The following is a 144,179-nucleotide window of genomic DNA, read 5'->3' on the forward strand; positions in this document are numbered from 1 at the left end:
CAAACTTCTCCTCAGCTGAATCGGTAATGCTGCAGAAATGCCAGCATTTGTGGGCTCCCAGGTTTTTGGTGGCCTTCCTGGTCACTGATACCCATGCTGGGTGGAAGCCAGCTATTTTCATCTGGGCCAGGGCAATAGTTTTCCAAGGGTTGGCCCATCCAAGAGGCAGTGGGTGTCTACTGTGTTAACTCCTTCAAGGAATTTTTGTTCAACTCCACATAGGAGCTGAGTGTTGGTTTGATTTCTGCTGTATGCTTGTCTCTGTGTAAAGATGAGGCAGGACTATTTCTGCGCCAAGGAGAGGCCCATCATTGCAGGAGACAAGAGAACAAACATTCTCGCAGTATAATCAATCTTATAGACCAGATGGATACAGTAATTAGAGCAAAAACAATTTTGCCAAGAATATTAACATTTCAACAGTTTATCAGAAAGGGGGTGTTGACACCGGTCAATAATTTTCTGATTATTGCAAAAACATCTTAAGTTGTTGACTATTTTGTGCAAAATAGGACAGACTAATTTTGGCCTCCTGACCTTGTTTACAGCTATGGGAGGTAGCATTGCCACCAAAATCTTTTTTTAAAACAAACAAACAAATAAACATGTGTTTTTCCATGATTTGAAGGTATTGTAGGCCATAAAGATATATGGGGTTTCCAAAGACCATATTTATTTATATTTTACTCAGTCTCATGATACTTGGGTGCACGTTGCAAAAAAATTAAACAACTGTTGTCAACAGTTAGCACAAGTCAAGCCTACCCATTCCTCCCCCTCTTCCCATACGTGGATGAGATAAACATCATGTGTATGAACCCAAAAGAAAGAATAATAATAAAAAAGAATTTAGAAAAATCCAAGTCCATCAAAGTTTAAAACACTACCTCCACTGGGGAAGAAATAGCTTCTGTTTGTTTCTTTTTTTTCTGTCTGAGTGTAAAACTGGCAAATCTGTACAAGACATGAGAGGAAATACTGGAATAACATTACTACAGATGAGGGGTAAGACATTTTACTGATATTAGTGTGTATTTCTGTTGTCAGTTTGTCTTTTACTTCTTTTTTTCCCCTCCTCTTTTTATTGTTTCTTCCACCACTTCAGTATCAAGGAAATCCTTCCCACTCACATGTTTTCTCCCCTGTGTTGTTCCTCACTTGCCTCTGATGGCAAGGCTCTGATGTCTCTGTTCTCTTAGGGCCCTTTCAGTGGTGGGCCATTAATGTGCTGTTACAAAGACCCAGCAGACCCATTGCCCTGTGCTGAAGGACCCTCTCATCTGCCTGCTGGAAGGGACACTTCTGTGGGGAATCAGGGTGCCTTGATGCAGCAGCTGATTACACAGCTGGATAGGACATCTGAAAAAAGTCAGCACAAATCCTCTGAAACAATTTCCTGACGCTACAGCCAGCCCTGTAACTCACTTTGAGGTATTGTGAAAGGACTGGGCATGTGGACATGAATGCATTTGTGTCTTGCTTTCCCTTAATGAATCACATGAATCAGTCTTTGGAAGAACCCAGGAAGGAGAAATCAGCAGAAGGAGGGAATCTCCTTGAAGTCAGGAATGCCCTCCTGCCTACCCTGCCAGACGCCAGTGCTGAAGGAGTGGATAAAAGACCACATGTCTAGGCAGAAAACTGCAGTTATAGCTGCTTGACTTGCGTGTGGCACATAGCTTCTTACTATCAGCAGTAACACTTTGCAGCTATAGCTTTATATCCCTCAACTCTGGCAGTACAGATGGTTTGATACTGATGACCAGTGCTTACAGCAAAACCAAGGAGGTGTGGGGTAATATGGCCTTAAATTAAATATTTTTATCCCCAGTCTCAGTGCTCTGTGACTATAATGCCAGGAAAAGCTTTCCTGTTGTGTCTCGTGCCTCTCACTCTCTTGTTGGCTGGGTACAAGGTAGAAAGAACTACCCTAGACACCCTAATCTGCATCATCTGCATCATGCTGGGTGGGACCTGACCATGGCATTTTAACTCCTTTGTTACCGCAGCAGTGAACTAAGCTTTTATACTATGATGCCTAGAAAACAAAGTAGTTTTTCCCTTGCCCTAGCAAAGTAGCCAGAGACCATCAGGAGAGCAGCTCAGCAGCTGCAGTAGAAAAGGGGCAGCTGCTACTCAGAGCTCTTGCAGCTGCTCCATGTTAGACCCTGTGGGTTAAAAGTCTGGACTTGAAAGTCCTTGTGAGAATAATTGTCCCATCTACTGGCTGGCTGGCAGAGGTTGTGATCAACAGCTGTCATATTGATTAAAGAGGAGAGACAAAGGGTAAGCAGATAGACTTTTATTTCCAAAAATAATAGCAAGTGAAATTGAAGCTAAATCACTGGAAATATGCCCCTTTGAATCTTTAAAGGTCAGGAGTGTGGATCAAAGATCAAGTAATCGAGGAAGTGGGAGGGTAATAAATGCCCTGAAGGGCCTGAAACAGTCTGAGTTTTGGCCTTCAAAGTTTGTGCAAAGCATCTCCCAGAAGGAGGTGGAAAGGAGGAGGGCGATCTGAAGCCAAGCCCTAGGGCAGATGGTGGCAGATGCTGCACACTGGAGCAGTGCTCCATGGGACATGATGCCAGCCCAAGGGTCTGCCTGCACAGAAATGATACATTGGATTAGGCAATTCACTCTGGCTTCAGGAATGAGCTGCATCAAATGTGAAATGCAATCACATTGCTTTGATCTGCTTTCCCACGGCGCTCTTTTTGTCCAACAGTGTTTGCTTGGGCTGCATGGTGCCCTGGGGAGTTGCCCCCAGCAGTGACCATCCCATCATCCTGTGTGTGTTCCAGAGAGCCCAGTGAGAACTGGAGGAGACCTGGAACCAAACCAGTGCATTCTTGTGATTATTCTCCTGGCCATCCTGTAGTGCATCCTGAAAAAGCTTGGAAGTGATGGCTTATGAGGTGATGATGTAAATATATACATTTTTCTTTTTCTTTTTTCTTTTTTTTTTTTTTTTAATGCTGTGTAAAACTTTCTTCAGGGATTTTGAAGAAGAGAAAGGAACAAGTCAGCTAAACCTGAATGGAAGTGGGATGTGCAGAAGGAAGGCTGAAAGAATGGCAGTAACAAGCAACAAAAAATGGCCCAGTTTTGTAGGCAAATGGGATCAAAGGAGACCTACTTTACTCTTGCTGCAGTTGGAGTACAGTTGTGAACAGCAACGGTACTGGTACCATGGCAATGACCAAAATGATTTGGGTATAAATTTTCATGCTGGCATGTGTAGGAGGGAATGTTTTGTAAATATGAGGTGACCTACTCCTCAATGAAATTGTTCAAATCAGTTTTTTAAAAGTCTGGCTATGTAGAATATAGTGAATAAAGTACACAAACTGCATTTAGCATACCTGACCAAGAAGACAGCAAATTTCAGCCCACCCAAATTTGTCACACTTGTGACTATGGAGGGCTCAAAGCAACTGACTGGATGCTGGACACTGTCCATGTGGAAACCATCACTGAGTTGCCAGTTGTCCAGTACAAGAGTGGAAAACAGTCCTTGGCATCTTCAAAAGAAGGTCAGACCAACCCTTTGTTTTCACCACTTCTTTGAACTTTTTTAAAAGACATTTGTGATTTTTGGTAAGAAGGGGAGTGTATAGCAGTGAGTTCAGCAATTGAATGTGCAGAAAAATGCTCTCTTTTACAGATTTTTAATCCTGCTAGTTGATAATTTCAAACATTTCCTCTAGTTGTGTTACAAGAAGTTCTGAATTTTCTTTCTGTATTCACCTTCCATGCATCACTTACAATTGTGCAGCAAGCTGAGCAGTCTTTTTACAGGCCTTTTCTACTTAATCTTTCCTCTGAAACAACTCTGTGTTCACTCTTTCCTCATTTTCACAGGATGTCCAGTATGTAAACCACAAAGTGGTCCTCGCTTAGTTTTCCTTTGTGGCTAACTTTGATTTCCTTTAATTTAAACTACTCTTGTAGTTCTCCAGCCACCTCTAGGCATGAATGCCTCCAATAAGACTTTATCCAGATATTTCTTCTCACTCCCTTTTCCTCCCTTTATGTCTCTACTCTTCCAGCTGATATTAAATCCTTATTAGATAGGGGTATAGCATTTTTCCTACTAAGGCAAGCCAACAACAACACCTCTACTTAATTCACAGTGCAAGCTGCTATGCTGTTAATGATAAAGAATCACTTTTCCTTCCCTTGTGAAAAGACAGCCTAGTTTACCTTTCCCTGCCCTGGTTTGTTCTGAGGTAAGTTGTTTGTTAAATTGCTTTCGCCAGGTGAAAATACTGACTGCAGATGAAAGGCCATGGTTGATGATGGGAGAGTGAAGAAGAATTAAGCTGTTTTGGGGCATGCCACATTCAGGGGAAACCTCCTGGACATGGGGCACATATGAGGGACAAATAGCTGAGGCAGTGCCGCTTGTTACCAGGACAGGGTCCTGCTTTAGTGTACATGTGGAAGAGCAACAAGGTTTGTACTGCAAAGAATGTTTATTTTGTAATGCGAATAACAAAACAGAGTGCCCTTTGTTTCAAATTCGGTTCTGGCAGAAGGTCCTCTGCAAATATAGTAGGTTTGTATATGAACTTTTCTTGCCCCAACAATTTCCAATCATTGCAACTGATGATTTAAGACACCTATAGCAGTATGAAATCTCTATCTGAAGCCTCTTGGCAGCGTTTACTTGCTCTAAAACCTCTGAACTGTGTGTGCTTTATATATCTCTGCACCCACAAAAGTCATGTTTTTTCTGTTCTCTTGCACCATGATAAACATCTGAGCTATACAACACATTTGCTGTGGCACATCTGGTCCGACGAGAAGGAGCACTGTAGCTCCAAAAAGTAGGTTTCAGGCTGCAAGCACACTGCTTGTGTTTGGATGTGATCCTGGAAGAAAATGAGAGGGTTTACAGCCTGGATACTGCTTGAGCACACTGTATAGGTAAGCAAGTAACCTAGAAAGAGTCCCAGCTGCATCTGCCATGGTAACATGTCAGCAGCTGGCAAAAAGAATCCTGCATATCTGACACACAGGGATGGAGCCAGAGGACAAACAGATAGGGGACCTCTTTAGCCATGGACAACTGAGGAGGTTTTTGTGTTAAACTAGATATTGCCTGACAGGGAAAATCCCACAGCTGGAGACAACTGTGCATTTTCCATAGAGTCCTGGCAGTACTCTAGTATTTTGAGTATTGCCTCAGCACACCGTGCAAAAAAAGTTCGATTCCCCCAAGCAAGGGTAGCTATTGTGACCTTTCTGATTCTTTCATCTTTCACTGGCACCTTCCTTCTTTTTCCCCTCTGGAATGCACCCCTTTCCCCCTTGACTCCATCAGCTCAGAAGCAATCCTGGTGGGTTTGCTCCAGGCATCACACTCTTTCCAATGCAAGTGGTTTATTCAACCAACTCTGCAGGGCTCACAGCATGAATGGCAATGACAAAGGGTAGGTGACATCAGACACATACAGGCCTTGCTGCCTCATATTAAACTGTGGCACCTGAGAAATGGCATATAACCAGGAGAGATGACATTTGGCCAAGGTGACCTGGAGCAGGAAGAGTGCCCAGGTCAGGCCAAAATGAAACAATACAGCGTGAGATAGTGGGAGGGCTGCCAGCAGCAGAGCCGGCGGGAAGGCTCCCGTATGAACCTGAAAGCAAACAAACTCACTGCCAAGTAGCACTACTCCTGCTCCAAGGAGGATCACTTATTGCAGTTTGAATTATTAGCTCATTTGTTGTAGTAAAAGAGTGTGTGGACGCAAGGCACTGTGAGGAGACCAATCTAAATTACCTCTGTGTGCAAAAAAAAGGCCTGGGAGTATATTTATATCCCTGCTTTGCTATGGGACTGTTATTCAAAGCACAATATAAATCATTATGTAAAAATCAAAATACCTTTGGTCTCTGCAATGTACCTGACTTCAAAGCACAAGTTCAATAAGTTAAGCAGAATTGGTAATACTTGATGTTCTAGTAAAGCCTCTATAATATCTAATTTATACTGCTCTTAACATATGGAGCATTTGCTTTGGCAAATGAACTTAGTAATACTGGTGCTTTCCCAGCACACAATCAAAGCACTGACTTTGTAAATCACTGCAACAAAATCACTGGTTTGGAGAAACCTTCTCCTTTCTCCATTTGCTGCACCTTCCCAACTAAAAGAAAAAAGTAAGTGCAATAATTTACTTTTATACATGGACAGTTTTTGCTGGGTCATCTTACCAATTATACAAAACACAAATCTAAACCCCTGCATCTTAGGGCAGCGAGTCTCTTTAAGTAACTTGTGGATGTGACTGGGGCTGGAGACTGTCCCCAGGCCATGGACTTCTTGGAATTTGGGGCCTATTTGGGTTTCTTTGAGGATGGAAAAACACATGCAAGGGATTCTAGCATATACACATAAATCTTGTCAGTTGAATGTAGAATAATGGGAATCATCAGGGAGTAAAAATACTCCACTTTTTATGTAAACACCACAAAACACGGTAAATACTTCAGTTTTACAGTAAAAATTAAGCCCTGCCATCCCCTCCCAGCACTCAGTTCCCTCCTTTTTTGGCATTTGGCTTTCTTTGCAGCTTAAGTTCTATTGCTAGTAAAATTCCTTCCCCATTCTTCCTTAAGTATATATGAAATACTCATTTCATACACTCAGAGAAGTGCTACTCAGTGAATTTTACTAACAACTTCCCAACTAATAGTGGTTTTATGTCCCAATTTTCCTTCATTATAAAATTCCAGTCTGATTTCTTAATCCTTGCTGACGTGGAAAGGTGTGTTTGTTTGTTTGGGTATATATATGTATTTTTTTGTATGTTTCCACCAGATGGTGAGAAAAAGGAACTTAAGGAACAGAAAAGGACATAAGGTAATTTTCTAGGTAGTCTAACTGGTCCATGAATCAAGGTGGTATATGCTTGTAGCTGAACTCCTAGCAATACAAATCTCTTGCATTCACAGAAAGCTGAAATCCTTAATACCCGTATCACCTTTGAAAATACTGCCAAAGATTTAACAAAAATGCTTTTGGTCACATAGGCCAAGTTAAAAGACTGTACTTGCAGCCCACCCACTGGGACACAAAAAGGCAATGATTCGAACTCCTGTGCAGGTAATGTGTGACTACAGAGGCTGAACTATTTGGAAGATAACCTCAGCTACAGTAGGAGAAAGAACAATGAAGATAATGGAAAAGAAACAGCTATAATAACCATCTGCAAGCACACATGGCCTCTACTTCAGTACCCATAAAACTTAAAATGATAAAAGAAAAGGAAATTGCTTGCAAAATACCAAAGACTGCTTTATAAACACTTCTTCTTATGCTTTTGTAGGGTTGCCCTCTTTCTGGTATTCGGAGTGTTGTGTGTATTAATGCTTAGTGTGGAGAGAGGTATATTCCAGGAAAATCTTTCCTTCACTTCCCCTTCTGCCTTGCATATGCACACATTGTTAGTTATGGAGTGTACCCAAGGGTGCCAGCAGTATTGTCCTGCCCACCAAATCAGCTTGCATTGCCTGAGCTACACGCCCTGCCCCTCGGCTGTGTATGGGGGTCAGTCCTAGCTCCATCTGCATGGCTGTATAAAGCAACAATGACATTTGAAAGAAGGGAAGAATTCCAATCATGATCACAGTGACTTCCCTGGACTAGGCTTAATTTTGCCTTTCAGTGACCAGCATAGCTTTGGGCTATCAATAGTTTTATAGCTACTACAAGTCCCTTAAGTGAGAGCATAGTTTTACTGCCTTTTTATTGGAATGCAATGCCAAATTACATATATGTGTCCCTCCTAAGGCTTATTTCCCTCCCAGAGTGGTACTCAGGCTTTTTTGTCTAGCTGGACTGGATCCCAAGCCCAAACCATGGTGCAGCACCAACAGAGTCCTGGGAGAAACCAAGAGGTGCTGCAGCTGAGAGCTGCTCAATGGATCCACAAGGACATTGAGACAAAGGACAACCTGCAGCAGTTTCAAATTTCCTTATGAACATAATGGAACTAAACCAAGAGTCATTTGTGCCTTTGAAATTCATGTTGAGTTTTGCAAACTTTTAGTCATTTTGGGAAGAACTGAGCTGAATCCCCATCCCGAGTCACACCGTGTGTGAGCTATTTCTCTCCTAGGAGAACAACACTGTGTACTCCATAACTTTTAGCTTCAGACTGCTCTTTAACCTAGACATGAGCCTTGCATAAATTCAGAGGTCACCAATTGTTATGGCTTTATCAAGAACCTTATTAGTGATCATTAAATATAATCTTGCTTAGAAGGAGACTGCTATGGGCAAAGCCCATCTTTCCTATTTATTTTATGACTATTAATGTTTTTTTTAATGTTTATACATTAGTGCAAGGAACAGTGTTAGCATAATTCTAGTGTAAAATAAAACCAGCTGTATCCATTATAAGTGCATTACTGCCAGGAACTGTAAATATGTTTATGCCTGATAGCCTTCTGACTCAATAATATCCTGCTATCTCTGTTGGGCAGGCAAGTTTTTAAACCAAGAAAAGACAGGTTATGATTTTCATAACCAAACTGTGTTTCTTTTTGAAGTATGTTATCTAAATTCAAATTTTAAGAAGGTCATTAAAAAAATCTGCCTGTGATTTTAAAGGAGAACAAAGTGGTGGCAAGAAGGTATGATGCGCACTAAGAACAAGTTATTCCTCACAGATATACACATACACAGACAAACCCTGCCATATCATACCATACAAACAATTTTAATTGTGTAGTTACAGTCAATAACCACTCCTAGTCAGAACATTTCTGCATAAAGAAAATTGTGATACACTTATAAAAACAGCCAGCTGTAACAAAATAACTGGTGTTTTCATAGCAATAAACTCATAAAAAAGAAATACACCTTTATACAGAAAATTTATACAGCTGTAGCTTTAAAATTGATTGTAAACCAAAGGAAGACACATTGCAAACATCAATTATTTTCACATTAATTGCATAAGTTTCTAAGGTGATCTATTAGTTTTATTTACCTAAGCTTATTTGCATGATAGTAAAAATTGCATACAACAATAAGAGTGAAGCTTATAGTATGAATTGCTTGGATAACATAGAGCACTTTTTATAGGCAACTGTGTAAAGCACATTTTCTCTATTTAAAACTTTTAAGACACTTTGTTTTACTGCCCATCAAAATACATTTATAAATAGAAAAAAAAATCAGTATGGTAACAAGAGAAGCAATATTACATTTAACGGAAACTTCCAAAAAAATTAATTACAACATGATGCTGCAGGATCTACAAATAAATAATGAGGACTAAATTGTGTTTCACATTTTCTTTTTCATTTTCTCTAAAACCATGTAACAATGAGAATGGAAAAAAAAAAAATACAGTGACCTTTATTTCCAAAAGAAAACAAATCTGAATTACGGCAGTGCCATATAATACAAGGCATTTGTTGGCATATGTTATCTTTAAACTGCATTCCACAGTCTATAGTTCTTTTGTAACATACAATAGAACAAGAGTAACAAACTCTTTTTATTTTATTTTTTTAAATAAATGTGATTTTTCAAAGATCAAGTGTGGAGTGCTACAGTAATAATTAAAAAACAAGAACAAAACAGAAACAAAAAAACAGTAAATCACAAAAGTTGTAATGCTTGTCTGAAGGCTCCAGAATCAAAATCACTGGTATCATGCTTATTGGGTACACTCACAGTGTATCCAGTGAACACAAATTAATATCAAACAATCCTCAACGCTTCATCTGTTGCTGCGAAGCAGTTTGTAAAACAGAGTAAAACATCTAGTGCAGTCTGCATTATCCTTTTTTTCAACTTTTGTGCAAGTTTTGGAAGATTCATTGGCCAAACAATGAATAATAAGGGTTTTTGACAGAACGCAAGATGGAATTTTCATTTCATTAGTAAATACCAGCGGCACTGTTGAAAGAAAATAATACTTTTAGATCAGTCTTTCAATTCAGCATTAATCTCTGTGTTCCCTTCTACTGATAACTCTTCTTCTAGTTTAACTGAAAAAAGCGTGTTTGCATTTTTGTCTTGGATGCTGTCTTCTAAATCCTTGAGCAGCTCTTCTTCCTTGTATTCTGCAACATCCACCTCCAAACCAGAATTGTCCTTCAGCTTCCCATGGTGCTTGAGATAATATCGCTGGTTCTGAAAGAACTTGATAATGGTGTACTTGGGCAGGTCAAGCTGAGCGGAGAGAGTCTGGATTGCTTCTTCATCTGGATACAGGCCTACATCTTGTATGAAACTCTGTAGGATCCCTAGGGCCTCAACAGAAATCTTTGTTCGTGGTCGGGGTTTCTGACGATTTTCATCCTCAGATTCAGCTGGTGATGCTACTGTCGGTTGCCTTGGGGGTAGTCTGGGACCTGGTTGTTGTTGCTGTTGCTGCTGTTGTTGTTGCTGTTGCTGCTGTTGCTGCTGCAAGACAAAGAACAACATTTTTTTTGTACATGTATTCTTGCTCATATTTTGTTACTGAGAAAATCCGGGGGAGGGAGCAGGGGGAAGAAATTGCAGAGCTACAAACAAAGGCTTAGTAAATTAAAAGAACAAAAAGGAAGGAAAAAAAGAAAGAACAAAAAGAACACCGTAGGTTTGCTGGACCAAAGGCAGCGATGGTACAACATCGGTGCAGTTTACCTGACAAATTTTAATGAACATGTTCCGTGAGTCAAGTGCAGACAAGACAAAATGCTAAGTAGGTGATATAGTATAGGATTAACTTGACCAGATTAGCCAGAACTGTAGCAAGGGCAAAGTGAGAAAAGTGCCAGATGAGGGCAAACGTGCCGGAGCTCTGCCAGCAACGGCAGCTGCTGCCCAAAAAACAAGGGCTGCAAATCTCTAGCAATAGCTAGATGAAGGGAGTGGGGAGTCAGAGGGAAGGAGAACATTTGATCTCTTTCAGTACAGAAATATCTCACTGCTGATCTGACCTCAGCATGCACTGAAGTCTCGTCAAACTTGCAAACATTACGACAGAATGTGCTGGCTGGAAGCGCCTAACGTGATGCTGTCAAACCCAGCCTCGGCAAGGACAAAGGGCTCTGGAGGCAGGAAATCTGTATTTCCCCTTCTGGATCTGACCTCTCTTGCCTATAGTCTCTGAGCAGGCCTGCGCTGCCTGCGTCCCAACAAATAAAAAGGGAACAGACCTATTTACCTGCCTCTGTGTTTGTGCTGGAGATTATTTAGTTAATATTTATAAGGCACTAAGATGCAAAGCTCTAAATAAGTTGCACTATTATTATTAGAAGGGAACATGCTGCATTCCAAAAACTCAGGCAATAAAAATGAGCCAGTATGCACATCAGAAGAATAAGATAAAGCAAATCACGATGTAAATAATTAACAAGAGCTTAAAATGAAGTTTTGCAAGCATGGATTCAGAAACATTCTTAAAAGGTGAGGCACTGAGCCCTAGGGACAGAAATGTTTTTCTCATCTACCACCAGAGTACAGTACACTATAAGATCATGTTTAAAATCAAAAGTAAATTTATCAGCTACTGTTTGTGTTGACAATTCTTTTGCTGCACAGCACAGGAAGCACTGGTTAGTAAGATATTTTGGATCAGCAAATTTCTTGTCATATGGTACAAACCACCAGTTATTAAAAAACAACCACAGCAAAACAAGCAGTTGCTATCACTGCATTTTATTTCCCTTTGAGAGTCTCCCCTCAACAATTTTTTTGTGTTTTGGTAGTGGTTACCAGGCCTCTAGTAGCAGCTCTTTGAGACCCTAAGAAGCACAAAATGCTGTACAAATGGTATAAATACTGGAGGGATTAGAATTCTGTCTGCTTCATAGGGACTCTTGCGGTTATGGAGACCTCGCACAGATCTCCACAACCAGTTTAGAAGCCACTGCTTTAAGTGATCTTCATATTTTAAGATCTGACATAAATGCCCTGGAATTAGGTCTCCTTCCTCATTCCTGCTGAGGTCCTTTCATGGTTTATAGCCTGTGAGCAGTCCCATTCAAGGCTTCAATCCTGAAGAGATTCAAGACTACTCCCAGCACATTAAATTCTTACAAGACTGGAGGCTTTTTATATACAGTTTGAAAACTTGTGTCTGAGCGACATATTTATGTATCTACAATGATTACCATCTAGAAGAGCGGAGACAAAACTCGGGCCCAATCTCCCAATCCTTACTCTTACAAGTCATATTAAGATATTACAATGCAACTGCTTATGTGAATAATATTTATGAGATCAAACACACAACTTTTATCAACAAGGCAAGAAAATCTAAGTAAGTAGCATAGTGGCTGAATGTTTATATTGTGCATAAGCTTCTCCTTTTATCCCCTTAAGAAGCGATTTTATTAAAAACAATGTACATTTTCAAACAAGTGCTGTTTTATTACTTAATATAGATCTTTCTCTCTCTTTGTGCTAAATCAAACAGCAAGTTTCCAGGCTTTCACAATTATTTTAGTACTTGATATCCTAAGGGATTGTCTTATTCAGTTTGCTTTATCTTTAATATACACTCGTGTTGTTTCTGGCTGCGAGATAACTCTATCCTTCCTAGCTTTGTAAATATTTTTCTGTATAGGTAATATAAGTGATACACAGGGTCTCAGCTGAGGTTGGGAAAGCATGGGGTAATATCTGCCCTTTAAGAAGGAGCAGTTACAAGGCTGACCTCAGGCCTTTTGTGAGAAACGATTAAAGAGTCCCAGCTCAGAAGAGACAGCAGTCCCCACTGACAACCTGGGCTGCACAGCTTAGCACAGCAGCCAGCTCCACTCCTGGCTGGCAGCGCCTGTGCCAGCAAAAAGGGTGTGTGCAGCTCCTGGAGGAGGCCCCGCTGGGGCTGCCCTGAAGCAGAGGGCAGCTTTTCCAAGCCTCATGGTGTGGGCCTTGCACCCCCTCCTCTCTCTCCCTGACATGGTGCCCTTGTGCCAGCTCACCTGTGGAGCAGCACCCAGCCAAGGTCCAGCAGTCAGCAGGCCTGGTAGGAAAGCGCCTCTATGCTCTCCTTTCCCAAGGGTGGTGGGAGAGGGGCTCTGAAGGAAAAACAAACAAATATTGACTCACCCCAGTCTCAACCGGGGTTAAAGTGGGATGAGGAGTCCCCTTCCCTTCAGTCCTACCCAGGATGAGCTGCCACTGCTGAGGGCTCTTGCTTAGTTTTGGAACAGCAGCACAACAAGGTCCTCCTGCTCTGTTGGGAAGACCTGTGACACCGGTGCCACACGCTCCTGCCTTTTGGCCCTGGTGCCTGTCCAGCCAGGCACAGCCAGCACGGAGCTCGCCCTGCCCCGCACACACCTGCCTTGCGCTACCACCACAGACGTTTGCAAACACCAGCGAACTGAAACAAGAACTGTGGGTGGTCACACGGCCTCCTTTGAACTGTGGTGGTGGACGGCAGAGCACTCTTATCTTGCACCGCGAGACCTGCATTTAGCCTGACCGGGAGGGAAGAAACACTAATTTCCTTTGCTCCGTTTAAAGCTTTATTTACTTAGCGCTCTGCGGGATTGGCCAAGGTAAACTAACCTGAATCTGTTCTGCTGGCACATGGATAATGTGGGAAGGCCTGTCACCATGGTGATGAACTGCATTGCTTTCTTGTTCATAAATGGCATCGCGTTCAGGCTGAGGAAGACTGAGGAACCTTCGGATCATGGAGAGATTCTCCCAGAGGGTCCTGTTCTCTGGTGATGGATCTTCTTTCCAACGTAACAGCTCACAGAGCCACCCCTTGAAGATAAAACCAGCAAAACATTAGTGGGTTTTTTTTTTGTCACACTGCAAGGGGCAAAATGAGGGTGACATGTATATCTTAGAGGTGCTGCATTCTCTCATGCCCTCACCTGATCCAAAGCGCTTTCACTGCACAAGCTAGGCTTAAAGGAAACGCCAATACACTGAGATGCTGCCCTGCCATTTTACAGACCCTTACCAACCACATGCATTTTAGAAAGTACCTTCCCCTTGGTCTCACACCACAGTGCAGCTGTTTGTTTGCTTGACTGTAGGGCTGGCTTAATGTAAATCATAGCAGCAGAGGAGCTCCCTAATATCCTTCCAAAAGAGAGGAATCCTATGACTAGATACAGTCAAGCAATAACTTCCTATTTCTACAAGAAAGAGGTTGCTACAAGAAGAGTTTTCTCTGCAGGTGAACTTCTTTCAAGTGATACATAACTGTTTCCAGATTGTCCTCATAGTCCCAAAAAAATCCAGTCCCTCAGTTTTACGTACAGGATTATTAGAGGTTAGGGGGAAGGAAGATGTGCTCTAGCTTCTGATACACCATTTATACATTTTTACATCAAGGACAGCAAGGTGCCTTAGTCTTTGGGACACCTAATAAGAAGTTGGCTACAGAATCTTCTGCAAAAACAGAAACAGTTGTTAATTTGTTTCCAAAAGAGACATGAGTTCATCACAAAAATGTAATGTTTCCTTACATCTTCTTAAAATTGAATTGAGGATTTTTTCTTAACTGTGCACTGGTAGTTCTAAATGAGGAATGTAAACCCTCTAGCTGGGACAGTGTGCATCAGCAGAAATTTTCTAATATATTAAAATTTAGGAACAAAATATTACATGTATAAAACATGCATATTTCCTTTATTTTAGCTTCAAGGATCTGTTTTCAAAAATAGGTTCATGCAGTTTTATCTCTTAATGCTGTAGGAAAGATAATGTGACATTTTATTGAATCAACAAATAATATAAATGTACAGAAGCTTTTAGATCCTTTTTATATGTACCAGTAGTGGATTAATGGTATATCCAGACTGGTTTACTAACAGATATAATAGACATGTAGATATGGTATAGGTATGTATTTTCCTGAAGATACTCATATCTTCAGCTAAGAATTAATAAATGCAGTGTAAAAACATTGCCACAACAGGAAGAGTAAAAGTAAACAAATAATGCATTCATATTGTATATGAAAATATTTAGTGAGGTGTGTATAAAAATTTGAAGTATATTTGCTTGGATATAAGTGGAAAACTGAACAAATGACACAGAAGAAAATGCCCCCAAGAAACTATCAAAATGACAAATGTTATAGAGATGGTGGTAACAGAGCTGAAAAAGCAAAAATTTAAATGGGGCCAAAATCTGCCTGGTGCTCATGAGGTGTGCTAGGGAGGGAGCAGAGACAGGGGAGAGCAGAGGCAGCAGAATGACTCCCCTATACCCTAGGGATGGAGCACACTCCATTCCTTGACCATGCACTAAGGGGGGATGCTGGGATTGCCCCAGGGTTTAGCAAGATGACTTGGAAATGCAGCCAAATACCTTCACACAGAGCACACAACACTCAGCCTGTCCTGGCTGGAATTGTATGGCATGTTTTCAAAACAGTAGCAAGGGTCTCTGGAATCTCACTGGAATGTATTAGCAGAGCGAGCTCTCCCTGCCCCTAACAAAAACAGCATGTTGCTCATGGCTCTCTGCTCACCTTGCATGTGTGGGGAAACTGAATGCTGGATTACGTTTAACAGCACTATTCATTTATTGCAGTAAGCTAAAAGTGGTGTACTCAGAAAGCAGAGGTAGCTTGTTGGAGATGGAAGAGAGAAGATGAAGAGAAACCAATCTAGATCTTTTAACTGAAAAGCAGTTACAAAATTCTTAATGAAAGAACCCTAAAGCCACAAACCATCCCATACCAAAGCGTAAAAATTGTTGTTTGGTTGTCTGGAATCTACGCTGCTTCACACTGAAACTGTTGGCTCTCTTTCTAATTGTGGTGAAACAAAGAACAGAGCTGCCCATCATGACAGTTTGGTGAAAGCAAAAAAAAAGACAAGACAACCTGTCTCCACCCATGACACCTCTCCAAGGCATACACACAGGCTGGAAAAGAAGTTACACTGTGCATTTAGAAGATGCACATGTTTTATCTGCTGACCACGGGAATCACAGGGTTTGTTTTTTCTTAAAAATCCAGTAGAAACTTTTCATAATTAAAAAATATCCAGAAAAAGAAAAAAAGTCCTAGGCAATAATACTTTCTGTTGATTAAACATACATCACAACAGTTTTTGTTAACTAAGAAATACCTTCTGCCCTTACAGTCTTCTTTTCTGTTTCTGTATTTACTAGGTCAGACCTTATTTTTATCAACTACGGATAGCTAACATTGTATTTCCAATATTTTTTTTTCAATTTTTGCACTGAAATACTACTTCTAATTCTTTATCTAAAATTATTTGATGAATTGTAACCTGAAACATGTCTCTGCTAGCCTTTCAGGGATTTTGAGATAATGAAGACATACTTCTGACAGGGTAACACAGAAAAGATTACTTTTCTACCAAAATGTCTCTATTCCACTTGGCACATTTTTAAAGAAGTAGACACACTCTGATAAAATATTTGATGGAAAACATGGGAACAAACAATTGAATTATTTTACAATTACAATTTTTTCATCTTCATGGCTTATTTCTGTACATATTTATGAAAGTTGATCTCACCAATGTTCTCAGAAGAGATAGTGGATGGACAGCAAGAGAGGCTGTAGGGGCTTACTTTGTTGAGACAAAGAACTTTATACCAATATGCTTTCTTTTGGTTCAAGACAAACAAAAATAAAAGTATTTCATTTAGTTTCCGGTTCAGAATTCTGTATAGGAAATAAAGCTCATTCATAAAATTTCATACTACATGAGAAAGTATGAAAGGTTTTTACAAAATTTAGGAAAAGTAATCATCTGGACTTTTCTAATGGTTAATTTTAAGTTCTGTAAAATTTATAAGTTTTGTTTCCATTTGATCTAAAAAAAGTATGAAGTGCTGCAGATAATGCAATTGAATTTACAAGGCTAAATTAACAGGGCTATTATTAACAGGGCTGGTTTTTCTCCTTTCATGCTTTTTTAAGTCTAGAGCAATTTCTGCCTAGTTTCCTTTTTTTCTTGTCTTTATATTTTTACAGGAAGTGGAAATGATCACAAAATAATAAGGAAATATTTATAAGTCAGATTAGATCACAACCGGTTTATACAGCATATAGAGTACATTGTTAAAAAAAAAACCAAAAAAAACCAAACAGCATTAAAATAATGAAGTTGATACATTTATGCAGAAAGGCAAACCCCCCAAAAACTCTGCAATGACATTGGGAACAACCTTGATTTTAAAACAGAGTAAATTTGCCAGGCAACATTACACTGAATATAAAGAGAGTACAAAGCAAAATATAAACATTAGCCACATGTAAATATGTTTGGAGAACTTTCAGGATGTTACTACTTTTCAAACTGACAAAGTTTAATTTGACACCTTCTGTTCTAAAACCTTTGTTTCTATTCAAAATCACGCCTTTAGCTGCTATCAATCACTATGCTCTCCCTATTACTTAAAATACTGGCATGGGCCCTGGATAAGCTGAAAATGCCATGCAGATGAATTCTGAGATAATATGTTCAAACCTGTTATATACAACACAAATCCTGTAAAGTTATGTATTGTAAACCTACATTTATTGGGAACTAAAAGTCTTAAATCCATCTGCTACAAAGAAAATACTGTTATGCACTTTCAAGTAACCAAGTACCATCTGCAAAGGTCTTGCTACAGTAAGCAAGAAAATGGTGAAAAAAAAAAGATGCTAAACCTAAGATATTTAAAATAAATAAGAGTCTTCTGTCTGGTTTTCTGATAGGGATTTAGTAAAGAAACACAAGACATTAGAGGAAAAAAACCTGTGAAAGCCGAACTGCCAAACTATTGCAGGAAAAGCGCAAAGAGGATAACTGCCAAAACTTAGGCTCTGCAATACCCATGATCATGCTTATTTTAAAGAAAGCATCTATGCATTTTATCTATATATCCAAATTATATTCTTTTCAGTTAGACCTCTGCTATGCTTAAATAAAGTCTTGTGCTCTTTCACATAGAGTTTCTAATAAAATACTCTTCCATTCTTTATTATTGAAAGGGGAAAAAAAAATCTGCACCTAACGTTTGAAAACCTACCTTAATTACATCAAAGAGAATAACATTACGATAATGAAAAATGTTCTCTGGCCAAAGCTTTCCAAATCAGCAACAAACACATCTAGTCTGAGAAAGGAAGGCTACAAGGTGAAGCAATTGAACTTGTTTGCTCAATTTGTTACATTGATAATAATTTGCCAAATGATGAATATTTCTTGCAGAATAACAACGACTTCAGCGGTTTTTAGAAAGGCTGAAATTTAAATCTAAGAAGGGAAAACATTTTAGAGTATCAAAACTAAGACAAGCTCAGGTTTTTTTGGTTATAGTATATTTAAGATTATTTTGTATCATTCTCTGGGGCATATAGTATAATAAAAATTTATGGTGCTAAAAGAAATCAATCTAAATAGGGAGGTATTTGATACAAACATTTTAGCAGAAAGTGTGAATTGCATTTCAGCATCTACCGTGAACAAAGACTAAGTACATAATCCATTAAACAGTACTTCTAACTAAAAAAAATTGAGTATTGTAGACTAAACTAAAGTAGGCATTTTGAATGAGCACATTTTCAGCAACTAACTAGAAAGCTCGCAATTTATCATTCAACAAATAATTTTCTACTTTTAAAAGAATCTGTAAGTGTTACTTATGCTAATGAAGACTGTTTTTAATCTGCCCACAAACATGCTAATAGAGGGCAATTTTTTTTTATTTACAATGCTGAAGGCACTCCAGTTTACAGAACGCAGATATGAAATTACACTTGGTAAAATGGGCTCTTAATTGTCTGAGCAATCCAAATCCTTCACCTTTAACAGGAAAGCTTATAGACAAAACAAAGGAAAAGAACTCACGGACTAAACTTTAAATATTGACTTTTTCCCTTCAAAAGCCATCCAACTTGCTTTACAATCTCATTATTGTTCCAAATGGCTGCACTCAGATGCTTCTATTTCTTTACACAACACATACCACATATACAAGGGGAAAAAAAGGGCCAACACAACCACTGCCATATATGCATATAGTATTAGTCTTTAGTATTAAATTTGTAAGCTGCACACTGCACAGAAAGGTTGCTTTTGGAAAAGTCATAATACTTTGAGAGAGATACATAATGGTAGCAAAGGAGTACTGAAAGCATTTTAAATTATTTACTAGGTTAAAAGGGTGAAATGGTACTTTAAATACATCAAATTTCATCATCTGGGCCATTTTTTGGTGGCAAAGTGGTATTGATCTTTCCAAATGCTTAAAATTAACTATTTCCAGAAGGTCATTATTTGATTAAAGGCATTAAAGTTGAGGGCAAGAAATGATGCACTTTGTCTTCTTTCCCATTCAAATAATCGTGTAATTTAATCAGAACTATCCCTTCATGTCCTGTAATAAAAATGTTTGTCTTAAGATATTGTTCTTTACCTAACATATTAACCTTTAAATGTTATGAAGTTCTTAAGAATAATCTCTGCTTAGAGAAGATTCTTCCATAATGCAATGAAAGGATCTCCAGCATTTAAATTGATAAGGCCAAATTTCCCCTACACATTGATTGGAAAATGCATTAAACCCTTCAACTGAGATTTCTCACAGTGTTCAACAGGATCAAAAATTCAGGGAGTTCTGAATCAGTAAGCTCATGCATATGTCACTGAGAAACAAAAATAAGCAAATGTCACTTCAGCACAAACAAATATGACCAATAAGTAACAATGGACACTGCTTTAATTTCTCTGGGAAACGTTTGTGTTACATTTACACTTTCTAAAAAATAGAACAGGGGAAACAGGGAACAGCCACTGCAGGGTAAGAACAGAGCATTTAATTAAAAATTAATTTTCATGTTAAATACCTTAAATCTGACTTCTTTCTGTGTGAAATACCTGTGGCTTCAGATGTGGGAAAAAGCCTAGATGACAAGAGCAGTCCTTTTCATCCTTAGATGTTATTCTGGAATTTCCTGCTGCAGGAAAATTTATTCTGACTGCAGGTTTATCTTTCCTAAAATACATAAAGTATCCTGGCTAGCTCCTATGCAAAGCTGAATAGACCTAAGTGCTTCACAGAAGAACTAAAGTCTATTAAAAGAAAGGCCACTGGGTATTTTTATAAAAATCTGGGAAAACAAATAATCTACCAGACTTAGAAATTTTTGATACTGACCAAAACATTTATTAGAGTATATTTTAGCTTATTTTTCAGGAAATTTTAAGAACTGACTTCCTTCTGTGAGGCAATATAGTTTTGATGAATTTTAAAAACTGCAGTGAATATTCAATACTTTGGGATGTCCTTATTTTTCTAAGAAAATTGTGCACCTTGAACTTAGGAAGCAAAAGCTCATTTTTGGCTGGTTCCAGAAGATGAGTAGAAATATCAGAATATGAATTATCTTCTTGATATGTCACCTAAAGTGATAATAAATGTACCCAGAACAATGGTTGCATTGGTATTTTATTTTCACTAATCAGCCTTAAGTTTCAGGCTTTGCCTTCGAGCACTGTCCTAAATCAGGGAAAGTTTGAAACCTGAATCTGTCCTTTATCTCCAGATTTTCCTGGTTCATCTATTTTACTGGCTTTCATTACTAGAACGTTGAAAAGGGAAGCCAGATGTGGATTTTAAGTAAATCTGCATCTACCATCATCATAGATGAGATTTGAAACTGAAAACCCCACAACCTCACAGGGCTTTTCAGAAGAAAGGTAAACTTCACTGGCAGAAAAAAACTTCCTTTGAAGAATACTGAGACAGATGATGCCATTCCTTAACTTTCTTATCCAACCTATTATTCAGCTACACCATCTGTCTGCATAGTACCTCCACCTTTCGTCTGTGTGGTGAAAAACAAATGACCAAATACATAGCAGTGATATACAAATTTTCAGTGATATTTTAGGGGAAAATGATTCCTAATGTCTCTTCATTCCTCTGCCTTTTCTGCTCCTCAGCTGCAGCATTTCAAAGTTAAATACATATTTCTATTCTTGTAAATATCCAAACAAATAAATAGGGAAGGGAAGGGAAACTTGCTAAAGCAACTTCTAAAATTCAGTGACAAGCATCCAACAAGTACAGAAGCAAAATGATACAGGGAGCTGTTGCAGTGCTCCCACAGCCTTGTCTGTCATAGCACACCTCTGTTTCTACACAGAGCCATGGTGAGTGACCAAAAGCCAGTGCTTGCGAAAAAACTAGCTAGATTAAGGTCTGAGGCTGTATCAAAACTGGTCTGTGTGTCCCCTGTGTATGAGCACTGCAGACACAACCAGCTCATGGGCAAAAAAACCTAACCTGTAACTCTAAACCTGACTGAAAACACGAGTATCATTACTTTTTAGTTGAGTACAGAGGAAATTCAATAATCTAAATGAAGGGCTTCTCCCTAGCTTGGTTTCTCTGCTCTCAGCTTCCTTCACCATTTCTTGCCCCTGTTCAAATGTATCTTTTTTACAGCATTGCCTTCAATTACCTAGCAATGATAGATAGGCACAAGCCCTCATCAAAACCACAATGCATATACCTTCAAAAATCTTACATAAAATGCAACTACATTCATATGCAAAAAGACAAAAAAGTAATAGATGCAAAAAATAATGGGTGAAGCTTTACCCTGCCTTCCTCTGCTTCAGATTCTTCCTCTTTCACACACACTTGATTCAATTAGCATTGTAACCCTGAGAGAACATCTGAAATAAAGTGGACTTAACAATAATTTAAAAACCTAAAAAGAAAGATTTTTAAGGTTTTAAGGTGGTTGTTTTTTTTTTCTAAAAAGAAAGAAAAAACACCTGCTAATTATTAAATAAGCCAGTCTTAGTCTGGTACATTACTTTTTATAGTACAATCATATAAAATGGGTCAGTGGGTTTCACAGAGGGTGACTGATAATATATAGCCCTTTATCTTTTATTTAAGCAGAAAGAAGTACTGATTTCATTGCAATACCAATGTGTCCCTTGAAAGTAAATACAACCCTAAATTCAACCACGACCCTTAACAGCCCACACTTATTTATTCTTAAACATGCAATCAATTTTGTATGGCAGCTATATCTGCAGTTTAGTTAGAAAAGAGTCTTTAATAGAAAGAGCCTGGCAATTTTAAAAATCTTTTTTACTACTATCAATTTACAGCAAATGTTTATTATTACATTGCTTAAAGAGATTTAACATTTGCTTTGGGGGAAAAGACCTCCAGTAAAAGAGCCACTGGGCCAAAGTTTCACTTTTGTAATTACTTATATGTTTATTCATCATGTTGCATATATATTTTAAAAAATATTATCATTTCCCAGATGGAGCAATTTAATTTCATGGCTTTTTGTCACATGTTTTCTTCTTTCCAGAATTCATTTTGGATCAGGGAAGATCTACCACACATTGAGGAATCTCAGGCTCAGAGGAATTCGGACTTCATTGTAACTACAGTTCAGCTGACAAGATATTCCAACAAGTGACATCATTCCAAAACATACACAGCTCAAATCCATTCTCAGACATCCCTTCTAATTTTAACAGCCTAACTAAAAGCTTTCATAAAGATTTGAATTAGACATTTAAATATTCTGAGAAAATGTCTTGTCTCTTGCAGTTAAGCTGGATTCTGTGGCTTTCAGTTTCAGTGAAGAACACTTAATGCCCTGATAAAGCCAAGGGTGAGGGGAGTCTTAAGGAAATTGAAAAGAAACTTTTCTCTGACTTTCCTCCAGATTTCGTTAACCACAGAAACAGTCAGAAAATTAATAACGTTCATTATCTCAAAGCAGTCAAAAAAAAAAAAAAAAAAAATTTAAAATCCACACCTGTGAGAGTTCGATGCCTCCCAGCAAATGAGAAGGGAGCAGCCAGAAGCATGTATCTCACCCATGGAAAAAGAAAAGCAGTGAGATCCTCAGAAAGCTAAAATACCCCTACTTGGAGCACAATTGCTTGCGGCAGAAACTTAAAACAATAGGAAAGCTGGATCAAAAGGGAAGCTGGAGAGATCAGGTTTCTCTCTCCTGGGTGGGAATCAACACAAGAGTGCTTCCAGGTAGTTTGCCATCAGGTGAGGTCAAGAACGGCCACAAGGGAAAAGTTCCTAGAGAGAACAGTTCTAAGTGTTACAGTTTTCCTCACTGGCCAAGAAGAGTGCCAGCCCAGCTGAGTCCCGGTCCCAGCTGTATTTCCAGACAGCAGTTTCTGCAGTACCTTCTGTCCTTAACTCAGGGACTGCATAGTGCAGCACATGTCTTCCCACCCTGATCCCTCCCATCCTCAGGTGAAAAAAATCAATCCTTTTAGACTCTCTCCTTATACCAAACAGGAGTAGCAAAAGATTTATCAGAGGTGAAGCAAACTAGCTCCCTTAAAGCAAAAAATATAAATAAACTAATTTAAGCCCTTCATATTTTTTTTATTTTTTATTTAATAACTGGTCTTACATAAGGAGTGGAAATTTCCTGTATGAGTAGAGCTTTCTCTTGCATGCTTTAGGTACTAAAGATGCTAAGCACCAGGCTCAGTCATCTGATAATAACCTGATAAATAACCAGTCACCTGTGCATACCCACAGACGTTAACTGATATGTGTGCAAATCCCACTAAGTTGAGGTCCAAAACTTCAGGGAATTCTGCTAAGGAATTCACAGTCCAAATATCTTTGCTTTACAAAGATTCTGAAAACTATACTTATATGCTTATAAAATTCCATCCTGAAGTAAGGGAACATAACACTGCACAGGAATAAAAATGAGATGCCCCCCAAAAAACAATGCGTTTTCAGATAGAATCTGGCAGATTTGAAATTAGATAAATATTTGCAAATTGGAATTTTCTCCACTTAGCTAGCTGCATGCCGGCTCTAGCTTGTTCAATAGATGCTAACAGTTTGGGCTAATGCATAACCAAAAATCTGAAGTTTGACTTAGAGGTTAAATTTGAAGAAAATAAAAAAATGGATGCAATGAGAAATTATTAGGAACAGCGAAATACAAATTTATCTAGAACAAAATATCATCTCCTTTCTCACCTTGCACCTAGGAATCCTGCAACATTCTTTCAGGTGTAATGTGTTTTGAATTATGCAGTTTAACATTAAGGGAGAAAACACCCATCTGTTATTTCTTACTCCTTCCTTTGCCCAGCAGCCCTTAGCCTGATTTGTAATTGGTCACTCCTTTAACAAATTGCTTCTTGGACCGTTACTGTATATTTGTGTTTGCACAAGATGCCTTTATTCTTTGCAGTTACATATTTAGCAGCTCTCGGTTTTTCAGGAGGAATTCTACCCTGTCATTTCCTGTTTAGTTACGGGTTGAGCTCGCTTTTGTTTTCTGTGCTGTTTACTTGGTACCCTGCTTCCCCACAGCCGGGAACCACAGGCTGCTCGCTAGCTCCTCAGCCTCCTCCTCGCCTCTGCCACCACAGGTTTGTTTTCTTTTATGTCCCTAGTTAACTCTCATGCAACTCACTCAAACTTTACTTTTCCTCTTTTTTATTAATAGTTAAAAAAATTATATACTCAATCTTCAAAAGACTCCTGAATCGGTGATCTGCTCACAGAAGGCACAAGCAACCTGAGAAATCAAGAGTATGGCTCTTTTCCTGGCTAAATCCATGTCACCACACAGAGGAAAGGAGTGATGCTTCTCCCTCAAAGCCAGCAGTGTTGGTGACCAGTCCAGCAAAGGCCAAGGGCATGGAGTGTCCACACTGTGCCCCACACACACAAGAATATGTGGGCAAAATCATGGTGTGTGCAGGGATGTGCCTGGGGTGGGATTCCAGCAGCAACATGGGTAGGACAGGATAAAGAGGGAGATGGAGCAAGACTGGGTGGTGACGGTGTTTAAGGGACAGGAAGGGGTGGGAAAAGTCCAAGGAGAACTAAGAGAAGAGCCATACTGAGAAGAATAAGAGAAGGTGGTGAGATAAAAACAAAACAGAAGGTGAGGGTATAGAAAGCAGGAAGAGAGATTAAGAAAATCCATCCTGCCAGAAACAGCACCTCTTGTCAGGCAGACAGCAGGTGCTGCCTGGGGAAGAGCTGATTCACACATCTGGAGTGTAGGAACCAGAACACCTCTACCTAAGAAAGAAAAACTAAAAATAGAAGACTCAGAGGAGGTGGGAGAGGGTGCCATACTTTCTTCTTTTGGCAATCCAGTGCTTCCCAACTGCATGACATTTTTTGAATAGCTTTCTGGAGAAATGAGTGCTGTATTTCCAGATCTTTGCAAGAATCTTGACAGTTCATTTCAGCATTGCCTCATCCAATATGAGCCCTTCCTGTCCTCCTCTTCATCTTACTTCAAACTTATTTTTGCGATATTGGCAGCCACAGCACTTCCAGGGCTTTGGCTGCACCTCCAGAATAAGATTTTCACTTTTTTCAGGGCCTGCATGGATCCTGGGGGAGTCACTAACGGAGATGGCACTGCCATGTAGTGAGGGACACTGATGGCACACCTGCACCGACTAACTCAGCTCTGGGGAGCTAGTAATGCAGTCAGTAATGCAGTCAGTAGCTGCTGGCCAACTGGTATGGGTCTTTAACCTTGTCTGCAGCAGCCTGGGAGGCCATCTACACAAATTTCTTGCTACCTTCAGTGGCTTTCAAAACCTGTCCTGTTCACCTTCTTGCAATTGACTTTGAACACTGAGTCTTAGCTCCCTGACTCTTGCACTTTCAGTATTGCCACTGCATCACAAATCGCTGCCAATGGATAAAACAACCTCTTGCTAAAGCTACTTTTTTTTTTTAAACCTCCCCTGGAAGCCTTATTGCAGATTAGATTTGATGAATTTCTATCCAATGCACTGCACTACTCCTCCCGCCTGACAATACCTGGAACAGCTTTCAGAGACTCTGCTCAGTTCCATTCTGCACACTTACACTTTTTTCTTGCTGCAAAAATGGTTTTAGAGTCTTATAAATAAAACTTTCTATCAAAATAGAATAATTTTTTTCTCTGTGTAGGAAAATTAGCGAACTGTGATTTACTAGAGAGTAGATTGTTTAAAGAAACACCTTACCAAGTACTGATGGCAGTTTAATTAAGGAACGAGGAACAATTTACCTGAAAAAATGGATTTATGAAAAAAAAACCAATTTACAGAAATTTATACTTTCCTAAAAAGTATTTTCATAAGAAAACATTTAATTTTTCATGATCTGTTTTCATATGTTCATATTTCATCTGAAATATGGGAATACTTTAATAAAAAAAACAATTAATTTTCCATTTGCCAAAATTTCTAAACACTTGGAGGATTCTTTTTTAAAAACAATCTTTTCCCCAAAGGAAGAGATACAGGGAAGGGTTAGCAAGGAAACAAAATCCATGGTGAAAAACTTTGGCATAAAATTTTATTTCTGCTAAATTTAGGTAGCAGTAAAGACTAGATTTTTTGGTTAGAAGCTCTTCTTAAAGCAAGGTGTTTGCTGGCATGTTATTTTGAAAACCAGCACAGTAGGATGACTTCTTTAATAAATGGGCATAAACCCCAGAGATTAGAAAGTCTCAGAGTGAGTGACAAACCCCTGTGCGGTATCTGATTTGTTTGCCAAAACAGGGTAGGTTTTTAATAAAGGTCAGGAAGAAATAATCTCCAAAGACAGCAGTGTCTCTTCCCCCTGTATATTTTTTATTTCACCCCTTTACAGTTAAAGGCAGACCTTAACACGCAAACACACACACAAAAGGAAACAACAACCAAAGAGGAGGGGGAAAAAAAAAAAAAAAAAGCGCCTGAAATTTTAGTTACACCACATGTGGTTTTCATTTGTGAAAAATGAACAAGCTGTTTGTGGTTAAACTGTCTAATCTGCTGTTATCAATCTAGCACTGCATTCAAGATTTACAGGATACATCAGCTTCTGTGCCACATTAGCTGTAAAAGGGAGAGGGGGTGGGAGGAAAAAGGAGGAGGAGAGAGTTTATCCTGAGGAATAATATTTCCAATGCAGCCACACTCACACTACATCTGGTTGTGCTGGTAGCGGCAGTTAAATTGAAATATTTCACAGCGTGTGTCAGAAACATGCAGAATGGTAATTATGACAGATCTGATTAAGCCTGAGTGCCACTAGCTCCCTGGCCAGCTCCGGTTGTGCAGGTGTGACCTTGTGCGTGCCTGCGTGTGTAAATAAAATTAATTACAAGCGAGAGGGCGAAGGCTTCGGTGACATCACAAAGCGGAGAAACTCCCAAGGGGGAGACCTAATGGAATATTTTCCCTCAGTCTAATAATACAGTTCATATTGACTTGAGGTAATTAGTGGGATCATTAAAGCAGTTTTCCCGGCGTATTTGGCTGCCTGATCAGATTAGTGAAAATGTTCTTCAGAACAAGCCCTGTGTGGTCTGCCAGAGAAGGAGGAAATAAAAAGCAACAAAGCATATTTTGGAATGATAAGCAGCGCTGGACTTTTTGCACGGCATTTTGCAGGGCCGGTCCTGGGAGCCTGGGTGCCTGACTCTCCTGACCAGTTCAATCTTTCATCCCAGGTGCACATGCTGCTGCTGTATGTCACCTGAGACTTTTTAATTTTTGTTCCTCTATACTTCAAAACTATGCCATCCCTACCCCTCAATTCTTAAGAAAAATCAGATAAAAGGCTTGTGGGAGTGCAAGCCCTAGAAGAAATACATTAAGATAACTGGGGGAAGGAAAAAGAATAAATATGTGATCAGCCCCTCCCTACCTCTCCCCAAAAGTCTAACAGAAGACTGAAGGACTGGTTTGAGAATCAGTAATGTTTGCATTTCCTAACAAGCTTACCCCAGCAGAAGAAAAAGGGGCAAAAAAAAGAAAAAAGTTTAACTATGATATAAAGTCTTCCACAGTAACAGAACACAGAGCCCTAATCAAGAAATGGACCATTTGTTTAAAAACAGTCTATTGAGCATGCTCTACCTTGCAAATGGAATATGCCAAGCTCTGTCACAGATGGCAAGCTTTGACAGTTCCCATCCGTAGCGTCGATACTCGACAGTTCAGCACAAGATCAGTGACATTCTGTCTCATTAGAGCCACGCTAATTATCACAGCTAGTTTCAGGGGAAACCATGTGTTGCAATGGTCAATTTGAAGGAGTCTGTGCATCAACAAACTGGTAATAAGGATCAGACACCTTATTATATGACAGCATGCTGCCTATGATCTGATTTACTGAATCAGAGGTACTGAGGCAACACTGAAGCCTGATGGGTTATGGAATCGCGTGTACACAATGTGTAGCTGAAATATGCTTTAAAAATAAAAGGGAGCTATATAGAAACAATACAAATAAAAAAAATTAAAATGGTGAAGTTATAATATGGAGTTTTTTCATGTGACATTAAGACATGCAGAGATGTTAGAGATCTTGTCAGCCAGTTTTATCTTTAATCAAATTATATAAGATAAATAATTCAAAATGAAAACTGTAAAATTATGGATTATGCTAAATTATAATTCATTCCATACTCTGATTTTTCAGTTTCAATAACATGTACCAAACATTCCTTATGTTGTGCCGTCTTGCTTCTTTAACATAATTTTATATTTTGTAAAGAGCTTTCTCTTCTTGGCTCTCTTTTTTCATTTGTACATTTAATGACTTAAACTTGTACTTCTCCTAGCTTCTCTCACTCATTTATGCTCTTTCCAACAGACAAAAACCATCTGACCAAAACCCCCCCACTCCGCTGTTTCTGGACACCTGTGGGCCGCATCCTGCCAGGCACTCAGTGTTCCCAGCACCTCCCAGGCTGCGGCCGTGAGAGCGTTAAGCATTGACTCCCAACCAGAGCAGGGCAGGTGTGCACCGTATCCCTCCAGGGAAGCTCTCCTCAGGGCTCAAATACACTCAGTCTCCTGAAGCTGCTACCAGTCCTTTAAACGGCAGCATTTGAACAGCTCCTGCTGCCACCCGCCTGGCTGGGAACCTCCAGCCTCAGCTGATTTGACCCCACGTGTAAAGCATGCTCAGCAAGCACACTTTTTCATCAGTGTGTCAACAAATCTAGCCTCTTCCTTAGGTGTTGAAAGGGCTACCTGGCTCCAAAGAGCTGTTTGAAGGGGTCAGTATAATCCCCTTACCACTTAAGTATTTTCCATTCTGTAATTGTTTCTTTTTTCTGTTTTCTTATTTCAGGTTTTAATGCCTTTTTCTCCCTCCTCTACATAGATTTACGTGGGAAATTGCATGCTGACATAAACCACCTTGAAGATTTTAAGGTGGCTTCTCTTCAGTGCATTTTTGTTGATTCATGAAGCTGTGGTATATTCTTTATTAGGCAGAACCCAAGGCTCACTGAAGTCAAGCCACCCCACCAAAGCCATACCAATAATGTGGGATATAGTCAGGATCAATGCCAGCCCTTTCTTGGGTCTATCATGATCAAGAGATAAGAGAGTCAACTAAACTCAATTTTTCTACCCTCTTTCTGAGAAGTATTTTTTTTTTAAAGAGCTAAGGAAATTTCCTGAACTTTTAACCTTTATTTCTGAGAGGAGATGTAAAAAAGACTAGGACATGGGGCAAAGGAAGGACATGGCACATTCATTTTTTACCCCACTGGAAACCTGAAAATCTTTTTTCCTCCGACCTGGGCAAGACAGAACACATTATGACTCTGTAACTTGATATTTTGTGAAAGAAACAAATCAGCTCTATCTGCCAAGTGTCACAGTTTCACTGAATGACATGCTGCTTTATGGGGCAATTCTTGATCACATGCAAAAGCCCATCTTGCTTTCTCAGTTCACACTCTTCCTCTTGCATCCCTGCTGACACCCGATCCCACCCCGACTCCTGCTGCTCATGGCACCTTTTCAACTGCCAGAGCAATCACCCCCAGGCAATGAGGGGGGAGGAAAATAACATTAAAAAATAATAAAAAATAGATGATGTTGTGTGTTTTTGCAGTTAATGTTTTCTAACTACCGTGTCTCGCCTTTGCACCAGGGCGAGGGGTTTATTTCCAGGTGGACCTGTGAAATAGCAGACCTTAGAATACATTGTGTTTCCACCTCGCGTCTCCCTGTGCAGCATCCCTCCCCGCTCCACAGAGAATCCATTGTACACTGAGGTTCGGGAGGGGGATGAGGGGAAAGAAGGTTTTTAAGCCAAGATTTAAACCCAGGAAGTGACTCAGCTGCTCTGAGGGAGACAAAGGCAGGAGAGAACTTGACTGAGAGCAGGGTGATGGGCAAAGCCCCCTCCTGCCCTGCAGGTTGCATCCCTCTAGGCAGCCTGAGGTGCAGTGCCCTGAGGAAACAGCTTTGGAAAATAATTTCAAGATCCTGTCCTAAAGCCACATTGTTACCAGAGGGTTACTCTTGGTGATAAAAAGGTTTCTTTTCCTCCAGCTGGAAAATAGTTGAATAGATTGTTCTACATCTGCGGTAATGGCATGTTACATCTCTGTGCCAGATCCACAATACCGTGCTTGTTCAGTGTGGGAAGCTGTTTAAAAATGACTTTCCTATTAGAGTATATAGCTTAGTCTCTAGATGGAAAAAGCTAGATCAAAGATATAGCATTTATAAAACTGCTGGTTAAAAAGATAAAAGTGAGATAACAGACATCAATTTTTCACTATAAATCTCTAGGTTTACTACAACATTAAAATTTCCAGTAAAAGCAGGGTTTTATATACCTGAACTCTAATGGCCTATTCTGAAAATATTTATGTCAGGAAAAGCATGGTATTTGCATGCCAAAAGCATTTTTAGTGCCAATGTTTAGCATTCCCTTCCCATTTAACTCCTTCCCATCTACTCATGAGTGCTAGATGCTCTAACTAGTGCCTACCCATCGGATCTCCTCACGCAGCCTCCTGGAGGAGAACACTCCGGGTGCCTACAAAGGCAAAAAATCAAATGCTTCTAATTAAATAGCACTGCATAAAATACTTGCCCAATGGCTCAGGATGGAGTCTCTAGCAGGGTCTGAAGCCTGATTTTACCTCCACACTTTGTACATGAAGCTAGAACTAACCAAAGTGAAAGACAGGGACAGAAGGACAGGAAACTGGGCAACACATCAGCTCAGAAGTAACAGGTCAGAACTCTATGTCATTAGCGGAAGTTTCTGGAGGTATGAGTAGTACTCCATTAGGTTTATTTTGAAATCAACGAATGATTCTGTGAGAACCATGATTCTGTGAGAACTCACCTTCCACACACAGGCATTTTCATTCGGTGAGAAGGGAGGGCATTTGGCACCTATGGGGCCATAAAGAGCCATCAGCAGGATTGACACTGCAGAAGAGCATTGATTTCACCCATTTATTTTACTACAAATTAAACTTCTTTAGGTAAATAATGCAGGCTAGCGGCCTTAAGCTGTAATGCATGGGACTCTCAGAGGTATGGAGCTTGACATTACTTCAGTTTTTGCAAACTAATTTCCTAAATTTAGGACAGCTTTAGCAATTTAACCTGATTTTCAGCAAAGTATTGCTTTTCTCCCTGTTTCATACTAGCATGTGCAAGTCACAGCTTTTCAGGACAAGCAACAACATAAATCTAACTTCTCAAAACATAGCAAACATACAGAAATGCTACAAGTCTCTACCTGCCTTATCTCTCAAGGCTCTTAGGTCTGAGGTTTCTGTTTGCTTGTTTATCTGTTTTTATGAAATAAAATTAGATTTCAGCATCTGTCACCATCAAGAAAAACTCATCCCTAGCTCCCACATGAGAACATCGTAACCACTGCACAGTTACTGAACCATGATACCTTAATGATCATTACACAAATCAACTTCTTTTTTTCTTTTTTTTTTTTTTCTTTTAAATAACAAAATTAAGAATGTGCTTCCATAATTGCTTGAATCAGACTTTCAGGTAATAAATTTAATAAAAAAAACAATACGATGAAATTGTAAACGTAATGAATGCCACACAATTTTATGTGTGGATTCTTTTAATTTAGAGTTATTCAGGTGTGCTGATTAAATTTTAGCAAGTAATACTGTTGGTATTGTCACTCTACCATTAAGAACCAACAACCTGCGAGAAGAGACAAAACACTTGGTAAACCTTTCTGTCTTCCTTTTGTGAGCATTTTTGCAAAGCTCTCTTTTCAGCATAATCTAACAAAAAACCCATGCAGACCTATTAGACAGACAACCTACAATAAAAACACAAGATTTTAAACACGGACATTAGGTGCTTTTCTAATTAAAGTTCTAAAACTACCCAAAGAGATGATGTATTCCAGCAATTTGAATTATAATACCTTCCTTGCCTCCTTATTGTAGTCATATTAACTTTTAAAGCATATATTTTGAATTTAACAGATTTTTAATTTATTCTGTAGATAATATATCGATCCTTAAAAACATAGAAGCATAAAATGTATACAGAACGCGTGCATTCCTGTATGGGAAAAGAATTCAATATTTGAAGGAATGTCCTAGTTGTGTCCCCAGACCCGTTCAAACCCATGTACCAGAAAGGCTCTTTCCTTTGGGAAAGCCAACGAGCTGCCAGCAAAGTGCACTGTGAAACTTCAAGCAGGCAAATAATTCCTCACCTGAGTCAGTACATGATCTCTGTAACAGCCCTGCAACCTCTGCCTGATCTCACCACCTCTGGCACACCAGGCCCCAGCACCCAGCTGCTCCCTTGAGCATCAGGTCCACACGCAGTTGGTCCTCCATCACTCAGGAGGAATTAAAAAATAAAACCGTTAATCAACACATTGTTTCTAATATGTTTCCTCCAGACTTTTCACTGTAATGAAGTGATTATCCCAGGATTTCCAGTTCCACTCTTGCCAAAGGCACTAACACAGCTCAAGGGAAGATGCTAGTTTTTTACCTTGGCGCTACCCAAATAGAAACTCCTGTAGTGCATCATTTAATAGTAATTCTGTGCAAAGTGCTCTAGTCAGCAGAACATTATCTGCAGTCTCCTGGCTCAGGCAAGCCCAGCCACCTTGCAGATGCTGGCTGCTTAGACATCCAATCTAATGTTGCCCCAAATCAGTTTATTAAGGGAAAAAAAAAATAAAAATTACAAGGCCTTCCAGCAAACAACTGCCTTTGTCCCCTCACAGAGCTGGTTTAAGTCACATATGGTTTTACACCACAACTCCAGACTGAAATCAGAAATTAATCAAGTTTTTATATCGAAAATAAGACAAAACCAGCAATGTTCAATTTTAGCAATTTTTAAAATGAAACTGTTAATCAACACATCATCTTCTAACATGTGTCCTTTTCACAGTATCTTGGGTTATCTCAGAATTTCCAGTTCTGAGTATGGAACCAATGTCTCCAAATTAAAAAAAACCATATCAGTAAGAGATCTCTCTCAAGAGAGGTTCTCTTAGAGAATATGTTTGAACAAGCCTCCTTTTTGTGCAAGGGAGACTTTTTTACCAAAAGAAATGTTTACTTGTACCACTGAAGCTCCGATGAAGACTCTTTTACAATACATGTACCTCATTTAATATATATGGTAGTGCTACATATTTAAAGGTTATTAATTGGGTTACCAGCAGTCAGCTAGCTCGAGAGGACCAACACATTGTAGTACCTAAGAGGTTACCTCTGCAAAGCAGCTTTCTAGTACAAATGACACTTTATCTAACTACAGACCTGAAAGCTTGCTGGACACAAATTAACATTGCATTGCTAAAATTGGAGAGAAAAATAACTCCTGATAACACAGGTATAATCACCAGAGTAAAATGGAAAAGAACTATGTGTTTGGTGTTGTTTTCTGTACTTAGTAGCAAAGTTTGTACAAGAATCTAAATTTTATACCAATACTCAAATAAACCTGCACTGCAACTTCTGGAAGCTTTCAGGCTTCGTTTTGATTACCTGTCCCTGAAAGTCAGCACTGGAAGAGCTGACCCACCTAAGAAGAAATTCCAAGGCTTTGCACTTAAATAAATATACTGTGGCACAAATCAGATCAGACAAAAATTACGTTGGCTGATAGATTGGCTTCATACCTTAACTTTACAGGGAAAGGGGAAGTGTAGAAAAACGGACAGTTCTCTCACCCCAAGTTTTGACATGTAAATAAAGACATCTGAGGAGCACACAGGTTGGAAGCTGCTGTAACATTCTATCATAATTAGAAACATTTCAAGAGCTCTGTAATTTCCAATCAAAATTACAGTAATTTCCGATATACAAGCCATGATTCATGACAGAATTTTTACATTCCATGGGAGATTATAGTGGCCTGATGTATGACACACTGAGTACAGCACTAACATAAACAATTCAGTTTAATGTTTAAACAGCACTTGGTGTTTAGAATCCTACAATAAAAGAAACATATTATTGTTGAAATTATCACTTTGACAGTGATTGAAGGGTAGGCAGGCATGTGGCCTATAAAGCTATAATTTTTACAGTCCACAGCTTGAGTTTAATCATTTTGATACAACATTTCCAAAATATCCCTTTAAATGCTCCTTACACCATATAACTTAAGAGACAACATCCTTTCTGTACAGTGAAGTGAATTCCAGAATGTGAACAGCACAGAAGTCAAAAGTTAAAGCCTTGTTAAAAAGAAAACCAGCACTAAAATGCTGACAGCCCAAGAAACATTGGTCTAACTGAGCTTCACTAGCTTTCCCTGGAAGATGCTAAATTTTTCCATGAAGTAATTTTAGAAAAGTAAAGATGTAGTGATTACATGGATTTAACACTTAATCTAACATGAAAATTCAACTTTGCAACCATTGATGCCTTCGAATTTCTTTCAAGCATTTGTATAACCATAGTCTTTCCCATTTTTCTATATGTTTTTCCTTTACCTCTTGAGTACATTCTTACTTAAATCAATGCTTTCGCATACTCCAGTGATCTTTCTCAGAAGACATGTCATTTATGATAAACACACCCAGCAAGTGCCTGCTGATTTCCCTCTTGCCACTAAACCTGACAGAAAATCCTCAGTTAAAGAAAACAGAATAGGAAACCACAAAACAAAGGCTTAAAATTGAATATGCAACATATATGTACGCACACAAGCAGGCGGACACTGTGTTCCACAAAAGTACACCTTTTTTCTCAGCTATAACTTGTACAACTGTATTTTTTGAGGTCTTTTTTTTTTTTTTTTTTTTTTTGACAGTCCACCTCTCATACAGTCTCACCAGTGGGTCTGACAACAATTTTTTGCAAAAAAACCAGCACCTCAGCATTCCTCATTGCAACACATGTAACTGCAAAACACCAAAGCCTCAAGATGAATTTGGCAGCAATACCCAAATCTTGACCACAGCTTTGGCCAGATCCACGCCAGCTGAGAACTGATGAACCTGATCCCTTCTGAGCCATTCCAAGACCCATGGGCACACAGAGAAGGTGTCTGGCTGGTGGGGAAAAGGGAATGAGAGATCTCAGGCAGCTGCTTCTCTACCCTGCCTGGTCCAGGGAAACCAGTGGTTACTCAGCAACGAGCTCTGAGTTATTGTACTGGGCTGGTACACTGACCCAGCTACCCATTTCAACTCACACAGAAACTGATCTGGGGGAATAATTGCACAGGACATAGAGCTCTTTGAGCCCTGGGAGTTTTACCTGGCTTTTGGTTGCCGCAACCTTCGCAAACAGTGCTTGGGACACCTTAGCTCTCTTCATTTCCTGCTGAATCTCATCATAAATGGAAGCATTAATGTTCATGGAATTGTTTTCTGGTTTTCCATTCCTCTCTGTAGCAATAGTAGCAGTTTTGACCTAGAAAATATGAGACATTTTTCATTATGGAAAAGTTATTTTCCTCTCTTTCCCTTCCTAAATAGTTCTTTGCATTTTATTCCTTCTATCCAATCTTTCTCTGATATTCTTTCAGCATTTTGCAGAATAAATATTACAAGTTATCTATGGTTGAAGCAACTAGGAAATAGGAAAATTCAGTGCATTGTAACAGGTGAGTGCATCTAAAATATGAGTTACAATTAACAGACCACTGCAAATTTCAATGTCATAAAATAGGTGGAAACCTGTCAAACAGTCTTGTAGAGACTTGTGAATCCTTACATGATTTCTTTGCCCCACACTAATTAAACAAAAATTGTAAGTGCAACATAAAAGAATCTCTAATGAAATAGAAATCCAACATATATACCTTGATTCATGTCTTATGCCCAGTACATTCAAATGCATGATAATGTTGAAAAGTTGTGGCTTTAGATTGAATTTATCTTATCAGTTTAGTTCTTAAACTGTTTTTAAGAGACAATTTAGAATAATGCATTAAACACTCCTTCACGATACCAAGATAGGACTTTCTTAAAGCTACTGATTGTTGTTGTATTTCACTCACATATATTAAATATTTATTCTCCGTGCAGTCCAGATTAAATAAACACCAAACATGTAAACAAGACAGAATGATTACAGTACCACCTTTATGCTGCATCTGCAGCATTAAGGAAAACAACAAAAAAATACATCAGTAGCGACATGATGTGCAGGAGACTATCCTTTCCTTCATCCTCTGGAAATGATGGAAGTGATGTTTCAATACCAAGCATCATCCCACCAAGGTTAGACTGCAGTTTCTGCAACATCAGTTGAGAGGTACAAAAAATCAGCAGGTACTCAGCTTATCCTACAATATTCTCAGTAGTTAAGGATAACGTTTGTCTTTAGCAGTTACTCTTGCAAGGCTTGCTCAAGATTAGTGGACCAAATGGGCCACTAATCCTAAAGTGGATCTGAGGAAAGGAAAACTGGATTTCTGCCAAGAACCCACAAGGTGATGATGCAAACAAAATCTGACCTTAAGATTTCAATTCAAACCTACTGATTCATACTGAGGTTATTGAGAGTTGAATTAATTTAGTTATTCTGAAGTTACACATCTACTTGAAGACAGTCATTCGGCCTAATTCTAAATCTAATGGACAGAGCCTGGCACTTCCAGAAGGTGATTCAGCCCGCTCTTAAGTACGTGTCTAAACCCACACTTTCACTATCAGTTTGATCCTGTGCAAGTCAGCATCTTCCTGTGCTCTGAAGTCCCTTGAGGTTCAAAAGCAAATCATGACAACATGATAATTCATCTTCTAATCTCACTCTCTATGAGCTTTCATATATCACAGGTCTCACGATATGAGAGTCAAAGGCTTTGTGTGAGAGATGTACTTAGGCAAATCAGCAGCCCACTTTTTCCTAGAAGTGCCATGCTCAGTTTGTGTTAGCTATCATCCCTAGTGCTTTTAATATAAAATAATCTAGCCCAGAAACTGTGAGTGCATGCCACTTTTGCTGAGCCTGATTTGTCCATCAGGCTTTTCAGGAACTGTGCTAACACACATCCAAAGGGGCAAAACTCCAGCAAGAACAAGGTGTCCACAAGCATTTCCCCTTGCCCCCATTCTGGCAGGCATAGGCAGTTACTGGTGTCTGAAAACAAGGGTCCTAAGCAAAAATGGAAATGAAGAGAAATCCCAGAATGTGGCATACAGTTTATCATGTGGTTTTTTTTTTTTTTCATCTGAAAACAATTAGTACTTTGCAGCCATGCCCTTTTCTGCATTGTGACATTTTACCAGCGACATTGCAGCAGAGGATGGCCATGCCTGGACCAAAGGCTGCTCAGAAACAATTGACACACCTGGCAGCAGGCAGTGAGGAGCAACACCACAAAACTCTCTCCTTCCCACTGCAGAGCAGGAAAAGGTATGCCTCACACCACACAAATCAGTACAGGGCTGCAAGAGGAGGTGCATCTCCTGAACACCTTACAGTGAAATCATTTAAAAATACAAAATCAGTGGCAATTTTATAACCTTTAAATAAGAAGGACTTGGCAGAAGATAACTGAAAACTGGTGGTGATGTTAAACATACAACTGAAGACAGACTTATCTATGTGCATGGAAAAATCAGCCTAAGCGAAACTAGAGATTGAAAAAGTGATGGCTTTGTCAACATGCATTCCTCAACCTTGGGTTTAAAATTTGGGAAACAAATTTCTTCCCCCCAAAAATAACTTTAACTTGTAACTACTTTTTGAAGGACCCAAGGGGAAGATGAGAAGATGAAGGTACTCAGCTAGCATTCACAAGTCTTTCGGGAAGGAAACACTTTGCTCTTGCGGTCTTGATCAAAATGTGTCTCTTCTATAAGCACACTGCCTTTTTGATTGCTACTGAGCTTCAAAAGACAGCTTCATGTTGTAGCAGTACTTCATAGATCACTTAACTGAGCTGTGAACACCCAGATAATCAAAAACCATCACACACCATGCTGTAGACATAATTTAAACTATGCTACTCGATTCACACTTTTCAATGTCCAATTTAATATGGATATGCATTTAACCCAAGGGAATTACTGAAAATCCTCATTCTGGTTTGCAGATCACATCTATCTTTATACAGGTACAATAAATTCAACAGCATCTAATATGTCACCAAAGTTAAAACAAACAAACACACTCCTATTGCCTTCTGTTGATATTTAATTAGAGAACACTAATTGAATTCAGAAAACACTAATATCTGCATGGAAAAACAGTATTAGCCCAAAGATCTTCAGGGTAATAAAATCTTAAAAGTTATGAAATTATGGGTTTGGGGATTACCAAGAGTTGTGGTTTGCAGTCATACCCTCTCCCCCTCCAATTCACTTAACTAGCTAAGTACAAAAATTCTTCCCCTGTCTCTTATTAATTTCTCTTCAAAGATCAGATGTAGACTCTGGCTGGTCTTGATGGACTATTGGTCTGCTCTGGTCTGATGAATTCCATGCAGTAATGCCAATTAACCTCTTGGAGAATATCCATACATAAAACTGTTTCATAATTTATACATAAGCAAGCATCTAGGCTGTTGTGTTGAATTTAGAATTGAGTTCAAGACAGAGGCTGTTTGAAGCTGGGTTGAAAAAACACCCTCCTCCTCAAAAAAACCCAACAGAAAACAAAAAAGCTCTCAATGGTGCAACTTCAGGACTTGGTAGAGGAGGTGGAAAAAGTATTCATTTTGGAGAGAAAAACAAAACAAAACATAATCTCTCATCTCATCCACACTTAAGCACAACCTCCCACCCCACCCACACCTACAGCCACATTTTCTGTTTAGGAAAGAAAATATGTATCAGCTAATTTTTTTTTTTTTTTTTTTTTTGACAGTAACCAAATTTTGCAAATACTAACTGAAGAGGGGAGCATTATTTTACAAATGTAACACACTGAAAATCAGGGATTCATTTGGCCATCTTCCTATCGCCAGTCAATCTAGTCTTCTAAGAATACTTGAAAAAAAAAACCAAACACATCTATCTCCTCCTGGCCAACTCAGATATATCTTTTCATCAAATGAGACTGATTCCAGCAGCAAGAAGTTCTGGATTAATTCAATATTCCTAAAAAAAGGGTAAGTTGTCATAGAAGGAATAACCAGTATGAAGAGGCTTTCACAAACATGGAAGCTCATTCCTTCCCCATCGAAACTGAAACAAAAAAATCTTATATAACACATTCTCATAAGTACTGTTTTAGCTTGGGAACAAAAATCTTCTTTAATCCTGGTTTAGCTTTTAATATTACATTGTACATTAAAATTCATAAAGTAGTTCATTCCAGGCAAAACAAACTACTTTTCAGTTCTGCTCTGCAAATAGCAGAGGAGGTACAATAAATGCTGTTGCTTTCAGAACAGCTTTTATCAGGACAAAGTTTACTACTCCATTATTACAGTGGCGCCTGGAAGTGCAGTTACACTTAAGTGTCAGGGTTTCCATTAACTCTCCTCCATGGTGGTTTTTGCGGGGGTGGGAGGAGAGGACTGCATTTATTATTTTGTTCATTTTTACTATCGTTAAAATGCAACTTGGCACAAAGATTATCAACCTAAATCTCAAATTTTGCCAACTTAAAAACATGGAATTTTCTGGTGGTGATATACGGAATATTCATGTACTTAAACTCTAGGAACTCCACCATAAGTTTCATGGAAGAGGTGTAATCCAGAACTCCTTGCAATGGAGATTCACTGGTCCTCAAACACCATCAAAGCAGTGCTCTCAAAACACCAGTATTTCAAGAGTAATATCCTATCTCTGAGACCCAATCCACAACTGCTTTAACACGAAGGAACTGTAATTTATCTGCAGTCAGAGGGAGGCCAGGATTGTATTTATGAGATGAAGGTTTTGGTCAATGAGTACTTAGAACCATGACTCATGCAAGATTTGTGGCTCCTTCTTAAAACATTGCCATGTTAAAATAATATTCTGCTTTGACATTACACGTACTCTGTTTTCACACAGGGTGATGATGGGTCCCAAGGGTTAGAACAAATTTTCTTTGGGGAATATGGGTGGTAGAAAAGATTTCTTCCTCAGCTCTGCTGAAATGGAGATTACTTGTCCTGAGAAAGAAGTGTTTATAACTGCAGGATAGCTAAAAACCTTCACGCAGAGTATTTTGGAAAAGAAAATCTGTAACTTAGCCACCTGTCTCCATTTCCCCCCCTACAAATTGTACATAGGAGGCAGCAGTCATCTCCCCATATCCCAAAGTGCCCTAATGAGACATGAAGGCCATCCCTAGCATGTCAGCATCCTCTAAAGTATCCCCAGATTATCTCATTTCCACATAACATGCAGTAGACTCATTCTCTCAACTTGACCTAGGAATACCCCAAAATGCCCTCTGTGGGGTGATCTGCAAGATGAAGGTGTTGAAGAGCGGGGGAAAATTATTAAAAGAAATAAAACATGAAAGGACCTTTTCTCCTCCTTCTAGATTGCAGAGGTTAAATGACGTCTCCATGCAGTACCTACCTGATGGAGATGCCAATACTTATAAACTCCAGCGCCCCAGGAAATAGCCTGACAGACAGGCTTCTGCCCCAGGGGTGGCAACTCGAACAATGTCCAAGGGAAAAATCCTTGTGTACGCCGTCTCCTTGTGCTCAGTCCACCAGTGTGCAAGATAGTAGCAGACTTTTACAACTTGACCAGCTTAGAGGGCTATACACGCATCCCAAAAGCTCATGCATTAGAGGCTAATGATTTCAATTAAAAAAAAAAAAAAGTAAGATTTTGCATTTTGTTTAAGTCAGAGAGAAAGGGAGAAGTAAGGGGGACAAAGAGCTTCTTAAAGGATTTCAAAAGAGAGCTGGAAACAATCCAGATACATTAGCTCAAGTAGCAACTAGTAAGAATGCTGTAAAAATGAGATAAATTCAACACTGTTCCTTCTAGCTCAGGCAGCGGGGTTTATGCTTGGTGAGTTCCTACTATCCAATCAGAACTCTAAGGTCACACTTTCTGTTTTTTGCATACAACAGCATGCAAAATTTACACAGAACAAGCTCAGCTGCTAAATGGTTAAGTCTGCTCTACTGTCTGGCCACCAGTTGGCAACACAAAAATGCAAAATAGATCCTTTTCAGGATGTTTATTTTCACATCCTTCCGAAACTGATAACTTGCAATTGCAAAATAAACCTTCATGTGTGGCATATTAGCTCCCATTTTTCATGGTATCATAGTTTAATTGTTTCAAATGTTACACTGGTCTAAAGATTTAATATTAAATATGTTGGCTCTTGCGTAAACTCTGTTGTCAGGATAAATGGTCTGTTTTCTCTTTCAATGGTTATCCGCGAAGCTCACAGCCAAGCTGGAAAAATATTATGCTGTATTCCTGCGAAGTGATCTTTAAATAATTGCTTATAAATTTAGTAGTAAGGATGATGGTAGTTTTATTTCCTTAGTATCAAATATTCAATAAACTGTGGACATTTTGGGGGAGGTATCACAGTAGCAGTTTGCATCAAAAATTTTGCAGTATCCTGACTGTAATTTATTTCTGCAGTGATTTGTGAAGTTATACTTGCCAGTGTTACAACTAGGATAATTTCACTATTATTTCAAGCATCAAATATTGTAGTTATCTTACCAATACAGATATTTCAATTTTCAAACTTAGGACTCTGAACACTTAGCAGCAGGTGAAAAGTGCTTCAGATGTTTATAGTGGGTAATTCTGGAAACATGTAAGAAGGTCACAAAGAATCACAACTCAGAGGTTTCTACATTCTCAGTCTATTCACTAGGGAAAATGAGTGTGTTTTGCTGAATGACAGAAAACAGCACAACAACTGGAAAAATAAGTGCTTTGTTCTGTAGACCTCAAGTGTTAGTCTATAAGGTTTCTTTGTAAACTTGTGTTCCTTTTGAAAAGGATTAAAACAAAAACGTGTGCTGTTTCCACTTTGAACTGTCGCAATTAGGTTAACTATACTCCTGACTCACATTAAAAAAATGAAATGTAATTATGAACAAGAGCACAATAGAGACAGGTAGATTTAGCCCCCTCTTTCTCACCGAATCTGGACTTACAGTATATATTGTCAGTTAAGAAAACCCCTAAGTCTCACTTTCTTTCTGGCTGCAAGGGATTTATACAGTTTAAAGTGTGAATTAAAACCAGTACAAAGACTACCTCTGACTTGACATCCTTCAGGAAGGTCCTGTAATTAACTCTGTTCTTTAGCTGTGAAATTGCCCAAGACCACTTGAGACAGAGTGAGACATTACCTTGGCAGAAAGAGATAAGTTAAGAAGGATGGTTAGCCTTGGCTCTGAATTATCTGGGCTGTGGGAGCAGGTACAGACATTCAAACAAACTCAAATGTTGTTTTAAACACAATCATCTCTATTTAACTATTTCCCACTAAAGCATTTCTGTGTAAATAGATTCTTGTCCTTTATCTTGAAGAATATCTATAGTGGATTTTACAGACTAAACTCAGTTAATGATAACAAAACTACACCATTAGTACAGTCTGTTTTTTCTGCTAAAAATTTCTTCTCTTGTGAAAAGTACTTCAGCAGGTCAAGGTGATCTGCCCTCCCTCCTAGAATTTTGTTATTCATTACTTTAGTGTGGTCCACAGTATCCATTAGCTGAAGGAAAATTAGAAGAATAATCTCAAGAGGAATTTATAGCATTCCAAATGGGTATAGCACATAGTCACAGTCACAAGCCTATGACTGGTTAACAAAAACCTGCTGTTTCTGTCAAAAACTCACCCGTCACAAAATTCCCACAATCCCAAAGCCTTGCTTTGTTTAGCAGAACTGAACTGTGTATACAGCATGATTGCCACATATCTGCAGATCAGTTTGCTTTTTCCCTGCATAGGTACAGCCTTGAGCCACAGCAATGCAGAGTATTTCTGAAAATATACAGGTTTTGGAGTGAACCATGTTTCTTTGTGGAAATCCTGTGCATTCCTACGGCTCACATGCATTTCTCATGTACCTTAAAACAAGCATCAGAGTTTCCTTGATCAACACAAGGACTGCACTGTTGAATCTCTCGATCCCACTCTATCAAACTTAGCAATTTTTGAAAAATTAAATCAAATTAATTTTAGAGACATCAATAGGAGTTTCATTTTAACAAATACTACATGAAACTTTAATGAACATATCCAAATCATTCAGAGCAATGGATATAGTAAGCCTGTTATTTTACACAGTTGTCATTAGCTCAAGCTGGTGAAAGTATGCCAGCATTTTGGGATGGGATCTTCTTTCCCTCATCACTTTAGTTTTACCTGTTTGCTTTCTGGAAAAAATATTTTTTAAAGCACTACAAGGTACTCACACTTCTGCTTTCGTTCCCTCTCAGTTTAATGGTCCAAATCCTCCAAAATGGCGATCTGAAGCTATAACATTAAGAACCTAAGAATTGTAAGAAAAGATGACAGCTAAAAGCCATCATCTTCTATGCCCAGTAAAGCTTGTACCTCAATAAAATCAGAAAAAAATTCTGTAGGAACCATAATGGATAGAATTTATCTTAAAATTAGAAAATAGGTAGTAATAAACTGCCGCTATCATCCATTATATTTCTTAAATTTAATTTGCGATATGCACTGCAAGTAATGATTCTATGAGTGTTTAAAAACAGCGAAAGGTTTCTTCTTTTTCAGAAAGGTCTCACCCAGCAGGACAGTGAGAGAACACAACAAGAAAATCCCAAAGGCAGAGAGAGCAGTTTACTTGTGGAGGCCGGCTGGGCGGTGTGCTTATGAGAGGCGCCGGGCCCATCGCAGAGGCTGCGTTCAAGCTCCTTTCCCTTTCGTCCTGGTAAATTCGATCTCGTTCTGCTTCTGGCAGCTGCAAGAAGTTCTGCATAGCCCGAAGGTTTACCAGCAAGGACTGCGAGGCAGTCTTGGGATCCTCTTCTTTTCGGAGGATTTCTGAGAGCAAGCCCTGTAGGGAAGGAAAAAAAAATAGGCTCGAGAGTTAGCTTAGGTGAGTGTCTGCAAAACCGTGCTCTGCAAAGCCATTGTTTATCAGTCCTCACTCTTATTACCACTGGAGTGGGAATGAGAACAGTAAATGCACTATTCACACGGGATTATATTAATGGCATTTTAGGTGGCAGAGAAGAGAGCCTCAGTTGTACCCTAAATTTTATTAAGCACATGTTTTAAATACAACATAAACAAAATCTTCCTAACTGGTCTTCCTCCTTTTACTGGCTTAACTTGCCATGGTATCTTTCACAGTCCACAGACAGTCACGAGATGCTAAGGATAAGTAAGACACACTAGGGGATTCTCAGGCTTCACAGGCAAAATGGAAACCCAACCTTAAAAAAAGGCTTTCCACATTTCTAGCAACTTAAATAGATCTTTGAATGGAAATAATATTTCACAACTACTCTGAGACTATAAACTTGCAATGTTCCTAAAGTACTGCTTCACTGACTCAGGGCCATATTTTTTATAAGTCAATATTTCTTTCTAAGAATTGCATATTGGAGTTTAACAAGTGAGGAAACTCTTTGGATGCCCTTATTCCTCCTTCTTGCACCTTCCTCTCTCTTCATCAGGAAAACCCTAATTCTCAAATAGTCCATCGCCTGGGGTATCTATATTTAATGTCAACAGGTTCTTGACATCTCCTCTCCCTGCTAGTTTCTCCTTTTAAATATGTCGGGCATTCAAAACTATCTACAGTCTTGCAGTAACAAGATGGTGATAGGAAAGGTAACTTTTAGAAAAGCAGATGTGAACTACTACTTAGAATAAATGTTGTTGCCATGCTGGGAAAGAGAGAGGATTGGCATACTTATAGTGTAACAAGGGAACATATACGTGAATTTCAAGAAAAAACATAACCCAATGTTTCTTTTCCTGCAGAACTGTTGTAAGATATGCAGGATAGCAGAGGGGTAAATAGAGAGAGGGAAGCAGACAAGAAAAAAGCCAAAACTAAGATAAGTAATGCTGACTGAATATATCTGTTCCTCAGGGGGTAAAAGAGAATGATACGGCAAATGAAATCTTTTTTGGAAGTCTGATGCTAACAGCACCTGTGGAAGTTGTCACCTCTCTCAAAGGTCTCATCCTACCAGAAAAAAGACCCTTAGGGAGGTACTTCTGCAAAGCCACTGCTCTGGAGCAGCTGTGCTTACGCAGGACCAGGGCCCACACAGTGTGGGTATGAGCTCTGCACTTCCCTGTTGGGTGATGAAGACAGAGGTACCAACCACTACACCTCAGCCAGTGTGGTCCTCATGGCCCTGCCTGTGCCTGCTCACCTAACAGGGAAATGGGATGGAAAAAACCCAACAATCTTTCCAGCATTAGGCATGAAAAATATTTCAGAGGAGGATAAAAAAAATAATCTTGGTGGATACTTTCTTGCCACTTTTCTTGATCCCTCCTCTTTTCTGGTATCCAGGCAGAAATTACTCAGCAGGTAAATAAACAAGTTATTGACAAAAGTGGCATTTGGGTGATGTTTTAAATTTTTTTTTAATGGTTAGTCTAATAATAAATTTACTTATAAGCAAACATGGAAAATAAATTTGTGTCTATAATTTTTTCTACTTTTAAGTACTCAAACCCACAGTTAGCAATGTTTGTTAGTGGTAGGGTTACACAATTCATCTCAAGAAGAGGTACAAAATGATTTTGTTCTACTGGAGACAGGCAAAGCTGTCTGCAGAGCACAAGATATAGAGAACAGAATAGAGAAATTTAGGTTGGAAGGGACCTTTAAGATCACTGTGTCCATTCATTAACTGTGTACTGCCAAACCCACCGCTAAACCATGTCCCCAAGTGCCACATTTATATGTCTTTTAAATACCTCCAGGGATGGTCATTCTACCACTTCCCTGTCTGCCTGTTTCTGTGCTGGACAACATTTTTGAAGAATTTTTTTCCTAATATTCAATGTAAACATCCCCTGACATAACCTGAGAACATTTTCTTTCACCCTGTTGCTTGTTACTTGGCAGAAGAGACCAACGCCCACATCGTTCATCTCCTTATAGGTAGTTGTAAACATGTGATTTCTGACTGTTTCTGTGCTGGAGAAACCTCTCCATGGAAAAATGAGCAAGAAAAACTAAACTCAAGTGGACTGAACATTGTCAGGAGAGAAGACAGCCTCCTTACAAACAGCCACCACATACTGTCAGCCACAGGAAATGTCCTTAAAAAATACTTTAGCCCATAACATAAAGCATTTGCTTGTAAAAGCCTAAGCCACAAAGTGGGCAGCTAAAAATGGTAGAAAGGCTGTTTTTATTCTATAACTTTTCCCTCTTCAGTGAAATAAGTAAATAAAGAAAATGCTGTTGCTTGTTTTTTTAACTTTTGCCGGCATTTCCACTGCTATGGGACACCTCTTTGTGATTAGAAATATCACTAAATATTCATTCTCCTCTCTTCCCCAGTCATTGTCATGACCCTGAGGTGGGAGCAGAGCAGAGTACAGCGATGCAGAGAGAGAAGGGGAGATGACAGAGCATTGATTAGGCAAGGAGATGTTTGCTTCTAGACTCTAAACCTAATGGTGAGAATATGTAAGGAAAAACCATGAAAACAAAGATGTAGTACCAGGTGCAGGCAGTCTTAGAACAGTTTTCCAGCTTCATATACTACTTCATTGCTACTACTTCAAGTTTTGAGCACAAAACTTCAGCTAAAAGTTGTCAGACATGACATACAATGGGAAAAATCCTAGAAAGAAAATACCGGCTCTTGCATGCTGGCCTGTACTGATGTGCACTAACTGTTCATTTTACCAAGCTTGAATTGCTTTTCCAGGACACTGGTCTTGGTGTGACCTCCTGATATTGTACCTCAAGTTACATGAAAACTAAGCATGTTTTGCAAAGAGATTATAAACACTGTTAGGCTCAGAGCTCTTCTCACTGTTCCTCCCTTGTATTCTTTTTACACTGGAAATGCATTTTTTTAAAATATTCCCAGGTTCCACTGGAAAAAAAAAGAAGAAAGTTTACATGTCATCACAAGTATAATTCATTACTAATGGCACAAGAATGTTCAATATTATCAAGGCTTTCAAAAGCTCATTACAAATTCTTTAAAAATGGAGATAAATGAAAGTGTCTGCCAATATGAACAAAAACACTGCTTGTCTAGCCCCCAGTTTGTCTCCTCCTTGAACGTAATCACTGATTCAAATAGATTTTTATCAGTGTGATAGAACTTCAAAGCTTACAGAAGAAACATGCAATTTGCCCAAACCTTCCCAAAACATGCAGAACATCCCTAAACACTATCCCTCTTGGCTGAAGGGTGCTCCCATCCCATGTCCAGGTGGAAGATTATTCCCAAACTCCACCCCCAAGCCTGGATCCTAGCCAAGTAAGTTATAAGCAGACACATTTATCTATGCCGCTTAGTAGCAAGAGGAGAGCTGTCATGATAGTGTAATAGCACCTTTTTACCTTTTATTCAATAGTGATATGGATAGTGTACTTTTTCTTAAATTACACTATGAAGAATTATATGAATACAGTGGCAATTTCTGTTATACTTAAGCAGGCAAATTTCTCTCTACCACATAATTTACAGAACTCAAATTCAATAAAACATTACATGATGGTCCATTACTGTTATCAATTTTGAATAATCCATCTTCATTTTTCATTTTACTGGAAAATAAAGTGTGCCAAAGACAAAGTGGAAGGAAAAAAAAAAAAAAAAAGGTAGTGCCTGAGAAGGTGGTTTGTGTAAACTTAGATTTTGTTTTACAATTACACAGAGCCATTTAGTGCATCCAAGCATTCTCCTTCGAAATAGCAATGGCACAGAATTAGCATGAGCACAGTCCTAAATACACAGAAGTTTTCACATATCAGAAAAGGCATTATACATGACTGAAAGGCAGTATGCCCTGGCAACTAACATTTTAAACAAGCATCAACTAGAGCTCAACTAGAAATGAGGGAAAGGGAAAAGTGAGAAGCACTGAGAAATATTCAAAAACCTTCAGATCAAATGTTGTCACTTGTGGGAAAAAGAAAAGTACCAAAATTCAGCAGAAAGCACTCTTCCTTCTTTCATGAAGACAGAGCCACGAGGTGACCGCCACATAACAGCAGCGGAGTCCCTGCAGCAAACCTTAGAGCTGAAAGTGTACACAAACAGAGACAGGCAGCCCCCAGTTCCAGTTCCAACCACAACCATGACTAACACAATTCCTTGCTCGCACAGTGCGGGCTCGTCACCCCGCCATGCACCAGGCTAAGCTACACCTTCGAGTCAAATGTCAGACTGGCTGCGGGAACCCAAGCCTTTCGCTTCCTGACTCATAACTATTAAAAACACACAACAGAACTGGGAGAGGAGTTTATTTGTTTAGGGCTCTGAGGGCAGTTCAGCCCAACAAATATTGATGCTGCACTCCAGCTCTAAGGACAAAACAGGGTAGAGAACTCCCATTTTAACTTAACATTTGAAACAGCAGGCAGAGCCTCTCTGCTGATGGGGGGCTGTGGCACCACACTTTGGGGGGCTACCCCAATGCATCATCACTGTCACACCATGGCTGTTGGGGCTACCCAGGGCAGCAAACTGATCACAAATACCATTTTCTAGCCTGAAAAGCACAAGAAAATACTGAACTTGCTCTTTCAAGACAGTAAAGGTATCTGCACAGTGCACTGACATCACCTAAAACAAAATATTAATGTTTATTAATTTGATGAACTGGCAACTGAAACATAAGTGTCTCAATTTACCAAAATTATCCTGGCAGACTGGTAGTCACCTCTGGGCACCTTGCTTGAGGTGAAACGCAGATCTGCCAGCACAAGTACTAACTCAATAAAGTTTTCCACGGTGCACTGAAAGGAGGTGCTAACAGGATTCAACCTGTTTCTTTGCATCCAGTGAGTTGGAATCACAACCGCTGAAGGACAAGCAAAACTTCAGATCCCACTGTACTCTGAACACTTCCTAGAAGGACCATAGAGAAATTCCTCCCACCAAAACTGCTTCTTCTCCCTGCAACAGTTATCCTATTGTGCCTGTATAGATATGAAGTTTCATTCAAATTATAGGTGTCTGGATCTTTGATTAAAGTTTACAAAGCATGTTCCTGAGAATTCAGTTTTGAAATTACCATTTGGAACTTAATGGCAGGGGGGAAATAAATCAAGAACACATTAAAGTCACACTCTCTCTTTCTTAAGGACACACTTCTAAGGTGTAGTGTTAAGGGTTTGTGGTTTTTTTCCTGCTTTATAGATAACTAGTAATAGTAAAAAAAGACACTCTAGTTTTCAGAAGTAATTTTGCCAATCCTTGGGTTGTGAAAAGATATATTTCAAGTCAACATTTCTGCAGCCAAATTTAAAAATCTTGAAAATTAGGATCAAGTGTTGAATTGCCACACTACACTGGTAGAAACTTCCCACCCAAAAAACACCACCAAATTCTGCGTTTATATTGTAGAGCATAAGTCTGAAAAACAAGAGCATCTTCAGCCAATTTTGAAGTCCATTTTATTGCCTAAACATAAAGCTAAATCACTCTTAATTTATAGAACACTTCCTTCCTTAACTTCTACACTGAAAGCAAATCTCTCCCCTCATCTCAGACTGTATCATGACACCACGGTTTTCTTGCACAGAACTCCTAACCAATTTCAGTGAGTTCTTATGCCTTTAGAAACTGATGGCATGATATGGTCCCTGGATACTGCTGAAATACGTTTATGACAGTTTCAAAAATGTCAGTGGTAAGCCTGAGTTAGCTTTCTATCTCAGAAAACAGAACATGAATTTGAACAAGCATTTTCATTTTTCTAGCCAAATAAAAAAAAAAAGGGGGGGTATTACATTAAGTTGTGAGGAATTCAGAAATACAGCAAGCAGAACAAATTTTGAAAGTTTTCATGTAAGAATTGCTGGTACCTGTGTTTACCCTTGGACATTAGCTGTCACTGTGGGTAAAATTAATGATTTCCAGGTTTGCAAAGGTGAAATGCACCCATGACAAACTCCTCAAAAGCCTCAGTGGGGCTTTGCTTCATATGAAAAATGTGACGAGATATTTCTTGGCAAAACTGAGGCTGACACTCTCTAGGTTTTTAGTATTTTTCCTTTTTGCTCCTTATATTTGCCACAAAACATAACAAATACTGCAAAATCTTACATAGCTAACTGCAAATACTAACTGGATTAGCAAAAACAATTTGTAGGACGTAGTGTTACTACTCTGTGTTCTTTGAAATAGATTTGGTTGAAAATTACCAAAATATATAGGTGTATTTCATAGCTCTTCAGGGGAATTGTTTTCAATGTTCATTTTGGGGTTTCCTCCCAGTTCTGGATCACTCTCAACACATTTTACCAAGACATTTTACAAAGTCTAGGGAAGAATTGAACTTTAAACAAATATTTAATAACATTTGTAGCAAGAAAAATACATAGCAATACATATTTTGATATATATTTAGTATAATAATACTAATATTAAAGTAAATAATCAGTATTTGCACTAGAAATCTTGTTCTACAGTTGCATTCATCACATTGAAAGAGCATTTTCTCCTACTCTATCATATAAATTCAATGCCCAGTCAGAACCAATCATCCTTGTATTTCAGGTAACAAATACTGCTTATGCACAAAGGATATGCCAAAAGCTGTATGCAAAACTTAGCTGACAAAAATTGACCACTTCAGAGGGGGAAGGTTTAGATAAAACAATGTGTTTTTAGGCAAACCTGAGAAAGAAGTAAATATAAAATAAACTTTATTTTCTGAATTACTTGTTTGGCTTTTTGTCCAGGTAAGGTGGCAGCTGCAAACTACTGTAACATGGAAGCTACTACTATTGCTTAATACTTTAGAGTATTAATAATTAAAATTTTAAACACTATATTAAACAACACTCACTTATTTGTAAATATAACAACTGACAGAGCTTGGACCTAACTTAATGTGAATAATCCCTGCATGAGTTCATGTAACCCATGAAATTTTGTATGAAAGGCCCAGATCTTGAAAACCTCCTCTGCTGTAAAAAGGAAAGACACACAAACAGAGCCCTACAGAGAATTCACACAATGACTCTACTTTCCTTTAGCTAAAGGAGGATGAAAAATATTGTAAGGCAATAGTAATTCAGAACAATTATAAATGACATGCTGATTCCAACTTGCTACCAGAGCATTTGAAACAGAATTTTTATTCTCTAAGCTACGATGGGAGAAATAAAAACGTTTCAAGAGAAGCTCAAATTATGATCTTTTTTGTTATACTATAATCTACAATAGGAAAATTGTTCTCTAAGTATGTGTTTTCATTCAAAAATGTGGAACCCAAAGCAAATTTACCTATGTCTTTTTTAAATATTTCCCATTTTACAAAGTCCTATTAAAAATATTTTATTTTGTGTTATAACATACTTCTAAAATTTTGAGATCTTATTATTTGCATCCAATACACTGGCATTTCTTCCATAATTTCTGCTTGATTAAATTCCATGCAACATGGCATTAAGTTAAATTCATAGAGCAGAATAAATTATAACAGGGTTAGCTTCTAAAACAGGTGTAAAAAATAACACATTTTAGTGTTACTTATCAGCTTTGCTAGGGCTGGCTTTTTCTGCATTGAAGAGCTGAAGTATATGTTCTGATGTGGACACCGGCAAGCTCAGCAACTACTGTTTTTGCAACAAACCACAAAAATACATGAAGAGAATAGGTGATCCAGAGATAAAGCTTTTCATTTTTAATTTTTCAGAAGCCTGAAAAAATGTTATTAGGACTCTCACTGGAAAATGATAAAAATAAATGCAAGTATGGATAAAAGACCATCTCTAGTACACCTGTGAAAGAAGACAGGTTGTTCAGTGCGTGCAGGTGGTCAGAGCAAGTACAACTCTACAACACAAAAGGCAATCTGTTGGATGACTTTGTGAATGGTTCTGCATAGAGCTGTTCATTTCCTTTACTGGGAAATTCAGCTATTCATAAACCATCACCACTGGAGAGGAGCCATGCTTCCTGTAAGGACAGTGGGTATTTCCACAAACCAGTTCCTGAGGATTTCAGTACAGTATCGACATGGACAGTGATCCTGCAAGGAAGCATGGTTCCTTCAGATCAGATAAGCGACAAGGTAGAAATGAGAATACAGACCTAGAAGATGGCAATTACTAATTAGAGAGAGAAAGGACTCCTACACTTAAAAAACTAGAAAAGAAAAAAGATGACTGACCTGAGTTCGGTTAAAAGCCACACGTGCAAATACTGCCTGTGAGATTCCTGCTCGTTTCAGTTCATCACGGACCCACTGGTAGATTTCGGAAGACACCTCTGTGTTCGTTGAGACCTGCTGCTCCAACGGCTTGTTCATGGATCTACTGACAGGAGGAGGGTGGTTCAAGTACTGTTGGTTTAAGGACTGCTGGGCTAGAAGTCTGTTCACTGCATACTGCTGGTTCAGCAACTGGGCCATTACCAGCTGCTGATTTACCAGCTGAGGGCTAATGGGAGTAGATACAAGTCCAGGGTGCAGGTTTGGAAGCGGGGTCCGAACTGATGGTTGACTACCATGAGAAAGCTGAACAGGAGATGGAGGCTGTTCGGCTGTGTTCCCTGGGACTGGCTGCTGACCGAAGTTGACATGGTTGGCACCTTGCTGGGATAGTTCAGAAAGGCTATCCATCTCAACTACAGCAGAAAAGAAACATTGAAAAGGCCAACATCAGACTGAAAATCACAAACTTGACTGTCCTCACAAGACATGCTAATAAAAATAAACAAATGTAAAATGGTGCAACGCAACCCAAGCATGCGTGGGTTGCTGCATCCCACAGTGAAAGACACATGGGACTTCAGACAAAGCACTAACCAACTGGAGACGGGGCAAAGACAAGAGACAAAAATCCACTCCGTGCCGTGGATGATACAGGTGAAACAGCAAGTGCGTGTGTGCAAAGGATAAGGAGGGCTGTTGTGGGAAAACATGTCCCAGCCAGAGAGAGAGAGGCCCCCAGTGACTGGTTTGTTCCTCCCATGAGGTCCCTGCCATGACATCTGTAGTTCCCAGCCACTGGAAATCTGTAACAAGCAGGGTGAGGTGTAGACCTCCCCATGCTCTGCTAATTTCTAGATGCTGCATCAATTGTATGGGACTGCTAGGAACTAGTATAATTTATGTAAATTACACAGATGGGCTGCTTTATCTTGCAACCATGTATGCATGGTTTTTTTCAGTGACTTGCAACATGGTTGAATTTTTTTCTTATATTAACTCATCTGCCTTTGACACGCCCTCCTTTTTAAATAACAGCACAGTTTTTTAAGCTACAAGATTTCTTCCAGTTCCCCTCTTGTGCATGATTAAACAATATCAAATAACTCTAGCTTGATATAAAGAAGTCTCCTTTTTATCAGCATTTGTAACTTTTTTTATTCTAGAGCTTTAGCAGCTCTGGTCTGGAAACAGCCTTAAGAAAATAACCTTTATTTAAAAACCAAAAGTCCAGTATTTTCACAAAAGTGTTGTAGCAATTTTTTTCTTATACTAGGTTTGTTTTCTTTAACTAAGGTTTGTTTTTTTTAAGGCAGTGTCTGAGCTTGTCACAGGAATTATGATCTTCACTAACAGTCATCAGTGCAAGGCCACCCTTTCCTCCACAAGGATCAGAGCTGCATGAAGAAATTGGCACTTGGATTCCCACCTGCCTCCCCATCTTCCTCCCCATCTTCCTCCCTTATCTTATCATGGACAGAAAACTGACAAATAAAAAACAAGACTTTTGTTCTGCAGAGACTTCTGGTGTCCATAGCCTGGATCAATACCCAAGCAGTATTGCTACTCCTCACACAGGTGGCTTTGGGGGCAATGCTGCCTCTTCTGACAGCATTAATTTACACAAGAATACACAAACACACATTTTCTATTCTCTGGCTTCACTGACTCAGTGAATGGAAGATGAACCTGTCTTGGCAGACCATATAAGTAAAATTTTGCAAGGGTTGCCCCATGCAGAAGCACTGCTGCAAGGGACACGAGAGAGGCTGCTGTGGAAAGGTCACTCTTCCCATATGGCTACTCTGCTGCCTCACACAAGGACCTGAAACCAAGTGAAGTCTTACCACTAAATTTGGTGGTCTCAGAAGAAGGGTTCCATGTTGCACAGAAGGTACAAAGTAGATTAAGGAAAGAAGCTGCCTTTTTTCACTCAGGGAAAGTAGAGATCAACCCAAGTGGGCCATTCACTCGAAACAGTAATTCAAGCAATTATCACAAAAGTGATGCATTGTCTTCATTACAGCCTTAAGCTATAAAAGGCAAGGAACCCGTTTTGGCAGATGAATGATTTTGCTTCAAACACTGAAAGCTAAGTCAAGCTCAAAATTCAATCCAAACTGAAGTCCTATTTTTCCATTCTGTTGAAATCTATGTAGAAAATTTCTGACATAAAGTGTTAAAAATTATGTGAACAGGTTAAAGAAAGATAAAAGGTATCACAGAATTGATAGATTTTTTCCTCCAATAATTTACTTGTCCTTACTACAACAAGCAAACAATTGTCAAAACAACTATTTGTTAAAATTAATTGAAATTAGGGTCCCAAGGTTAAAGAAAGATATGAATTTATAAAATTACAGCATTCTTGCTGGAAGGTAGTGATAGCTGTAGAAGCCTGTTTCTTTAAATATACATTAACCAGAGCGAGAAAAAAATACATACATTAAAAAGTCAGTTCGTCACAGTTCCAGGAACAGGTTTTCTAAACAATTATTCTGGGTGGTAGAAGATCTCTAGATTTACAGAATGACAGCTTTACATCTCTGGCAACCCATGTCAGCTTGGCTGTTTCAATAGCAAATATTTATTTAAATGAATTCTTTCACTATATATGTACTTTCTACATCTACTCATCAAAAGCATCCTAAACTTATCGTGAAGGGAACTGGCTTCTTATATGACTGTGACAGACCTCAATGTGACACATAATGGTATGTAACCACCATCAAGGCAATTTTTTTTTTTTTTGCTTACCCATCATATCTTTTGCCTTCTTGAAATGTTTATACCACCTTCCAAATTCCTGACATTTTGCTGCTGAGACATTTGCATAGTAAGTGCTGTTCACAATGGAAGAAATCATACTCTGTGTGAAAAGGGGAGAAGAAAAAAAAAATCTGTAATACAGAGCAGTACAAGTCAAAGCACAAATTATTTCAATTGTTGAACCATTATATTTTTAAAGTTTGAGAACCATATTGCATTTTAAATTCTATCATCCAAAGCCTTTTAAAAAACTCATTAATTGAGCATAAAAACAAACCAAGGTATATTGTAAATGGAAGCAAAAAATAGCAGATGTACTAAGGGAAGAACAAAGTTATTGACCAAGAAACATCATGCAATGGGATGGGCTCTGGACAGAAGATGCTAATCTTGAAAGTGAATTTTGTTCATCCTAGTTCTGCTTTTAAATTTGATTGACCTTCACATACCCACATAGGCATACAATTCCTACACCGCCTTTACAAATGCAAGTAGTGACCCAAGTTATCCACGTCCAGTTCCTCTGTGCCACTTATCACAGAGTAGACTCCAGAAAATCATAGGATAAAACTTTATCTCAATGACCTATGAATAGGATAAAACATGGGGTTTTTAGTAGAATAAAATATGTATCTAATAACCCAAAATGAACCCAGCCTTGTTTTTCCTCAACAGGGTATTTTAAGTGATCTGCAAAAACAGGCTTATGAAAAGCTTATTGTCATGTCTAATTCTGTAACTGAATATTATCTGTAAAATAGACCAAAGGAAGATCGAGATGATTTTTTTCTCAAAGGTTCTCGAGATATCAGATAGCTACAGTGAGAAATTTACCTTCTGCTCAGTTTTGACCAATTTTAAAATAGTAGAATTTACAACGCATAAAACTTTCAGTTCCAGTAAATTCTTTTACAAATCAATGAATACCAAGCCTTGAAAAATGAGATAATGCTCCAATTTGGAAATTATACTCACTATATGATGTATGAACAACAAAATTAGCAAATATAATTCTGTCAGACTGAACTTCGCCATCTTTTAAATTTCTATGTGGAAAGTAGTTACTTTTGGCTTAACTACAAGAATTGTCCAGTTTATCAAAACAGCAATGACAGTCAAGAAGACAAAGCCTTGATTATTATATTTCTTCACTATTCAGTATGTAACATTTAGATACATTTGTGCTGTCTTACAAATCATTTAGAGCATCAACCCTTTGTTACACCAACTACAATAGCCACTGGAAGGAAGAGTCTGGAGTAAAAATGCAGTAAATGTTACTGTAAGTGTTCTTTAAAAGGCTAGTTCAGTTTCTGACTAAAAGTACCTTCATTATTGATCTTAGTGAAGTTCATTATAATCATTTTCTAAGGTATTAGTAGCAAGCTCATGTAGGCTCAGAACTGCTAGAGTAAGGCAGCATTATTTATGCCAAATGTGGATATCCTTTACACACCAGGCAGGTATTTTAATGTTTCTCCGAATCACCGAAATTCTTGCCACTTCTTGAAACTAACCTGGCATTTCTGAAATTAGCTAGAAGTCTTATGTCAGTGGTATAAAAGGAGACTGAAATTTTAATAGAATACCACAAGTCTAGCCTGAATGACCAGAACCAAGCTCAGCTGAACCCAATTTCAACTTCCAGTATAACAGCAGTATACTTAATGTCTAACATGTACAAAATTATCTTTTACGCTCTTTTATAGATTAAATTATCTTAAACATGGGCATGTGATACATAAGGTGTGATTTAACAAGTCCTGTGGATCTGACCTGGCAAATTATATTAATGCACAGACTACTTGCAGGAACTGCAGATCTGTATGTGCAAAATGGGGAACTGCACCTGTTAGAGGCCATCATCCCACACCAGCTCAAGTATTTTGCAGATGTCATTTAGACTTCAAGGTGGGTTTCTCTTATTTTACTTTGCCTTTTTCAGATGTGTTCATACTTAAGGTTAGTTGAGCGGGAGAAAACATGTATATTAATTTTAGTAAATTACCCATTATTGAAGATGTTTGTCTAAGATTTCCTAGTGCTCCTTTCCATGTCATTTAATGAAAATGATACACAAATGACATGGCAGTTTGCAACACATCCCCTGCTTCCTCAGGAATAAATTTAATGCAGTTACTTTACAAACAAATAGGGGACTGGTCTGTTTAAGAAACACTGCTGAGAATTTTAGCTTCTCTGACACAATGTGAATTTCAAGCTTTGATGGCTAACACTGTGATGTTACTCCTGCTCTTCAAAGTAGAATTAAAAAAAAAAAAAAGACAGACATTGTAAACACTTTTAAAAATGAAAATTATCCTGCATTTTCTTTGAGAACACTTCATGCAAACATTCAAGTGATATTACCTACGCTAAGAATCCTCATCAGGAGGAATCAATGATTTATTTACTAATTCACTGAAGGCAAAATTTTACAAGCCAGATAAAATATTATTACCTTGTTAGCTCAGAAAATATCTTGACAACACTGAATTTCATTGTTTCTATGCTTTATTTATTGTCATCAAACGTGAAGTCACATCAGTGCAGAGAGATGCACTTGGCTGTAGAAATTCCCTATTGCTACAGAATTCCTGTACATTTTAATGCCAATCTACTTACATAAAGGTCTTATGGCCTAAAACTCAAGATTAACCCCATGAGTTAGTGGTCTTCAGAGATTCATTATCTAGACTGAAGACATACTGATGCTTTTCATATTACCTGGGTCATTACACTTGAGGAGTTCCCCATATCTTGAATTATCAATAATCAAAATAAAAATTATTGTATTTGAAGCACATCATATCCTGGTACTACTGCACATATCACCCTTATCTGTGAGGCACAGAGGCAGATACCCTCCACATACAAGGATGGCGAATATAAATATACCATACGAATATTCAAATGCATCACATGTATCACTCATAATCAAGTGTATTTTTCAGATGTTGCAAAGAAAATTGAGAGAACGCGAAAACGTCACAGATACGCAATCTTATCTCCTTGTAGTTTATCCATGAAGGTAAGCTGCGAGCCATCAAGATCTCAAATTTCCCTCTTTCCCCTCTCCCATATCTCCCTCCCCCCAACCACATCACTTGCAGTCATGTTCTGAGAATCGGGAGATCTCATCTGAAATGGTGCCACCTTCACAGAAATCCCACTATTCTGGAATGATACCATCTGCTGCAGCCCAAGTGCTCTTTTTTTAGCCAAATAAGTTAATTATAATTAGGCATCCAACAACTGTGTGAAGGTAGGGGTAGAATTTGTTCTGAGGTTCAGCTGAGGTTCACCCAGCGTAGATTGAACCAAATCCCATTTTCTCTGGAAGATTAAATACCAGAGATTAAATACCAGACACCATCTTTTTCTCAAAGAAGTTGGGGAACTCCCTAGGGAAATATCATAAATCTCAAGCAGGAATCGTTTCATATGCCCATCAAACAAAACCCAATAAATTGGTAGCATCAGACACCTTTTGTTTTGTGCCAGAATCTAACGCAAGGTGCATCCTGCAAGATACGGGAAGGACCCGAGCCTTTCATGCCGGCTCGTTGCTGCAGCCACCGCTGCAGGTGCTTCAAGGGAGGCATTTCTGAGTCATTGCCTCTAACACTGCTCTTCAACCAGGTGAAGTGTTGCTCGATCATCGCTAAAAGTATACTGTTGTCCTTTTTGCAAAACAACAAAAACAATGTTAATCAGGTTAATTCAATCATCTAAACCAAAACTGTTCATGCTTTTCTGCCAAATCAACCAACCACAGCAAAATCTGTTATCAGTGATTGCTCAGCTTCCAGTCAAAAAAGCTTTTAACCCCCACAGTCCCAAAACTTCCCCTAAATAACCTTAAAATTATTTTTATATGGGCAGAATCAGGTTGTTTTCATGCCTCATGAAGGGGTACTTGGGCTGCAGTATTTACACAGAGCAAATACATGCTAACAGACTTAGCAGAGAGTAACAGACACAGCAGCTTCCTAGAACAACTCAGCTGAATTAGATATCAGGGATTCCTTTGCAAATTAAACATTTTTCTCAAAAGAAGCACTGTAACTAAAACTTATTTAGGCCTTCCAGGTTGTTTAACTAGGAAAAAAAAATCTGAGCTTTTTTGCAACTCATTCATTGGTGTTTAAAGCTTCAAGCCTGCTCAGTGGAAGGGGCAAGGGCTGCAACAACTTATTTACACAATTATCTAAATACGATTAAACAGCTGATGGACAAATATTAAACTGGAAAATGTATAGTCATTTCAGCTTAATGTAATCCCCTTTCTGTAAACACCCAAGATGATTTTTTTTCAACCAGAACAGTCCTGACATCTCATAAGCCTAAGGGTGAATAGCAAGAGATTGTTTTTGATAGTTATAAATATTCAAAAGACATGCAGACCATCTGCTTTCATAATACAGGTAAAGCAAGACTGAAATGGTGACTGCTGTATAAAAATGGTTCTTTTAACAAAGTCTTCCTCTCCTCGAAAACTATAAAGACAGATGTCAAAAACTGTTTACACAGGGTAATCAGGAGCGTGCAAAATGTAATATTCCTTTTACACACAGTGCTTGCTAAAGAGATTTTTTTTTCTTTTCTTCCCATCTGTGTGTTGCAACACATTTCTACAAGTTAAAAACATTTTTTCAAACAGAGATCTCATGAATACCCAAAAACATGCTATCTGGTTTCTGAATGCTAATTAATTTCAACTAAGAAATCTGATTTTTTTTTTTCTGTAGAAAGGAATGCATGCTTTTGAAATTGAGTACTTCAACAATGACAGACACTGAAAACAGAACACCCCACAAGTTTAATTTTGCACTAGTTTGACACTGGCTATTTTCACAACTGTTTTACATTCAAACCCGCATCTGCTAAATCTGGCTATAAGACAGGCAGCAACTATCCTCTCACTTTTCAAATGAGATTTTATTTACGTTTTACTATTTATCAAGTTTTTCAGTATAAAGCCTTGTAACAACATAATGGTTTTGTGAAGTGGTAAGTAGAAGATACCTCATCTTGCAGGCAGAGTATGAACAGTGCTGCCCATAAACCCTACAGTCAATTTTCAGAGCTGAAACACTAATCTTGACAGTACCCTTTTAATGTATTATATTAATGGTACAGAGGCGTTAAGCACCTTTTTTATAATTCTCTATAAAATGAACATTTACTGAACAATCTGTCAAACCACTGGCTCCATTTTTTAAAGCCAAACTTTTAAAGCTTTATTCTATTTTGTCTCCCATAAATCCTCTGCTTTACATCCCTAGACACCAGCAGGGAAGCATGTTCCAATGCTGCAAACTTAACGTGGCTTTTTAAAAAAAAATAAAAGAGAAAAGCTATGAGCCTTTGTCCCTAGACCAAGTTTGAATAGTGATAAAGTTGCAGAACAGAACTTAAAGATTTGGGGGCAGATGGAGGGGGGTATCTTTTCATAAAGGACAGAGGAACTTTGTTTCCCCTGTTCTAGCCACTATCAGTGGCTTTTGTTTGTGTGGAAATAGCAAGCTTCAGTTCTAACAGAAGCTGAACTCTTACGAGTGCTTATTTCTCAGGAGGCTCCATGTTAACATTTTTCAAACTAGAAGGGAACATTCAAGCCCCGACCAGATAACACAAGATTATCCCCAAATCAAAAGATTTCAGCCTGCCTGAGCCTATGCCTGCCCATGTACTGCAAATCCCCACCAGGTTAAAATTTCATTCCTAGAGTTCTGGGATGGCAGAGAAATATCATCTGCCATTTTGAATAAAAGCAGACCAAACATAACCAGCCACTAGCTGGTTTTTGGGCAAGAAGTCATGGACAGTTGAACTGCGTATGAAGAATTATGTTAAATTTCTTGGTCCATTAGCTTGAACTATAGAAAATAATGCAATGGAATTTGTTGTCATATGCCCTATAAACATGTAGGATCAGGGAAAAACCCACAGATGGACAGAGAAGAAAAAAACTTTTGTTTGTGCCTTTGGCACTGCACTTGGATGGCTATCTGACCTCCATACTGTTGCCAGGGTCAGGAGAATAAGAATCTGCACGGCAAATGCTGGTCATATAAGTTAAAACTGAACAAAAGGCAGATTTATATTGAAAGCACAAGCTTTCTTCCAATACATTAGTATGCCTTTTCTCCTTTCTCCTATCCTTGAAAAACTGAAATTATCCCCTCCTCCTTTTCTGTCTTATGTTTTCTTTAAGTATTATAAATGTATGTATTAATGTAAACATAGAGCTACATTGGTATAATGAGGGAAGATATAAAACTAAAAGAACCCAAATTATATATACATATATACACATATATTTATATATGGATAGAAATATACCCACACATGCGAAGATTTTGAAAATCAGAAATGAGGATTCAGCATCTGAAGGAACTGATCCTTGCACTATTTTTACCATTCTGTAATGTAAATTCCCAGTTGCTGCATGACAGAGCAGCATTCTCCCAATGTTTTCCGAGCATCTCCCACTGATGGATATAAATAAAGCTTAAATAAAAAGCTGCTTCCCAAGATACTACTCTTATATCTACAAAGGTTAAAAGCTTAAAAGAGAGAAAGATAGGTAGGTGGGAAATGTTAATTCAGATTTGAAGAACTTCATAACTGCTTTATAAGCTTCATGGCACAGTGCCTTAGACTAAAAAAAAAAAAAAAAAAGTAAGAAAGAAAATGAAGTCACAACCTCAACCTATAAAAGATAAGGAGACATAACGCATTTTTGTCTCTATTGTCAGATGTCCAACACAAATCTTCTTAAGAATCCTGATTTTACTGCACACTATTTGTAAATTGCAGATACTTAGTACTAAAAGTCCTGGGTAAACCCTTCCTAAAAACAACCTGGATAAAATATAGAATGCAAAATAACCAGTAGTTAGTAAGTTAATTCTTGGTTTACTTCACAGAATGAAAATGAAATTGAGGGGTGAGTTATTACACCCTAAGGTTTTGATTATGCAAGCGCCTTTGCCAGCAGAATTCTGAAATTTGAGAGTTCAATGGGTAAGAAATGCGCTATCCATTTCAGCCAGGAATCCATTTGAAAAAGCTGTTATGAAATGAATAGATTGTTTTAAACTTCTCTTTCAGCTTGAGCTGAAATGCATGTTTTCAGGAGCTATCCCCACAGGTACCCACCACAACACTATCTTGGGGTGTACAGGCAGAATTTCTGCTGGATGAAGGCAAAACCAGAAGCCATGCTCCAACCTGGGCTGGACTTTGAGTCCACAGAACCAGAATTAAGGTACTCCAGGGTGAGATCCATCCCTCCTTATCAGTTCTGTGTGGTGACAGCCTCAGCCTCTCTCCAGACGGCTGCTGTTCCTACACTAGGCTATGTACTGCATGAAGCCTGTGCACCTGCAGTCACCTCTTCTTCAGATCCAACGAATGGGACTAGGGGAAACTAGTCCCAAACCAAGAGGAGGATTCAAGTAATCCAAGATACAATCCAGCATTTCTTATTTGGGAATAAAGAGGTAGGTGGGGTCTTGGAGATCTCACAGACTGGTTTGGTGAAAAGATGAGACACCTTCAGCACTCCTCTCTCGTGGACTGCTTTCCAACCACTCTGTTACAGTCAGGTCAGAGTGCTTCTGACTTGTTTCCTATCTGGGATGCTTGTCCTAATGAACGTGCTTTAAAATACTTACCTAATGCAAGTGCTTTGTGTAATACAAGACATTTTAGACCTATTAATGCATCAAAGTCAACCTTGTGTATGCTAAAATTTTCTACATAACTGCAGTATATACATTCTCCTGATAGAGATGTTGATAATTGCTCTATCTTCACCCAGCCACAATGTTTGTTTTCATTTGAGTTTTTGCTTAATATTACCCACCACGTTAAGGAAGATTTCCTTGCTGGGAAATAGGACATGATTTTCAGTGAGTCTCTTCTCGGATTCCACTGTTCTGCTAAGCAAAGCATCAGATGTCTGGCATGAAGTTGAGCCCTAAGGCACAATGTCCAGACAAGAAGTCATCAGACTCAGTAGCACTAACAGTTGTCTTGCTGAATTTCTTTTGGTGTTAAGGATAAGCCTTTACTTTGATCTCTTTTCCATTTGCTACATAAGTTTTTGCAGATTTTTAAAGTCAAAAGAGGCCATTTTGAACATCCATTTAGGAATCTATATAAAATGAGACCCTAGAACTTCATCTAGCAATTTCTGAATTTAGCTAAGTTACCAGTGGCTGAGCTAGAGAAATCATCAAGTATTTATTTATCTGAAGACTTCTTGTGCTGGATCTTTCACCACATCCATTGTAATCTCTTTCTGTAACCTCTAAATTTACCTTTTATGCACCTTTTTTCTTTCTTTTTTTAAATGTATGACTAGCTTTTTGAACTTCATTGATTTGTGCTCCTAGTGAGTGCATTTCTCATGCCTCCGATTGCTTGCTTAAATACCCCTCTAGTGCCAAATGTAAAATCCCTTATCTATCCTTTGTCTAAATGGTTAAGTCACAGTTTTACTGTTTCAGGTCATATACCTCTTTATGAACCACATGTACATCTGATTATTCATAATCATATAGACCCAAATTCTATGAGGGATGTGCTGCTAAAAGCACATGAACACACTTCTTTCTGTACTGAGAAAAACAAAAAATTATCAGGAAAAATTTAGTAATTTATAGCATGAAATTCAGTATGGGTTCTTAACTTTTGTTACATAAAATAGTAAAGCTGACATTGTAAGTAGCTGTGTTATCCAAGGTACTGGTTTTGCCTCTGTGTTGCTACCTTTCACTAGCAAGTGTTTGTGAAAAGTATAAATGCTCTAAAGAATTCATAAAAAGATCCAAGATACAATGAAGGTATCTCAAAAGAGAAATGTTCCAGCTAGCTTTCCATGAGGAATATGTATGTACACTTTAGGGTTCTATTTACTGAATTTTTCTTGAGTAGTCATTGCATTAAAATATATAAATTTTAAAAAAAATTAGTTGAGTTAGACTTTGCACACAAGAAGTGCAGAGTAAGAAACACACCTTTAGGAGCTCAGGGATGTGCAAGCTGGTACCTATGTTGGTGGAATTTTATTGTGACATATATATGTAAATATATAAATACACACACAATCCTTAAAATTCTAAGTCCCAATATACTGATTCAAACACAAACATCCTAGGTAAACTTATGGAGCTGAAATCTTCTCTCTAGCTCTACAAAGGACATTGATATCAATGTCTTCTGCATGTGTCTCAGTTTTTCATCATCACAAAATGTTTCTTCTCCCTGACAGTTTACTGTAAATTATCAAATCCCTTGGAACACTGGCACAGCCAGGCACACTTTCCCCTCTTGTGGTGCAAGCTGATAGAAGAACTGCAGTTCTGAGTGTAGGAAATATTAGTACTTAAAAAACAAAATAAAAATAAAAGAGACAGGTGTATATGAGGAGAATGTTTCATCCTTTCCCACCTCTGGGGAACAGAACTTTTCCCTTTGGAGCTCTGAGTGAGGCACACCTGAGGTTGCTACTGTCCTGAAAAACCTGTACTCTGATCACTGCTTCAAGGCACCAGCGGAATCTGATACCATTTGTGCTGCTCTTAAGGAAGCGTCCAAGGAGAGAGAAACAAAACTCACCCTTGCCTTAGGATTCTCCTACCATGGTTCTTGGATATAAAAAGGAAGAACTTAATTACTAATCAAAAAAGAAAAAAGCGGTGACGTTGGGGGAACAAGCTTTCAGAGTTTTGCTCAGTCTGAGAAACTCATCTCTTTTCTTCTAAGTTATGATTATAGTGAAGGCATGCAATGAGTCTGGTCTGACAAGGTGAGAGTTGCATGTCTATGAGCACTGCTTCTCAACAAGTGGGTCCTGTTTGCTTTTGCTCCTGCCAGGCAAAAATTATTACCAACTGAAGTAATTTTCCCCTGGCGCATCTTTATGCCTACACTCCTGCGTCCCCTAACACAGATGTACCTCAGCTTCAAATCTGCTGACAGTGACGCTACAGCACCTACAGAATTTGCTCAGAATTTTGGGTAGGTTTTATAACCACGCTGATCCCTGTGCCTCCCACCACTGCTAGTAATAACTGAACCAGTCAGAGAAGGTCTCTGCAAACCAGTCACAGCAGTGATTAAGATGTAGACATACGTATCTCCTCGCCCTTTAAATAGAAGGCTTAATTGGAGATGTGGATAGCAGCTTTCTAATGGACAGAAATTAAACTCCATTTAATTCCTGAGGAGACACTTCCAATGCACAAGGTTTACCACACATTTGGAGTGGGGAGGGAAGGGGGAAGGAAGGAGCTGCATGCACAACTCTCTCTACCTCTGACAATCACTGAGGAAAAGCAACATGAGGACCAGAATGGCATAAGTGTGGCAGGTGTGAATTGACCTGCACTGGCAAAGCTGCGAGCTGGGAAACTTGCAAATCACATGATTGTGCAATACTTGGCTCCAGTCAGTGCTATCGTGTTCTTTATTAAAAAAAATAAAAAAATAAAAAAGAAATCTTAAAGACATGTACATCAAGTTAAGGGATTAACTGTCAAGTGACATAACTGAAAATAGAGACAATATATTTCTTTATTGTTAATGAAATTCAGTTAAAAGTGAAGGAAGTGATAAAGAATGTACTGTTTTGTAATGTATTTTACATAAGAACGTAATATAGAAAGGGAAGTGCAATTAAATCTTAATGTGGACTTTTTTATTTTTAGTTTATCATCTGGTTTACATTTTGAGCCCCTTTGCAGCAGTAAATTATGCTGGCATTTCTTAGGGAATAACTGCCATGTTAATTTAGTTTAATAAAATAACTGACAGAAAAGGGGGAAAAGAAGCAAGAAAAGACAGTACCCCCCCCACACACACATTCCTTATCTTTAGCTAAGTATTCAAATGCTTTCTATATGAATTGTCCGTGGTCCAACTCCAGTACCATGTAATAATACAATACATTACAACACAGTACAATACAATCTTGGGTTTCTGTAGCGCCCTTCATGCAAGCATCCCAGGGTGCTTTACAATCATTATGAGTTAAAATTAAAACTGAAGCACATACAATTCCTAATAGAATCATTTTAAAAATGCTAAACAGAACAAATAACTTTTAAGTCTAGATTTAAAAGTCCCAACAGCCAAGCTTTCCTTACTTCAATTGGCAATGAGTTCCAAAGCTAGGGAGCAAAGCGACTAAAGGCTCTCTCATGTTATGTTAAAGGATCTCTCATGTTGTTTATACTTTTGCAGTACTCTACAGCCAAAAATTTTCCAAGAAGAAGAAAAAAAAAAATAAAAAATTATTTGCAATCTTGCTTTAAAGAACACTGGAGAAGTGGTTTGTTAATTCTCTAATAAAGTTATGTAAAAAATAAATGAATTAGGGTTTGTACTTGGCTGTGACTGTGTTAAGAGGTATGCAAGAAACATGAACAAATATGAATGAATGAAAAATTCTGTAGAAGTGCATTGCTTGACTGCCTTTTAACCCACTAAATGTACCCAGAAGAAAAAAAGAAAGTATGGTTATTTGTATATATGTATCTACAAAAAGAAGAACATCACTACAAATATTTAAAATGCAAGTTATTCTATATACTATTCTCAGGAACACTGAGTGAAAATAGAAGTCAGGTAAGGCTCAGTTCTACAACACATGCATGATTTAGGTGGAAAACGTATCAGAAGAAAATGTGCTGTGTTCCTTTTTCATTCTGTAACTTCCCTAAAACTTGAAGTCCATATGAAACAGACAATCACTCACATGACACAGTTCTCAAAAGTGCTGAGATACAATCAAAAATGGTTAGTGCTCAAAGCGGGATGCACAGTCCCAAAAATGCATTAATTTTATACTTTTCACAAGAGATGCTGGTGGACGACAGGTGCATATAACTCGTGACTCTAGAAGTGTAAAAAAAAAATAAAAATCCAGCAACAACAAGAACAACAAAAAAAAAACCAAAAACCAAAAAAAACCCACAACAACAAACCCCACAAAACAAAAACAAAACAAAACCAAACCCAAAAAATAACAAAAAAAAAAAACAAACCCCAAAACCTCAACAGTAGCACCATTCCTCTCTTGGACTCCTCCAATTTTCAGAAGCAGAAACAGAAGACCTTATTACAGCACAGATACCAAGGGACATGCTGACACCTTACAGACACGCCTGAAGTCAGATACTGCCTTTATCTGAAGAACAAAGCATGTTTTCCACCTCCTCTCACTATAATTTCAAGCCTCATAACTGTTTTGGAAAGTGACTTTACATCCTTCTTGTATTTAATTCCAATGAAGAGGCAGAAAAAAATCTCTGTATATTTTCACCTTTAATAGGGTGCTACGCAGATGAAACAGCTGCAGATAGACTGGCATAGCTTTAACACTGAGAGTGTTTACATGCATCTAAAAAACATAAATCAATGATCAAACGATCAATCGATTGAAAGGTTGAATACCCTGTGAATGTCCTCACACAGCTCTTCCCAAACACCTAGTACATATATCTTGCTCATCCCATTAGCAATAGGCTCGTCACTGCCCATTCTATCTGGATGACTAAAAATTATAGGCACAAATTTTAATAGTTAATTGCAAATGTTTTAAAAATCCAGATAGTATGTCAGCTTGAAGAGACATCACAGTGAATGCTCTTGAGCAACTGGGGGGGTGGGTTGAAAAGCCCTGCCAGCCAAAAGCTGGGCCCAGGCCCTCAAGGATTTACTTCCCCGAAATAATTAATGACATCTTTAAAATCTAAAGTACAGTAACTTCTAAGGCAGAAAAAAGAGCTGCATTCCTTACTCAGGTTATTAATTACTGGGGGAGGGGAAGAAGACAGAAAAGACTTACAAGCAACAAAGAAATCCAAGGACTTGATCTCAGGTCTAGGCAGGTAAAATTGAAAGGGGAAGGGACAAAAAACACCTTTTGGTTAAGTAAAGCATGAATCAAAAACTACTCATAAAAAGTATGTATTTTGGCAACTCTTAATAGCTCATTCCTTGATTATCTATAGGTACAGAAATTTTAATTTTTAGCAAACAACTTTTTTTGGTTAGGATTTTGGATCAGAACAGCATGCAAATTCAGGGCAGGGTATCTGAACAGAAAAAAAAGTATATGATCTATACCGTGCCCATGTCAGATTAAGAGAATCATTCACTACAGCTTGCTAAAAATGCAGTCAGGATAGTTATATTTGTCACAAGTGCAAAACTATGCAGACTTGGGTATCGTACCAGCACTTGTACTGTGTAAGCGTACGTTTCATGAAATGCAAGCACATATCCATCCCTCTGACTAAAATAATGCTATTCCTTCATCACCAAGAGCAAAATTATGTAAATGACATTATAGGCGGGGGAAGGGGGGAACACACAAATATCCTCCAAAAATTTTAAAATAGTCTGTAAATTACTATGTCCCCAAGTATCACAGCCTCTGGATATATTTTTTTAAAAATACTGCATGTACCCTACAAAATATTGAACAAAAAACCATTGAGAGTTGAGATTCTGCTATATATCAGGCCTGGAATTTCTCATATATAATGCCCTGACTCGTGGTTGCCCTGAGAACCAGACTAGATACAAACAGTCCTAAAGGATGAGCAAAAGGGAGGGAAAATAAAACCCAACCAAATAGCTAAACATTTCAGGATACGTGGGGCAAATATAATAAACATAATAATAATATAATATAATAAATATAATAATAATATAGGGCAAAAAAAAGAATACCTGGCTTTGGAAGTATTTTTGCAGTGCTTTGATAGTGCCTGTTTGTGAATACTAATATCAATAATCTGAAATATCTTTCTGTAGAAAACAAATCAGGCAAGATAATACCAGTAGAAAAGTCAATGTCATTTGATCGCTGCCATATTTTTAAAGCAGTGTCAGGATACTAATTAATCTCTACAATCTCTTCATTTGGTAGGTGACTTGTTATCGTCTTTTCATGGAAAAGGTTACAGGAACTCAAGATAAGGAATATATCTAAATGTTCAAAAGCACACGGTGAGTTTGTTCCGGAATTATCAAAAGGATTTCCTGTCCTTTTCTTACACCAATACCCCATGCTGCTCTCCTCTTCCTCATAAAAGTTGTTAGAACTACATATATCATAATTATAAATATATATATATATACATATATATAATACACAGAGAAACAGAGAAAGATGCTGTAAATCAATAGGTGCAAAAGAGGAAAAAACCTCTTATTAATATCAGAATAAATACAGCCTGTAGTATTTCAGTTATTAACTGTGAAGTAAGAAGAAACTTCTGCACTAAAAATCAAAACAGAGCAACACTGTGAAAGTTAAGTATGAAAATGCTAAGACTAAGGCAAGACACTGAAGGACTAACATTAAATAAGTAAATGCAACAGAGCTGCCTGCCTGCCTGATCACTTTAGAGCACCTCCCAGAAGACTGAAGTAGAGTAGAGCTTCTGTGCAAGGGTTTGGAAATAAGAATTGATGGTAGAACAATTTCTTTACAACCCTTTGGAGACTGAAGAGCCAAAACAGGAGGGAAATGAGATCTAGGCCACTCGCGAGATAGACCAATTTAATGGAATGCACAAGACGGCCCAAAATTGAGCCCTAGATTAAATTCCAAGTTACCTTCCCCATCAAAAGAGGTCTGGAGAGGAAACAGAAATGAAGCAAGCTGTGCGTATCAAATGCAAAGTCTTTCAGTCAGCATCTGCACATGCTGCCAGTCTCTAGCAATAAAATCTGCAAACCCGATGTAAAGCATAAAAATACACACTTTAGCACATAATTCAGAACAGGCTTGGGTTTTCCATGAAAAATTAGAAGTGACCTTTTACCTTGACTGCTTGATACCAAAATTTTGAGGCTAACTGTCTGAACGGCTGTTTGCATTCCACAGCAGTTCAGAGGTGTGTGTTTGCTCCAGTCCATCCTAAGCACTCCAAGTCATGTTGACAGGGATTCCCCACGATATGCTGAGCAATAAAACTGACCTTCAGGGGTGGCCACACAATCACAGAGTAAGAATTACAGCAGCTTCAAAAAGGACCATGTAATCAGCTCTCCTAATGAGAACAAGAGTCACAGTGGTATTTTATCAAGAAAGGTGCGAAGAGTTCGTACCTTTATACCCCAAAGTTTTAGTGGGACAAGAAAATAAATGGCTAAATAAATTTAAAAGAAAGAAAAAAGAAAGAAAACTCCACTCTAGCAAATAATGCTGATAAGTTTTCAAGACTCTATAATTGAAACAGACTGGTTCTCAAAGTTTTGTTCACATATTTTCAAGTTACCTGCCCTATGAACAAATATGAGCAATCTTTTAATATATAAAACGCAAGATTGCTTCAGAAAATACAGTAAACTCTAAGTGAAAATGGGGCTTCAGAAATACCATGCATTGAGCACAGAGGCTTAATTACTTAAAAGCAAGTCTCTATACCTACACAAAACAGAGTATTGCTAATGACAGTGACAGAAAATGATAACTACTCTCGTTTCCACTTTGAGTCATTTTGCTGTGGTTAATAAATTATATCCATAACAGTGTTAATAAGTTATGGTACGGTGTCACTGCATCAGTTTGCGTTTATGATGAAGCACTTCATATGGCATTACCTATACCTGTGGAAGGAGAGAGTCCTTTTCTGCTCTCAGAAGAATCTCCTATGCTGGAACTTTGATGGATCCCCTAAGGAAATGCTGTCTCCTGACCTCTGCCTTGCTCTTACTTCTCATCTCTGCTGCAGGTGCACGCCATGGCGGGGCAATTCAAAAACTTTAATACCTTTAATAAAACACTGGCAATCTTAAATCATTGCCCTTTCCATAGGAATGATATACAAGGAGTTAGAGATAAGGCAAGTACGGGAAGTATTGAGATCAATTTACTCATGTGAAAAGGACACAGTCAAATCAACTCATCTTCCCTCAAGCTCCTGGAGGGAAACAGGAAGACTTAGACTGATTGATGGGCTCTTGATCAACTACTTTAAAAGCTTGTTTTTCTAAAAGTTAAGAATAAATAAATGTACTTTAAGCTTAATACAGTTTGGTTTCTAAAGAAAAAAGAAAAGCAGAAGCTATTTAAATTCTTGCAACTCAACTATGGCAGCACTGGTGAACATAAGAGATGGTGAAAGTAATAAGCACACTTTTAACAACGGAAAGAAGCTCATGGCTTTAAGTATTTTCTTTTACAAATAAAGAAATACAAACCAGTAAACAAACAGTCCCAAATCAGAGTTCTATAGTGTGGAGTTTTAGTCATCTCAAGCATTAACTTGAAGAGCTGCTATTAAGCAAGATGGTTTTTTGTCCATTAAAGTTATCACATAAAAATTCAGTATAGTTTGAAAGAAATTTTTTTAGAAGAATGTAGTTATTGAATTGTCTCCAGTACCATGATACTTTCTATAGTAAAGCATTTCTTTTAAAAGCTTTTTTTCTGCTTTATATATACATATATACAGAAACTCCTTTGTGAAACACAATGTCCAAATAGAAATGAGATATTCCAGCTCTAAATAGAAATTATTTGCTTTCCATCAGTATCAAGTAAAAAGTAGCACTATTAGATTAAAATGGAGAAAAATCCCAAATTTTCTGCAGCCTCCATAAGCCAGCAGAGCAAAAGCTCAAATGCTTTTACAGTAGGTACATAAAAGATAACTTTGTAGACATATTACTGGAATGGTTTGCAACCAGTGAAGATAATTTTGATTATTTCCACTTCAAAACTTCCTATATTGGAGCCACATCACTGAAAGCAATCTAACCGTAGGGGGAAAAAAAGTGATGGGAAACAAGTCTGCTAATCTCTTCACAAAAATTAGACAGAGGAGGAGAGTAGTCTCCTGTAGATTAACTTAAGTCTTTCAGAGACAAAGACTTCAGTATTCTAAACAAGAGAAATAAAATCCCCATAAAAATACCTTCCCTTCCTTAATTTCTCTTTTTCCCTCCCTGCCACAGCTAGCATTATTTATTTGTATACTGAATTCATCTCCGCTGCGCCATAATGAAATACATTTTAAAATTTAAAAGGTAAAAAAAATACCATGTTTCCACCACAGCATCATTGGACACCATACTGCATAGAAAAATGAGTCGTGCCTTTGCAGTAATTTGACAAGAGAAGAACAAAAAGAATGGCAAAAATAGAACAATACGACTAAGGCTTGAGGAACACATCGGTTCAATATTTAGCAATGCATAAATTGAGGTTTCATTTTTGTTTAGGTATATTTTGATTAGAACTAATAAATGACTGATTTTCCTTTGGTTCTTTGCAACAACAACATATCACCCAAAGAGCTTTATTCTTTATTCCCTTCTCATATAGCATGCCAAAGACTGTCTCAGTTTATGAATTAGCATTTAAAACTACTGTAGGTTATCTAACAAGCATTCAGATTCAATAGTACTTTTGACAGCAGTAAGTAAAGAGCCTTTTAACATCTTGAACACATGTGCTTGAAAAAAGTAGTTGCATCAAAGCAGTTCAAAGACTGCAGACAAAAACCAGTTAAAATCCAGTTTGCTGTGAGATGATTTTAGTGTGGTGTAAACAACCTTTCACGACTCCCCATGGGAAACGTAAGACTATGTTCAAAATGAATCAGGCATATTTATAAAGATCATGAAGTGGTCAAATGCATTTGCATTTTTGGCAGATCCACTCCACGGGTACTACTTGCTACAGTCTGTAGAAATCTCAAATCTCACATCAGCGTTGCCTATAGTGCTTTATTATTTATTACATGTTATGCTAAGTACCTGCGAAAGGGGACATTCCTTGGCCAATGAACTCTGGTTCATATCCTTCAGTAAGTCCTTCAGAGCATTTCTTACTGTTGTGTGAGACCATTGTTCAGGAGGCAAGTCTTCTAGTTTAGGGCAACTATTTGAAACACAGATTAGAAAAGGGATTATTACAAGATTGCATCCTGCTGCAGAACATTCCTTTAAGACAGACAGATTTCATTTTGCGCATCAAGCAGATGCATCTGGAGATTGCTCTCGGTCTCCTGATTGTTCCGATTAGTTAATTACTTTATACAACACATCTGCTGTATTGATGCATGAATTATACATCAGCTGCATGTGGCGACTATTTTTTCATGTTACTTCTACCTTCCTGCTCTGATGCGCTTGGTAAAACAATTTAAGGTGTAATGCTTTCTCACGACTGATCATGAAAAGCATTAATATATTAACCATTTTTTCTTTTTTGTTGCCGTGAAATTTAAGAACTTAGACAGCAACAATAAGTGTGAGCAAGTCATTCTTTTACAAAATGCACACAGATGGTACTGTTCATGATATGCAAAAATATTTTTCTCTTAAGTAAACTTTATGTAAAATGCCTTCTTGTAATGCATCATTTAATTGACTAAAATGCAATATAGTTTTAATGAGATATCCAAAGAAAATCTATGTATCAGAGCTATAAAAGTTTCTGCAATAGTATACTGTAAGTTAAAGAAGAATTAGAATAACTAAAAAGGAATTTAGGCAAGCCTTTGTACTTTGAGCACAAAGCAGGGTGGGAATTAAATACAAGCAATATTAACAGTTAAGAGCAGACAAGTAACAGTTCACGTCCCAGAACTAGTATATGACTTACCTGTGTAACTGGATTTTCAGTGTGACCACATGATACACGTCTTGCAGCATGTCTGCTACTGTAGCATCGGGGGCATCTGTCACATAGGAGAGTGGAACTGGATTCCACTTCCCAACCTGGATAAGCCCTGCAGGATTGTAATTTTCAGAGGGGAGGGGGAGTGGGTAAGAAGGGCAGGAAAAATTGAAAGAAAGTGATGTACCTAATTCCTAGGGGCAAAAGAAATACCTGATTTTAACAAGATCACCACCTTTGTTTCTAACTTCTTAAATCTGGCAAAATGAAAGAATACCCCCTCCTCCAAAAACCCCCACCCACACACCACCAAGGAGAGGCCTTATCTGTATTATGAAATTATACAAATACATTACAGTAGAGATTTTTTAAATATGTATAGAAGTATATTTTCCTAAGTTCCCATGAATTCAATAGGACATGATATAACATTAGCATTCCTCTTAATAAATAAATGCAAGAATTGAGCACAAAAAAAAATTACTTTGCAATCTATAAAACCATCAGGAACAAAATAAAAGAAACAGAGCTGGATATTCAGTCATAAATGCAAGTTGACTCTCAACAGTCCATCTGCTCAAATATGCTTTACACTTCCTTGTGGATCCTCAGTGGAGCAGATTATTAAGGTCAATAAGCATACTAATGATTCAGTTGAAGTCTTTTTTCTTCTTTAAAAAAAAAAGGAAAAAAAAAAAGGAATTTACCTCCACATTCCCCATGAACAAAATGTGCACTAACTAAATAAAAACATATCAAGGAAAAAAAAATACAGACTCTGCAAGAAGTTTAAGAAGTAAAACCTGTATTGCATTCCTAAAAGAAGTCCTACCCCTCCCCCAAGACCCCACAAACAAACACAATTCATTGTACAATTTCATAATCTTATTTACCTTTTGCTTGGGCAGCAGAGCTGTGAGAATATCCAAGAGATAGCAATGCCATTTCAATCAGCTGGTTGAAAAGCATATCCTTCCTCACCAACACAAATTCTGCATGCTCCTCCTTAGAATCATACTCAATGGCATTTTCATAATGTTCCACTACACAGAAAACTGGAAGCATACTTCCTATTAAAAAAAATTAAATTTAACATATTAAACTTTAGTTATAGTAGAGTAGGTGGGTCTATACAAAGTTATGTAAATAAAACCTGTACAAACAGGCAGAGGAGGCATCAAGAATCATCACAAATATTTGATCAACATATTCCCCGAGTCCTTTCCCCTCACCCTCCCCAAAAAAGAGAAAGTTCTACAAAACATACATCTCCCTGAAAGGCAGAAATGCAAATATATCTCCCTTGATCAGATACAGGTTTAAAGAATTACCTTCTATAGAAATAGCAAGGTTGACTGAAGAGAAGTTGATTCTCTCTGTCCTGCCTGATTTGTTGTGAGTAGCAGGCAGCATGAGAACCTAAATACATACTGCAGATGTCTTCACTGTAAGCCATTTTAGTACCAGCCACATAATTTTGTTTGTTAACATTAAAACTTTCTTAGTCCTGCCAAAAATGTTTAATTGCTTTCAATAACAGCAACAAATCACCTTGTGTGTTATATATTCACTCTGAAAAGAGTACACAAGGAAACAAGGCAAAAGTTAACACTAATTCGTGCTTCATTCACTGAGTGCACTTGAGCACTACTTTCACTTGCATCTTTAAGGAACAAATCATAATTTCAGTGCTGCTTTAAGAAGTGTACCTGCAGTTCAGGCTTATTTTTGTTGTTCTTGCTGTTTTTGTTGTCTCCTGCACTTTACATCCCACAACGCTATTTTGGCATGCCTGAAAGTTAACTACTGATTTCCAGTTTTGTAGCATCATATGGCAAACCCTTCCATACACTGCACAGAATATTAAGCAAATAACCTTTTTTCTTTCCTTTGGCCTTTTCTTAAAATTTATTTTATTTTTTTCATCCCTTTTGATTATAGAGAGAGAAGTAACAAATGACCCAAGCTGTTTAAGGGACAAAGTCTCTCTCAGCAATCAGATCCCTGGACTTTATGAAAATCCCTCCCAGATGGACATGGATGACACAATGACCCGTGGTTTTAAGCTCCAGTCCTGTTCTGCTGTCTCCAGCAGCACAGGTTAGGATCTCTTAATGACAAAAAGCAGAAGGGTTAAAAGGAGATGTACAGAACTGTCTTATGGCAGCCTGCCAGAGGGGTATCATCTTTAGCATAAATGATGACAAGGGTTATTTTAACAGGGCACCCAGGAACTCCAATTAGTCCTACAATGTTAATGCCTCTATAACCACTGCCCTCTAGACTTAGGGAAACCTCCTAACGTGCTAAGGTGCACCTGACATGCTGCAGTCTAAAAGGAAGCTTTACTCTTGACAACAGAGTAAGACATCTGCTGATTTGTGCTCTAACGTATAATAAGAAATCATGATAAAAAAGATATCTCTTAAGCACATATATTTAAACTACATCTGCTCACCAGAGAGCCAATCTCTGGCAAACAAACCCCTTTAGGCTTGCAAGGAAAAGCCCAGAAACTCACTCCAGTTTGCCCAATAGGCTCAGCATGAAAGACTGAAAGACAAGAGCAAAAGCATGCTAATATTTATGCAGTTCAGAAAGGAGGAATTTTTTTTTTGGTTTGGGGTTTTTTTCAGCTTTTTTTAATTTTTTTTAAAATTTTTATTTATTTATTTATTTATTTATTTTTGTAATCTGAGTGAGACTGGCCAGGAAGGGAGAGAAGACCAAAGCAAAAGCAGTACATGCAAAGCGGTGTTTACTTCACTGCTTTTAAATAAGCTGTGGACACACACGATTCATCTGCGAAAAGGTGGTGGTTTGTTTTTGGGGTTTTTTCTCCCAGGCTCTCATGATTGATGTTTCACCTACTACCATCTGACTCAGAGTAAGGGCTCAAAATTCTTAAGCAGTTTCACCAGTAATTCCTGAAGATAAAGTGTAAGCAAAGCTTCATTCTAGCAAACAGCACAGATACATTCAAAACTAGCTAAAGCATATCTGTTTTTCCCCTTATCAGCTCCTACAAATTAAGCTACAATCAGACACAACACACAGGTACTTTGCTGCTTATCAGCGCCCTTTTTGCCAGGTATATGGTTTCCTCAGTTGCAGTATTTTGGGAAATGCCGTACTTTAATCAACACAGGAGAGCCTCCTGGCCAAATTTTGAGGCACAGCATAGATTAACAGAGGTGGATCCCGGTAGTGCAACACAGGTATCATCTGACTACAAATCAAGCTACTAAATCTTTTAGCAAACTGTCACTAGTGTCCTTCTGTTAATGTGAAAAATGTTATACAGGAGAGCACAATCTCAGCTGGCTGATCACTGCTGCTAGTACTTGGCAAGACCTCCAAGTGCAGCAACTTCATAACCTTCTAGTGTTAAAGGGGAGAGCATTGGTCAGTGCTCCCTGCTAAAAATACAGCATGATTTAAACCTGAAGGCAGTGTTAGAGCTTTTGCTGAAGGTTTACGAGTCTATGTAAACAGCATGTCTGCCATAAGGAGCAGTGAAGTCTGTAGAATCCTTGTCTAAAACTGTCCTGGCATTAAAGTTTGCTGTGCAAATATCACATAATACCAGAGACAGCTGAAATCTCCTATTTAGGAATTTATGGAACTTATATGTTTGCAGGCGTCAGAAAGTCCTTTTTATACAGCCCCACTGCTTCACTGTACAATGTTAATGCACTCTGCTTGAAAAGCCGTAATAAATTATATTTTTAATGCTCTTACCCTGGCTTTCTTAAGATGCATACATTCTTGGCAAACAATCAATAAATAGGGTAATCATGAGCAGAGGCCAAAGAATTTGCTGAAGTGCTGTTTTTCCATTTTTAATAGATAAAGATCTAACAATACGGACTGCTGTGTCTGTTCATTTCAGGATCAATATATTCTTTGTTTTCGCCAAACCGAGGAAAAAATAAATGATTGTACGATAAATGTTATGCATCAGACACAATGAAATTCCTCTGCCTTCTAACTTTGTGCATTTAAGAGTCTTGGTTGCATTTTGCACTTTGCTTAGCAAATACAAGAAAAATCTGGATTATAAACATAACTGATTATAATAGGAAAAGTAGAGGCTGTTTTAAGACATATGCCAAACTACATGCAGCATATTTTGATTTAAATTAGCAAGCCTGCAGGACATGGTCAAAAAGACTTACAAATTTTGATAAGTAAAATTTGTATATTATTGTCCTTTAAAAGTATTTTCAATGCAAACAAAGCCATCCATATACAAACATCAATGATTCTAAATGTGCCTTTTCCTTGTGTAAATGTCTAATTACAGCAAACCAGCCACTGAAAAATATGACACCCAAGTTGTTCATTGTTCAATAATGAATTGTACTTAAGAAAATAAACTGCGAAGATTGACATCATAAATGACTTTTCCAATGTGATACCTAAAGATTTACACTCTCTCCTTTAAACCAACTTGCAACTGCTACTGCTGCCCTTCCAATCTTAGGACCATCATTAGGAGGAAAGGAGAGAGTTTCTTTTGGGGGTTCAGTATTTACTCTTACATATTTTTGCGTTTCTTAGCCTAGCGCTTACTCAAAGAAATAATGCACCAAATTACTTAAATTTTGATGTAAGAATTTGCTTTAATCAGAGCAGCTAGCCTTTACCTTAACAAAAATCAGACTCCACCCTGAAAAGCAAGATGCTCCACCCAAGAATGAACCTTACATTTCCCAAATGTGATTTATATCAGAATTGGGAATATATAGTATTTTAGAATGGAAATTTTAATCCTGAAATATAAATGAAGTAGAGTCTGCAGAAGTATGCTTCCCCCCCAAATATTATAAATCATATTTCTCTAATGCAGAATTATCAAAAGTGTTACCTTTTCTAATATTAGTTTTCATCAGGTGTCCAGAGTGTTTTAAAGGCACTCCTTGCATTTTAGTTCCTGTACTTCCAAGTCTTCCTCTTCCTAATGGGCTCCCATTCTGTTCCAAGCGCGCAATTTTGGCTGGTGGACCCTTCGGATCGCTTACATTGTTAGACATTTCTGAATGTTCTTTCCCCTGAGTTGCCTCGTTCAAATGATCCATACTCAGTCCCGCCTCTAAAGATCACCTGCCATGATTAAAAAAAAAAAAATATATATATATATGTTGCACACGTGTGCGCATATGTATACGTACACAGCCTGCACATGTACAGAGACAGATATATATGTATCATAAGCTCATAAAGAATAGATAACTATTTTAACTAGAAAGAAATGTCTTTTTTAAAAGAAACAAACTTATTCTTCAAAAATTACCTCATAACCCAGTTTACAGAGAGATTGTATCATAATCTAGTGGAATGGTTTCTTAAAAGCCAACCAGAGTACCTCTTAAAAAAATTTAGAAAAAAAAATATCTTTGGAGATATTCTACTAAAACTGAGAGAATCTAAAACTCATATAAGTGATGATGATTGTCAAGGTGTGTGCTTCAAGACAGCTATTGTTACAAATCTCACAGAAAGGTTTGTTATTAATCGCGGATGTTTTTATTGTGAAGAGAGAAAGATTCTAATGAAAAATTTCTTGATCTATTTGATTATAAAATGGATGAACAACAATAGAAAGATTGTTAAAACTTTAGTTGAAGGAGCAACAGATTTATTAGAGATGTAGACTATTGTCCATTTAAAATTCCTCTCCCCCTTAGAAATAGAAGTTAGAAAGAATTTGACATTTAACTTCAGAAAGCAGTGGCGGGAGATGGTTGCTTTTGAGTTTCCTAAGCAATATTATACAGAGTTTATCAACTTTTGCAAGGTTCAAAATATTCAGTTTTTCAGATATTAAGCTTCAGGTGTTACTCAGCGTAGTTTATTCAATTAAGATAAATAACCGAATAGTTTCTCACTAGACATAAAACTGAGGAAAAATCCTCCACAATTTCTACAGTACTTTTGATGCCCTTAAATATAAAAAAACCAAAACCTGGGTGATGCTGACACAGCTATTTGAAACCAAAAAACCAGAATTTCAATAGCAAATTAAGAAAAGGTATATATGAGCATGCTTGCACTTCCCTTTTTATAAACTTTCGAAACCTCTGTCTATGACTAACAATTACAGTTAAATCACTAAAAATCTCCCAAGCCTACAACATAACAGAGTAAGTTTTAAGGATTTTTTGCCACTCATCAGAACCTGTTCTGCCAACTATATTAAAAAGCTTGCTGAGAGCAAAGGCATCTTTCTGGTTATGATTTCACTAATCAATACTGTTGTGATTGTTAGGTATTTTACCTACCTTTCCCATACAGGGAAAGGTATAACTACACAGACAATTATGTCACATATATATAAAAATAATATAATCACTAAGGACAGGTTAACAGACATTAATCTTTGAACTAGTATTTACATTAGCAAGTACAAATACTAATACTGGGTAAATCATATTTAGAAAGACTGGTGTGAATCGGATAATTGCTACTTTCTTTCAGTTGCCTAGTAATTCAATACATTTTCTGCACATTTCATAGCGAAGTTATTAGAGTCTAAATATCTTGGAATCTCTATATATATACACTTCTATGTCACTAGTATACATGCCAATGATAATTTTGTAGACTATTTTTTTCCTGTATGAACATCATGCTGCTTTTTCCGATACGGTGAAGAAAGAGGCAATGTATTAATTCAAACCTTTACAAGCAACCTCAAGAATGCAACCAAATAGAGGAAGCTTAGACAATCGTTATTTTTCCTAATGCTGTTAGGTGACAGGCTAAGGTTCACCATTCATCTTTATCCCATCTGTTTTAGGTCATGCGTCTCATTAACAGTAAACATGCCTATTTTAGCCACTTTTCCAAAAGAATTTTTTTAAACTGTGCTAAGTGTAACCTAAGCAAAGAATTACAGACTCAAACTGTTAAAATCTTCCGATGTTTCTAACAACGCTAACATACCATAGAGCTGGTATTCTGAGACTGGTCTATCTCAAGAAAAAGAGGATTAACAAAAAAAAAAGAAAAAAAGAGGGGGGTGGGGGGGGGGAAAGAGTAAAAGAAAACACACACAAAAAAGCTTCGAACAAGAAATTCCTCATCACTTTTGGCAACTTCGGAAGTACTCTAAGCACGAAGGTTCTTTGCTACGAAAAGTATCTAGTCATCATGAGTCAGAATCGCACTACATCATGTACAGTGAATAAAAGTGATAGATCGCCACTTAGTTAATACACTGACTGCAACCAAAACACCAAATGGGTCATTTTCGATTGGCCTGAGAATACCCACCCATCGGCATCCTTTCACCGCTTAGTCATCTTGTAAAAAGCTTTATGTTACAAAGCAAAATTACATGCACATAAAACACCTAATTTACTCATTTAAACTCCATGCCCAAGGCTAAAGTTCACTGAAACCTCAGTTTGGAATAGTGATGAGCAACAACCAGCATGGCCTGCCCAGGGAGAGGGTGGCAGGAAAGACCTATCATCTCTGCCGGTTCCAGGCCAGGAGTTTCCCCGGGTTTCACATTTAGGCATCTTTCAAAACTACAAGTTTTCATCACAGATCAGTGAGAGAAGAGCACAATTTCAAGGCACAGTTTCCCGGAGCCAGCGTACACGTACAGGCACACCGCGCAATTTCTGAATGAGAGTCGGTGCCGTATCTCCTTTTGTCGCGATGTAACGCTGCCGGTATTATATTATTTCTTTCTCTCCTCCTGAATCAGCCCCCTCCCCATGCCTTTCCCCTCCTCTTCCCTCCCTCCCCCATAAAAACCCATAATCACATTTGAGAGAGGCTCCGCACTTATCCGTTCCATATGGCTCTCACAATCCAGGCCAAGCTTTCCCTGTGACCTTTTAAAGAGACAAAGAAGCAAAGTACTTATCTAGAAACAGAAACACTGCAGTTTTCTGAGTGAAATTAGCAAAACCGACCCGAAACTCACCACTTCAAAACTTGACAGCATATAAATAACAAAAACAAAGGAGGTTTCCTTTGCAGCCCGAGCTCTTGAAGAGGAAGAAGTTCAAGACTGATGTTTTTAGGTCCCCCCCTTTCTGAAGGGGGGCGGGGGGGGGGGCAGCAGACCTGAGGACTACTTCCCCTAATATTCTCTTATTTTTTCTTTTTTTTTTTTTTTCTTGTTGCTATTTTCCTCTAGGCGGGGAGGGGCAAAAACAGATAGCGAGAAACAGAGTAGCCATGAGCAAAAATGGCAATGGACAAAAAAATAGAGATTAAATATCTTTTAAGAGAGCCAGTTTTCGAGGTTGAGCAACGGAAGACAGAGCTGCAGATCAAATTGATCAGACAAGTGTAACGCTCAAAACGAGGAATTAATACTACTACTAATAATTAAAAAATAAGTAGCAGGTTTAAATTAAGGTGGAGGGTGATTTAAGTCTAGCTATCTTTTCAAAAATAAAACCAATGCATAAAGGATCAAGTGAGAAAGGGGGTTATTAAAAAAAAAAAAGGCAAAGAAAAAAAAAAGGCAGCTTTTCTATCCAGTGTGAAGAGCAGAAAGTCTACTTCTAGGTTGTCACTTACACTATTATTCTCCAATAGGCACCCAGAGGAGCAGCACACACAGAAGGAGCCCGCTCCCCTCCCCCTCCGCAAAAATATACACCGTAACAGCCCCCAAACTTTCTGCGGAAACCTCAGCCCCAGAGATCGCTACTGGAGATAAAAAGGGGGGTAAAAAAAAAAAAGAAAGAAAAGAAAAAAAAAAAGTGGAGAGAAAATTGCAGGAAAAGGCACTAAAATGCCACTTTTAATCTCGCCTTTGCGGTCCGGGGAGGGAAAAAAAAAAAAAAAAAAAAAAGCAAAAAAAAAAAAAGCAGAGAGGACCTGTCTCCTCTCATTTACCGGGGGCTGTTGTGCGAGTGAGGGGGGGAGAGAGGGAGCGAGAGAGGAGGGGAGAGAGAAAAAGAACAGAGGGGAGGAAGGAAACACACAACAAGGCACACCACCACCACTACAAAAAAGTGACGAGGTTTCACTCCCTCCGAGTCCAACACCGGGAGAAATTAGAATTTAAAAAAAAAAACCCGATCCTATTAGGAAAAAAAAAAAAAAAAGGAAAGAAAATAGGAAAAAAAAAAAAAACAACAAAAAACTGGTTCTGCTTCTGCAAAGAAAAAAAAAGAAAATCTGGGAACTCCGAGAAGAGTTACTCGCAAGAAGGGGTAAAAAATATAAAATAGAAAGGTTGCAAAACGCCAACAACAACGAAAACCAAGCCAGCAAAAAAACCCCCAGTAATAATTGAAAAAGAATAATAATGGTAGGCTTTGTATTTTGTCTTTTTTTTTTTTTTTTGAATTCTCGCTTCCCCTGGCTGGCTGGGTATGGTTGTTATTTAGGCCGGTTTGGTGGTTGTTGCTGGATGTTACATGGATATGTGTGTGTGTATGTGTGTGTGTCCCCGGACGGAGCTGCCTCGCTCTTCTCTGCTCTCCCCCCCCTTCCTCTCTCTCTCCCTCTCTCTGTTTCTGTCCCCATTAAATTATTAGTTGACTCATCACTACTCCTCCTCCTCCTGCTGCTGCCGCCGCCGTCCCCTGCTCACAGCCTCCTCTCCTCCTCTCCGCTACCGCTCGCTGCCGCTGCTGCCGCTGCTTCTTCTTCCTCCTCCTCATTTTAATACAAAATAACACCGAGGCCACCGGCTTTTTTTTTTTTTTTTTTTTTTTTTTTTTTTTTTTTTTACAGCCAGAGACGGGAGGAGGACGCAGCCTCCGTGCCCGGAGCCCTTCCCCAGCGGCCCCGGATCATCCGACGCGTCCTGGGAGAGAGAGAGAAAGTGGCAGAGGAGGAGGAGGAGGATGAGGAGGAGGAGGTGGTGGTGGTGGTGAAGGAGAGAGGCGTGGGGGAGGGGAGGCCGGGAAAGGGGGAGGGGGGTCGGCAGAAGTGCGGTGGCAGAGGGGACCGCAGCGAGGAGCGGGGAGGGGGCGCCGGGCCGGGCCAGGCCGGGCCGGGCCGGGGGGGGGCGGCCGCCGGCGGCGGTAGGTGAGCGGGGGGGCCGGGGGAAGAGGGCGTGCGGCTTCCGGGCGCGCACGAATTTGCAGCTCGCTGGGTGCGGGTGAGGCGGCCCTGCCTGCGCCGCGCACAATGCCCGCTCCGCGCCGCCCCGCTCCGCGCCACGGCGCGCCCCCCCGGCAGATGGGGCCTGCGGCGGAGGGGGCGAGCCGGGGGGGACGGGCACGGGGGCACAGCAGCAGCACCAGCAGCGGGAGGAGAAGGAGGAGGAAGAGGGGCGGGCGTGAAGGCTGAACAATATCCTGCCGGCGCTGCCGGGTGCGCCGCGCTAGCGCAGCCCCCGCCCCTTCGCGCGGAGCCTGCGCGGGCCGCGCCGGGCAGGTGCACGGCGGCGGCGGCGGCCTCGCAGGTGGGGGCGCGCCGCGGGGGCCGCCCTGGGGAGCCAGCGGCCCACGTGGGGGAAAGAAGTTTCTCCTTCCCTTCCCTTGCCGTCGATACCGACAGGGGTGAAAGAAAAGCACCACCACGGTTCTGAAAGGCGGCCGAGGCTGGGTGAAACCGGCCCCTTCCGCGGAGGGCATCATCCACCGCGGCTCTGGTGGCTCCGGTGGGGGCCGCGGCCAACCAGAGCAAGCTGCAACACATCGTGGGTGAGAGCGATACATCGCTCCGGGCTCGGGACGGCGACGTGCCACAGCCCCACGCCACAAACCTGTCCCTGTGTCGAGTCCGCAGCGCGGGACCGAAAGCCACCCATGAAAGGTGAAAGCTAAAAGGTGGTAAAGTATTGACAAAATAAGTTACTGCGAGACAGACGTAGCTTTTTCCCATCATGCACTTGGAAGAAAGTAACCCAACTAGCCAAACTTGAAAGCAACAAGTTTGTACAAGCTGCGAGATAAGCGAAAAATTAAACTTCTTTATTGATAAAATGCATGGTGTTTGAATAGACTGTGTCTGAAGGGAAAGTTGCATCATCGACCAAAGAAAACGTGAATTACTGCATGGACAAGTATATAACCAAAATGTTTAGGGCAGTAACTTTAAAACAACCGACAGCGAAACAACAACAAAAGCAATACAAACACGAGGCAGCAGCAAAAGTAGGTGAGTGAGAAGGCTAATACCAGTCCTGTAATACACAAAATAATATGGCCTCTGAACACAGAAGGGGCAAATCATTAAATCTATAAAGAGAATTTTTTTCACTATGCATATATTACTTATTATTAAAGAAGTGGAATACATCAAGACAAGGTAAAGAATCACATTGATGTTTACTAAAATAAACGCAAATAGCATATAGGACATGCAGGAAAAAGAAAATGGTAATAGGGGGAAATGCATGAAATATTTATATTCTGCAGTGCATAAAATAGATTATAATCTCAGAAGCAAAGAAATGCAAGGCTGGAAAATGAATACACTGTTACATAATACTATTATTCAAAGCAGAGCAAGTGGAGGTGGCATATATATGAAACATGAAAAGTTGTACCTATGTTGTGTGTCTTGAAAAGGGTTACTAAGATCATTACCGAGACTGCTGAGAAGGAAAAATAAAACCCCAAACCAAAGAAACATGTTTCACAAAGAAAAACAAGGGAAAATGTAGATGACATCTTCCATAACATATGATCAAGGGGTAACTGTCTAGCGGGTTGTTTGTTTAGAAACCAATCTTTTTTCAACAAGAGAGTATCAATCAGTCCCTCTTAAATACATATATATATATATATATATATATATATATTTCCCAATACATTTGAATACTTGGAGGAAAACTCTGTTAACTAGTTGAATTCAAACTTTGTGGGCACAATGGTAAATATCAATGCTTTATTTTTTCAGTCTTTTCAGAAAAAGCTTGATAAAGTATTAAATTTCAGCAGTAAGCAAGACTGGCCACTAAAGAAGAAAATTATGAAGGATGTAAGTTTCAGCTGGCAGTATGCAGCATGATGGAGGAAAAGGACGTTGAAGATAATTTAAGAGATGCAGAGCTGATCAGAATAGAGCAAATATGATCTGGAACAAGATATGGGACAAAAATACCACCTTATAAAAATGATTACCAGATATGACAATAAGAAAAACAAATAAAAGCAAGAAAAGATTAAAATTTTCTAAAATAACTTTTGCTTTGGTGTTCACAAATCATTCTGTTCATGGTAAAAAAAAAAAGCAACAAAATGTTTGGATTAAAATAAAGTGATTAATCTAAAAAGCAGAGATGGTGAATTAAAGGAGCAGGGAGATAACAATCTGATAATACAGGAGCACAGAAGGCCTAATAATGATATTATTACGCACACTAACCAAACACTGACAAACAAATATTCTGTTAATTATATAATAATGCATATGCTTCCTATGCTTGAGATAAATGATTATGGGAAAGAACTGTCTTCTTGAAATTGCATATATGCACTAAACCTTATAAACTCTCTACAACATGGATTAATCTAATTCCCATACACCACTTATGTCTGGTAAAGTATTTACTACAGACTTGGAAAGCAGAGCGTGGAACCCTTGCTTTGACTAGAAAACACGAATTACTGAAGGCTGCTACGTCTTGACAGATAGACAACAATCAGATATCTCTTATCAATACTGAACTACTTGGAAATAATTCAAGATACAGATATCTGATTTTCATTTGACCTATTCCAATTTGCACTTCACTGTGTCAACTTTGATATTAAAATGTTCAGCTGGAATAAAGATATTTATAATAAAAACATATATAAAGAACAGAAGATGAATAGATATTGTCATGGATACATATGCAGGCAATCGTTTAAACATGCGGCAATAGTAACATCACATTTTTCATAGCTTCTAGTCAACATACAGCAGGCAAATATATGCTTAATAAAGGTTATTAATCCTTAATAAAGTTGTTGCACTGTTTTTATTATATATAAATGCATTTTGCCCTAGCTTATGTTGAAATAAAACAAATATTTAAAAAGTTGGGCTGCATATTTTCAACCCCATGGTGAATTAACTGTCGAGCAGCAGTCTCAGTAGCTGCAAAGCAAAACAAATTCTCCAGTGTGGCATGCTGCCTCAGTGCCTCCTAAGGTCTCTATTCCAATATTTCCTTGTTCAAAATAAATTAGGAAATACGGGCCCAAATCTTGAGGCTTGGCTCTTGTGCAATGCAAACAGAAATGACCTGGCAGCAGAGCAAAACCAGCATGGCTGTGTATTCTCTTTTATCAGATTTCTTTGGGGAGATCAGGCTGATTGGCTTTTACACATATGTACTTCTGACAGTGCTGCAGGCCCTTTGGGCAACCCGTAAGCACCATCCGATGCTGGAGGTGATGGAGGGCTGTGCAGCGGCAGTGGGAGTGCTGAGAAATTCTCTTCAGTGGGGATTTGAATGCATTTTCCCCGCTGCCAGGTGTGATGGGTGTACATCTATGGGTAATGATAACTGCTGGACAGCAAGGCAATGGCAGTACCGTTCCGTGGCTTTCTGAAGGTAAACATCCATGGCTGGAAGGTGGGCTTGTGCCTACTGGCAATGTGGGTTAGACAGAAGTGTGGGTAAAGGGGAAGGATGCACCCACAGTCCTTTCCCACATCTACCTGTGCACACCTCAGCACACCACCGCTGTTGTGCCAATGCAGTTCCACAGCCCTACAAGTTTTGCACCTCAGACTGAAAATGTTTTTCAGTCTCCTCAGACTAACGTCCCCTCTGCTTTGCCCTGAACAACAATAGTTGCCTGACACCGCTCAAATGCTTCAACCAACCTGACTGCGGCAATCTCAATTTACATACGACCCAAGAATCCAGTGCACACCAATGTGAATCACAGCATTCTGCGACATCCCCCACGCTGAACTCGAAAGTTACATACCAACCTAGATTTTTTTGACTGCAACCTGCCCCAGCCTGGATAGGATGCCTGTCAAAAAGCAAAAGTGCTATGAAATGAAATTCATAGCACTGAAAGGCATCGCACACAAGCTGTCGTCCCCTCTCACATTTTGCATGAGCAATTTCTGCTCGTTTGTGTTCTCTCACACACCATGTCCTGAAACAGTTACGTAAAATGAATATTTAACTTACGATAGTCAGCTGTATTGAACTGCACTTAATTGGTTATTAAGTGAAGTAAATTATCCTTACCATATCCGTCAGAGGTGAAAAACCTACATATATGGCTACATGTAGTGCATTCATTAGTTTACAGACCCCAAAGCCCCTGGGAAGTATCAGATATCTACACAGTGTCCCATGGTGCAGCATTTTTTAGCTGAATGTCTCAGCTAGCTTGCAGATATGTAAAATCATATACAAACAGACATCTCCCTATTGATTGCCTCTGTGACGAGGCTCGTTTACTCCTGCAAATATTATCTGCAATGTACTTCAATCATGGAATCTTTTTTTAAAATGGAGTTGAATAAGAATATGCAAAATGTGATTTTGGATAAAACAAGTTACTTTTAGTCAAACTACTGCACCATTTTGTGCAAGTCATTTAATATCTATATGTCTATTTTGACTAAGATGCTTGTGCAACTGAAGTAAATACATACTTCTGCAGATGTGGCCCCAGCAGTTATTTCAGTTCACCCCTTGGTGAGTCATGGAGAGGCAAAATGCTGGAAGAAAACTGTGGAGTAAAATCCAACAAATGTTTGGCCTGATGTTGGGGAGGGTGAACAAGGAGAATAGTGAGTCTTTCACCCCTGGTTTCCACAAGAAATCTTAGCTGCTTAAAATTGTAATAGAGAGATAGCCACTTTCCCATAAAAGATCACAACAATCAATGGTTAATCACATAAATCTTACTCTGTAGTTGCACAGTCTCTTGTCTGCTATGTGGACAAACTGAGTTCACTTTTTGCTATCTATAGTAGGACATCAACTCCCATAAAAACTATCTGTATGTTATTTAATATTAACCAGTATGTTTTATGACCGTGGACTTCAGAATCACTTCAAATAAAAAGCTTCAACTTTAAAAAAAAAAACATTTTGAAGACCATATTCTCTTCCATCCTTAACACTAGACTAGGACCTTGATGAGTCATGCTCTTAATTTCCATGTGACAACCACAGCCAACTACTTCCACAAAAAAGAACAAATAAAAAAAAATGCAATAGAGCTTTATATAATAATATTTTATGCAATTAGGCAGCTGGAAGAAAGTAGGAAAGTTGGCATCTTAGGATCAGCCAAGTTTCTCGTGTCATAAATGTATGTTCAGCAGGTCACTAATTTCACAGCTTTCTCTCCAGAGGTATAATTTTTAGGTCTTTCATGTGAAGATGCTTAATGTGGGACACTGAGAGATGAAAAAAGAGTGGTTCCTGTTAAAGCCCTCGTCATCACAGCACTAGATAACTCCTAGGCATGAGATGGGCATGTAATTGTTACCTAAAAGAGTCAGTGGATAAGTGGTTATTTCAGGGATGTGTCTGAATAGAAGCTCTATTAATTTAACAGGATGTAAATCATGATCCCTGGACATAGAGATCCATAGTTCCTGTTATTTTTACTTGTTAAAAGGAAAGTTATACCAAGTTATCTCCAAAGTGTTTTTCAATGTTGTTTGCAATTTTTTGACCGGTTCTGTGCTTTTTTTTTCCATTTTGTGACTCATTTTCCCTCACTTCCAACCACTTTGGTGCTTCTATCCCAGTTAGTATGCTTCTATGAGTACAGATATTTGCTCCAACAGTTCTGGGTAAGGATGAATTTCACACAGCCCAAGCAAAGCTGTGCATTACGGTAGAAAACATCTGAACCATTGCACTTAGCCATACAGAGGATTATTCAAGTATTATTATGTAGAGCTTAGATGTTCGTGTTGTTGAGCTCAAACCGCAGTGAGTTCTTACATAAGAATTCTTCATCAACAGGAGCATCATCTCTGTCATTGACCTGATAGTACAAATAAAAATCTATGACACAAACTGAAAACATGGAAGAGTTTTAAGTCGAAGGAAATGGTTAGAACTGATTGATGAATTGAACTATGTCAAACTTTCATTATGAAACACAAAACCACATGAAATGTCGTGTTTCCAGTTTCATTATTAACTCATAACTCTGCACAGGTTCTGCTACGCTTTTTTTAAGGCTCAAAACCTTTTAAGTGAAATTGTACATCTAATTATGGCCAAACTTGACAGGAGTCAATATTCATTGTACGTAAAATTAATGCAAAATACGTGGTTTCGGTGTAAAACAAATTGAAAGTTGGTGGTTTTGGCCAAACTAGCATTTTCTTCTAGGGCTCCTTCCAAACTCAAACTCAGATGATTCCACTGTAACAGAGATGAAATGAATGAGTTTTTCAGTTCTTTTCAGGAGCAATTAGCTGTGAATATTGACAGCTCTTTTAAGGAACAAGATACCTGTTAATATTACCAGGTGCTAACTAAAAAAGATTTAGCCTGTGCGATGTCACTAAGATAAAGGTCATTTATACATGTGTCAGAGTATGCTTAATTTAATGCAAATAACATAAAGCAAACCCAAATAACTTCAAAATGTTACTTCAAGCACCCCATAAATGTTAAAAATACTTTTTCTGATTTCGGGGAAAAATAAAAAAAGAGAGAAATTAACAAAAATGTATTCAAATATTTGATGTATTTATTTGCTTAAAGCAACCATGTTTCTAGTTTTCCTGCTAAGCGACTACAGTGGAAACAAACTGAAATGGAAAGCAGCAGTTGGAAACCCACTAGAATACAGTATATTTAGGGCAAAATTAGGTTAATATTTATGATAGTAATTTATACTCATGAAAGCGCTTGAAGGAAATGCCTTAACAGGTGTGTAAAAGTTAGTTCCTGCATTAAACAGAAAAATTTGTGGGGAAAGGTCTCTTCTCTGTAATTTGCTTCTGGCAGGTTATACTATAAACTCCTTCCTGCATTAGATTTTTCCTTCACGAATGTTGGTAGAATGCTCATGAGAAGTTTTGGAATGCACTGCTCATGAACAACGCAGCTCACTCTCTCAACGCATTTTTACTTTATAGGTATACAGATGGAAAACCTCTCTGCACCACATCTGCAAATGTGCCACTTCCAGCGCTGGGGGAGAGCAGGTGAAGAAATGCTCCAAATTATTGCAGCCATAGAAAAATAGTGTTCAAATCAACTTACCCCTATATTTTTCAAACACAGGACACCTTCAAATACAAGAATCGCTCAATACGCTGCCATGAATGAACTACACAGAAACACATCTCACACCTAAGCCCGTGCTTAGAACTCTTTTAGATACTTTTGTATAAAAAGAAAAAGAAAACATGTTCAATCTTCATTTACTTAATACCAAGTGGTCATTGCTGGGGGTGTATCACAAAGAGTTATTGTCTTTTTTGCTTGATTTAGTTCTGTAAAAATCTTTTCATGACCAAAAGAAGTATTGCACTCAGTCCACACTGAACTTTTAAATAAAAAGCAATAAAGCAATCTACTCCATTGTCAAATGATTGAAAGAAATTTAATTAATGCCTTTGGAGGGAACGCCTATATAAGTATCACAATCACAAGAATGTGCGTATATGCATATATGAATACATATGCCCAGCCGCAGTCTACCCTGTTGCTTTAATGTCGTAACACTGTAGTCCATGAGCAGCTGAAGGCAAAAAAGAACTCCTATAATTTAAAATATCGTGCTGACACAATTTTAAGGTCAAATTACATTGTGTAGTTTATTAGAATTATTAAATGCTTGCTTCATCACAGGACACTTCAGCCCTAGAAAAGGCTGGCAATATAGAAATGCCCACAGACAAACAAATTAAAAATAGTAAGTTATAAACAGGGGAAAATAAGTTTATGCCACACCAACGAAACCAAAAAGAAAAAAGGAAAAAAAACCCCAAACCCGAACAGCAAAAAACACAAAGACGCATGAAAAGCAGTATGCTATGTTAGATGTTTATCTATACATAAGAGACAGGTGTCACAAAAACAAAACAAAAAAATCACGAAGCTAAAGAGAAACTTTAACTCACCAGTTTCCATCTGTTATATCTGAATTCATGCATAATTGATTATCCATGACTGGTAAGTTCTTTTTTTTCACTAGCCTAACACAGTTTTCTAAACATTATGTGTTAAATCACCACCAAAGTAAAGGGTGTTTGAGAAACCGTAAGGGCAGAATAAAAATTTTTTAATGAAAAATAACATGTCAGTTAATAATAGAGCTGACCTATGTTTAAGAGAGAAATTTTAATCATGTGCATATTAAATATTAATAACCTATTCTGTTATTGTTATAATAAGGTTAAGTAAGCTTCTCCATGCTTAAGGAAAGAGAAAAAGTAGGAATATATAACAGTGAAAAAAAGCACTGAGAAGCAGAGACATAAGGAAAATGTGTCAACAATAAACAAGAGGAAATGAGAAAGAAGGAAAAGATGAAGGTGGAAACTAATCTCTATGTGTCATTATGACTGCCAGAGTACTGGCAAAGCAGCAGCATCCTTTTATTTCAATTTTAATCATTTCTGAATTTTAATACCCTGCTCCTTTTGTAATTCTCCTGGCATTCCCTATATGCATCCATCCCAGCCAAAACACCAGTGTAAATTAAATGGCACGCAACCACACCACTGATGTAGTTCTCCCAGTAGAACCAATTGAGTGACCAAAAAGCAGAGAAGGTATGACTACTTTGTATCCCCATAGACTACTGGCCAATTAAGTGACTTAATGTTCTTCAATTCCTTTAATTTTGAAAAGAAGGGCAGTGGTTAGGTAACCCAGCAATATAGAGCCATTAAAAAAAAATAAAGCAAGCCAGTAGTAATACAATAATCAGTGACCATCAGGGCCTGGAAAAATGAGTTTGCTCTCACTGGCACTAAGGAGCATCACATGATTATTTAATTACAGCTCTAATTTTTGTCTCGTGGATGGCAACATATCAACAATTAATAGGGCAAATAGAGGAGACTGCATTTTTAAAGAGACAGAACCTATATGAAATAGTGCTTGGTAATGCAATTTATCAGACAGTAAAATGTTTCTTACGGCATATCTGTCATCCTGCCAAACATATAAAGAAATTCTACTGGTTCAATTCTCTTGCATAGTATCCATAAAATTCTTCTGGAATGCTTAGAAAACAATAACTACACCTATGAGTATCCTAATTGTCATTTTAGGCAGCAATGCAGAAGTCGGTTACTTGTAGGGCTTGCAGCCCATATAAAGTAGTGGAATCACAAGTTTCAAATGCAAACATGCTATAAAATTGTCTTGTAAAGGTTATAACGAAATTCATCAGGAATGGTAAAAATGATTATGGTATTCAGTGAGTCAAGTGAAGAAAAAAAGAAAAACAAAGTCAATGAAATACAGTCAATGGGGCAGAGATTGATTTTGACCGATTGTCTTTACTGTGAGATTTTCTTAAAAAGCATACCGAAGCTAGGGAATCAAATCCCATATTGTACAGTTCCTGCATAGGACTTCTAGATAAGAAATGAAAACAAGACCTGAAAGAGATGTGTGATACATATTATCGACTGAAAAGCTCTGCCTTAAAACAGCTGGATGCGGTTTCCCTTGTGCCTCATCCTGCAATGACGGCAGTGAGGAACCTAGGAACTGTGGGAAGTTCACTATATGGAGAAGCACTTTTCACAGTTTGGGGGATCTGGAAACATATCAAAAGGAAAACTAATTTTATGCATATTTTTGCAAATGTACTCACTTTTCCACAGCAATGGGTGGACCAAGCTACAGACCCCATGAATTTATATTATCCAGCATATGTCTCAGACAGCAGTCAATGTCTGACATAGCAAAAGCAAGTTCCAAATTTCCTGTCAGCAATAAACTGTACCTGTGAAAAACTTCCCGTATTATGCTTGGAATTTTTTTAAATCCTACTTCTCAATATAAAAATTAAAAGTGCTTTTTCATTTGATATTCTAAAATCTACCATTTGAACAAGCAAAGAAACACTGACTTTGGGCCCTTACAAAAAGTGTGACTAGAGAAGAAGTACTATTACAATAAATGCTTCATTCCTCCCCAAAATTGTGTTAAATTAAGTTGTTTGCATTGAACTCATGAACATTCTGGATTGGAGATCTTAATCTATAATCTTAAAAAGAAAGCTGGCAAGCAAGAGCTTGTATGTAAAAGTAAATATCATTCTTTTTATGCACTGGTTACTATACAGATAACATGTCTCACAAAGACTGTAATTAAATGTCTAGTGCAAAAGTAACACTAAAAAGCATACAGTATTATTACATTACAATGAATCCTTAGAAGCTAAAACTGTCATTTTTAAGTTTTAAGATGCCTTTAATTATTCTTGAGACTTCTTACATTTATCAAGGAAGCCCACCTATGATGAAAAGCACTAATGATTTAAAATCTTTCTAATACTGCTCTCCACAAAAATATTAATTTAATCTTTGATTATAAACATTTTAAAACTCAGTCTGGAATTCCTCTCCACTTCATTCTTTGCCTTTGGTCCTTCTGAGAGCCTGCATGCATGCACGCTCTCTTCCACTCTCCTTCCCCTCCTCTCTTTTCTGTCTTTTATTTAATGTAATAGAAGTAGGAATATAGGGTGTGTATGATATTTAGACTTTCCTCCTTTTCATTGAAAATGTTTTTTAATTACCTGGCTATTATGACCAGACATGTATTCTAAGTGCAGTTACTGAAAAGGAAATACCTTTCTCATACCTTTGCATATGGGTTTGAGTTCAGATCAGCAATTCTTGGCACTTCTGCTGAAACTGTTTTCCACTCTAGGACTGATTTACAAATACAAAGAATTACTTAATCCTTCAGTGTTCTATGAAACATGTATATTACTAATTTTATAGCTGGGTAAATAAACCAGGAGCATATTAAGGCTGCATTTATAAAAGGATAGTGTGCTGCAGCTTCCTTTTCCTTCACATGAAGTTATGTGCTGAGCATTTTCAAAATCAGGATTAAAGCATCAAGGATGGCAAACATGGCGTGGACAGTTACTAACCCAAAATTACACATTTTTTTCAGGACTGAAACCAGAAACAGGAGTCCAGACACCAGAAGAGATTACGAGACAGTCCTCCAAGCATAGGTGGTCTGAGTGCATCACTACTTTGTCTAGTGAGCAGCAAGTGTAACGACCCACAAATGATTGCTGCTGGCCAAATAAATCCTGTCAGAGCAGGATCCTGGGAAGACGAGATGCACTTGAGGTTTAAAGCACCTCCCTCATCTCCTCAGGTCATATCATGTCATAATGTGCCAAGGGAAGGAGATGGAGCAGATAGTCGCTGGAAGTTATGTAAGGCCAACGCAGCTGACAGACGTGGCCCATCCTGATGTTCTGCACCCAGGTGCAGCTGGGGTGACCGAGGCACATCCACAGGCCAGCAGGCTCCTCTGCCTCTGTAACCCTCAGCTCAAAACAGCGAAGCACAAGGTAGTGAGAGCTAACCCTTGTGAGCCTACCGCTGTGCAGAGCTGTCACCAGCGATGCTTTACAACAGCTCAGACAGCAGCTAGCCTACACTCTGGTGAAAGCAAGTCCTACAGTCCCAATCCCAGCAAACACAAATGCACAGTGTTTCACAGGGGAATCCATCTCCAAAGGGATTGCTGTGCGTTGGTGTTCTAAATAAATAGCTAAAAGGTGGACTTTGGCACAAATACTGTTAGTGTATCCCTCAGCCCATCTGAACACCTAACGCTGATCAGAGGATCACAGGGACAGAGAAAACTAAACTCTGCAGTGACACACCAGTGTGCATGGGAGCAAAGTCAGGCTTAGCAAGTTTAAAAGGAAATATTTAGAATTCAGACGATGCCTGAGGTATGTTACTACACTCTACTACTGTACACTACTATTACTATGCCATTCCTAGTACACTGCACCAGATAAAATAGATTAAGAGTAGATTACAACTGGTAGAGGGCACAAGGACTGGATGAGGACATATGTACAAGACCAGTGCTGGCAAGTCTCCTTAAAATTAATCTCTACCAAGACTTAAACCTACTGAGAGCAATGCTGTGCAGAAACCATTAGAAAGCTGACATTTGCAAAGCAATAGAATGGATACCCATTATGTAATGAAGCGTTGGTGATAACTGTGGCAAACTTAGATGCCACAGGATGGCAAGCATTGGAAACCACCAGCACTTTTGAAGGGAACATCATAGTATATCCTCTTGGAAGCAATAGTTACAAGTTGTGGTCAGGGCTGTTGAGAGTTCATGATACCACAGCCAAGGGAACTGACCAACAAGCCAACTTAGTATTAAGTATAATACTTTCAGAATCTGAGGAAGAAATGAACCTCTCAGGTAAAAGTTATTAATGGTATCCTTCAACAGAGAATTTAGAGAAGCTATTTGCAAACTGTGGGTTATTCTGACTGCAGTTATCTTCAGTTCAAATGCCGGCTACTTGGACTCATTACTCCAAGATTAAAAGTAACATCAACAGGGCTTTCTGACACTGACTTTATAAAGTTGCAAAATTTCCCTATAACAGGCAGTAAGAACTGTAAGTTACTCTTTAACCGTCAAACTGTTTTACTTCTTTCTTTTTTTTCTTTCTTTTTTTTTTTTTTAGAATCAGTAGCAACTTTGTGACAACTAAAGTTTAAAAAATGCACTTGATTGCATAGTGACAGATTTGCAGAACATTTTTCATCACACACACATATGTGCTTTCAGTTATTAATAAAATGCTTCTGCCCTTAATCTGCCATTGCCTGAATATACAATTTCAGTGTCTTGGATAGACAAATACTGTTAAGGAATTCTGTTTTCCCTGTTTGAGATGCAATTCAATTACACCAAGTAAAACTGAATACTATGTCTTTAAAACTGGCTTTGGCTTGCCACAGAAAGGAATACCGAATCACTTTTCTATTAAGTTCCTCTTCGAGTGGAATGATAACAAAACTTTCTTCCCTTCCTCCCCCCCCACTCCCCCACCCTTCTTCCTTTTTCCCTTGTTTTAAACAAGGAAGAACCAGCTGCCCTGGGTAACACCACAGGTAGATATTAAAATGGAGACAGCCATTATTTAGTGGCGACAGGAATATAAATACAGGCACTAACCTATAAACTGGTGTTTACTTCAGGAAAGTAAGTAATATTTTTTCCTCTGATTGCCGTGCTGTCAGTTTAATGCAGCGTAAATAAACAGTAGGTGCATGATAGCTTTAAGTAGAAAGTGTTCATTCCACAAGAGGAGCAGATTACTGAAGCCTGATGCCTATAACGGCAAAAACAGAACTTCCATTTTACCTGGCTAAGAGACTTGTGGCTTTTCTATTAAATAAATTTGTCAGAATTCTATGAAAAATATTATGCACTCAAAGAACTTTACCAAAAACATTCATTTTTGCAGCCCTCAACTTGAACCATTTGAAAAAACAAAAGCCAATCACTCCTCTGTAATTTCATCATCCCATCGCTCTAAATGAAAGCTTTATATAATCAACCTAATATAACAGAAAATAAAATGATATATAGAATTGCCTATACTTTGAGTTATTTTGTTCTTATAAATATATTCCCTGACTGAAAGTAAAAAAATTCCCCTTTGGAAAAAGCAATGATGTCTGAGAAGATTGTATATACACTCTACATCTATTAACATAAATTATAAGAAAGTAAAATGTTCCAGATGTGTTTAAACTGTTGTAGAAGGAAAGTTTGTGGCTTCGCTGGATATATATTTAATATATCTAGAGAGAGCAATGGCAGTTATATACAAGAAGGCAATAAAATGCTTCACTAGAGTCTATGTTAAAATACCATAGTTCCTAGAAATATGACTAAAACATTTCAGAAGTCGTATTTCCTCCAGTTTTAATTCAGAAATCTATTTTAATGTATTTTTCTATATATTATAAACTATATTATTAATAAAGTAATCTCCTTTTTTTTTTTTTTTTCAAATGCAGCTGGAAACCTAAGGAATTACTTCAAATTCCTCTGACAATACTTAGATTAAAAGTAAATAGGTGACATTAAAAAGGCGACAGTACTTTGAAAAATCAAGCAGTTGATACATTTAAAAGATTTGGTGGGGTTTTTTGTTGGTCTTTTTTTAAAGAAGAACACCAGACTTCAGCTGATTATCTTCTAAATGGCAGTTGCACACATGCAAAAACCCCTCTCTATCCCAAACCTGTAATGTGGGAGAAACCTCTCTAAAGAGGTTTTAGTGCAGCAGGAGTGGATGTGCCCACGTCCCCAGCAGCGCTGAGCGTGGTGGCTGGTGCCTGTGGGATGCTGGCAGGGCTGCAGGCAGGGCTGGCACTGCCTTGGGAAGCACAGCCACAGAGGGCAGGTGCTCATCCGCTGACCTGCTGGGCCTACGCTGCAAACCAAAGAGGTGCCCTGCTCGTATTCAAGCTGGGGCTGGCGTGGCAGCCTCTCTCTGCTTCTGATACTGCCAAAGCACTGTGTCCCATCAGAGAGTTACAGATCGACTCTGCTCCACACTGCTTTCTCGGGAGCACAGCAGCATGTTAGGATTCACACGAGTCGCTAAAATAGCATGAGAGGGAAAACTGCGAGAGTTACTTTGCTATTTAAAGTATCAAGAACAAAGACTATAAAAAGGAAATGGCCAGTTTTTCAAAATTCATGCACAAAAAGCATTTAATTTAAATATTTTTTTTTCCAGTAAACTACTTTGCATACAAAGGACTTATTTATTACATATTTGAACTTGTGGGAAAAAGGGAAGGAATGCACTGATTCCTGAAATAACTCTACAGCCTTTTTGGAGGCTTCACTCTTCTGTGCTCTTGTTCTACTCTGAACAGTTTTATTACAGGGACAGAGGAATTCCTTGGAGTCAGTTGTTTCTTTTCCACTAGCTGTACTGAAGAGTGGGCATACATAGCATACTAGCCAAGGATTTTAATTTCTCTTCTATTGCCTTATTATGTGTGTGCACTATCTGTTCCAATGCATGCTTATATGTGAACACGTTGCATTTTCTGCCTGCTCATTTTTTTACCTACTCTATGTTATTTCACATTTCCTTGCAAAACCATTGCTTCGACTTGAAAAGCAAGGTAATACCAATAACAATCTCAAATAGAAAGTGAATTAGAAAATGAGTGTGCGTATGTATAAACATATAAAAGAGCATATAGGAGTACGGGACTGGAAAGAGCATTCTCAAATTCTACAAATAGTGCTGAAGCGTAATTAGAAGATAGAAATTGCAGAGAACACGCTATATTCATGCCTATACACTCTACGCTTACAGTTTCAAGTTGTTTTTGAATAGTGCGCCTGATTTGACACATTTCTATCTGGTGATTGTGTTAAATGCTTGAAGAGATAGTGAAATATCCAAGCATTCCTTGTGCTAAGTACAGCTGAAATTTTACACTTATTGTAACCTTTCCTAACAATGTGAGAAAAACAGAGTAAATATATTAAATTTGTTTCACAACAGATGCTTAGGTTGTTAATATTTAAGATGCCTATTCATGCTATTCCTGTCTGCACATTTGTCAAAAATGTAAGCTTGAATGCTAATGTTTGCCAGCAGACTACAGCAGACAAATATATGAATGCACTGTACTAAAATAATATAAAGTAGAAATAAGGGGCCGCTGCTAACTCCCACCCAAGCAGCACGGACCAGAATGAAAGGGCACGTCCAGATCACACGCCCCGGAGTCTCTGCATCTGAATTTGTGAATTATTTTCGCAGAAGCGCTGCGCTCATTTGCACGGACTAAAACCAGCGGAGAGCTTTCCTCAGTTTAAACTCATTTCAGCTTAGGAGCTGGTGCAAAGTGTTTTCAGAAAACTTAGATTGTAGCGAAGTTTTTCCCGCAGTCAGAAAAAGCTGGAGACCGGCAGAGGGAAACTCCGGGTCGGGCAGGTGCCTGCCAGGAGCGCTCCCCCCGGCAGCCGGCGGAGACGGCGACAAAGGGGCGAGGATTCAGCAAAACCTCGGCCGGCGGGTTCGGAGACGGAGCGGAAAAATCAAAAATAAAATCCTGGAGCACGGGGACGAGCTCCGGGGCTGCTCCCCGTGACAGCGGCAGCGCCGGGTCGTGCCGCGGGCGGGCGGGGGGGACGTGCCACCCACCGCCACGGGCGCGCCCCCGGCTGGGCCGGCCGCCGCCGCTCGGCCGCCCGCGCAAGCCCCGCGCCCCGCGGAAGCGCCACCCCGCGACCCCGGCCCCCCCCGCCCGCGACCCCCCGGCCCCACCGCTTCGCCCCGCGCCGTCGGGGGCGCCGCCGCCCCGCGCCCGCCGCTGCCGGGAGGCGCGCGGGGCTGGGTAAGAACTTTGCCAAACTTCTGGGGTTTTTTCCCTCTGCCCCCACCCCCACCTCCCCCCGCTCCCTCCGTGCCGCCGGCGTGTGAGGCGGCAGCGGGCAAGGGAGCGGAGCGGAGCGGGGCCGGCGACCGGCAGCGGCGCGGCGGCAGGTGTGAGCCCGTGCCGGCCGGGAGGCTCCGGCAGCGGCAGCGCCAAGCGCAGCCACCCGCCCCGCGCCTCCCTCCCGCCCGCCCTCCCGGGCCGGCACAGCCGGCCTCGGTAAATCGCCGCGGTGGGTGCCCTCGGCACGGCTCCGTCCCGTCCTCCCCCCTCCCGTGCCCCACGTCCCCGAGGAGAGACGCCGAAGGAGCGGGACCGACTCACTCATGGGAGCGCGGCGGGCGAGGCCGGCGACACCTCCGGCTTCCGAGGCGCCGGCGAAGTTAATTGCACTGAAGTTCAAGTTGTCTTTTCACCCATCAGGAGTGGGCGTTTAAAGGAAGGAGAGCGAGGAGGAGGAGGGGGAGGGGGGAGAGTCTCTCTCGCTCGCTGGCTCTCACACACACACACACACACACACACACACCACACACACAGGCACACGCATGCACGCACGCACACACACACACACACACGCACACGCACCCGCCCGCTCGGCTCCGCTCCCGAGCTGCCTCAGCAAGGAGGAGCCCGGACGGAAAACACCAGGGCAGCAAGGTACCGGCGTGGGGCAGCCCTGCCTCTGCCTGCGTGTGTCTGTGCGGGTGTGCCGGCGTGTGTGTGTGTATATGTGTGTGTGTGTGTGTGTGTGTGTGTGTCTGTGTGTGCCCGCGCTCCCCCCGCCCGCTGCCTCGCACGGCCCCTCCAGGCGGGGAGGTGCGCGCTGCCCCCGGGGAGGGGGCGGCGGTGCCGTCGGGGCAGCGCGGCCGCTGGAGGCCGGTCCGACTGGGGCCGAGGGACTCAGAGCCCTGAGCCGCCCGCTCGGCTCCGAGCCCGCTGCCTCCTGCCTGCGCGGCGGCGGTGGGAGGGGGGGAGAACCGAGCGGCGGCTGGAGCGCAGCGGTGGCGTGTGCCAGTGTGTGTGCGCCGCGGATCCTTCCCTCCGGCGGCTCCCGGCCCCGCGGGGCGGTGGGGCTGACTTGGTGGAAGTGCAGGAGAATGGTGGTGTGCGTGTGTCCATGCCTGCCCCCCTTCCCCCGCAACTCGGTCGAAACCCTCCACCGTCCCCGCATTGCCTTCCCCGGGCACCGCGCCCCCGCCCCCCTCTTCCTCCTTCTCTTCATCCTTCCTCCGCTCCTTTATTTCCACAGCGGTCCCCGCGCCCTCTGGCCGCCCCCGCCGCTATCCCCAGAGCCCCGGCGGCAGCCCCTTTCGGGCAGGCAGCTCCCCACGGCCACCCGCGATTGGAGGTGGCTGAAGGAGAGAAGCTCCCTTGCCGAGCCGGCGGCACACGCGGGTTAGGGATGCCCGGGTGCGGGCAGGCACCCCCCGGAGGCCTCTGCCCGCCGGCATCTCCGCTGCCCCGTCGGGCCAGGAGCGGGGCCGAGTCCCGCCGCGCATCACTCTGGTGATGCTGCCTGGTGTTTCTTTCACCTGCCACCACGTGCTCCTCCGTAACGCTGTTTGAGAATTGCCTTTATTCGTGAAACTTCTCCTAGGGGAAGTACTTTTTTATCTTTTGTTTGTTTGTTTGTTTTTTTGGTGTTTTTTTGGTTTTTTGTGGGGTTTTTTTTGTTTTTGTTTTTTGTTTTTTTGTTTTTTGGTTTTAAGACCTTCTTTCCCCTTTTCGCTGATGCAGGATTTGGAAGTGGAGTTCCTGGAGAATGACCCTGGCAATGAGCAGAGGTTTCCCTGAAAGCTGAAGCTGTTTCTTATTCCCTAGGACACTGACAAGACAGGGGACCCCGGATGTCAGCCCAATCTCCGTTTTTTATTTGTCTCAACTTTGAGGCAGATTTTTTTTTTCAGCTCTGGGAACTGACAGGTACAATTCCCATAGTCACCTTTGCATGAAACGAGACCAAGGCCAAGAAGTTGATATGCCATTGCTTTTCCTGGTTAGCCAGCAGTATGTCCTTCTATTAATTGCTATTAGTAAGTTAACCTTGTAGCTCAGTTATTGAATAATCATTAATCCATGGAGGATACACAAGCCCAAAGGTTAATAATTGGAATAGCAATTAATAATACTGACCTTGCCAGTGGGGAGAGTATTTTTGTCACAGTTATTAAAAGGCGCTACTATTTATACTAGGTACAGTGGTGCAAATTTGGACTCAATATGTTGAGCACCAAATTACTGCAACAACACCAGAAATTAATTCACCCCTTTATCTCCATGTTATCAGTCCTCTGACTTTTTCTCCATTTAAAATGTATCATCCCCTACTCTCTCATTTTAAATAGAAATGCTAGGTCTTTAATCAATTCTGACATTTCCACTAGAAAATAACATTGAGCTCAGTTACACAGATAAAAATTTATTTGCCTGCAGCTGATTTGTTGTAGTGCTTTGGACCTATTCATTTCTCAGAGAGGACTTAGGTTTTTATGGTCTTTTGATACCACGGGGTAATAAATAGGAAATCAGTACAAAGGGGACATTCTTACTTTTATAGGTCCAACTCTCGACTCCCTAGAGTTGCCTCTTTGCAGAGCTGTTCTGACTGACTGACTAACCTACGTCCTTCTCTATTGTCAAAGACAATATCCTTTATTTCTGTCACATTTCTGACTGGCTGGTCAGTAAGCCCTAATAATAATCATGTTTCATGTCTCAGAAATCTAATAATCAAGTTACTCATTGGTACAAATTACAGCTAAGCTATTTGGGTTAGTCACGTTATCCCCACTTTAAAGGCAGGGAAACTGAAACACGAAAATTAACACATTTGCCTGAGGCTACACATGGATTTAAGACCAGATCCAGAACTGGAACTGAATTTAGACCAAGCTCCCTCTTAAAGATCCTCAAGTGCACTATGGAAAATCCTTCCTTAAAATAGAAATGTAACATAAACCTTACTTTTCATCAACTTTGTATATTAGTCAAAATACACACACTCTTTTTTAAGGTCACATTTTGTTTTTAAAAGATAAGGTTTATCCAGCTTTGAAAAAAAATAAGTGTGGTAATACTTTTCAACTACATCAGGCAGTTTACTTTGGGAACAAATATTTAATATCAGACTGTGAGCAGTAATGGGAATAGAATTGCTTGTTATTAGGCTACTGTAAACAATATTAGCTGAATGTTATGGTATTGTTACAAACCAACAAAATATGATGGGAAGTCCAGCATTAGTATAGATAAGGTGCTCTTGCTTACCTATAGTGCACTGGTTTTCACCATAACACTCCTTCAGTACTTTCAGTATCAAAATACCTAGTATGTGTCTAAGCACTGAAAAACATATGGGACAGCCGAATACTGTGTTTGAGAGTTATATCATTAAGCAGTGAGTTTTACCAAGTTGTGTCATTCATGTCACTGAAGCAAGACATATATTGCCTGCCCTTTAGCTGTGGCATGTCATCAAAGCTATATGGTATGACTGAGCACAGGTGGCGTGCCTAAAAACCAGGTGTACAATATAACTTTCCTGTTACTGACACATATATATTTCCTCTTCCTCAATGTCCCACCCTAGATGTTTGCTTGCCCAGCCTTCTACAGGAACTATAGAAAGTCCTGTTAATCCTGCTCATCTCTGATGCCTGGAATTGTGCTGTTGAAACCCTATACAGAATAAGTGTTTGCCTTCTTTTTTAATTTATTTTTTTTTTATTTATGCTGACAGCTCCTTTCTGAGCATTTTTAGAGTCCTGATTTGAGGGAAGTGGGTGCAGATCTCATTCAAATAGTCATTCTCCAATACCATTAGCATTACCTGCCAAAAATGAAAGTGGCATATGAATCACAATAAGCCACTCATGAATTTGTGGATTTAGAACCTGCCAAGGAACAACAGATACACACATGATTTCAAAGGCCCCTCATTTTTAGGTACTTCCAACAGTGCATAAAAGTACATTTATCCAAAGACCGTCTTATTGGTAGCACGTTCTATAAGGCCTACAGACATAACTGATTCCAGGGAAGGATAATACTAACTGAAAATATTTCTGTTCCAGTCTTTCTTTTACAAGTGAAGTAGTGAAAGTGATAAATCTGCTAATCATAACCATGTCAGAGGCCCTTCCTGAGGTGCCCCTTTTTGAAGTGCTACTGTGACATAATGATGTGTTGCTTTTGTGTGAGAAGAGCTTTAAAATCCTCTGGGAAATATCACAGTTGCTTTCCAGTTCCTTTCAGACATGTAAATACCTTTATGTTTAGACATAAGTACAGAGGGGTGGAAAGTGAAGTTCAGCAAGGGGTAGAGTGGGGTTAAAAGCATCCACATGGATCCAGGAACCAAATACATACTTAGGTGGGGTTTTTTTCTGTATCTGATATTACCTGGGGCTTGAAATGAAATGTTCATTATCAAGAAGGAACGCTGCAGGAATGTGTGTCTATTTGAGAGTTATGCTGACCCATGGTTGACAGAGAAGGCCATATTCTGCTTAAAACTCTCAGCAGTGCTCAGATACTTATGTCATTCTCAAGTAATATGTACATAATCAAGTATGGTTTATTTCCAGCTTTTAGTGTGTGGATAATGCTCTATCAGTGAGAACCACTACATGCCACCTAGCATTCTTTATAATTGCTTGCTTTTATCATGGTTTGCTTAAGCTGAGCACATCAGAAACTGAAAATAACATTTGGGTCTTTTTTTCCGTCTTAACATACAAAAACTCCAGCCTACATTTTGAAAACTATTTATATGTTATTATTTGTGGAACATAGCAAAGAAACCTGCATATTGGCATGGTCCACACGTGGATGTCTCAGCAGCTGGATGAAATGTTAAGACTTGGCTTCAGTAACTGTGTTCAAACCAGTTATAAATGTTATCTCTTGTAGATGAAAATGTTAGTCAACAGATACAACCATGCTGAAGTAGCCTTCTGTGCATATTTTAAATGCAAGTGGCCATTATCAACTGTGACACAACCTTTTCTGATGTTTCATCCTGCTAGTGGCTCAGTGGAAGATAGTCAGATGTCTTTTTCTGAATGTATGTATCTTCAGTGCATTTCTGCAGTCTCTTGGTTATTCTACTGTTTGTTGGTGAGACACCAATCTCTCGAGCTCAGGCCTATATCATCTTGATACTTGAATGTCTGTTCTGAAAATTTGCTTACTGAAGTGGGCATAATGTCAATAATAACATATTCATCTGTCTGTCTCCAGACTGGCTTAAGTTCTCTCCAGTCATACAGTGAAGGCCCACATTTCCAGGTTCTTTTGCTGTACAGTACCTCCGTCCATTTGGCCTCTCTCCAAGATGGTAACTACTTTCTGCTCCACATCTCTGTTACAGGAGACTTTTGGATTACCTAAAAAAGTAAAGTGCATCCTGTAGATTTCCTCATAAAACTTTGCATTTTGGAAAAGAAGATCAACTTTTTGCAGGTGCATCGGTGATGTCAAACTCACTTCTGTTTTGCCTGACTTCTGTCTCCTTCTTCCATCAGTCTAAAAGTATCATTTTTTTAAAGGATCGAAGGAGATATATTAATATTTGTGTGAACCACTTTTCCTGCACATTGTTTGTTCTTTTCTCTTTCCACTTGGTGTCTGGTTTGTCTTGGCTGCTTTTAAAAATTCTGTTGCCTCTAGTGAGGGACGGCCAGATTAAACCAGGGAAGAGAAACCAGGTGACTGTCTACTTTTATGAATATAGGTTGTGTATAATAAATTCCGGTTTTGCATCTATGTAAATTAAGTCATCATATGATTCTGACTACATGCATTTTTTATCAAATATGGCATATATTTCACAAATTATATTTAACTTGTAGTCATGTTGCAATTTTGAATACCTAACTAGCAGTTACAAGGTGTGCCACTAGATCTTAGTAAATAGGTTTACAAACCCAGAGGAAACAGGAGAAATTTAGCTTTTTTTCTTGTATTCTTGGTAAGACCAGTGAAAAAGCTTTTCCTGATATAGCTGATAGTATAAACACCTCACTACTGTGCTGTTTAGAGACAAGAGTACACTTGGTTTCTAGAAATGTTGAAATTTTGTAAGGGCCTAAACAGAATGTGCCCAGAATGAGGAAGTTTCAGAGAAACACGCCTTTGTTCTGGAGTTTACAGCATCTAGTTAGTGAGGCCTTTTGTTAATGTTTCTTGTCACTGAATAGGAGACATCAGCCACAATGTCAAAATAAACATTTTACTTCTGGGAAATTCTATTTTCACCTCAGGAATATTGCGAAGCAAAAAACCGGGATTTAGCATAATTCTTCCTGTGGACAGACAGGGCAGTTTTAGTCTCAAGCCCTAAGCCTTGCAATATGATTCCCCACCATAGATGCACCAGACTTTGAATAATCAGTCTGTCAGATGAGCTATGACAGGCATTATGCTGTGAAGGTAACCACTCAATGCTTCAATGTTAATGATCTTCAGTAACTGCTGCCATTTTTTTTTTCCTAAATAAAAAGATATTTTGGTGAGCACAATGACGTCTCTGTCAATACTTGTGTTTCGGTCAATAAGAGGATCTGGATGGGTTGAAATGTGGGAATTGGGTGGAATTTAAACATGTGAACAAACAGCTGTGATTCACAAAACCTCTTCTAAGAAGTTGCCTGAACCTCAAAACACTAGGTTTGCCTTAGAGTTAGTTCATTTTCCACCTGGGACTCCTAAGTGGCCATTCAGGACTGTTCATGCTGGCTCAAGTACTCAAAACATGCAATATTTTTCTGCTCAAGTGTCTTGGTCATCTTGGCCTCCTGGTTACTCCTGGAGTGTGCCCAGACTCCAACATGACTGCATTCTTGACAAAATGCAGCAGGGTCACTGTGGTAATAATGGGACTTATTCCCAGGACTATTTTTATTTTTACTCTTATTTTTGTTTTTAATTTTTTTTAGGGCCATGTTGTATGTCACAACAATTTAACATAGTGAAGACAAAAATAATCCCGAGAAAACTCAGTGTGTGCCCCCACCCTGGGAATAAACTAAACATAAGATTATGATCTCAGGAATCTTGAATTCGTTTGTGCTCAAGGGCACTGTTTCAGCAGAAGGGTCGAGACTGCCTCTTCAAAAATAACCATCAGCCTGGTGGTCAGAGTCCTCCCTGGGGTGAGAGGAGTTGTAAATTGGGGCCTTTCAGGGCAGCAGAGATGAATCCCATGATTGCATTAGTGCTCTAATCACAGAGTTGTTATATAGAGGGAGATGGGAAGCCAGCTTCTCCTCCAGCTATGTTTTAATAAAACATAAGTTTTGAAGGAAAGATCACAGGAACCTATTTTCATAAAAAGAACGAGGGTGTAGATATTGAGTGGATGGAGGCATCTCTCAGACAGCCCTGGCTAGAGCCCTGTCTTTAGAGGCAACCCTCAGGTCGAGCCTCAGCTTTAGAAGGAGGCAGGATTGTAGATTTGGGACAAGCCTCATTTTCCCCTGGTTAACTCCAGTTGTCTTATGTTGAGGTCAAGACACGCTGCGCTGGCTCTTTTCCAGGCCACCCAGGTGACTCTCCTGGTATGCCACAGGAAAGTCATGCTTTCAAAACTGGTTCCCTGGTAGGGAACCACAGGACAAAAATGTCAGTGTTGGAGCACTGGGATCCTTTATAGGACTAGGCCATAAACTATATAAATCAGTATCTAATTATTCATAACAGTTTATTTCATATTAACAGCAATACTTGGTATCTGCTAGGAACTGTTCTCTTGGTACAGTTTCTGGTCCATTTTTATTTTGCATCACAAAGGACAGCGCAGGAAACTGTTGGATTGCATATTACTTATAATGAAAATTCTCACTGTAAGTGTTTCCCATTAGAAGCTCTAATGGCTAACGTGGCTAGACACTGATATTTGTTTTGAGTCCTGTGGGATGCAAGGTTAGAATTATATTTTTAAGGAATTTATCTAAATTAAAATGGAAATACACACTAAAATTTTGGCCTTTTCTAGGAAAAATATAATAATATTTAAAGATGCGTATTTCTTCTGTAAAAATAATTTCATTTTTCCTGTTTGAAAATTTCTAAAATCAAGGGACACTATACTCCTCCAAAAAAAAGGTAGCTACTTGACAGCAGTCCATTGCATGGATTTCCTGATGTCTGCTTTTGCTACATATAGGATGTATGGGCACAGTTCAGACAGTCTGCCCCATCTGTGTTTCCTTCCCCAAACCTGCTTGATACAACTGAAGAGTAGGTTACAAAGCTGTCCTGGAACCCTTCCACTTGTGATCTACATCCTACAATATGGAATATTCTAAATATCTTGGGCTTTCCCTAGCTAACAAGCTGGTTATTCTGGCTATGCATGAAGATACAGATTTGGGTCTTAATTAACATCTGCAGTTTAATCAAACCATTTATGATCCTGAGAAATCTGAACTGTAGACTTTCTGGTTTTTCTGATGACAGACAAATACCGTGAACTAAAATAATAGTTTAGTATATAAAGCATTTGCACCAGTTCTATGGCCATGGTAACTTTTGTAGAAGCGTGAGAAGTCTGAAGATCATATTTTTCAGTGTCTGATGAAGAATTCAAAGATAGTAGGTATGAGATCAAATACACTAGGGACTTGACAAAAGTTTTTGGTGTTTAAATTTAAACAGTATTCTATGCCGTTTTACAGGGGCTAACTCTCCTGCGGTGACAGTCCTGTAAATCTCCATCTAGGCCCAGTTTTATCATAAAAGAAGTTGACCCAAAAGAGAAAATATGGAATAAATTGCCATGAAAGTGGATTGGCCTGTTTAGTCTGGTGACCCAGTGAAACAGTGGAGGACTTTATAATCTGCAGTGCAGACAGGTCTTCATTGTTGAAGGAAGCAGGAAGTGCTAAGAGGGCTGTAATTGCATATTCTTTAATAAGAAATATAATTGTTGCTTTCACCAAACAGATCTCAGACAGATTTTAATAGTCTGCACACATTCAGAAGCCTCTGGAACACACCTTTTTACCCTAATTTGTTCATATACATTGATATATTCTAATATATTTACACCCTCCAAAAATGTAGTCCATGTAGAGCATTTCTGAATAGTAGGGTTCCTTACTTTTTTCCTTTTTAGATTGACTATGATGATTCAGTAAGACTAAAGAAGATCCAGTAGATATGTTTCTTTTAATACTTTGAAGTTTCTGTCCTAGAATAAAGGCTTATGTTTGCCATGGTTATAGTGGTAGTCTTCACCTCACTGTCAGGGCCCTGCCATCTTTCTTGTGCAGCATGTTTAAAAACCCCTCAGCATTGTATTTTTTTCAAAAACTTAAAATTAGAAAGCTACATTTGTGGTGTAGTATAATTTTCTTTTTTGAATCTGAAGGGATTCTTGTATTACATCAACATAAGTCATGGTTGATACGAGGGACAGCAGTGTTGTGCAAAGCTTATCATAACTACTGAATGTGAAATCAGCAAAAGGAGACATGATCTTCTAACACTGCTTCAGGTGGCTGAAATTCAGTTTTTCTTATTTCATGTTCTATAATCTTGTTTTAGTCATTGCTAAACAGTTTTCTTAACTGGCATTAGGTGTATGGCTTCTTGTGAACCATGGTAACTGAGGCTTGAGATTTATGAACGATTGTTTCGTTTTCATCAAACTCCCTCAATCTGTAGATCTAAGCAAAAATCACACCATATGTTGAAAATGAGTTCGGTAGTGACTGTCTTTCAGCAGCTGTGCTAAATTTGTATTGTTCTGCAGTGCTATGGACAGCTTTTTTCAAAACAATTGAGATCACACATATATATTTAATTTTTTTATTACTGTTGAGTATCACATTTTAAAAGGCTTGAAATCTTTCTGTGGAAGGTGAAGCTAGGAAAACATTTGCTTTTGGTCCCAGGACACTCATGCTTTCCGTTTATTTGAAGAAAGGTAAACCATGGATAGATATATATTCCACGACCACCAAATTCTAGAATAATTAGCTAAAAATTATTTAAAAGGTTTCAAGCTCTGCACCATAAATGTTATTTATATTTTTTCTTTCTTAAAAAAAAAAAATGGAAAAAAAGAAGAAAAAAGAAACAAAAAAATGTGCTGCATTCTCTTGTAGATTGGACATTGGTTTTAGAATATAAATGCTTGACTGATAGTAACTGTGAGAGTTCATCAATTCCTCTTATATGGTCTGCTAATCAATCGCACCCTGTTAAAGGCTTCCATTGCTCAGGTGGCTTTCATGTGAACTATCCCACTTTAGTCCCAGGGGGGTATTCAATATCATTTATCAGATCAAGGAAAGGGTAGGACAGTCTAAAATACCTGCTGATGATATTCAAACTGAGGTGTAGGAAGAGATTTTATTGAAAAGAACAGCTACAGAAAGAAGAAAAGTACCACTATGGTTGGTCATGGTTCACATGATTTGTCTCTTTTAAAACTGCATGTCAAGGTAAGTTGCATCTGTGCAAGCAGGAAAATGAGATCGTTGTTTGCTACTGCTTGGCAATATTCATGCAATGAGTCAAGTCAACAATACTGAGGTTGAGCAGAACACAAACCAAGGAGGCTGCCCATGCAAATGATACATCCTGGTTGCTTCCTCATGAACTCTTCCATGAAATCTTGCTGCACCCATCTTGATTGCATATGCTAATCCCAGCTTCTTAATTGACTCATAACAGATTTATCTGGATTTCCAACTTCCTCTTCTCTTTAGAATGTTAATTAAAAGAAAAAAGATTACATTTAAGATATTCATGACAGTAGCAGAGTTTTCTGCTAGAGGTGTTCAGAGGCAAATTTTGCTTTTCTTTAGATGGGGCTATTTAAAATCAATGAGCTTAAGTCTATTTTGCACTAGGGACCTTTTGATACCCACATAGTAAAAAATGGCCTTAGCAGCAATTGAAGAATTTATAAATTCTTATAATAGGGTATGTTTTCTACATTTTACCTCATACAGTAAAATTGAGAAAAAGCCTCCAGCTTTTAATATAAAATTTATGTAACAGTCCAAAGCCAGTTTGTTTGGATGAAAGTGAGCTCAGAACTGCTCATGTAGACTTGTAGATTCTCCCTGTCTTCCTCAATATCACTCACTATGACTATTAGTACCTGCAGAAGTAGGAAAAAGAGGGCTTTGATATCCCCTGTGTGGAATACGGAGATTTCAAGTCATGTTCCTACCCTAAACAGATAGTTTTCCTTTGGTGTTTTCTAAGCCAGATGCAGAGCTTGTTTATTTTTAGTCAATATTTAGGAACACTTTAAATAGTAGTTGTGTTTTTTGTCGTATGGACAAAATAAGACTTAATTAAAGAAGAAGTAGAATGAAAATTGTCTCTTTTCTTTAAAAAAAAAAAAATTAAAAAAGCAAACCTTGTTCCTACTGTGAAGTTGCACAGGACTTTTTCCCTCCATTTTTGTTGTTGTTATTGGTTTTGTTTCTCCTTAGTAAGGTATTTTGTAGTCATACTCTTGTTTGGTAACCCACCATATTGTTGTTGGTAATTTGGGGTTTTTTATATTCAGTAGATTAAATCACACTATCCTATTTGGGATCTTCCCACCATTACAGCTTTTGCCACCCATAACCTTATTTTATGATCAAAGGGGAAATAAAGGGAAAGCAGTAATGTTAATAGGCTTTCCCATGCAGTCTCTCTGGGAATGGTCTTTTTATAAGTGTCTTGAACTTGACCTCTTCAGAAGGCCCAAAGGTCCAACACACATTTTTAAAGTTGCATTTAAATTTTAATATTTTTATTCTGTGAAGCCATTTAAAACCTGGCCCTCAAAACACAAAGCATAAATCTTTCAGGACAGTCATCCAGTAAAATTGATGTGTGCGGAAGAGAAATTCCGGAAAACCCCTACAGCTCTGTTGCTTTGCTTTTCAAGTTGTTTTATAGATACGTTCCCTACAACACTACCAAATAATCAAACAAAATCCAATGAATAATATTGTGATTTCATCACTCTGGCATTTGAACTTGCAAATACAATTTAGCAATGAATTAGGAGAGGAAAAGTTTTGCATTGCCCCACCCTCATAATAAAAATGTTCTTCTGAGCCAAGCATTTGAGGCATTAGAAAGATTTACAGTAATAATATAAGTAGCAATAATGAACTTGGGAACAAGGGAGTCTTGTAAGGGATTCTCAGAATGAGAGAGAGGTTTTGTAAGCAATTCTATCAACACTAAATAAATATTTAGGAAGATTGTCTTCTCTTAGTGAGTCTGTATAATAATTGTAGTGCTAATAGGAAGTATATGATTTGGATACGAGAAGATACCTATCTCTGAGTCCATTCAAGTTGTTTGTGTGGGTGAATCTAGTTCTCATTAAAGGTACTGGTTTGACTGTCCTGGTTACTACAGTCTTCTTTCCATGAAAATGTCAGCTTTGTCACCTGCTGTGCAAGGTTTCCAGCCATCCCAGTTCATCTGAGGGCAAGCTCTGCTATCTGTGGTCTCTTTAATTTTGGGATGGTCAACAAGGCAGCCAGGTGTGGCAGGGCAATTTGATAATATAGTTGGAAAGGGAAAAAGCATGTATTAAATGATTGAACTTGACCTGTAGGTGGGGGGTCACACTGTTGCCCATCACTGTCATGTCAGTGTGCACTCCCCACAGAATTCATGTTTAGTTTTTCTTCTGTTTGTGCAAATATCCTAACCCTCTATTCCTAAACTCAAGTCTCTGACCATACCAATAAACAGAAAAACCTGGGGAGTGGGGGAAGGCAAGGCATGAGGGAGTCAGGTAAGGCATGAGGGAGTTGCTACTCATCTGCCTTACCTCCCTGCTCAGTGTCCTGCTACGAAGGGAGCAGCCAGGATGGAGTGTGACCTCTTGCTCCCAACACTCACCCTGGCTTCCCGAGTGCACGGCTGAGCTGAGGATGTGGGCACAGACAGGGAATCCCATTGGAATTGCTGGAAAAAAACCTCTCATTAACTTAATGAGATTTGGAACATTACAAGGGAACTCCAGCTGGAACCAGATCTGAACCTGAGTGCGAAACATTCCTGAACACACTACCACAAACTTGTTTCAAGGAGAATATGTGCTCAGACATACAAATGGCTAGATTCTGATCTTAGTAATGCCAGCGTGAGTCTCTTGACTCATACAAACTGCACTCAGAGGACTAGCCCTGAAGACTATAAAATGAAGATGCACACATGCCACAAGAGACTGCAAAAGGAGGGTGGAGCTATCAGGATCCAGCCACACACCTTGCTGGAACACCTTAAGACAGGTAGACCTGGCAGCAGTTGGCTGAGACGAGACTTTCATCCTGCATAATCACTGCTTTCCATAATTAAGTGCAGAGTCTGACTGGGTTCACACTTCATTGTGCTGCAGTCTAGCTGCACTCACATCCTCACTACCAGACTCCTTGCCCAGCTCTCTAGCAAACACTCTCTGCTTTCATTAAGATCAGTAGCTGATCTGCCATGACTGCTGGGCTTCTGGGGGAAATTGAACTGCCTTGTGAATATCAGAAAGATAGATGGAGGAGAGAAGAAACAGATTCTCCCTTCAGCATAGTGTGATACGGCAGCAGGCTGGACTCAAAATAGACAGAGGAAGTGCTGAATGACCCAAGTGATGACAGGCTTGGTGGCATTCTCCTGTGTGTATAGAAGACACTTGTTTTGTCCATATGTCTCCATATCTATATTGTAGCTGAGAAACTACTGTAGTGTTCTGGAGTGATATTCAGACTGCAAGTTTAGTCTGAAGGAGAAAGCCAGTGTATTTCCATCTAGTTTATAAACTGTTGAAAAATGTCAGTAGAATAAAGATCTCTACATTAACTAATCTGTATTTTTTTCCATCTGTGGAAGTACCAAAAGCTCTTGCTTCGATCAAAGTTAATGTGAGACTTCCTGGAATATGAATTGGCCCTTTAGACAGAGCTTTGACTTGACACCTATTTAAGAGTGTTTTCATTATTTTCTGATTACTTACCCAGCATTGCCAAATTTTACTTTTCTTTTATTAAGAAATTTAATACTCAGAGCTCACAGAAAACTTAACATGTCATACATCTCTTTCAGTTTAAGTGATTAAAAACAAACTCCAGTTCTTAAACTAAATCCTTTTTTTTTTTACATTGCACATCTGAACTTGCAGTGAGACTAATACCAAACAAATAAAAACTTTCTTTTTTGAAACTTTTGAACAAGTTAAAACACATCAAAAACTCCATTCGCAGTAATTGATACTAATTAAAATGCTGAAGCTGCATTAACAAGAAATGAAAAGGAGTATTTTGGGTCTTATCTTTTGCAACCTGAACGTTTTTCAGGCTCAGCTTTTCATGAATGCAGAAATATTATACCTTGTATTATTTCCATAAAATGCTATTGCTGTTTGGTATTTTATGGGGTGTGGTTTATAATTTTATTAACACCATCTGTTGTTTAAAAGATAATATAGAATATTTAAAAATTACCAAAAATGCTGGTGTACACAGAATCAGGAGCAACATTTGCAGTTTGCTCTTTGGCTGGCAATTCATCTGCACATAAAGCTGATTCATATTGAAGACAGTTGAATTTAACTCCTTATGGTTGATGGAATGCTTTAAATACCTCCATTGGCTTGTGTATTAAAACACTATTAATATAATGAATACATTCTGTATCTGAAACAGCCCTTGCTGAAGATCTTCTTAAAAATTCTAAAAGATAAGAAGGGAAATGAAAGGCCATATTATGAAAGGACTAAGAGCCCTGAAGATCACCTTCCACCAAAATTACAGAATTACATGGATTTAAAAGGGAAAGGCAGGCCAGAAAGACAGATGAGGAATGTATTTATTTGCATGTCTTATGGTCTGCTAGAAGTGCTTAGGCACATCCAAAGACAAAGAAGTTTTTAATTACAGAATAAACCTTTTTTCCTGAAGCTGAATGGAAACACATCATCATGGGCAGGTGGTTTTACACATTTCTCTCCACCCACAGCCTGAAAGCAGAACCAGTTAAAATACAAAGGCAGGAGAGGTCATAAATGCAGGAGGTAGAAAATGCCTGAGTGAACTTGGAGAAAGATCAGTGCTACAAGACCAGGAGAGATGCCTGTGGTTGGCCGGTGTCTCAGACAGGTGGAGAGCTATTTCAGCTTTGCTTAACAGGCAAAGCATCAAGGCCTTCTCAAATCTTTGTCTATTACCTAATTGCTTAAAATAAATAGCCAATTGCAGTTAGGGAGAAAAGAGAGACAAAACACTATTAGATAAAGAGTTTGCCAGTCAGAATAGGATTCTTCTGGATTTATGGGCCAGAGGCAATTGTTCTTTTTGCTAGAGATACACAAAAAACAAGATAATTTCCAGCATGATCCCACAAAATAAAATTTGTAACTCTTTGGCTTCCAGATACAGATTTCCTATCTAAAGAATATGCTGGGGAGGACAAGTCCTCCTGATACCAAGGAATGGAAAATCCTTGTCAAGGAAAGGCACATCAGCCTGTTTTTGGCTGCCAACACAAATACTTTAGACTGAGAAAAACTACATTTCAAACTAACAAAAATCCAGGTGGACGTATGTTTTATTTAATTCAATATCATAACCTTATCTATAAGGAAAAATGGACTAACATTGCTATTCTAGGGGAAAAAGAAAGAGTTCTTGCTACTCTTGTGCAGAATCCATATTCATTGGTAAAAAACCCAAACCCTAATCAAACATACAAAACCTCCTGCATGGGTGTATATACTTTATCTCGGAATTAGGCTGGTTTTTATTTTAGAATAATTATTCCACTAGTCACAATGCATGGTAATTATTCCCAAATAAAGTCTTTTTTTTCATTGCAATGAAGTGTCCACAGGGAGCTATCACAGAGTAGTTATCCTAGAATTGCTATGCTGCTAAACTTTCCCCAAGTAGAAAAGCCTTAAGAAATCATATCCAGAGGAAGATCGAAGAGAAAAAAAAAATTGTCTCTGCATGTGTTACAGCATCAAATGAGTGAGTGCTAAAAGTTATACATTGTAATGTAGATGCTGTAAACCACACATTTATCCCAGGAAGGTACACCGTAATAGCAGCAGAAAAGGATTTTGTGGAAACATGTAATAAGAATTTATGGCTTTTCTTTTTTCTTTAAAAATTACTTTCAAATATTTCAAATTGGACTTTCATCTTTATTCAAAGCAGATGCAGTGTTTACTAAACAATTTTATGGTATTCCCTCTCTGAATATGCTGGGAAGCCGTGATTACAGTGATGTTCAGTCTTTTGGAATACAGTAGGCATGGCATGGTGCTGGGTCATAACTCCTTAAATGAGCTGAAATGCTCAACCTGTGGCATGTGCCTCAACAACAAATTAAACTCAAGGGTGAGAATGAGGAATGTTTTATAAGCTAAGCTGGTAGACCTCTTATTATATTAATACTTTACTGAAGTGCATAGCACCATCCAGCACAGTACTGCTGCTTCAGCTTGAGTGATTTATAGTATCACTGTAGCTGTATTCATTATATTTAGGTCATATTTTCATGCTCTTTGAACTTGTAAAAAAAGTCCATAAAAACCATATATTAGGCACAAGACTCCTGGAGTTTGTGTTTCTGGGCAGAAGTTTGACTATCCTGTCACTCTATGTCAATCTCAAGGTATCTTTAACTACTGGTGACCCAGAGAGGATCATCTCCTCTGACTCCTGTCATTTCTTCATGAAAGAGGTACCCTTGCAGTGTTCTGGACTGTTTCAATGTCATGCCTGGGGCACACAATGTGTGCCATGTCATTGGACTTGTCCCCGGTCCCATAATCACTGTGGTATCCTTGTTAAAGCCATCCTAACACTTGATCCCACATGAAGGTCCTGCCAATATGCACGCTTGCTGCAGTACGTGGCCACTCACGGGGTTGGAGAAGGCAGGGAGAAAGAACACAGTGCTCCAGGCTAGAGCAGAAAACATTGAAAACCAGCTGATCAGGCACCATATCTACCATCCAAGGCCCCTTGACAAGCACCAGTGTTAACTCCATGACTGGTGCACATTAACTGGCTGGTGAGAGTTGCTACCTCTGAGCCCAGGTCCAATATTCTCAACTGCTCTGGGTGCCTATCACAGGCCAAATAATATTGCAGTGGTCTCCTAGGTAAGGAATGACTGAGCCTCTGCCTGTAATTTTAGGATAGGTGGAGGAGCACCATTGTGTTTTGCTTTGCTTTTTCTTTATTTTTCCTACAGCAGGTGAGTGGCTCATGCCAGGGCAAAGGCTGGTAGGCACTGTCTTCTGGAAGGTCACCAGGTAGCTCTCCCCAGCTTGGGGAGAGCAGCTTGTCATTCGCAAACCCACTGGCCTTCCAAATCCAAGCAACTGAGGGGGGAGAGGGAGGTCTGCAAGGTCTCTGCCAAGGCTTGCCGTGACCTTAGGTGCTGCCTCAGTAGACACGGCTCCGGCAAGAGGAGAGCCATGTGCAATGCCATCTGGACCCACGCTGGCGAGGTGACCCTCCCTCCGGCACTCTGGTTGCGGACACCTGTGCCTGAGTCTGCCTCCAGAGCCCCAGTCCCTGCTCCTCTTGGATCTCACCCCAGGAACTGCTCAGGCATCTCCCTCTGTCCCTCCTCTCTGTGGACAATGCTGTTGCTGTCTGTCCATCCCAGCTAGTCCAGGGCTCAGCAACATGTACATTTAAGATGTGGATCTCTGTGCTTCCTGTACGAGGAGATATTTGTCCAACCTCCTGGGACCCTTGCTTGTCTCTGCAAGCAGCCCAGATGTAGACACCACCAGGGACTGACTTGTCCTCTCTCTCACAGCTCTTTACAGCTGTCCCAGAAAACGGGGTGAAGCAGGGGAATGTGCCTTAATGTCCCTTTGATTTCAGTCAATTTAAGAGGACACACCTGGCAAGTATGAAGAAATAATATTCTAATAAATAATCGGTATTGAGAAGAATACTTGAAATAATGTAGGGATATTGTCCTCAATATACAAACACTTCTCCTAATTTCTTGTTTGGAGAAATGGGAAAAAGAAAAAAACCCAAAAAACTGTTGGGAGGGGTTGTTTGTTTTTGTGAGTCTTCTAGCTCTTCTTGTGTTTTCATCTTTCTCAGCAGGACTGCCAGACCTTTCCCTTCACGTTCTGATACTTCTTCTTTGTGATCTGGATGAAAACAGTAATTGCAGAAACATTTGAATTTTTAAAAAACATGTTACTGAACTTTTTTTAAAGAATTGTCAGTAATGTTTGGACTCAAATTTGAGAGCTGGCTCATGAATCCCATGCTGGAGTGATAATATTTGTATTTTTTTGGCACCAGATACTTGTTCCTATTGCTTTCAACTATTTTCAGGCAGGAAAATAAAATATTTGTGCTGTTTCTGATAATCAGCCTGTTCTTGCACACTTTTTTAACTGGGATATTGTGAAGGATAATCTTGTTACCCTTTCAAACACCATGAGAAATGTCCCAGTTAATGCCTTTGCAATAAATGGGGCAGTCTCTCCACAAACATGGAGGTATCCCCATATTGGCTTGAACATAGTTTATGGTTTTCATAGTTTTTCTTCCTTTAAACCTGGTTATTAGCACTAGAAAAATGAGCTATACTACAATTCAGGCTAATTACCATGTTTTAACACATTTTAACTAAGAGCAGTGCTGTTTAAAACCATGTCAGCAGGTTTCACACTGATGGAAAAATAATTCTCTTTTCTACTCTGTATCACTTGTATTACTCTCCTCTCAAACCCTTCTCCATTGTGTCCTATACACCTCACCTTTTTATGAGCAGCCTTCCCTCAGTCCATCACCCCTTGTGACTGTAATAGTAAGAATGTTATTTATTTAGCCATGAATTTCGTTGTATTGTTTGCCCTCAACTTCAGGGTTTCTTTGTCACATCTTTTCAAATCTAAAACATTGGGGGAAAAAAAAAAAAGAATAAATGCTTTTCTTTGTTTTAAACGTGTTTTGTTTTGTTCTGCTATAGATCAGGAAGTATATAATTCCAGCACCTAAAAGGTCAAGGTAGTACAGAGACCTGCAAGAGAATACCTGCTGTGGTTTTAATTTGCATGCCTGAAAGAAAGGTCTTTTCCTTCCAGCACATTCCCCACATTTCTGTAGGAGGTTCATTTTCCAATTGCAATTTCTGTTGGGGTTCATGTCCCCAACACTCTTTTACAGAGACATGCAAAGTGATCAGCCTGACATCTCTGGGTCTCCAGTTGCATTGGGGGAGTTGTGGTTGGTGTAGATGGAATGATCTTGGCTTTATGAAGATCAATATGGTGGTTGCAACTGAGACTATATTCCTTTTTTTTTTCTTTAATTTCAGCAAACTTTGTTGGTCTGAACTCTGTTTTGATCCTGAGATGAAATTGGCTAAGAAAACTCAGCCTGGCTTTTCAAAGTTGTGAACAACTGGACATAAATTGTGGCCAGGAATCACTTGGTGCTGGACCTCACAGAGTTCATATCATTCTTAAGTTCTCCATGGCACTTTATTAGGAAAAAAACAACAAAACAACCCAAACAAACATTCTTAATTTAAGTCTGATGTTTTTCCAAAATAGTGTTTTGCCACATGAATCTACCGGCCCAATGAGAGTTACATGGGCTACCTATGTAGCATAGCTGTGTGGAGATACTGCAGTCCCTATGGACTCTCAGCCACAGAACTAAAAATGGGGTTAACCCTGGCATGGTATCTCACGTACACAAAAGTATATTTGTTTTGGTGGAATGTCTGTGACCCCCTTTATTCCTTATTATGCTTGATGTTTCACCTCATGATACCAAGGTATGTCAGAGTATAAAAATAAGTTTCTTTTGTGAATTGGATATAAACAGGATCGATTTAAATGTGCCATTTCACTCTCACAGACCCAACATAAAATCCCTTATGGTTTGGCCTCATCAGGTTTGTTAACTTTACCCAAGACCCATGGCGCTGACAACTGTATGATTCATAAAGAAGCATACCATCATTAACCTCAAAGAGTAGAATTTAGATGTGGCTTGAAATATAAGACAGAAATTGAATGTAATAATGAAAAGCATTTGATTTTCCCATAAAAGTAGCTGACACAAGGTCAGCAAGTGAAATATGAATATGGGTACTAATATCAGTGCTTCAGTCAGGCTTCCAATCCAAAGTTTTTGTTCAGAGGCTTGTGACTCATTTATAAATACTTACCAGGGTGGCAAAACTGCCACTGAGGATCTTGGGAGGTTTCTCTAAACAAACATATTATCATAAGAATAGGTGTTCCATCTTGAAGCTCTGTGAAATGATGTGGGAAATTTCTGCTTTGAGTTGAAGTATCCTATTCATAGGACTGCAAAACAATAAATGCTGATAAAATAGAGTTTTGCATTTAGTTTATCTTGATTTTCCTTTAAATCAAGCTTGGATCAAAACAGTTTTCAAAGAAGAAAATAACCAGTTTTCAAATACTTAAGGATAATTTAAGCACAATCCTACTTAAAGCCATCTATCTTGAAAATGGCCCAGTCCAGAGCTAACAAGGAGCTGTCTGTACACACCACTATCAACTTTCCAGATAACTGAGCCCTGAATTTTCAGGAAAAAAAATATATGTGTTATAATAAATCTCAGAAGCATTATTTCACTTGGAAACACATTTGAGAGAACTGCATGTCCTCAGAAATGTAGTCACATTAGTAGTAGTTCATTAAATGGTTCTAACTTTTTGAAGCGTGCTAAGTCTGCAGTGTCTATCCATGTGAGGTAAAATTGCAGACTGAAAAACTTGTAGATGTCTGATAGTACAAAGTTACTGTTGTTATAAATCAGTCTTTTCTGTGGTTAAATGATAGGGTGGAGAAGGGTGAGGGTAAAGCAAGTAACTATCTCTCCTCTCCATCTAATTTGAAGGAACATTAAAAGATGAATGAGAAAAGGGGTTTCTTAATTTTGATTTTACAGCAGCTTCACAGATCTCTGAGTTTAGCTTTTTTTTTTCTTTTTTTTTAAATTTTAGTTTTCTGTTAAAATTTGCCTTCACTGAAAGAAGATGTGTAAGATACTTTCTTTCCAGAGGCAGAAGGTTTCAAGACTGAAGAAGCAGGATTTCCAAGCAGCGTCAGATGCTGTTTGGGAGAAGAATCCTGGTTCTCTCTGCTCTATCTCCCATAAATTGGCTGTTCATGTTGTAGGACACTAATGAACTCTAATAGACCTTAATGATAAGGAAGTTCTGTTGAAACCAAAGGTATGCACAGGACAGCACCACTTCTCTCCACAGCAGGACAACAATCAGAAGTTATATGCAAATCGCCACTGGCAGCTGTTTGCAAGTGATTGATGACTTTTCTCTCTTTTTTTCTTTTCTTTTTTTTTTTTTTTTCCTTTTCTTATATTTGTATTCCTTTTTTGGTTTTTGGGTTTTTTTTCCCTAGGAGTCCTTGGTGGCTTCTTAATTTAGATGACAAAATGAAAATAGAAAATGAGTCCTTAATTGTGGGGCTGCACATCCAAAATCCTCACTTTTAAAGAACAGCACATGGCCAGTGTCTCTGAATATTAAAAAGATTTTATTTACGTGTCTCTTTTTGGGAAGCTGTAAGAGTGTTATCTGATTTACCATGATCTGTGAAATTGCACCCAGGAATTGCCTAAACTTCTTTTTTTTTTTTCTTTTTTCCTCCATGACTGTATATTTATTATTTAACTGCTGTGAAGCATTTGGTCAACTAATAAGATCATATTTACGTTCCAGCAGTGATTTGTGGCCTCAGTCAAAGATCAGAGCTAGATCACGGGCTTTTTTACAAGCTTCTTTGGTTTTGTTAAATTAATAGGAAAAGAGATTATTCTGACCCAGCAAGTTTACAAAGTCTACATAAGGATACAACGAGGTGCGGAGGCAGACGAATAAGCAGTAAATGTGTCAAAAGGAAAACAAGGAGGAGGAGAAAAGCACATTTTTTCCCTAAGAAATAGTAATTTCCACTCTTTACCTGTTTGGTCAGTGTTTCTTCTGGGATATAGATTCCAGGACAGATTATTTGCAAGTGAATGAGTCTTCCATCCTGCAAAGACCTGCACAGGTGATTAAATCCATACATTTGCTTTAGAGGATTGAGGCTTCAGGGTTTTGCACTTTTGTAACTTCAGCCTCATGTCTGATTCTGTCTTTTGATTACCTTCTTGTCTAATGTCATAATGACAAAATGGCAATCAAGCACTTCTGCTTTTATATTTACAGTAACTTTTAGTGCTCATATGGGGACTCACACAGGAAAGCATAACTTACTTTGAACCTCCTACCCTTTCCCCATGCATGGCTTAAAATAAGTAGGCACAGTTATCAGACTCTTGTCAGGACTTGTAACTTGTCTGCAATAACAAGGTTAACCAGCAATAGCTGTCTGTGCTCTGTGGTTGCATGCCAGTAAAACACTGACAAATTGAAAACTGTAATGAGAATAAACACATTATGAATATACCAAGCACATTGACACTTTTACATTAGAAACTGCGGTCATGGTAAGTTGCCTTGTCCTAACCAACCCCTGCTGTTTGAAATAGGGCCCCATTTTAAACTTATCATGTGCTCTAAAACAGTGGTAATAAACGTGTCCCATGTGCCATAACCCTAGGTTTTCAAGACATGGTTTAAAATGATTTGCCTGCTCAGTGTATTCCTACTTCCCTCAGTAAACAAGATTGAAAGTTAATAACAAGAATGGTTTCATAAATGAAAACATAAATTGTCACAGAGCTGAATAGACTTATAATTTATAGGCAATCAGAATTTTCAAGCAATAATTGTTCTATTATTTTTGTTTGGGCTTCTTTTAGAATTTTCTTTTTCCCCTGCAGATATGATTTGGCACTTGTAGATTAATAAAAGATTCACTGAAAATAATTTTTCAGCACTGAATTTTCTTAAAATGTGCTCGGTGATATTCTGTAAATCACGCAGAAGGTTTGATGAACAGAAAAGTGTGACTTCCTGGTTTGGCATAGGGCAGGTATACAGGTGTTAAGGATGCAAGGGATGTGTTACCACATCAGGACTGAGAGCTCTAGGCCTGAATTAGTCTCTTTGCATTTAAGAGTGGAGCGGACGGGGTGGTTTGGCTCCCCTCGGCCGTGTGCATTGTTCGGGAGCAGTGGGCAGCCCTGGCACGGGCAGCACATTTCTCAGCAAGCAGGTGTGTCGCAGTCAGCAGTGAGCTACATTGGCAGCGCTGCGCGGGGAAGTTTGTGCCGTGGTTGCCAGTGCTGGCTGGAGCAGTCATTATCTCTCTGCTTTATGTGAGCCTTCTCAATGACTCTTTAATTTTACCCTTCTTCCTGCCCCTCTAACAGGTGAGGTTTGGCCAGTAGGGGACATGTGATGCAGGAGCGGAATGGCAGGGTAGGAAGGAAACTTTGGACCCTGGAGTAATCCAGGTAACCCAGGGTGATGGTGCCAGTGGCTGGAAAAGGAAGGAAGTGCTTTTGAGTCTCCAAAGCCATTTGTGTTGTGGAGGATCTGCTCCCCAGCTGAGCCTTGGCATCCATGCAGGACCTGACAGGCTGCCTTGTGGGTGTCCTAGGCAGCCCAAGAACTACGGTAGCCTTTGTTGTCACTCAGATTTGGGAAGCAGGATGTCAAAAAGGCAAAGGAAGGGGGTGGGGCTGTAGACCTATTATCCCTCTTTATCAGCCAGTGGAGCTGGGCCAGTACCTGAGGGAACAGCATGGCGTGTGATTGCTCACCTCCCATGAAGAGAGGGTGCATGCCTTGAGACTGTAGCTGGGTGGTTTTACTATCCTGCCAAAAATTCAGAAATTTCCCTCTTTGTATCAGGATGAAACAAGTGTTCTAAGGTAATTCTGGAGAAGCCAGTAATGTATAGGATGTTAGGACAGTCACATGGAAGATAAAGACCCATGCTTCAAGCCCTGATTTTGCTTCATTCTAATCAAACATCTGAACCTGCCAAAGGCCATGTACAAAACATGCCCCCTTTTCACCAACCTAGCATTTTTTCAAGGGTGGGATTTTCCCCACCTCTCTGCACAAATATCATCTCCACCTTGAGTGAATTTAAATTAAGTGCAATTCAGACAGAGGACAAGCAGAAGAGGTGGGATACAGCAGCCTGGGTTAAGACAGCCTAAAGCTGCAGGCTTCAGCATCATGCAGAGTTTTGCCATTGCCTCACTTCAATAAAGTTCCCTCCTGGAGAAGGACAGTAGTCAGCAGAGGAAAAAGGAGTCCATCATTCCACAACTCAATCCCATCTTTGTCTTGGTGGCAGGAGTGGAAGGTCCCTAACACTGAGAAGAGGATGTGTATTTCCAAGACTGAACGGAAAAGGCCACCTGTCTATGTAAATATTTTCTGAGGACTGTAATCACGTTCTCTAACTTCAGCACCCTGAATTAACTGATGCAGGTGCCTACATCTTCCTGTGGGTTACACAGAGAAATTAGGCTCTTGGATCTGTTTCCTGAAGGCAGGAGATACCCTCCTGTTGCCTGCCTGGCCTGCAGCAGAAGGGCAATGCTTTCCTATAACGTCTGTGTTACACCTGTCAACCTTGGGCTGATATCTTTGCTATCCTAACTTATTCCATGAACTTGATGCCTAATTTGGAAGAAAGCAATTAAATCCTGGGCTCCTACTTTAATTACCTTGAATTTCAACTGGTCTAAGTGTCTAAAGTAAAGCATGCCTGTATATGACAATCTCCTCCCTCACTGGGGTCTGTGCAGATCAGCTGGGAGCCCTAATCTTAAAGTCCTGGCACCCTTGAGAAGAACACAAACTTGGTTTGGAAAACTCACACAGGTACTCCCATCCACATTGGGCTCTACTGGCAGAGGTTAGATGGCAGGACTTATACCATGTTTCCATTCAACCTCTTCTTACTCTCCTGTTCATTTTCTCATCTCTCCCTGATGACTGATGACTAGACTCATCTGTGATTCTAGGCAAAACTTACATTAATGCAATTTCTTAGATTACCTTCATATTTGGCTTCTTCAGTAGAAATATTCTATTTGCTTTTATCCCCAATCAACAGACTTAAATGTTTTTCATTTCTGTAATTTACAGATTCAGATGGCATTGAACTGGCTCTTGGAAAATACTAAATGAAGTAGGTAAAAGTGTTGAAGCAACAGTATTCATTTACTCATTTTTCCATCCTAAGATGTTAACTACAGAAATGATGCACTGGAATAATTTTATTTTGAGTGAGCTGAGGTTTGAGCTTTTACCCCAGGAACAACATTCCTGAGAAGACTAAATTGTTTTAACTACCAGTTCTGTCAGGTCATCTGCCATATTGATGTGTTTGGCACACATCTAATCTTTGTTGCTGCTAAAGAAAGCCTTTCCAGTGAATCTCTGCTTTTCTACAGCTCTGCCTTTGGCTACTCTTAGTAGCCAAGCTAAGGGTAAACCTGTGCTGCAGACACTAGCATCGCATGGAGCTGTGCAATAATGCAGAGCTTCATGGAGGTTAATCTACTCTGCCAAATGGACTTTGGCTGAACTAGCCAATAGCCACCGTCTCCTATTCAATTTTATATGATTTAGTCCAAAACCAACTGTCAGTCACAGTAGGGGCTGTGTTACTAAACTGTCAGTGCACTGTCAAGGAAAAAATGCTTCAGGTGCATGGCAAAGTGGTACCCACTCAGTGCTTTGCTATAATTACATGTAACTAACGAGGGAAAAGCTCCTGTAAATCTTTTTCATCCAGTCTTTCACTGTTCACTTGTCTTTCTCCAAACAATGGTCACAAAAGGCCTGGAAGCTAGATAAAAATAACAAGTATTAAAATTCAATATTTAGAAGAAATAAACACCAGTAAACTGAAGTCTGACCCTTTCAAATTGCCCCTCTAACTGATGTTTTCTTCCCAACATTTAGGATTATATTAGCATCTTGAAAAGATTTTTGATAAATATGGATGTGGGAAAGAAATAACGCAAAGGTATCTACCACATATAGCTTAGTAAAACCATGTGCGTATTCATGTCATAAGGAGAAATATATTACTGGCACCAAGGCAAAGAGCTTGAAGAAGATATGAGTGCTCTAATCTGAGTTCAAAATTTTTTTGATTTAAATATTGTTTTGTTCATGTTAGGTTAGGTCTTAGAAGTTACGGCTGAGAACAAGACCCTAATGAATATGCAACGAATAAAATGACACTCTAAAGGAAAAAAAAATTATTAGAGCTCAGCAATAAATGATTTTGAAATGGCACTAACTTTCAAAAGTCATATTTCTGTTCCAGAAAAGGCTGAAATGTCATAATCTGAAACATCTGAAACATCTCATAACTATATTGCATTTTAGATAAGACCTTCTCTGCTATTCTTTTACACAAAGCTGTGGCAAGCTTATAAAATTTCATGCAATATAGAAGGGTTCAGTAAATATGTGTTTCTTTTGTTTTGTGAGATACAGAGAATTTTTCATTCTTCTCCTAAAATTCCTCTAGGAAAAATGGAGACTTTCCCACCACTATTTTTTTGCAGCCAAACAAGTCCCAGGTACCTACTGTGTGGGAGGAGAGAATCTAAAATGTAAACAGGTTAATACTACACCATGCCATCTGGTAGTGATGAAGCTGAAAGAAAGAGATGGTTGGAACGATGCTGATGAAAGGTTACTTCAACTCAAGCAGAGGAGAGAAAGTTGTTCAAGTAAGTGAGTGAAATAGAGAAGCAGAAGAGAAAATTATGCTGAAGCCTCCTAAGCTGCAGGAATCAAAATTAAATTTCCTTGAATAAGTGTTTTGTAACTGTGCTTTCTAGTCCAGGAAACTAAGCAGACTGAAAACAGAAAGTTGTAGCATTCAGGTAAAGGGCCAAAACCCCTTTTTGAGACTTCAGTTTCAATCAGGCCACTTTGAATGATTTTTTCTGATCACGTTTTCTTTCACAGACAATTCTTTAAGTGTTCTAGCATAAACAACATAATTTTCATATGTATTTTGTGAAAGTAACAGAATTACAATACAGTGCAAGTTACAAAAATAATTTAGGAACAAAAATGTCACTGCCATATTATTGAAGGACCTGTGCGGTCTCTTCTCTTTTGCATGACTTTGAGCACTGGTTTTAAAAGATATCCCTGACAACATTTAGACAGACATTGATTATTAGGCAATCTGCTAATTCTCATGTTCGCTGCTTCACTTGTATGAAATGCATACTTTTCCATTTCTATTATTTAGCATTTTTTCATCAATCTTTTTTAACTAGGCAGAGACAGCTTTAGCAAGCAGCAGTTATATGTAAGTGGGATAAATTTATCTTTCAAAGCTTACACTTGGTCTTGCATGTTTTCTTGTTATTAAGGTTAGATCTCACTCTCTTTCTCTTTTCAAAATACTCAGTATTGCATTTTTAGATATCCTGCCGTTATAGCTTTAACTTTAGAGTGTAAATTTTTACTTTTCACTCAAAATTCAATTCATTTGTTGTCTGCGAACTTGAAATCATCTTCATAATGCTTAGTCCCTTCTGGCTTAAAAAAAAAAAAATCTATGAATTGATGAAAGGATGATGTTCTGCTTTATAATGTTTAACAATAGTGTTTTTCTGATAATGCAATTCATCATTCTGTCTTATTTATTTTAAATAAAATAAGCATTAAAATTGTTCTCCAAGAGCTCTGCTAGAGTTATACTTCTTTGTAGACTTCTGAAGGATTATTTTTACTTGGATAGTTTCAGAGATCTGGTTTATTTCACAGCCCAACTTCTAGTTATGTCAGCATGACCAGGGGGAGGCAAACTGTGAAATGGGGAGTGGGAAGGAGGAAATAGAAAGTTTCTTCCCTGCCAACTCCTCTGTATCATTTAATGACAACTTGCATCACTCCCTAATTTCTTCTGCACCTGAACCCTTTAACTACAAAACAAGGGTTACTTTCCATAAAATGACCAGCTGAATTAACTAGGCAGGGCAGGTTAGAGCTTTCTGCAGCAAGGATGTCTCTAGCACAAGCATTAAGTGTTTCTTCCCAAGCCTCCCCACACAGCCACAAAGGTCAGATAAAGTTTGCCTGTGGTTATTGGAAACAAATCACAAGATAGCTGTCTCATCACACTTTAACTAATATTTTCTATGTAACTTTTACCCATAAGAACAAGGAGGAAAGAGAAGCCTTTGGTTTTGTGCTGTTTTGCAATGTGGTTCTCAGAAAAGAGTTTAATCTCAGTCGTCAGGTATTGGTCATCAGGACTAATTTTGATACGGCCTCAGAGTTTCCATCTCTGAAAAATACTGATTTAATCACTGTTTTACCTTCACAAACATTTGGGGGAAAAATTGTACAGTAAAACCCCTAGGAGTGGCCTAACCAATGACATATACAGCAACACTGATGAGCATCACAGAAGCCACCTTTGGCACAGATGAAAATGTCTGCTTGTGGCTCATACTTTTTGCAGACAGTGGACACAAAGAGATGGCTGTTACACTGCCTTTTTTCCCCAGATTTTTTTTTAATTGTATACATTTTCTTAAATTGTATACATACAAGTATATGTAAATTACTCTTACTGCAACTGTTTATGAGAAGCAAAGGAGAAAAACAACTTTTCAGAAAGAAACAGCACCAAATCTACATTTTGTGGAAGAAACTACAAACTTGTGGGAATTTAAAGAACTTGTAGGACAGCTTTAAATGAAGGAGAAACTTAAATTTAATCAACTGCTGATGGCACTTGAAACTTCTTGCAGCAGCTAGGGAATCACACAAAAATGGTGCTGCCTTTGTGTTTCTCAGTGAAAAGAACATGTAAATATGGACATAGTTCTTTACTTTTAAAAGGAAGACTATAAATGACTCTTAACAAGTAGTTCCTCAAAAATACAGAAAATTCAGGTATTGTTTTTTTATTTGCTGCAAGTATTTCTGAGCCTACACTTTTTCAGCCTCTTTAAATCAATGGAGAAGCTAACAAAAGTTTGGTTTTTTGAAAGAAGAAGGATTTCTTCATGTTCTACAACTACCACACTTTTCATTTAAAATCAAATAGCTGTGAATATTACTTTACTATTACCTCCTTTTTGCTTGACTCCTTCCTTATATAAATGTTGGTAATTAAATGTTGCAAAGGTATTACTGTCCACTGCAATGCTGAGAAATGCTGGTCTACATGACCTAATAATTTTCCAAACCAAGTGGTTGTGATTCACCTCAAAAATTATTCAAAGTGTTTTCCCACAACGCCTTTCACAAGCTAGCAGCATTATCCTGATAGCAGCAAAACCAGCTAGATCTGTCCTGGCTCCTATTGTTATGGCAAACACGTATGATATATATAGATACACAGTCTGATATTTCCAGCATAGTGTGAAATAAGTGGGTCAACTGGATCCACGTTCTCCTGGCAGGTGAAGTACATCGTGCTAAATGGTCTTCATTGACTAACAACTGACAACACAGGGATGTGGGCATAGGGCATATCATGGAGAATATTATTCACTTCCTACATGTCCAAAAGACAGTAGAAAAGACATGCTAAGAACCTTAGTTTCACAGAGCAGGCTTTTGGGAATGTGAAAGTTTAACAGCATCAAACACATGTCCAGCCCAAGTAACATAGGAGACAGGTAGACATGAGGATACAGATGCAGTCTGGTTGTGGTAAGACCAGGCTGTGACTGAGCTGTTACTGACAGTGCATCACTTCTCTTCCTCAAAAAACTGACAAACTCTTCTCTGATGCTTGCTGTTGCAAGCATCTTTTTTACTCCTTGCAGACTAAAATTATGCCGTGTGTCTTTTCCAGTGATTACAGTTCTCCAGCAACTATAACTGAAATTTGATCCTGAACATATATGTGTAAAACAATGATTTTACACTGTGATTATATGACATATGCTATATTAAGGTTGCAGTACTAATGACATTCCTGGTTTTCATTGCCCTTTTTCATTCTTGCATGTCTGAAACTACAGCTTGATCCTTAGACTTCTGAGGTCTGTGAGGGTCTTCCCTTGGCATCAGAAAACTTTGGACCAGTTGTGTCAGCTCATCAAGAGAAAGAGCTTATCCTTTGAATTTATCAGTGCTCAGTAAACAAGGTGAGTTTGCTGGGTCAGAGACAGATGGGTCATGTGAGTTCATAACTGTTCTCAACTACACAGTGGAGACCTTGCTCAAACGGTAGTTCTATGAATACGACAAAATAGTAAGTGAAATTCAAACTCTGAAACTATGCAATTAATTTCTGTTCTGGAGAACTAAGAGAGTCCAAAAAGAATGAGTTCTCAAGTACTGAGGTGACCAACATTTCTAAAATACACCAGCATGCAAGCTTTTGCTGAGTAAACTATAAACTCCCACACTATTGCAGAATGACTGTCAGTTCCTGCCTCATAACATCTGAACACATTTTTTTTTCAAAGAGTTAATCAAAGTACACCACCAAGAATAAGTAATTCCAAGAAGTACCATCAACGAACTCACTTGAACCCAGACGAGCTGCTGCCCTACAACTTCAAACAAATGCAACACTTATGCCAAGCACTCTTCCCGTTCCTCTCTGTCTGCCACACCGCTCTGGAGCAACTGTCACAGGTATAGAAAAGCCTAGAGAAAGATTGACACAAAAAATGTAGTATTCCTTCCTCAATGTGCTAATCTTGTTTTTGCTTTTACTAACAGTGGCTGGCAGACAATTTGGCAGTTTTGTGTTTCTGGCTTGATCTTAGATCACCTATGGCTAAGGGCCATGGATAGTACAATGAAATAGTAGTTTTGGTTTGTTTATTTTTAACATCTCCATTTTTTTCTGGACTTTTTTAATTAAATGAAAATCTCTCTGCCCACAGACAAGCTGTAGTAACTTTCAATGGGAAAGTAACTTTCTGTCAGTAGTTTTTTGCATTTTTTCTTTTAAAAAACCCCATGTTATGAAAAAAGCTGCAAAGCCCACAGTTGCTTGCAAGGAAAAGAAATTGCAATTGATTCCTACAACAAAGAAAAAATACTTTGATATTTGCACTATTCACAAGGAGTTCATTAGTGAAACAGCAGCACATCCTGTGAAGTACACCCCAACACTGTCAAAGCTTTTTATAGTAAAATAGACTAAGGGTGAAGGATTCATGTAAGGGGACAAGAATATAACTCATACATTAATCAGTGATTGTGAATCAAAATTATTCTGGGTAATTAAGTAACTCTGAAGGTGTTTAAGTACACTAAAATAAAAAAAAAAGCTAAGACAGTATAAAATACCTTTGGCCTAAAGAAATTATAGATTACAAAAATTTACCCCTGAATTCAGCCCAACTACTGCGTAAGGTACAGTACTGTGTAAACCTACAAAGCCAGCTACCACAGGCTCTCAGTTTGTTGAATATTTTAATTAAGGGGATTCTGCCAGTATTTTTCACTATTAGGAGAATATTGTATACAAAACAACTAGAGATGGGTGAACTCATTTTACCTCATTACAAGCCCATTCAAAGACCACTTCTAATCATGAAATATTATTAGCTTCTTGTTCTTTTCAGAAGATGATGACATAGAATAATACCTAATGATAAAATAAGGGAAGTAAAGAGAAGAAAGCAGCATGGGAAAAGAAATAACATTGTGTGAAGAATGAATTTGATAATATGGACAGAAGATAGGAAATACTAGTAATAGTTAATACTAGTGAAGGAATACTAGTAATACCTTCCATTCATGATCCAAAGAAATATCTGGCAGATTAGGTAGCTGTGTGAGGCTTTTTAACCATAACCTATCTGCTAAGTTATGGTACAGTTCCAATTCCTACATGAGGGAAAAAAAAAAAAAAAAAAGGGTTTAAGTTACATCAAACAAATGTGTGCAAAGTCAAGCTAGCTCTTCAAAACCTGTGGTCCACAAGAATAATTTCAGATGTTCACAGACACTGAGTTTGCTCAAGACTAATGATAATCCCTTGTGAAATGCAAGCTGAAAATTGTTTGCCTACCAAAATAAGGCCTTTTTCCTATTCCCCTTTCCATTCACAGATGCTGGCATGTGTTGGCTTGTTATTGTAGTTTACGAATGTTGGCCTTTATTTCTGCAAAATAAATGTTATCAACTTCATTTGTCAAAATGTAAAATTATATGTAAAGCTGACAGACTTGGAAAAAGTAATAGAAATTAAAAGGAGATAAACAGTTTTAGGATTATGTGTTCTCTTGAACAGTTCTTTTTTTCTGAAGGGCTACATAATTATACCAAGCCATATGTGTGTCTTTTTTTTTCTTTAATAAATATTCCTGAAACTGGACAAGTGCTAATAGCACCGCTCAGAAGAATGACATCTATCATCCAGAAAGTTCTCATTATAGCTTACTTTATCAGTTCAATGATGAAAAAAAATTAGCCATAAATCAGAATCTCTAACTAATGTTTTAGCTGAACTTAAAATAATATTCTAAAGTCTGACCATAAAAATGTGGGATTAGGCTACACAGCCTAACAAGACGTCACTTCTCCTTTACCTGAAGATCTACATGATGAATTATACTGTTCCCACACAGCACAGGACAGGTGGAATTTGAATGATACATACCATAGCATATAAATCATATACTATAAACACTCCACAGGTTATGGGTTTTAGTATTCTGGAATCAAGATTTCTTATGCCAATTGGTAGCTCTTTATGTTCTTCACTGGTCTTTTAATAACAAGCTATTTGATCTTTCTGTCTAATTGCTCTCATGTTAATAATTATGCAGGATTAGGAAAGCTCTAATTCTTAACCGTGCATATGGGAGGATATATAGTTATGACATCCCTGTAAAATCTTTGTGAGAAAGACATGACCCAGGGCAGTGAGGAAACTCTCCCAGAAGAGCTGACAAGCTGGGCACAGTGCCACGCTGACGTAGCTACCCTGTGCCAGCTTGCTGTGTGGGCATGGGTGGTCACCACCCCTCAGAGCCAGAAATCTGCCCCAGAACCCCTTGTCTGAGGGTGGCAGGGGACTTTCTAGCTCTAGGGCTTTTATGGGTTCCATTTTAACTATATCAGAGAATGCCACAGTCCTTTGCTTACTTGCTGCCTCAGGCAGGGTAGCTGATTTTGCTGGTGTCAGGCTAAGGCTCCATGGGTCTTAGCAGGACTCCCTGAGAGTCACCAAGCAGGGACTTGAAGTCCATTTCTTTGTTTCGCACATAGAAATTATAGGAATATTTTCCCTGTGACTCTGATGGTTCAGCAATGGTGGAAACCAGCAGCTATATCATCTTGGAAAAGCTGGCTGAAGAATGCTGCCTTTCTGCTTACTCCAACAGCTCCGCAAGGCAATACGATGGATACAAATCTTTTGAGGACAACCACCCTATTTTCATTTTCAAAGCATTTCTTCAGGCTGGGCTAATTCAGCTACTGCTTTACTAAGCAGCTCCACAAAAACTTGCACAAGCATGAAGGAAGGGCAAAGACTGATACAGAGGTAGGAACATGTCAGACCCACTTTGTCTCTAGCCATATGTTGGAATCACAAGATCCTGTTGCTCTTGTTTAGCCACACTGGCTATTGCATAGGGCAAGTTGGAAATGGAGGAGGAAGGAGAAACTTAATTTCTTTGCCTTCTCCCTGACTGCATAGGAAGCTGAAGTTCCTGGTAGGAAGATTCTGCTCCTCCCCGAGTCTCACAGCTTGTGGCATGGCTGTACAGCAGAAATGGCTTATAGACAAAACATTTTGTCCCTTGTGTGGATGACCATGTCCGTTTTAGCTGGTTATGGAAGGATGGATCTAAGGACAAAGAAAAGACCAAGGTGGACATAAATGTCCAAATAGCTTGGGCAATCAGCTTCTTCAGTCCTGTTCATGTTTGAAGATAAGGGGCCTGGGAGATTCCTGTGTTATCCCTGTGTGTGTGTAGGAAGCCATTTCTACACCCCTGTGCTTGAAAAACAGGTCTGACAGGGTACTGGCCTGCAATGCTCTGAAGGAGCAAGAGGCATGATTTCCCCATTTCCCATTTCCTTATGCTTTTTAATTCACGAAGTGAAAAACAGGGCTGCAAGCAGCCTGGTGTACTTGGGAGCGAGCTGGTTTCTGTTTCCTTCCCGCAGGCTGCTCAGGCCATGTGCTAGCCCCACTGTGATGAGAGAGACAGCAAGAGCAGAGGGAACTCCAGGTGCTGCTCTTCCTGCCCTGTTCCTCAAGCCCCTCCACATGCCTGCTGGTTAAAAAAACCCAAATGAACCACACACTCAAAAAAAAACCTCACCCAGCCCAGTAAAGTCAGATTAAACCACTTTTGACTGAGCCATTATTGAGGTGTTTGTACTGCGCTCAGTTTTGGGCCCCTCACTTTAAAAAGGACATTGAGGTGCTGCAATGTGTCCAGAGAAGAGCAACAAGACTCTAGAAGGTCTAGAAAATGTCTTATGAGGAAGAGCAGAGGGAGCTGGGGTTATTTACCCCAGAGGAGGTTCAGGAGGAACCTCTCTACAACTCCCTGAAAAGAGAATGTAGTGACGTGGGGGTTGGTCTCCTACTGTGACTGCAGTGAGAGGACCAAAGGAAATGGCCTCCAGCTGAGATGGGAGACTCAGATTATATATGATGTAAAATTTTTCACTGTTAAGGTGGTCAGGCACTGCAACAGGTTGCCCCGGGAAGACTGTGCAGTCACCGTTCCTGGAGGGGTTTAAATTTGGATCTGGTCCTTGGTGTGGTTTAGGGGTTAGCCCTGGTTTAGTGGTTTAGGGGTTATGGTGTTAGTGCTGGACTGATACTTGGACTAGATGACCTTAAAGGTCTCTTCCAACGCTGATGATTTGTCAGTGTAGTCACTACTAACTCTCCATGCAAAAGACACTATTTTTTTCATACCTTTGTACTGTTCATCATAAGATGTATTTCACAGAACAATTTTCCCCAGAATGGTCTTTCCCAAGCTGATCTTTTCTTCTCTCTCTCCACGGCAGCAGAAAGGGACGGTGCAAGGATGGGACTTGTGAGAGCTCTCTCCTGCCTCTCCTCTCAAGCAGGCTGTGACTGTTCCCTAATACAAGCCAAGAACTTCACCTGAGGACAGCCATTACCTTTTTCCACCCCACCAGAAGACATTTCTGCCACTGTGCTCTGCCTGCTCCTCCGCGTTCCAGCTACAACAACCAATGTGGGCTTGCACCAGCACCGTTCTGGCCAGAACCACGGCGAACCAGAACCACAGAAGCGTTCGGGCAACGCTCTCAGGCACACGGAGTGATTCTTGGGGATGTCCTGTGCAGAGCTAAGGGTTGTGCTCGCGTGTGGGTCCCTTCCAGCTCAGGCTATTCTGTGCTCCTCTGCAGGGTGTGCGCGGCGGCGGCGGGCCCCGGGCGGTGCACGGATGGGCTCGGGGCGGCGAAGCCGGAGCGGGGAAGCCGGAGCGGGCCCGGCTGATGGATCAGCACGTTTCCCCGGCAAGGGGAGGAGCGCGGGGACGGGAGGGCGGCTGGCTGCCGTTCCCGGGGCGGGCCACGAGGTGGCTCCGCGCGGGTGACCCGGCAGAGCCCCCGGGGCAGCGGCGGCCGGCTGGGAGCACAGAATCCGCGTTTCTCGTTCTGTCACATTTTACAGGCGCTTGCTCATCGCCGGCTCTACCGGAGGACAGGCACACCCCTCCGGCAGACCTGAGAGCTGTGCTTGGGAAAGAGGGAGGCAGGCGGAGGTGGCCGGGGATGATTCGGGGCCGGGCGGAGGCTGGCGAGCGCCGGGCCCTGGGACTCCCTGGCGGCTGCCGCCCTCCCCTCACGTGCCCCTCAGAGCGGCGAGGCGGGCCGCTGGTTTCCACGGTATGGGTGCCTGCAGCTGATTTGGAAAATAAATATCTACCGGTAGGAGATGAGTGGGGTGACTCAGTAGGTAAAGGTGAAGAGAAAGTTTCAGGGCTTTAAAAGTTGGAATAAAAGATTTTTTTTTTTTCCTCTCCTTTCCCCACTCCTTTGAGGTGGGCTATTTCTATGAAGAAAATTCTGCTCGCATTACAAAAGGGGTATGTCAGGGGGTTTGACTGTCATTGAGGTTGAAATGAACTTTGTCACCCTGTTTAAATATTTAAGTCTCCTGACACAGGCAAATACATCACGAAGTGCTAAAAAATATATTTAAAAATACAGCTGCCTTTGAGATGAAGCATTCCTATTCCCACTGTATCAGTTCACTTTGCTCAAGCAGCCCTGAGGTACGGAGTACAGCAAGAAACCGTGGACTGGATAGGAAGCTCAGAACCTGTGCATTTGAAGGGGTAACATTTTGTTTTAGTCACGCTGTTGATTTAACTGATTTCCAAGAGCTTAAACATGTTATCAATATGCACATATATCGGTTTTCTTTCTGCATCCAGGCATACTATGTCCTATTCCCTTAAGTAGCTGTAGTTTTATTATAGTTTCATACTGTTTTGCATACTGGTAACATGGGATTTTTTTTTAGTTTCTCTTAGCAGTCTTACCTTCCTTGGACACATACAATGTTTCCATTTTTATATCATTACTTTGGCTGTATTATTTGCTCTGTAACATGTCTTTTCTTTGGGTGAAATATTGACGAAGGTAATGTCTGTACTTTAAAATGAAAGTGAGGCTTTTTTTTAAGGTTGACTTTGATAAAATAATTGTAGTGTGAAAACTGTAATGTGGTTCAGGGCAGAAACCAGTTTTATGTTGGTGTGCTTTGTCTGAGCTAATCTCAAAGGGCAATAGCTTCCTCGGCAACTGTGAGTGTGCAAGGCTAAAGCTGGAGGCACTTGTGTGAGTGGGAGCCCTCAGTCATAATTTAAAGTGTTGTCTCAAGAGCAAACCATATGCACCAAGTTGACAGCAGACAGTCTCTTAAGTTTCATCCCTTCACGTGGAGGTGGAGTGACTCGTGATGAACACACTGTTTTCATCTCCTGCGGGCCACAAAAGTAACTCTGAGAGGCTGGAACTGGGGATTGCCAGGAAAAAGACTTAAAGGAACTGAAGGACATCAGCTCATAGTGGAAATGGTACTATAAATTTAGAAGAGCCTAGTATGAACAACAAACCTCCATTTTGCTGATGGTTTCTCCAACTCTGGCCCCATGCCAGTTAGATTTTGGTGGGCTTAGCTGATAACACAAACATCTTCCAATCTCCAAATGTGTGAAGGATGCTACTAAATCCTACAGCTGATGAGAACTGAGGCATTTATACATCCTTATAGGTTGTTTTGTACATTTCTTGAAGACAGAAAAATATTCAAGATAGATTGTTCACAAGCATTTTGAGTAAATCCTTCCATGTTTGAAGAAGACCACTCTGGTTGTGCCCTATCCTTAGAACTTTCCAATTGTTTTCAGAACAACTGAAAAGTGCAGAGCATATGCAGCACCTGCTGGGATAAACAGAGGCTGAATATTCTCCTGGGTATTGAAAAAATAATCATTCCAGTTTCCCTACTACAGTTCTTTTTTTGAGTCTGAAACTGTATAAACTATATATCACATATTGACATTTATGTCCTTCAGCAATGTGACATAACTTGTCACTTAATGTAAATTTGTCCAAGTCATACAAAAGTCAAGTGTTTGAAATCTGAGCTCCTAGTTACAAAGAAGTATACTCTTACTGACTGACTCATAGTTTTTTTGCTCTTATGTTCAAGCTTGTAGAAAATGAATATGCAACCAGGAATTAAGACAGAAGTTAAAACCTACATATAAGGGGTTTCAAGCAAACTCTACAAATCTATGTCCAGGTCCCATCTGCTCTCAGTCAAAAATGAGTGCACTGGGATGGGGATTCCTTCAGCATGACACTGATGTATTTAACCTATGGTTGGCCTACAGATGTGTGCCCATATGTGAGCAGAGTGGACACTGTCTGCCTGACAAGGTGTATGCAGGGTAAACATATTGGGCTGGTGTTTTAAGCAATTTAAAGATGAGTTTTGGGTATATTTTTTAAAGCTTCAGCTTCTCTGAAGAAAGCAACTACTGTTTTCAGTCTGCCACACTTGCAAAGACAGACATCTCTTTGTCCATCCATCTGTCTTGCTTTGGTTTCAGGCTGTTTTTGTTGTGAAAATTCCTTTAGGGATACACTGTGGGATATATATTGTGAGATATGTAGTGGGATATATGTTGTGCTTGAGGTGATGACTCTGTGGTCCTCCTGTGCATACCAGAAGTGAATTCCTTTACAATTATGCATACCAGCTGCTGACCAAGTCCTGTCTCCTGCACTAACACGTTTCTGCATGGGGAGAAACACTTTGTTCACATCTGGAGAGTAGATGATGCAATGAGTCATGATTGCAGAGGACAAATCTTAAGCATAATTCAGACTAGTTATATATGTGAATTTGAAAGTGCAGGCTAAAATCTTAAAATTACCTTGTCTTCCACAGGATGCCAGCAGAGGAAATGAAGTAATGATGTGATGTCTTCTCAGCAAAGAGGCTGTTCTCATGCAAATCAACTTTCTTGAGGTTAGCTGTTGTAAACTTGGTTATTTGGATTGTACTTGTGAATTTTGGTCACCGAATATGCATAGATTACTCTAAATCCAGCCACAGAGGAATGAGAGCATTTTTGAAAACAAGAAGGAGTCGTGCAAGGAGGGAGTGTTCTGAGGAAATCTAAGTCTAGGCCCATCTGTACTGATCCCAGAGGACGTGTGGGAAAGGAAGACATTGTTGTGTGGGTAATGGTGATGTCTACAAATTCCTCTGATAAGGAATTTGATCACTTCTATGTCTGTACATGGATGATCAGAATTAAAATAGGAGGAACATTTGGGAGAGGGCAGATGTGAGTAGTTATGAGGATAGCAGAAAAAGAGCTAGGAACATATGATGAGTGGTCTTCAAATAGGAAAAGGGTAAAGATAAAGTGTTAGGTCAAATTATTTTGAGTCATGCATAGTTTGTTTGCTTTCTTGTATTTATTGGAACAAAAAGAAGGTAGAAAAGTAGAAATTCTGTGCTGAGCTCATTAATCCTCATATATAAAACAGCTGCAAGCTGGAAAGGTGTTCTCAAGCCCTAGATTTGTAACTGTGATAGAGGCGCAGACAACATGAAAATCAGTTTTTATTTTCAGCTTTGGTCACTGATGTAGATAAGAGTGAATGTATGTGAACACCTGTGTGTTTGGTGAGTATGGAAGTAAAATAACATATAATGATTTTGCCTCAAGTTTTCATGAAAATGCCACTTAGCTTTGCACAGCAAATGTACACGTGAGCAGAGTTAAAAGGAAACAAAAAAACCTTAAATTGTTTTACTTCATTGTTACCTAGATATTTTGCACTCAATCAGCATGGAAAATTATTTATTGGACTTTGGATATATGGGGGTGGCTATGACATAACTTTTTGTAGGTCAGTTGCAGAAATCACAGCTATGGATCTTCCAATTCCTGTCCAATTTAAGTTCCAACAATTTGTAGTATCATAACATTTTATATTTTTTATTTTAAAAAGGAAAACGTGAAAATGTTTGACAACAAAATTTAAAGAATGTATTTGGACTAAGTTACAGGCGTAGAATATTTGAACCATTGTTTGGACACCACTGAGAACACAGTGCCTTCTTTTAAATAATAGTGATTTTATCCTTGAAAACAAATTGTGATGGTGGGACCTGGATACTGTCCACTATGATGCTATGGAAAAGAGTATCAGATAAGTTAGTCCCTTTTTGATTTGATCCTGAGACAGGGGAAATTCAGTCAGTTTGTTCAGTCAGTGACCATGTAGATGTGGTGAGATTTTTGAAGACGAACAGGGTGAGAAGATGTGCACATCTATGTCTGTTTCAGAGTGCCTGAGCAAGTATAGAAAGTCCAAGATACCATTCTTAAAGAAAAAAAAGTAAAAAGCCCATTCTTAAGAAAACCCATCAGCAATGGAATCTGTTTGGACTTAGGAAAACTAAGTAAAGAACATTGGACTGGCTTCATTCATAATCTGAGTCACGATTTTATCAGTGGGATTGTCTGATGGTTGGAAATGCATTTCACATCATGGACATAAAAGATCCTGTCTCCATGACACTGGAGACTTGGTGGCTTACTTGGCCCTGAGATCTCTGTCTTGGTTGGAATGATGCCTTCCACCAATGTGAGATCAGTTTCTTTTACTGATAGAAAGTGATGCCCCTTTCCTAAGAAAAACTGTGATTTTTATGTAGCTTTGAAATATGTACCGATATCCAGAACACCCCACACCACTTTCTACAGGAAAAGTGCATGAAAATGGGGAAAATGACCCTCTTAACTTTGGCTACATGATCTTTTGTCACAAACAAGAAGTTTCACCAGAAAAATCACAAAGCAAAAAGTATATTGGCCTTTCACAAAATGAAGCCTGCATTTGGATAAGAAAAGGCAGAAAATTTTCAAAAGTAGTTTGACTTGATGCAGTTACTACAAGCATAGATGTGGTGGGAGGTTCAGCCCTGACTACAGTCAGTGCAAGCAAATCTCACACCACAGGGGCTGAGATGAGAAGTAGGCCCAAAGAAACTCGTGTCCTGGTTCAGCATATTCCAGCTTTGACAGCTTCAGGGGCAGCATCCCACTTCAGGGTTCCTACCTTGAAAGTTAGTGTTTCTGCTGGATTTCTGGGTGCTGGTAAGCAGGTGGCTTGTTTTCTTCTTTCCCATCTTCTTATCCTATCCTGTACCACATAAAGCAGGCTGTGGTAAGGTTATACTCTTGCTTTATTCTTTGCTGAAACTTGGAAGCAGCTCCACCTCTGCCACCTGCTTCCACCCATTCTGAATCTGAGAGGAGTTGCTGCCTGACTTCCTCCCTCCCTCCAATATGACAGCAGGCTGCAGGGGTTGTGTATGGGCAGGGCTATGCATCCTTCTTTCCTCCTCGTTCACCCCCATTTCCTTGTGATAATAATGATAATGATAATGATAATGATAATGATGATTATGACAATAGTAATAATAGTAATAATAATAATAATAATAATAATAATAATAATAATAATAATAATAATAATAATAATAATAATAATAATCTGAGTCAGCCATGCCTCTCTGCCTCCCAAAATACTCCCATTCTTTCTGAGGAAAAGTCAGGCTGACAAATGAGAGATGGGTACCTCCCGTAGACCAACTCCTGGGTCATTCCAACCACATGAACATACTTATTAAAGATATAAGGGACAGGAATTTGCTAGAAGCCCAAAGTGAGGTACTGAGACATGTTCAGCTCTCAGAATGAGAGTTTTGCCTAGACTTTACAAGATATTCCTTTTTTTTGAAGCTAAGTATATGCTTCTGAGCAGGGTCCTGTCATTAAATGGTCAAATGTGAGAGGTGTGTCATCTCTATCAATAAGAGGGGAGGATGGTTTTGGTGAAAATATCATTGCTCTTTAATACTGACTTATACTTACGGAATCCAGTTTTGGTGTAATCAATTTGACATTCTGTGCTGTCTGAATCTTTTGGCCAGACTTTTTGTTTTGTTCACAAAGCTTAAAGGAAGAGAAATATTAATGAAATTTTAAATTCACTTTCCAAGGAAGTAAGGTACACTCTTATTTTACTTTTTTAGAAGTTTTACCTAAATAAAAGGACATCAAAGGGAATATGCCTTTTGTTCCTTTGGTTTTGTTATATGTTTTGTAGCTTTGTCTGGTATTCAAAAACCTAAGCAACTTTACTGGGATCAATAGGAAGCACTGATCTGTCCCTCAACCTTTCCCAGACTTCTCCCTTGTGGCAGCTCCGGAGTCTTGACACTCCAAGTGGACTGTGTCTGCCTCCAGGTAAAGTGTCAATATTTTTCATCTGACAGTATATGTATTTTCATATACATGAAAAATGCAGGTTCAGCAGCATCAAACAAGTCTGAGAATTTGATTTCATTTTATCAAGTTACTTGTCCAAACCAACCAAACAAAAAGTAACTTCCCTTAAACTCCTTGAAATTAATTGGAAGACACATTTTGATTTTTCATTGCTGTACTTTAAAATAAATGATTTTTTTTTTTTTTGGTTTGAATATACTATACATGTTTAATTTCCCTTGAAATGTGTTTTTAAAAAGTATATAAACCCAAAATCACAATGAAATGTCCACTTCAGATTAACTTAAATATTTAATGTAGTTTAAAAAAAGTGTTTTTGCTCAGTGTTTTTCACTTTTTCTGATCTTCCTGTGAGTGGAAGCATCGACAATTACAAAACTTTAGTTACTGACTCTTTGATTTAACTTTATTCCTGAAAAAAAGGCTGGTTTTCTGTCACTTATAAGTAGACTCCTACAGACAGTATTAGTCCTCATTTTTCAGGATCTTAAGCTGCCAGGTACATGTGTTTAAAGGACACATAACAGATTAAACATACAGAAGGCAGAGTGCAGATGGCGTGTAAACCAGGCTTCTTTCAGTTTAGACAAGTCAGAAAACAGTCACTCAAAATAGAGAAATACCTACTGCTATTTCCTCTCTTGATTGATTCTACACTTTTGCGTATTCTTTAGGATTCAGTCAGCCTTTTTTTGTGGACATCTCTGTTTATTCTGATCCTCCTACTATTTCCCATACCAAGTAACTTTTGACTCTCCTGATCAACTCTAGATCTAGGTAGCATCAGGGCATTGCTCTGCAGACTAGACTGAAAAAGAAACTTCTTTTTTGTCAATTCAGATGTCCATACTGATCTTACAAGTAAAGCACAGATGCTTAGGATCATTTAGCCATAAAACAGACACATGGTACACCACAAAGCCACCTATACATCATACTGTCTGAAAAAATCAATCTCGAATTTACAAACTGTGTGGTGGGTTAATCCTGGCTAGCAGCCAACTGCCCACCCAGCTGTACTCCACATCCTCAGCTGGACAGGGGGATAAAATAAGAAAAAAACAAGAATGAGAAAGCTTATGGCTTGAGGTAAGGACAGGGAGATCAATTGTCAGCTACTGGTATTGGCAAAACAGGCTCAACTTTGGAAAATGAATATAATTTATTGCCAGTTCAAATAGATTTGGGTAGTGGGAAACAAGAACACAAATACTAAAACAACTCCTTTGCTTCCCCCTTCCTGAGGCTTAACATCCCCCGCTTTAGTCCTGACTCCTCTCACAGCCCCTCAGAGCATTGTGGAGAGGATGGGGAATGCAGGTAACAGTCAATACATGGCGATTTCTCTCTGCTGCTCCTTCTTCCTCAAACTTTTTCTCTGCTCCAGTGTGGGTCCTCTCCATGGGCTGCAGTCCTTCGGGAAGAAACCTGTTCCAGTGCAGGCTCTTCCTGGGTTGCTGTTCCTTCAAGAATATCTATCTGCTCTGATATGGTCCTCTCCTCAGGCTGCTGAAGAACCTCTACCTCTGGCACTGGTGTTTTGTCTATTGTTTCTCACTCTTTTTTCCCCCTCCTCCTTCTCCTCTGGCCATCCAATGTTTTCTAGCCATTCCTAAATACATTTTCAGAGACAGCCCAAATTCCCTGATGGGCTCAGCTGTGTCCTGTGGTGTATCTGCAGGGGAGCTCACTGGAGCTGGCTGTGTCTAGCATGGGGCAGCCCCCAGCCTTTTCTCAGAGGTCACCCCTACAGCCCTCCTGCCACCGCCAAACCCTTTCCAAACACAACCAATACAGTGGTTCATATGTGGGTTTGCCAAATAATCCTTTCCTGTTCCTTTCTTTTTCTCAGGAAACTGTAGGAACACTGCAACGAAGGCTGGCAGTACTTGAGACGACTCTAGCAACATTCAGAGGGAGGAGAGGCAATGAGAGAGGCATTTTGTGTATGTGTCTGAGACTTAAAAGCTCCCAAGATCTGGGAAAGTTATAAGTTTCTGAAATTAGCTCATGCTGAAAAAAGCTTCTTCACTAATGGCAATAACAGCTGTGTCACGTGTTCACTACAGAGATGCCCAAGGACACTCACCTGTAGTGTAGTAAAAAGGAAGAGACCAAAATGTATTAGTGCTGTATAGATAAAATATTTAAATGGTTATAGCTAGATG

At 39.2% G+C, this 144,179-nt stretch overlaps 1 protein-coding gene across 4 annotated transcripts; it reads right to left on the minus strand.

The window, feature by feature from the left end:
- Window positions 1-8,711: 8,711 nt before the first annotated feature.
- Window positions 8,712-81,991, minus strand: SATB1 (SATB homeobox 1). 4 transcript variants are annotated; one of them, XM_058832620.1, is made up of 13 exons: window positions 81,848-81,953; window positions 81,686-81,755; window positions 78,776-79,011; window positions 74,799-74,975; window positions 73,891-74,017; window positions 73,041-73,164; window positions 55,233-55,344; window positions 52,437-52,891; window positions 43,936-44,148; window positions 35,484-35,639; window positions 13,532-13,735; window positions 12,940-13,035; window positions 8,713-10,432 (listed from the first exon to the last, which is right to left on the minus strand). In XM_058832620.1, the coding sequence occupies exons 3-13, from the start codon at window positions 78,984-78,986 to the stop codon at window positions 9,950-9,952; spliced, it is 2,358 nt and encodes a 785-aa protein (XP_058688603.1). In that variant the 5' UTR covers window positions 78,987-79,011; window positions 81,686-81,755; window positions 81,848-81,953; the 3' UTR covers window positions 8,713-9,949. The 4 variants fall into 4 exon arrangements, with proteins under 4 accessions (XP_058688605.1, XP_058688603.1, XP_058688602.1 ...); XM_058832619.1 differs by lacking the exon at window positions 81,686-81,755 and having other exon boundaries at window positions 81,848-81,991; XM_058832621.1 differs by lacking the exons at window positions 12,940-13,035; window positions 81,686-81,755 and having other exon boundaries at window positions 81,848-81,989.
- Between the last annotated feature and the right edge of the window lie 62,188 nt (window positions 81,992-144,179).

This window comes from Poecile atricapillus, chromosome 2, assembly GCF_030490865.1.
Source record: "Poecile atricapillus isolate bPoeAtr1 chromosome 2, bPoeAtr1.hap1, whole genome shotgun sequence".
Taxonomy (NCBI): Eukaryota; Metazoa; Chordata; class Aves; order Passeriformes; family Paridae; genus Poecile; species Poecile atricapillus.

What these genes read in the sequence shown, in the direction of transcription:
- SATB1 (XM_058832619.1), bottom strand. Translation starts at nt 78,986, where the DNA reads ATGGATCATTTGAACGAGGCAACTCAGGGGAAAGAACATTCAGAAATG. An exon ending in TTGCGGCAACCAAAAGCCAG is followed by an intron (nt 13,736 to 35,483) that starts GTAAAACTCCCA and finishes TTTATCTTCAAG; the next exon opens with GGGTGGCTCTGTGAGCTGTT. An exon ending in GGCTGGGTGCTGCTCCACAG is followed by an intron (nt 10,433 to 12,939) that starts GTGAGCTGGCAC and finishes TTTGTCTTGCAG; the next exon opens with CAGCAACAGCAGCAACAGCA.